This window comes from Aquarana catesbeiana, linkage group LG02 (genome assembly GCF_042186555.1).
Source record: "Aquarana catesbeiana isolate 2022-GZ linkage group LG02, ASM4218655v1, whole genome shotgun sequence".
Taxonomy (NCBI): Eukaryota; Metazoa; Chordata; class Amphibia; order Anura; family Ranidae; genus Aquarana; species Aquarana catesbeiana.
Window position 1 is genome coordinate 405,491,035 of NC_133325.1, and position 123,128 is coordinate 405,614,162.

Below are 123,128 nucleotides of genomic sequence, written 5' to 3' on the forward strand. Positions count from 1 at the left end.
CAGGTCCTGGGAAAGTGATTAGAAGGGCTCTGCACACTGCACGGCCCCTTGCACAGCTATGTGCATGAAACCTAAATTTAATTTTCTTGGTAAATAAGCTGACAATCCATGTTAGCACAATGTTAGTAACTACTAACCCATGTATGTTAGACTACCTGGAACATTCATGAAACCAATGAAGTCAACAATCCTTATTTTTATCCTTGCTCCGTGTCAGTGACTGGGAAAGTATTGAAGCCATACGGTCAGCTTCACAACCAGACAACTAGCAGCTTCAGAAGGGAAGTTCGGCAATGGCATCCTCTGTATTTTTCTTAGCGCTGGTCTTGCTTTCACCATGCCCCATAAACCAAACACTAACATTTTTAAATGTTTTTTATCAATACGTCACAGTACAGGGGTCATACATAACTTTGGCAAATACAAGATCATTCAAACACTTCTGAGGATGGGAGGTGTAATGTGAACTTGGGTTCATTGGTGGGTAGACCCCCACATGAAGAGTGGCTGGCCCAAGTACTGCTGTGAACAAAAAAAGGGGGGGGGGGGATACCCGGTTCTCTTAACTCCAGGTCCCCATAAGGCCACTCAATGTTCTGCTAATATTACTGGAAAACTGAGTTTAGTAAGGCTGTATAGGCAGAGGAGTATATGAAATTATGCCAGTAGCACTTTTTTTTATTTTTTTTTTTTAGGGATGTCTCAGGTTGACCTTCTCAGGCGCCTTGGGGTGATTCAGTTCGCATTGTAGCGCTATACAAATCCATCCATTCATTCTCCATTGCAATCAGGCCCTCCATCTTGTTGATTTCCCTAATTTTTGCTAGGTATACAACGATTGAAGGTGCTTGTTGTTTCCAGAAAATTGCAGTGCTTACCAGGAGTGGAACAATAGAGCATCTATAGATCTTACCAGAGATTTTGTGGTGGTTTAGCAAGAAGAGTTCCAGGTGATCGCATAGTTTGTACATTTCTGGATTATGTGGTGGCCTTCCGCACAGAAGCCATGAGGCTTACTACATGTCCAGAAGACATGGAGCATATCCCCAATCGCTTCTCCTCATCTCCAGCATGTCTCTGTACAGTGTGTGAACAATCCTTTGAATCCGACTGGGAGTTTAGTACTATCTTGTCAAGATTTTGACTCCTGACTCGTGGTATCTGGAGCATATGGCTGTTTTATAAGTGAAGAGGAGTATCCTCTCAATCTGTTTACTAGAGAGGGTGATGCACAGTACTTTCTCCCATTTGATGTATGGCAGTTTGAACTCCTCTGCAGAAAAGATGAGTAGACAATATGTCAATAAGACTGCACCCTGTAAAGGAGTCCTATCATCACAGAGTTGTTCAAATGGTGTGAGATGGCAGGTGAAAGGAGACGCTGTTGGTAAGGATGCCAGATAATGTGAACGCTTTAGCTTTATTCCAGAAGGAAAGATTGGAGAGGGCAGGGTTCAAGAATAGGCCTGCCGAGGAAGCCTATCATTTGGCGATACGCATGTAGGGGAGGATTGGAGCGTAATGACGCTCATCTGAGTCTCACCCGGCAAGGTGGTGAGCTGTATTGTACTATATGCATGTTATAATAAATATACCTATGCAGAACACAGTTTGCTTTTTATATGATCCGATGAGAGTTGTGAGCATCAGATACGTAAGATAAGGATTGCAGCCATTGTTTTTGGTGAGACACCAGCCTGCTGCTTCTTTTTTCCATATGGAGCGAGGAGAGGATGAGCTCCATTATTCCATCTACCGTATTTATCGGCGTATAACACGCGCCGGCGTATAACACGCACCCCAAGTTTAGGAGAGAATTTTAAGGAAAAAAACTTTTAGGAGGGAAGTTTAAGGAAAAGAAACTTACATTAAAATGCCCATCAATGCAGCCTCATCAGTGTTCATCTGCAGCCCTTTCAGTGTCATTGCAGCCTTTTCAGTGTCATTGCAGCCTTTTCAGTGTCAGTGCAGCCTTGTCAATGCAGCCTTGTCCCCAGTGCAGCCTTGTCAATGCAGCCTTGTCCCCAGTGCAGCCTTGTCAGTGCAGCCTTGTCCCCAGTGCAGCCTTGTCAGTGCAGCCTTGTCCCCAGTGCAGCCTTATTAATGCAGCCTTGTCCCCAGTGCAGCCTTATCAATGCAGCCTTGTCCCCAGTGCAGCCTTATCAATGCAGCCTTGTCCCCAGTGCAGCCTTATCAATGCAGCCTTGTCCCCAGTGCAGCCTTATCAATGCAGCCTTGTCCCCAGTGCAGCCTTATCAATGCAGCCTTGTCCCCAGTGCAGCCTTATCAATGCAGCCTTGTCCCCAGTGCAGCCTTATCAATGCAGCCTTGTCAGTGCAGCCTTGTCCCCAGTGCAGCCTTGTCAGTGCAGCCTTGTCCCCAGTGCAGCCTTATTAATGCAGCCTTGTCCCCAGTGCAGCCTTATCAATGCAGCCTTGTCCCCAGTGCAGCCTTATCAATGCAGCCTTGTCCCCAGTGCAGCCTTATCAATGCAGCCTTGTCCCCAGTGCAGCCTAGTGTCCATGCCTCCTGCCGCTGCCGCCGCCGCCATACACATAGAAGTAGTTTTAAATATGGCGCCGCGGAGTTCGGAGAGACTCGGCGCCGGCGGAAGTGAACGAACGCCGCCGAGATACACATAGCCGAGGGTTCTCGACTCTTTCCGGCGCCGCTCACAGTCCCGCCCAGTCCCGCCCTATGATGGACATAACACAGGTCCAATGGCGGGACTGGGCGTGACAGTGAGCGGCGCCGGAAAGAGCCGAATACACCCGACTATGTGTATCTCGGCTCTGTGATTTCGGCGGCGCTCGTTCAGCACCGCCGAGTCCTTCCGAAGTCCGCGGCGCCATATTTGAAACTACTCGCTATGTAAATGTCGGCGGCGATCGCTGACATTCACATAGCGATAGCGGGGATCGGCGTATAACACGCACCCACGACTTTCCCCTGATTTTAAGGGGAAAAAAGTGCGTGTTATACGCCGATAAATATGGTAATTAAAGGATAAGGAGTGAAGCTGCCTGGTCTGGATATGAGGAGATATTGGCATTTTTTTTCTTTTACACAGAGGTGAGCAGGCAATTTAACTGATAGAGAGAGGATTGACACATTGTTTGTTTTACTGGTTTCTGAATTATCTACTGCAGAACTATTTACAGAGGAATTTATTCACAGAGACTTTTTAGTGATATTTTATTTATACATTTTTTCACTTGTTTTGTTTTTAATGTTTGTTTTTGCTGGGCTACACTGATTTATATTTTTACAGGGTTCAAGAATAACTGTGTCCTAGAAGGCCAGTGGCCTGTACTCACAAAATGTTCTGTCTGGAACCATCCTTGATGTTTCAACGCCTGAAACACCAAGTTTGAGAGACCTAGATTGGAAGAGGGGTTTCCTAAAATGGGAAAGAGTGGCGAGAGACTAGGAGAGATCACATTTTCCTGGAACGCTTTGGTGCATATGCGCCATGTTTCTCCTATGGTAGGGTGAGACTTGAGGCTGAAGGGAACCCCATTCAAGCACAATGGGAATAGTGACAGGGGAAGATCTGAAGAAGGTTGCTTAATGGATACCCACTGTTTCAAAGGGCATGGCGACACCAGTCTATAAAATGACTGGCAGCTTGGCATAGAGCGAAGTCCAGGAGTGCCATGCCTCCTTGCAGTTTTGATAGGCGTAGCATTTACCAAGGGAGGCATTGAGACTTCTGGTGTTGTCTGTTTACCAGGGTTGTAGCAGTCAGGGCCTGATTCTGTGTAGTGAGGAGAGCGAGCTTGTCTAAGGAGGATGACAGTGAGCTGTTGTAGATAAAAGTGGCTAGGTTGGGGCAGGACAAGGGTGAGATTTTGTCATAGAGGTGGTTAGTAGCAGCGAGGAGCGAGGAGAGGATGAGCTCCATTATTCCATCTACCGTATTTATCGGCGTATAACACGCACCCCAAGTTTAGGAGAGAATTTTAAGGAAAAAAACTTTTAGGAGGGAAGTTTAAGGAAAAGAAACTTACATTAAAATGCCCATCAATGCAGCCTCATCAGTGTTCATCTGCAGCCCTTTCAGTGTCATTGCAGCCTTTTCAGTGTCATTGCAGCCTTTTCAGTGTCAGTGCAGCCTTGTCAGTGCAGCTTTGCCCCAGTGCAGCCTTGTCAATGCAGCCTTGTCCCCAGTGCAGCCTTGTCAGTGCAGCCTTGTCCCCAGTGCAGCCTTGTCAGTGCAGCCTTGTCCCCAGTGCAGCCTTGTCAGTGCAGCCTTGTCCCCAGTGCAGCCTTGTCAGTGCAGCCTTGTCCCCAGTGCAGCCTTGTCAGTGCAGCCTTGTCCCCAGTGCAGCCTTGTCAGTGCAGCCTTGTCCCCAGTGCAGCCTTGTCCCCAGTGCAGCCTTGTCAGTGCAGCCTTGTCCCCAGTGCAGCCTTGTCAGTGCAGCCTTGTCCCCAGTGCAGCCTTATTAATGCAGCCTTGTCCCCAGTGCAGCCTTATCAATGCAGGGAGAGAAGAGTTAAGGTGGCGAAAGTTTCTACCAGTAACGGTTAGGCAGTTGAAGGGAGAGGAAGTGGAAGACCTGGAGAGAGTGAAACTAATAAAGTGGTGATCAGAGTGGGAGAGGATTGTTGGAGAGATTGCACGGAGTGCACAGATAGGAGAAGACAAGGTCAAAGGTGTTGTCGTTGGAGTGAGTAGGAGCCTGTATCCATTGCTTCAGGTCTTGGGATGAGGTTAGACGAGATGAGGTTTAGAAGTAGTAGTATTATTAGCATTAACGGGAATGTTGAAGTTGCCGAGAATGATAGTGGGGATTTCAGAAGAGAGAAAGTAGGGTAGTCAGGCAGAGAAGTCATCCAGGAAGGTTGATACCAGTCCAGGGGACCGGTAGATGACAGCAATTCTTAGAGAAACATGAGAAAATAGACAAATGCAATGTGCCTCAAAAAAGGAGAATGTCAGAGAGGGAGGTGAGTGAAGCACCTAATAGGTGCTGCATGGGACTAGAAGGATTCCCACTCCACCTCCCTTCTGTCCTAGTCTGGGGGAGTGAGTCCAGAGAAGACCATCATCGGAGAGGGAACCAGGAGAAGTAGTGTCAGATTTATGAAGCCAGGTTTTGGTGATGGAAAGTAGGTTAAAGGAATTTGTGATAATGAGGTCTCGGAGGGCAGTTAGTTTTTTAGACAGAGCAGGCATTCCAGAGGGAAGAAGAGGAATAGAGACTAAGTTCTGTGGGTTGCGGCTGCTGCCAAAGGGTGTAGGGAGATGGGAGCATCGGGCAAAAGACAGATGATTGAGGCCCAGGGTTTAGGGATATGTTACCAGAGGTTAGGAGAAGCAGGAGGGTGAGGGAGGTAATGTGGGAGTGTGTTTTATATGAAGGGACAGTTCTGGAGGTTTTATCATTATATGGATGTAGAATAAACCTACATTCACATCCGGCCAATTTGGCATGCGATTTGACATGCTATTGCCGGCAATGACACTGCCCGAATCGGTGCGGCGCTGTACCGATTCCCAAAAGTAGTTCCTATACTACTTTTGGCGACTTCGGGGGGTGATTTGAATAGACATCTGTGCATGAACCCACACAGATGTCTGTCAAATCGCAACTCAAAGTTGGACTGCATTGCTGGTTTGAAATAATGCGAGTTCAGCTGAGCTCGGTTTCTAACCTACAGTCAGTGTGAACCAAGGCTTTGTAACAGTTGGTAGGAGCAGTAATAGGGAGAGGACATAAGGCAGGATGAATATATATCGTATATATATATCGTTGAGATCGTTCACAAGCTCCTCCTGTATAGTATGTATGTATGTGTATATATATATATATATATATATAACTATACAGGAGGAGCTTGTGAACGATCTCAAGGCAGTCGGGACCACAGCCACCAATCAAACCATTTACACAAAACACTGCCAAGGATTGAAATCCTGCAGCACCTGCAAGGTCCCCCTCCTCAAAAAGGCACATGTACAGGCCTGTCTGAAGTTTGCAGAACATCTAAATAATTCGGAGAAAGTGCTGTGGTCAGATGAGACCAAAATTGAGCTCTTTGGCAAATAACTCGACTCGTGTTTGGAGGAAGAAAAATGCTGACTATGACCCTAAGAACACCATTCCCACAGTCAAGCACGAAGGTGGAAACCTTATGCTTTGAGGCTGTTTTTCTGCTAAAGGTACAGGCTGAGTTTGCCACATTGAAGGGCAAAATAGATGGGCCATGTATGGTAAAATCTTAGATGAGAACCTTCTTCCCTCAGCCAGAACACTGAAGATGGGTCAAGAATGGGTCTTCCAGCATGACAATGACCAAAAACATATCGCCAAGGCAACAAAGGAGTGGCTCAAGAAAAAGCACATTAAGGTCATGGAGTGGCCTAGCCAGTCCCCAGACCTTAATCCTATAGAAAATTAATGGAGGGAGCTGAAACTTCGAGTTGCCAAGCAACAGCCAAGAGATCTTAAGGATTTAGAGAAGATCTGTAAAGAAGAGTGGACCAAATTCCCTCCTGAGAGGTGTGCGAACCTGGTAACCAACTACAAGAAACGTCTCTGTGCTTGCCAACAAGGGTTTCTCTACCAAGTGCTAAATCATGTTTTGCTTGGGGATCAAATACTTATTTTACTCACTGAACTGCAACTCAGTTTATAACATTTGTAGCATGTTGTTATTCTGTCTCTATCATTTAAAATACACCTATTATAAAAATTATAGACCCTCCATTTCTTTGTAAGTGGGCAAATTTACAAAATCTGCAGGGGATTATAGTTATTTTTTGGCACTGTATCTCCACGGGAGTACTTTAGGCCAATTGGAGCTTCCAGTTTAAATTAGCTAATTACTAGGGATGGGCGAACGGTTCGGCCTGAGCATAAGTTCAAGATTAAGATTTTCGGCGAACATCTGAACAAACGGGACGTTCGACTGCTTGTTCGCCCCCCCAAACGGACCACAATGCATTGCGGCGCTGAACATTGCATTGCAAGCCCTGATTGGCTGAAGCAGTGAAGGCTTCAGCCAATCGGGGCACAGAGCACTGTCAGTCTTGATTGGACACTGTCATTATGACTTTATTCGATTATGGCTCATTCCCGCCCCACAGTATAAATATTCTTTCAATGGCAGCCATTTTCAGTGTGATTTCGGCGTGGAGAGAGATGGAACAGGGCTCTCTTCAGTGCTGTTAGTGTTCTATACTGCGCTATTTTGCTTCAATTGTCAGTGTAGAATATTAGTTTAGTGTCAGTCTAGCAGACATCCCAACCTGCAAAAACGAATTTCAGGGAGATGGAAATACACCCCCCACCATGGCAAAATGTTTTTTAAATCACTTTTTCAATATTTTTTCTCGAATCGTCTTCCAGGGCAGCATCCGAGAGATAGGCTCCTCCTCCCTAAAACAGGAAACACATTAGTCCACCATTATAAATTTCACACTCTTACCTGTGTGCCTCAGTTGTTTGTGTTTCCTCCGGACCCACAGGAGCTGCAAGAACGTTTGTTATTTTATTTTCACCTGTCTCTGTGCTTGTTGCAGGAGACCCCCTGGCAGCATCCCATACAGCCCAAGGGGCTTTGGGAGGGCGAGCAGGCGCAGCACTGGGCAACATTGCTCAAAGCCTGAGATTTCGCCCCTACTGAGGGGTCTGCAATCATCCCCCCAGGCTGCAGGAGGACTCTGTCATCCCCACCCCATGCCGCTGCTAGGCCTGTGTATGCTTCCGCAAGCACCCCCCTCTGGCTTTCCGCAGAATCTGGAGCCCGCCAGGGGGGATGGATACATGCATAGATGGGCGCCCCCCCCCCCGCCGCCGCCGCCGAAAACCTCAGCAGCAGAGGGTCTAGCAGGGAGGGTTTTGCACCTTCTAAATTAGGTCCCTGGTGGCTGCGGCTGTCCCCCCAAACGAATCCACCGCTCTCCGGGCGGCGCAGCAGCGTCCTCACCGCCACAGGCCGCTACAGGAAGTCGGGGGTGTACCAAGATGGCGCCGAGGAAGTTCCGCTTCCGGGTTGGCGGCCATTTTCCCGTAGTCTATCTACTGCGGAGATAGAGCAGGGACACCTAGGGGCGGGAAGTTTTAAAAAAAAAAAAAAAAAAAAAAAAGAGAAAACAGAATACAAATAGCAAATTTGTTCAAGGCTACCCTTCACTACCAGCACAGTTACTCTACAATACAGCGGCATGTGCAGGTGTGTCCACCAACCTGCACGGGGTCAGCCGGGGGCGGGGCCGGAGCTTATGCAGGAAGCAGATAAAAAGGCCTCTAAGCAGAGGATCCTGGTGGCTGATCATGTCTGACGCTTCCCCACCCTGCCCTGCAGATCCTGCAAATCAGGACAGCTCCAAGGTAAGCCAGAATATTCTTGAATTATCTCTGTCTTAACCTCTTTACTGCCTATCTACAGGCAGTTCCTTTGACCACCTAAACTCACGGGGTTTTTTTGTTCTCTATGCTCGCTTGCAGGCAAAGACCCCTGAGGAAAGGAAGGCTAAAGGCAAAACATGTGCCTCATGCAGCCACAGGCTTTCCCCAGATTGGAAAAAGCCCCTGTGTCAGAAATGCTTAGACAAAATGGTGGCAAAAGAATCACAGGGATTTTTGAAAGACCTGCTCAATTCTTTTAAGAAAGAAATTCAGAGCACCATGGCACCACTACGCTCAGCTATAGAGAAATTAGAAACGCCAGCAAGTGTCGCTCAGGCCAGTATCCCATCTACCAGCGGAACACACATTCCAAGGGAGAACAAGGTACAGGCAGAACAAGAGGTGGATTCAGATGAATCTGAACAATCTGAATCAGAAGACGGTATCTGTTCAGACTCAGAGGAGGAAGGGCATGGGAAGCAGGGGCGGCAAACCTAAATCCGGCTATTGCTTCCACCTGCACAGCCCGAACCTTGCTAATCTGGCTAACCCAGCTGCAAGATCTATTGGAGAACGACACACCCAGGGAGGAACTAATTAAAACCATCCCCACACTAACTAGAGCGGCAGCTTTCTTGGCAGATGCTTCAGCAGAAACTGTCAGAATATCCTCTAGGACCACGGCACTACTAAACTCGGCCCGCAGAGCCCTGTGGTTAAAATCCTGGGGGGGGGATGCACCTTCCAAGAACCGTTTATGTGGCATACCATTCACTGGAGACCTACTGTTTGGTCCCGAACTAGAAACAGTCCTGGATAGGACTGCAGCAAAAAATAAGGGGTTCCCTCAAACCAAGAAGAGACAAGGGAAAGCGCCCTTTCGGCATTTCAAGAAATTCAATAAGCCAGGGGCAAAAAAGCACTGGGGTCAACAAAACAAGAAAGGCAAAGGTGAATTCATCCTCAAGCCTAATACCCAAAAGAACAAAAAACAATGACTGCCTTCAGGTGGGGGGCAGATTGGCGGCTTTCTCCCACCAATGGGAGGAGATAACAGAAAACAAATTCATACTGCGCACCATAGCGGACGGTTACGCAATAGAATTCTCCAACCGCCCCCCAACCAAATACTTAGCGACCATGCTACCCAAGGACAGCAATCAAGCAAAGGTGTTTCTAGAATCCCTACAGAAACTATTAGATCAGAAGGTGATTTGTCACGTTCCCCAAGAGGAGGAACAAAAGGGCTTCTACTCACACATCTTCGCAAAAAGAAAACCATCAGGCAAACTAAGGCTGATACTAAACCTCAAACCACTCAACCGAGGAATAAGATACAAGAGATTCAGAATGGAATCTATCTATTCAATTAGGAACATCCTACCGCAGGAGACATTCATGGCAACACTAGACTTACAGGATGCCTACCTACATGTCCCCATAAGGAAGGATCACCAAAAGTTTCTAAGGTTCGCAATCCAGGGGCCAGCAGCTACGCTGCACCTACAGTACACAGCTCTCCCCTTCGGAATCTCCTCAGCTCCAAGAATATTCTCAAAAATAATGGCGGAAGCGCTAAAAGGTCTAAGACAGGAGGGTATTGGAATAATACCATACTTAGACGACCTCCTGTTCTTTGCGGACTCAGCAGCAATCCTAGAAAACAACCTGCGCAAGAGTATGATCTATCTGCAAAACCTGGGATGGTTAATAAACGCAGAGAAATCGCAAATGATCCCAAGCCAGAGAGTAGTGTACCTGGGATACGTGCTGGACTCCAGACTGTCAAAAATTTTCCTAACAAAGGAAAAAGACGTAAAAATGACACAAGCAATTACGTCCCTGCTAAGGAACCATTCCACAACGATCAGGCACGGAATGTCCGTACTAGGACTGATGACGTCTTCCATTCCAGCCATCACCTGGGCACAAATTCACATGCGACCCTTACAGAACTACATTCTGTCCCAATGGGATGGCAGGCAAGCATCCCTAGAAAAATACATTCCCGTCCCCGCCACAGTCAAACAAACACTCTACTGGTGGCTCAACCCACTTCGGGTCATCGAGGGGCGCAGATGGGCTCAAGTCAATCCAGTCAGCATCACCACCGATGCAAGCGCCCTAGGATGGGGAGCCCACATGGAAGGGCGGTTCTCGCAAGGGAAATGGACACCCAAATGGGCACAAGCCTCCTCAAACTTGAGAGAGCTGAAAGCTGTGGGGGAAGCGCTAAAAACCTTCAAGCCAGCATTACAGGGGAAGGATGTAAAGATACAATCAGACAACGCAACGACAGTCGCATACCTAAACAGACAAGGGGGCACAAAATCCCAAAAACTGATGAGACTGACACAATCTATCCTACTGTGGACAGAAGTGAACATAAGATCGATATCCGGTATTCATCTAAAAGGAACAGACAATACAGTGGCAGATTTCCTGAGCCGGAAAACTATAAAACACACGGAATGGTCGCTAAACCAAACAACCTTCACTCAAATCACCCAGAAGTGGGGAATACCCGAAGTAGACCTATTTGCTTCCAGGGCGAACGCAAAATCTCCGATATTTTTCTCCCTGGACCCTACAGATGGCAACAGCGGGGTGGATGCTTTCAACCAAAACTGGAAATGGCATCTGTGCTATGCATTCCCTCCAACTGCCATAATCCCAAAAGTAATCCAAAAAATCAAGGCAGAGAAAACAACAGTGATACTAATAGCACCACACTGGCCCCAGAGAGCATGGTTCAGTCATTTAAAAAATCTCAGCATACAACCTCAGCTGACACTGACGGACCGCCCGGATCTACTGTCACAAGGCCCAGTCAACCATCCGAACCACAAAATCTTGAAGCTCTCGGCTTGGTTACTGAGAGGGTAAAACTCCAGAACAAAGGCCTGTCAGACAGAGTAATCAACACCATCTTAAACAGCAGAAAGCCGGTAACGAGAGCCATCTATGAGAAAATAAGGGAAAAAATTTGCTTCTTGGTACGAAGACAGACCAATCTCCAACGGTGGGATAATTCCAATAGTTTTGGACTTCCTACAAGATGGTGCAGACAAAAACATATCACCAAGTACCCTGAAAGTACAAGTTGCAGCACTTTCCTCGGTCATGGATACTAGACTAGCGGAAGACCCGCTGATAAGACGATTCCTCATAGCTCTTAAAAGATCCAAACCAGCCAAATTGTACAAAACTCCCACCTGGGACATGGGCACAGTACTTAAGGGCTTTCTTTCCCCTCCGTTTGAACCTATCGAGGACAGCTCAGACAAAAACCTCACGTTAAAAACTGCGCTCCTTCTGGCCTTAGTATCCGCCAGAAGAGTGAGTGAGATCCAAGCTCTATCTTCAATAGAACCATACTGTCTAATACATCTGGACAAGATAATTCTCTCTCCAGATCCGGCCTTTCTACCCAAGGTCTCTTCTACATTTCACAGAACCCAAAACATCGTCATACCCTCACTTCCAACAACCATGGATAGTAGGAAAAGAAACATTTACAGCAAACTTGATGTAAGGAACACGCTCATAGCGTATCTCGAAAGAACAAAAGAATGGCGTAGAACGACCTCCCTCTTCATCCTCTATGCAGGAATCAACAGAGGGAAACAAGCTTCAAAAAGCACCATCAGCAGATGGATAAGGATGGCCATACAGATTACCTATAAGGCACAGAATCTCACTCCACCTAGTGAAATCAGAGCGCACTCAACTAGAGCCTGGGCAACCTCGGCCGCAGAGAAAGCAGGGGCAACTCCGGAGCAGACCTGCAGGGCAGCGACATGGTCGAGCTTCAGTACTTTCGCTAAGCACTACCGCATAGACCAGCTGTCTGACCAAGACCAAGCATTTGGTCGTAAAGTGCTCCAGTCTCTAACCCCACCCTAGTAAGTATTGCTTGATATATCCTCTCGGATGCTGCCCTGGAAGACGATTCGAGAAAACAGAGTTAGGTACCTGGTAACTCTTTTTCTAAGAAGTCTTCCAGGGCAGCACTAGTTCCCACCCTTGAAACAACAAAAACCAGGTACAGAGGGGGAGCTTGCAGCTTACAGGGAATTCCTTCGGTGCTTTAACATAACTGAGGCACACAGGTAAGAGTGTGAAATTTATAATGGTGGACTAATGTGTTTCCTGTTTTAGGGAGGAGGAGCCTATCTCTCGGATGCTGCCCTGGAAGACTTCTTAGAAAAAGAGTTACCAGGTACCTAACTCTGTTTTCACAGTGCTTCAAGGGGAGGGGGTGGGGGGTATGTGGCAGTGGATGGTGTCAGTAGTTTTTTATTTTTATGTATTGATTTTTTTACAATTTAATTTGTTTTAAATTTCTTTCACAATTCTTTTTGTGGGGGAGGGGGTTGAGGCAGTTGACAGTGTTGGTAGGGCAGGGGAGAGTGGTGTCAGTAGTTTTTTGTTTTATACTTTTTTTATTTATTGGAGGCTTTGGTGAGATATCAGGGGTCTTAACAGACCCTTGACATCTCCCCTTTGAGACAGAGAAAGGACTAAGGACACAGATTCCCCAGTCCTTTTCCTTAGCACTGAAGATGAATGGAGAGGAGACAGAGGCTCCTCTCTTTTCATAAACTGAAGCAGAGTAACATACAGTTTACTCTGCTCAGTTATCACAGGACAAATGAAGGAAAAAAAGAAAAGGAATGCAGTCAGCACATAAGACTGTTTTGTTGTAGGTCTATGATAACCCTTGCAGACCTGGGCAGCCCACTACAGGGAGCATTGTTTCCATCTTAGGACCTGAGAGGACTGGAAATCCTTCCATTAAACACCAATATGACAGACAGCCGGAGCACTGCCTGGGGACCGCTTTATTGTACAGCCGTCATAGAGTGCCAATAGGAAGCTGTGTGATGACTGCGAATGTGCAGAGGCTATGGGAGGGACACAGCAATGGGCAGCAGTCTCATGTGTTGGATGACATCCCTGCCTGGGAGCGGGCACTACATCACCACAGCAGCGCTACCTACAATCCGCTCACAGGCACTGCGCGGAATGTGGAACGCAGGCACACCTTCTCTTTTGTATCTGCAAACCTGAATGGCAGACGGCTGACCCACCCCCTGGGATGCTTTTGTCAGATGCAATCTGGTTGGCTATTTCCTCAGCTCGGCCTGCTGTGTGGCTCCAGGCTGAGTGACAGTATAAGCTCAGCTGGGAGATCATGTCGCAGGTGTCTGTGAGCCTACTGTCAAATGCCTGGTCTAGGCAGTGGCCGCCCATCCGTAGGGGACACCAGGGCGCCCCTCCCCCGCTGTTCTAAAAAGAAAAAAAAAAAGTCACTAAGAGTAACCAAGTGCCGGACACACAGCGGTCTATGGGAAGCTTCCCAGGTTGCAATCAGATGATTGCAAGTTGGGAAGCTGATTTGCTCAGCGCGTGTTCGGGACGCAAGCTCTGCGCCCGCAAACACGCCACTCCACACTCATTTGTCTCTGGCTCCTGTCCTTTATTTTTTTTTGGCCAGGAGGACAACTAGGCAGTGCTTTTTTGGCACCATGGCATCACTTGGCATTGTGGAGTCGGAGTTGAGTGTGGACACACCAGGACCCTGTGTCAGGCGGGGAGCGAATCACTGATGCAGCGGATGGGCGTGGAGCTGATGGTGCTGAGCCCAAGCGCAGTGAAAAAAGCCTGAGGCTAGGTTCCCACTGCTGCGATGCAGGAACGCTGCAAATCTACTGCGGGTTCCCGCATTGCATGTCTCCCGGCGGCAGTTCACACTGCATTATGCGAACTGCTGGGAGTGCCAGTTAAAAGTTAACGACACCCCCAAATCAGTTCGCATATCGCAGTGCGATCTGGAAACTCGGACAGTAATTCGGATCGCATGGTTTGAACACCCATGCAATCCGATTCTGCTGCGGACCAAAAAAAGGGTCCTGTACAAGTTTGGTCCGACTACAATGCGAATTCAGCCATACTATCTGTATGGCTGAAATTGCATCACACAGAGATCGGATGTGATTTGCAGTGCGGTGCGAATCACATCCGATCTCGGACAACGCAGCAGTGGGAACCTAGCCTGAGGGTGAGTGCAGGGATCTCTCTCTCTCTCTCTCTCATACATTACTGTTACCAATGAATATATGGGCATTTAAAGTGGCACCTACAATATGTAATGCATAATGTATACCAGGAAAATGAAAGGCGCTTATTGATTAGTTGCTATGGGCTACATTATTTTGCACATTGCTGTTTGTATTATGAAACCCCACTTGTTTCCTAACCAATTCGATATAATTTAATTACTTTAACTTTGATTTTAACCACTTACCGACCGTCTCCTGTACATATACGTCGGCACTTTGAAGATGGTTATCTCGGTAACGGCAGCAGCTGCTGCCACAACCGAGGTATCCATCTTTACAGGAGCCGGTTCTGTGTACGATAATGGTGGTCTCTGCGGCGGGTTCGCCACGAGATCACCGTTATCGGCGGCGGGAGAGGTGCCACCCCCCCTCCCGCTGCTCTCCTGCGCCCTCCGCCGCTTACCGGAGCCGACGGTAGCGGCGGAGATCGGGACCTCTCACTGCTGAGGTAAGGAGACGAGTGAGGCTAAGATGGCTCCCACCCGTCTCCATACCATAGGAGGGCGGAAGCGATGTCATGACGTCAGCTCAGCCCATATGTCTTAAAGTCCAAATATGAGATCTGAGGACTTTTTGACCCCAGATCTCATATTTAAGAGGACCTGTCATGCTTTTTTCTATTACAAGGGATGTTTACATTCCTTGTAATAGGAATAAAAGTGATCCAATTTTTTTTTTTTTTTAAAAACAGTGCAAAAATAAATATAATAAAGTAAAATGAATAAGAAAATTAAAAAAAAATTTTTAAAGCGCCCTGTCCCGACGAGCTCGCGCACAGAAGCGAACGCATACGTGAGTAGCGCCCGCATATGAAAACTGTGGTCAAACCACACACGTGAGGTATCGCCGCAACCGGTAGAGCGATGGCAATAATTCTAGCCCTAGACCTCCTCTGTAGCGCAAAACATGCAACCTGTTGAATTTTTTAAACGTCGCCTATGGAGATTTTTAAGGGTAAAAGTTTGACAACATTCCACGAGTGGGTGCAATTTTGAAGCGTGACATGTTGGGTATGAATTTACTTGGCGTAACATTATATTTCACAATATAAAAAAAAATTGGGCTAACTTTACTGTTGTCTTATTTTTTTATTCAAAAAAGTGAATTTTTTCCAAAAAAAGTGCGCTTATAAGACCGCTGCACAAATACGGTGCAAAAAAAAGTATTTCAATGACCGCCATTTTATTCTCTAGGATGTTAGAAAAAAAAAACAATATATAATGTTTGGGGGTTCTAAGTAATTTTCTAGCAAAAAAAACTGTTTTAAACATGTAAACACCACCTAAATTCCAAAACAAGGCTAGTCCTTAAGTGGTTAAAATTCTTCTTCTTTCATTTGAGTATGATGTTTTATAGTAAATTTTTTTGCAGTCTTTGATTCTGTCACACATGATGTTAGATCATGGTTTTGTTTAAAGCAATGTAGAAATGTATTTATTTTTTATTGCATTGATTTTTTTTCTCTCGCGAAATACTCCTGACACTATGGGTGGAAGCTAGTGGAATACAGGGGACAGAGTGGGTGGATTATATAAGGGGTGGGGCTTATGAGAAGTGTGAGGGGTCAAAAAGGAGGGGTGGAGTCTGGCGCCCCCCACCCTAAAACTTCACCAGCGCCAATGGGTCTAGGGATAGTGTGAGTGTAGTGAGGATGACCATCATTCAGCTTTGCATAGTGTTCAGCTAGAGTAGGGACAGCTCAGATAGTTTCACTGTAGTGTAGTGAGACCGTGTCATTCATACATACATTAGTGTAGAGTAGGGACAACTCAGATAGTTTCAGTGTAATGACGGTTGAACACTGTCTATTTGATTGCGTTACTGCCAGTTTAACGCCATTTACTTCTGTGTGCATTACTGCCAGTTTAGCGCCAAATTGTTTTTTGTGCGTTACTGCCAGTTTAATGCCATATCGTTTGTGCGTTACTGCAAGTTTAATGCCATTTACTTCTGTGTGCATTACTGCCAGTTTAACGCCATATAGTTTTGTGTGCGTTACTGCCAATTTAATGCCATATCGTTTTTTTTTTTGTGCGTTACTGCCAGTCTAACACCAAATACTCCTGTGTGCGTTACTGCAAAATTAACGCCATATAGTTTTGTGCGTTACTGCCAGTTTAATGCCATTTACTTCTGTGTGCATTACTGCCAGTTTAACGCTGTATAGTTCTGTGCGTCACTGTATGCTTGCCGCATTATATTGCAGTATATTATAGTGTATCTGTGGAGTGTGTCTGTGTAGTGTCAGTACTCAAATGCAGTGCACCAAACACCACTTTACATTGATTAAATTGCATCTACATACAGATTTCCACTTCTTCTATACATTTGCTTATAAGTACTGCCCCCTCCCTTCCAATGTCTGGGAGGACAACAAGGAGAGGCAGACGTTCCCTTGGCACTATAAGAGGGCCAGCAACAAATGTGTCCACAGGCGAAGGTGGACGTGGTGGTCAGTCCACAGGCAGGGCATCATTTCCTCTGTTTAGTGAGTTTGCCCGTGCTATCCAGCCACAGCATGCAGGGGAGGTGGTGGACTGGCTTACTAAACCTTCCTCATCCTCTGTCACGCAAGCAGACATAAGTGTGCAGTCCCCTGCAGTTGCCAGAGTGGATAAACCTGCCTCCTTGTCCACATCTATTCCTGCCATAGCCCCAGCATCAGCCACGGAGGAGTCAGCTGAGTTATTTGACCACAGTGTCAGCCACTTGCTCCTTGATGATGCCCAGCCATTACTGGATTCAGATGTTGGTTCTGAGGTTGAGGATGACAGGAACATGAGCCTAAAAAAAAGGGAGAACACTGGTAGACAAATTGGCATTCATGTTCCCCCAGCCGCAGCGTGTTGCCAAGTTGTCTCCAGTGGTAATGATGGAGATAATGAGGTCACTGATGCGACTTGCGTGCCAGATAGAGCAGAGGAGGAAACTGAAGGTGAGGCAGCACAACCCCAAGGAGGCTGACATCAAGAAAGAGTAGAGAGCAGCCATCCTACGCCATCACATTCTGCAGCTGTTATCTCCCTGTCCACTCCCCAAAGTTTAGCTGTCTGGGCCTTTTTCAGCACATCTGCAGCAGATCGCACTGTTGCTATCTGCAAACTGTTTCTCAGGCACATCAAATGTGGCAAAAACACCAGCCATTTGGGTACCACATGCTTAACAAGGCATTTAACGTCCAACCACTCAGCCCATTGGCAAGAGCACCTAAAAGCCACACAAGGGGCACAAATCTGTCCCTCCTCCTCCTCCTTACCCACTTCAGTCTGCCCCTGCTATACCAGGGATGATGGTATAGCACAGGGTGTCCCAAGCCCTAGCAGCACATCTGCCAGCAGCACACCACCAGCTGTAGACTGTAGCCAGAAAATTCCTCTGCCCCATCTGCTGCAGCGGAAAAAAAAATACAGTCCCTGCCACCCCCATGCCCAGCGTCTAAATGCACACTTGTCAAAGCTGTTGGCTCTCCAACTTCTGCCTTTCAGCCTGGTGGATTCTGCCCCCTTCCGTGAATTCACACAATGTGCTGTACCACAATGGCAAGTTCCCAGTCGCTACTACTTTTCACGTAAGGCCGTTCCATCTCTCTACCATTACGGGGAAAGGAATGTTCTGGCATCATTAGGCAAGGCAGTCAGCCGTAAAATCCACCTTACTGCTGACACGTGGTCCAGCAAGCATGGGCAGGGACAATATATTTCATTAACAGCACACAGGGTAACGCTGCTTGCAAAAGGATGCAGGACACTGCTTGGTGCTGCAGTTTGTTGTGCCCCCACGTGTCCATACAGCTGATGGTGATGATGCCAGACCTGTGAGCTCTACCTCCTCCTCCATGCCTTCCACTGCAGAATTGTCCTATAAACATCAGGTACGCCCTAAGTGTTCAAAGGGCTATTACATGAGTCAGGCTAAAAGGTGCCATGCAGTGCTTCAGCTGGTGTGTTTAGGGGACATGAACCACACCGGAGCAGAGATTCTTGCAGCTCTGCAGGGACAGGCTAGAGCTGGTTCACACCACGTCAGCTGGAGCCAGGAATGGTGGTGTGCTATAATGGCTCAAATCTCCTGTCCACCCTTAGGGAAAGTTGACAGATGTGCCATGCCTGGCACATGTCCTCAATTTGGTGGTGCAGCATTTCCTAAATACGTGCCCAGATTTGCAAGATGTGCTAAAGCTGGCCAGAAGAGTCTGTAGCCATTTCAGGCGGTCATACACAGCCAGTGCTCGGTTGGCTGAAATTCAACGGGAATTCTACCTGCCCGTAAACCGCCTGACTTGTGACATGCCCGCCAGGTGGAACTCGACTTTGGCAATGCTGCAGCAGCTATACATGCAGCCATCGACAAGTACCTGTACGAGTACGGCACGACAGGCTCAGGCCGCCTCTGCTTTTTTTCCCCCACGCCAATGGTTGATCATTAAAGATAAATGCACTGTATTGTCACCATTTGAGGAAGCCACGAGGATAGTGAGCCGTGACAGTGCATGCATCAGTGACACTATCCCTGTTGTGTTCCTGCTGGAGCAGACTCTGCGTGGCATTATGGACAGGGCGCTGGAGGCATAGCAGCAGGAGGAAGAGGAGGACTTCCTATCTGCTTAAGGCCCACTTTATCCAGATACCATCATCCCTATGTCACAGAACACACAGGAGGAGAGAGGGGAGGAGGATGAGGAGGATTCTGGCACTTTCTGGTACAATGTTTTTATTGAAATATAAAAAGGGAAAAACCCCAGATAATGAGTTCCCACGCAGGGGATATGTACAGAAACATAGGAAACAGGTTTACATAAAAGCACACAATGAACATTTTTAAGTGCATTTTATCGTTCTGACATTGACCCGTCGGCCAGGGCCGGTGAGTGCGCTATGCCCAAGCCGTAAGGCCCAGGGGCTAAGGCGGACAAAAGTGAACGGAGTTATCCGCAAAACAGGATAGGGGGAGACAAACAAGCATGAGAAGGGAGGAAGGAGGAGTGAAGAAAAAAAAAAAAAAGGGGAAGAAGGGAGAAAAGAACACATGTACAACAACAGAGGGGGAAGGAGGAAGAGATATAAGAGTAGAACCGAGAGCGGCGGACAAGAGGTCCAGAAGAAGAGGGGGTGGGAGGGGGAAAAAGAGGTCCCTCAGGCTGGAGGCTGATTCAAGTTGGATCTACAGACCTAGACTAGTCGGATGGATTCTGGCACTTTCAAAGGATTCAAAGAAGAGGAAGACATGCATCAATCTGTAAGCGATGGCTTTCCAACCCCAGGACCCTTGGGAGTAGTACGTGGTTTGGAGGAGGAAGTTGCAGATGCTGTCATCCTGAGTGACCCCCGAGGATTCTGCTTCTCAAGCCTTGGCAAATTTGAGGCGCATGGGCAACCTCATGCTTCAAAGCCTGCGAATGGACCCAAGAATACGTGGCATAAAGGAGAAGGATGATTACTGGTCGGAAACCCTCCTTGACCACCATTATAAGGGGAAGGTCTCAGAACTCATCCTGTCTCCAGAGAGCAGAAGATAAAATCTCCTGAGGACACGGTAAAGAGGATTTTATTGAACATTTTTCTTGACTCCAGTAGCTTACAGTGTCGTGGAAAACGTAGTTTTGAGTCTTCTGTTGGTCAAGAGCGGAGCTTTGGAGAAGGCGTCTGCCTAAGTGAGGCATTTCAGAATATTTTTAGTCTTCGCCGCCCAGGGCTGTCAGCTTCCACATCCCATCAGCAGCGTCTGCATCACATGGTGGACGATTACCTTGGGGCCAAAACAGAGATGGATAGCTTTCCAGCTGACGATCCACTGACTTAATGGGTCATGCGAATAGGCCACTGGCCAGAACTTGCCCAGTATGCTATTGAGTTGTTGGGCTGCCCTGCATCCAGCGTGCTTTCAGAACGGCATTCAGTGCTGCAGAAGGTTTCGTTGCTGATCATAGAACGCATTTGTCCACAGACTCCGTGGACCGTTTGACTTTTATAAAAATGAATCAGTCCTGGATTACCAGCTATGAAGCCCCTGATGCCGATATCACTGATTAAATCTTTTTGGGATGTGGAATCTCTGCAGGACTTGCCTAGCTTTGAGGGTGTTTAATAATTTTATCTGGAAGAATGTTTTTGGTATAGGTTTCATGGGCACAATTAACACCCAAAGACCAATTTTTCAGCACCTGTTTGACAGGTGCATATTATTGCAATTTTTTATAGCAAGGCCAATTCTTGCTTTCATAAAGAGTACCTCTATAGGGTTACGGTGGGAAGGCGCCTCCGACAGCCAAAGACCAATTTTTACGTACCGGTTACTTCCAAAGTCAAAGTGACACCAGAATGTTGACTACTGCAACTCGCTCCTCATTGGCTTACCTTTAAATAGACTATCCCCCCTTCAGTCCATCATGAATGCTGCTGCCAGACTCATCCACCTTACAAACCGCTCAGTGTCTGCTACCCCCCTCTGCCAATCCCTCCATTGGCTACCACTCGCCCAACGAATTAAATTCAAAATACTAACAATAAGTTACAAAGCCATCCACAACTGTGCCCCCAGCTACATCACTAACCTAGTCTCAAAATACCAACCTAAAAGCCATCTCCATTCCTCCCAAGATCTCCTGCTCTCTAGCTCCCTCATCACCTCCTCCCATATCCGCCTCCAGGACTTCTCCCGAGCCTCGCCCATCCTCTGGAATTCCCTACCCCAATCTATCAGACTGTCTCCAAATTTATCCACTTTTAGGCCCTGAAAACTTTCCTCTTCAGAGAAGCCTATCCTGCCTCCATCTAACAACTGCACTATTTTCTCCATTAGCTCATCCCCCATAGCTATTACCCTTTTGTATAACTTGACCCTCCCTCCTAGATTGTAAGCTCTAACGAGCAGGGCCCTCTGATTCCTCCTGTATTGAATTGTATTTTACTTGTACTGTCTGCCCTCATGTAAAGCACTGCGTAAACTGTTGGCGCTATATAAATCCTGTATAATAATATGGAAAAAATAGGATTTTTATAACAGCTTACCTGTAAAATCCTTTTCTTTTGAAGTACATCAGGGGACACAGAGCCATAGTAATTACTATGTGGGTTATAGTCCACCTTCAGGTTCTGGACACTGGCACACCCTAAACAGGAAGTTGTCTCCCTATAGAACCCCCCCCCCCATACCGGGAGCATCTCAGTTTTGTAGCAAAGCAATACACGTGTATACTAGAAAGAGGGGCGGGACCTCTATGTCCCGTGATGTACTTCAAAAGAAAAAGATTTTACAGGTAAGCTGTTATAAAAATCCTATTTTCTTTAATTGTACATCACGGGACACAGAGCCATAGTAATTACTATGTGGGATGTCCCAGAGCAATACCAACTGAGGGGAGGGAGACAACAAAAGTAGGGCACCATGAGATCAGAGGACTTATACTGCTGCCTGCAGTACACTGCGCCCAAAGGCGACATCCTGTCTTTTTACATCCACCTGATAGAATCTGGTAAATGTATGGACTGAAGACCAAGTTGCGGCCTTGCAGATTTGAGCCACGGAGGCTTGGTGATGCACTGCCCACGAAGCACTAACAGCCCTAGAGGAGTGCGTTTTGATTTGAGAGGGTAGAAACGACCTCTTTTAACCATAAGCTAGAAGGATTACTTGTCAAATCCATTTAAAATAATAGATTTTCATGCTGCCTGTCCTCTTTTAGGACCTTCAGGCAATACGAACAAAACATCCGTTTTCCGAATCTCAGCAGTCGTCTTTTAAGTAGACTGCTCTCACCACATCAAGAGAATGTAGTGATCTTTCTTCCACAGAACAGGGTTCTGGAAAAAATGAGGATAAAACAATATCCTGGTTTAGATAAAAACCTGATACTACCTTCGGTAAAAAGTTAGGATGAGGACGCCATACCACCTTATCCTTGTGAACAATAATATGGCTCTTTACAAGAAAAAGCAGCCAATTCTGATACCCTTCTTGCAGCAGATATGGTTACCAGAAAAAATAGTTTCCTTGTCAAAAAAGGACCAAGAGAATATGTTGTATCGGTCCAAAAAAAGGCTGTTTTGTAATGCCGCCAAAAACTAAATTCAAGTCCCAAAGGTTCAGGGGTGACCTAACCGGGGATTAAGCCGTGTTACGCCCTGAATAAAGTTACGAACCAAAGAAAGCAACACAAGTGGTCATTGAAATAATACCGATAAGGCCGAGACCTGTGCTTAGAAAGGACTCAAGGCCAGCTTTATTTCTCACCCCATCTGCAGAAAGTCATAGATTCTACCTTTGATCTATTTCCTGGGGTGCAACCCCTGGTTTCATACCAGGAGACATATGCTTCCCAGACTCCAAATATATAATATGGAGGCTGGCTCCCTTGCATTAACCAAGATAGAAACCACTGAATCTGACAGCCCACGTTTCTTCAGATTGTGGGTCTCAATAGCCAAACCGTTAAATCTAGCATTTGTAAAGTAGGATGGAATACCAGACCTTGCGAAAGAAGGTCTGGCCGTGGCGGTAGGATCCATGGGTCCCCTACTGTCATCTTTACGATCCCGGCATACAAAGATTTCCTGGGCCCCGCTTGAAGCCACAAGAATCAGACTTCCCTTCCTGCTTGATCCTGCGAAGAAGTCGTGGATGCAGGCAGAATAGGAGGGAATGCATAAATCAGTGAGAACCGATTCCACGGGAATAGCAAGGCATCTGTTCCGCGTGCTAGCGGATCCTTTGTTTTTGACACAAAGTTGTCGATATCTTTGTTGAACCTGGACGTAAACAGATCTAGGTCTTGGATCCCCGATCTTTGACATATTGACTGGAAGATAACGGGGTGAGGGAACCATTTTCCTGGGAACAACTGCTGGCGACTCAAGTAGTCCGCCTGCCAATTTTCTATTCATAGAATGCAGACCGTCGATAGCCAAACTACATTGTTTTCTGCCCAAGATAGGATATGATTCACCTTTCTCTGGGACGCACTTCTTGTGCCCCCTTGGTGATTAATATAGGCCATTGCTGTGGCATAGTCAGATTGAATCCTGGCAGGACAACGTAAACTGAACATTCAGGCCCTCAGAACCAACTGCTCTGCCTGAATTTCTTGAATTATAATGGGCAAGGTCATTTCTGATCTGGGCCACTTTGTGGTAACTGAAAGAAGGGTTTTCCCCTTTGCAGATTTTTGGATATTAACCATAAACTGAGGCTCCGGTGTACCAAGCCTACAGTACCTGGTATTTCCAGGTGGTCCATCCGGGTGCTAACCTGGCCCGACCCTGCTTAGCCTCCAAGATCAGACAAGATCGGGTGCTTTCAGGGTGATGTGGCCGTAGGCTTTGGAGTCAGACACATTGGGAATCTAGAGCTTGAACCCTTTGTTCTAAGCCGATAGGATAATGTTTTGCAGCAGTCTCGAATGAAACTGAGCATAAGGAACGGCCTCGAATGAAGCCACCATCTTTCCCAACAACCTCATGCAAAGTTGAATAGAAAAATTAATCTTGCTTCGACCACCTAATTCAGCTCCTTTTATGGCGCTGATCTTTGCCTGGGGCAAGAATACCCTTTTTTTGCGTGTACCTATGATCAGACCCAAGTATCTTAGCCCTTTTGATCATTTTAAAGAATATTTCTCCTAGGCTGAGAAACCAACCTAGATATTCCAGGTAGTTGAATGTGGTGACCATACTTTGGTCTAAGCGGGCTACCGACTGGACTATTAACAGATCGTCCAGGTAAACCATAATCGTTATACCTTGGGCCCTTTAATCTTGCTAGAAGAGGGGCCAGAACCTTTGTAAACACTCAAGGTGCAGTAGCTAGACGGGAAAGCAGAGCTACACACTGAAAATGAAGATTTTCCACCTTGAAAAGTAGATATTACTAGTGAGTGAGGAAATAGGCATATGGAGGTATGCATCTTTGACGTCGATTGACACCAGAAGTTCTCCTCCTTGTAGGATGGAGATAACTGATTGGATTGACTACATGCGAAAAAAGAGTGGTTATATTCAGGAATTGAATTTATATTTTTGAGATCCAGAATGTCCATTTGAATTTAACCAAACCCCAACCTCTGCTCTTACATGGGGCCACCATGATCACTTTTTGCCATAAGATGGTCCAATGCTTGAGAGAGACTTCTTTTTCTCTGGATCCTTAGGAGCGTTTGATCTGAGAAAATGAGGAGACCGTCTTGGAACTCCAGTTTGTACCTTGGAGCTATTGAGGAAGTCCCCCATTCGTCTTGACACTCTTCCTGCCAGATCCTTGAACTGCAGAAGAATTCGCCCTGTTGAGCGAGCGGGGGCGCCTTCTCATAAGGAGGCTTTAGTATCTTGTAGGTTTCCTCCCCCAAGACCTCTTTTGTCCCTGGGTTAACCCTGAGGATTACCTTTTGAACCTGATGGCGGAAACCAACGTAACTGCCTGGAGGCTGATACCCCTGGAACAGAAGGTGCGTTAAAAACAAAAATACATTTACTCCTTTTCTTAAATGGCAAAAGGGGTACTTTTTCCACTAGAATTTCTTTGGATGTATTATCCAAAACATCCCCAAATAGCTGTTTCACTGCAAAAGGAAGACTAGCCAGGAGCTTCTGCATGGTGCTTAGCGAAGGGCGCAAGGCCTGAAGGATAGAATCTCTCATAGCAACTATTGCAAACATAAAACGGCTAGATCCTGGGCCCGCTGAGCAAGATAACCTTGAACACCTGTTTAAACTGGTCTCTCAACGATTAAGCAATTATTGTCAGCGCAGGCTGAGACACTCAATCTGCCAGAGAAAAGTGTTTTTTTTTTTTTTTTTTTTTTAGGAAATAGGAATTCCAACTTTTTATCCATTGGATCCCTAAGCATTTGAGCATTGTCTGCCGGACAAGTCAAACTCTTGTTCACAAAGGATATAACAGCGTTAATTGCTGGTGTACCCTACTTAGTGAATTTTCTCCACCATACGATAAAGTGTGAAAACTTTAGGAGGGAAAATAATGCTTATCTGGGTGATCCCCTCAGATACAAAAAAGCTTTTCCAACATTGAATGGACAGGAAAAGGCATGCACAGCTTGAGGCTTTAGTGAACCCAAAACACTCAGTTAAGGGTACATAAATGTGGAGCGGACCATTCAGCAAGAAATTGCACCATCAATCTTAAGATTGAAACAGCTGATTCTCCCGCATTTGACACATCAGAAGAGGAGTCATCAGCCTCACCATGGTCCCCTGAGGGAATTGGTCTTCTCCCGCCCCTAGTTCCTCAGTTTGAGGGTCCTGGGCAATGGAAGAGAACCTGTCGCATTTTGACCCACACTGGGATGTGATTAAAGTCGCTAAACTTTATTTTTTTTTTTTTCTTAAAAACCCATCATGGCTGAGGAAAAATCTTTTTTAGTAAAATAAACATGGGCTGCAGTGTTGAAAACAGTTGCAAACATTTCATGACCCCGATGCTCACTCTAACCAGCCACCCTCTCTCAGGGGAGGATGCCATTTGTAGAAATGAGTAGGCTTTCCAGAGGAGACCCTTTTAGCTCTTTTTTTGGGGGTATTTCAACACCCCCCTTCTGACCTTGGCCCGATGCACAAAGCAGAGGTACTACCAGAAGAAATTATATCCACTGCTTGAGCAATAGTCCAGCTACTGCCGCTACTAATAATGCTCAGCCTGATGCAAATATTAAATGTGTCAAATAGGAAATGCCTGCATCACCAAAACCTCTTTCATGCTCTTATGTCTGACAATTTTGCAGCCAGCACAAATGGAGTAATTTATTTTTTTTTTTAAAACACACCAATGCCAAGCCCTCCCCCACCTCCCCCACCTCGCAACGCGCCCCCTCCTTTCTCTTTCAAAAAAGTTTTCCCGCGCAAGCACGAGCCTCCGATCGGCTTGTGAGTGAGGGAGGGATGGCGTGGAGGAGATCTGGAAGCCACCGCTGAGTAGGGGTGGTGAAAGAAAACGGCATTGCCGATCGTTTATACTCAGGAGGGGAAGAGTTCAGCCCAGGTGGAGGTGTCTGGAGGAAGCAAAACCCCCCAAACTTACTGGAGGTCTGCCTGCTAGCCAGAGGAAAAAAGTCTGCTGCTTCTGTGACACGACGTGATCTCTGAGCAAAGCACGAGAAGGTACGTGCTCCATACAGCCCCCAGTGGTGACACTTAGGCATGACAACATTTACTTTAAAGGAAACATTTCATAAGAAAATTTAAAAAATTCCTTAGAAAACTCCACTTAACTTTCCCGCCGCAGGGTTTTCTGTGGTAAAACAAACAGACCCAATCTTCACCCTTTACAGTGGGTTCCATTAACAAACCTTCAGGAACCGGGGACCCTCAATCCTGGACCTGTAATAGCACCCCGCCAGTAAAACCTTATGGCCTTAATACCTAAAGTACTGGATCCCGGGGTCCAGCTCTCTAAAAAGAGAAGCATTTACAAGCAAAACCTTGTTTCTTCGGTTACGAGGCCCGGGCACCATTTAATTTGGCCTAAAAGACACTTTGAATGGATCTGGCTGCATAGCTAGCCCCAACAAGGATTGCTCCAGTGGAGCTCAGCACAGCACAGCATCTTCACTTGTGACAACACCTTAGACACTGGTGAAAAAACCGAGATGCTCCCTGTATGGGAGAGGTTATATAGGGAGGCAACTTCCTGTTTAGGGTGTGCCAGTGTCCAGCACCTGAAGGTGGACTATAACCCACATAGTAATTAGTATAGCTCTGTGTCCCGTGATGTACGATTAAAGAGAATCTCTAATCTAGTTCCCAGTGCACTACATTGTGGCCTCATCATACACACTGGCTTCCCAGCTGTTGCTGAGCAAAAGAAAGGCAGCTTGCAGGGAAAATGTTTTTTTTTTTTGCTTTATAAATGCAATTATTGCTGCAGCAGATTCTAGACATGGTACAGATCTGCCACTTTACAGACAGACTAAGGGGACTCCGCATGCACTATATTGGAAGGGATTTTTCATTTTTATGCTTTAACTTTAAAAATCAAAAAAAAAAAAAAAAAAATCACTGCTCATTTAAAAATTACATTTTTCACAAACTTTTTTTTTTTTTTTTTTTATTGAAACATGTCCCCCAGGGCAGGACCCAGACCCTTATAACTAATGTATGCCCAATTACTTCCATATAAGCCTTTAAAATGGGCACTTTTGATTTTTGACGTTCGGGTCCCATTAAGATTAATGAGGTTCATTATTTGGGTCCAAACTTTTGTGGTGTTCGAAAGTTCTAACGCGAACCGAACAGGGGTCCGATCAGCCCATCCCTACTTACATGCCACTGTCAAGAGCATCAAAACAAAAAGGCGTGCAACGTTTTAGGGCACATTCACACCTGTCTGCATTAATGTGCTGGGTTAAGATAACAAATTTATTTTCTGTGGGCTACCAGTTCACAACAGAGGACAATAAAACATACCTCCAATATTTTTTCTGATGCATCTTTTCACGAATGGTAGTGCGTTACCATGTTTTGTGGTACACTGCAATGTATGTGCACTGTCATGGTGCTTGGGGGTGAAATTCAGAACAATGTTTGCTAAAATTCTTGGCGGATGAATATTTTTTTTTCAACACAACTGGATTTATACTTTAAAGGCTTTAGAGATATGGGATGCTATGGAGATTAATACGACGGAGGCTGGCTGGAGAGCTAAGTCGACAATGGCAGCTCCTATTTTTATAATTTGATAGGTTTCATTTAAGGACATTTTCTGCTCACAAGGAAATGCATACCCTTAACTCTGGTGTCTCTATGTAATAACATCTCATACCAAATCACAAGTAACAGGATAAAAATTATTTGCTCAGTAAAGTAAAAGTCCAACCCCTTATTGGAAATGAAACAAATTCTCTTAAAAGGTTTGAAACGGAGCTGATGGTTTTAACCATCTCTAAGAACTATAATGCTCCTCTTGATTCCATTACATTGAAAATTCAAATGAAGCATATTTATTAACAAAATGCATACACAGGGTTATATTTAGTAAAAACAATTAGGACGATCATGAGATACAAATAGATGAAGTAAAAATCTAAACTTTTAATGTAAAAAAAAAAATCAAATTTACCAAGCCTCCTTACTGATCATCTATGGAGATTTTTGTAGTACAGTGAGGGGAAAAAAAGTATTTAATCCCCTGCTGATTTTGTACATTTGCTCACTGACAAAAATGATCAGTCTATAATTTTAATGGTAGGTTTATTTTAACAGTGAGAGACAGAATAACTTAGGAGTTAAATTGAGGAAAAGGACCTCCAAGGTAGTATTCTCAGAAATACTACCAGTACCGCGAGCCACACCAGAAAGGCAGAGGGAGATTAGGTGGTTGAAGAGCTGGTGTAGAAAGAAGGGGTTTGGGTTCCTGGAGAACTGGGGCGACTTCTCAGTCGGTTATCAGCTCTATAGAAGGGACAGACTGCACATAAAATGAGGGTGCAGATCTGCTGGGAGTGAAGATGGCGGAAAAGTTAGAGGGGCTTTTAAATTAGGCGATGGGGGGGTCAAGAGGTAGAGATAGTCAGCTCGGTGCATATTTCAGAGGGTAGTATTGGCGGCATTAGTGGTAAGTTGACTAAAGCACCTAAACCCAAGGTAAGTATAGTAACAAGTCCTATTTGCAACCCCAGGGCACCCAATAAGGAGATATTATGCGACCGGTCTAAACTACGTGGCATGCTCACCAATGCCAGGAGTCTGGCGAACATGGGATTGGGAGAACTAGACCTACTGTTGTACGAAGAGTATTTTGTATTTTGTAGGAATTAGAGACTTGGTTCAACAGCTCTCGATTAGCTGGCAACCATTCAAGGGTATTCCCTAAATTGCAGGGGTAGAGAGGGTAAAAGAGGGGGATGGGTATACCTGTATATCAAAAATGACGTACAAGTGAATGTGAGAGATGACATCACTAAGGGAGGAGGTGGAAGCCTTATGGGTAGAGCTACAAAAGGGAGGAAATGAAGGGCAAATTAATACTGGGAGTATGCTATAGGCCCCCCAACCAGAGGGCGGAGGTGGACCTCCTATCACAATTTGGATTATCTAGCGGCAAGAGTGGGAAGTGTCATTATAATGGGGGATTTTAATTATCCAGACATAGACTAGGTGGAAGGAACCACACATTCATCTAAGGCTCGCCAGTTCCTAAATGTCTTGCAGGACAATTTCATGAGTCAGAGGGTAAACGCACCAACTAGAAAAAAAGCATTACTAGACCTACTGATTACCAACCATACAGACCTGATCATGGATGTGGAAATATGGGGCAATTTAGGAAACAACGATCACAGGTCAATTCATTTTAGTATAAATCACACAAATAGGAAACATAAAGGGGAATACAAAGACACTGAATTTCAAAAGAGCCAACTTCCCTAAACTACGATCCTTGCTAGAAGATAATTGGGATAAAATCTTAACTCCAACTTAAAAATGCATATAAAAGCAAAGGAGCAGGCCTTCAAAAGATACAAGGCTGAGGGATCATCATCAGCATTCCAACTTTACAAAGAATGCAACAAGAAAGGTAAGGGTAAAATCAGGGCGGCTAAGATAGAACACGAAAGACACATAGCGAAGGAGAGTAAAAAAAATCCCAAGAAATTCTTTAAGTACATAAATAGTAAGAAAGGGAGGCGAGATCATATTGGTCCCATAAAGAATGATGAAAGGAATCTGGTTACTAAGGATGGAGAGATGGCGAAGGTATTGAATTTTTTCTTCTCCTCGGTCTTCATGAGGGAATTGGAGGGCTTCAGTAACCAAAACTATGATGTTTATTATTATGACATGTCACAGGAAGCACCCTCATAGCTAACAGAGGACAGAATTAGAAACAGACTTGAAAAACTTAACATTAATAAGTCACCGGGACCAGATGGCTTGCACCTGAGGGTTCTTAAGGGACTCAGCCAAGTAATTGCCAGACCATTGTTCCTAATTTTTACAAACAGTCTACTGACTGAAATGGTACCGGCTGATTGGAGAAAAGCCAATGTAGCACCAATATTTTAAAAAGGACCAAGATACATCCCTGGAAATTACAGACCAGTTAGCCTAACATCAATTGTATGCAAGCTCTTGGAGGGGATGATAAGGGACTATATACAAGATTTTAGTAATGACAATGGTATCATTAGCAGTAATCAGCATGGATTCATGAAGAATCGTTCTTGCCAAACCAATCTATTAACCTTCTATGAGGAGGTGAGCTGCCATCTAGATAAAGGAAGGCCCGTAGGCGTGGTGTATCTGGATTTTGCAAAAGCATTTGATACAGTTCCCCATAAACGTTTACTGTACAAAGTAAGGTCCATTGGCATGGACCATAGGGTGAGTATATGGATTGAAAACTGGCTACAGGGGCGAATTCAGAGAGTAGTAATAAATGGGGAGTACTCGGAATGGTCTGGGGTGGAAAGTGGGGTCCCCCAGGGTTCTGTCCTGGGACCAATCCTATTTAATTTGTTCATAAACGATCTGGAGGATGGGATAAACAGCTCAATCTATGTATTTGTGGATGATACTAAGCTAAGCAGGGCAATAAACTTCTCCGCAGGATCTGGAAACCTTGCAAGAAGATCTGAAAAAAATGAATGGGGTGGGCAACTACATGGCAAATGAGGTTTAATGTAGAAAAATGTAGTAAAAATGTAAAATAATGCATTTGGGTGGCAAAAATATGAATGCAATCTACTCACTAGGGGGAGAACCTCTGGGGGAATCTAGGATGGAAAAGGACCTGGGGGGCCAAGTAGATGACAGGCTCAGCAATGGCATACAATGCAAGCTGCTGCAAGTAAAGCAAACAGAATATTGGCATGCATTAAAAAGTGGATTAACTCCAGAGAAAAAAAAACGATAAGTCTCCCACTCTACAAGACTCTGGTCTGGCCACACCTGGAGTATGCTGTCCAGTTCTGGGCACCAGTCCTCAGGAAGGATGTGCTATACCTGGAGAGAGTCCAGAGAAGGGCAACAAAACTAATAAAGGGACTGGAGGACCTTGGTTATGAGGAAAGGTTACGAGCACTGAACTTGTTCTCTCTGGAGAGGAGACGCTTGAGAGGGGATATTATTTCAATGTACAAATACCATACTGGTGACCCCACAATAGGAATAAAACTTTTCCACAAAAGGGAATTTAATAAGACACACGGCCATTCATTAAAATTAGAAGAAAAGTTTAAAATTAGAAAAGTGGTTTAACCTTAAACTGCGTAGAGGGTTCTTTACTGTAAGAACAGTTAGGATGTTTCTCTTCCACAGGCAGTGGTTTCAGTGGGGAGCATCGATAATTTCAAAAAACTATTAGATAAGCACCTGAACAACCACAACATACAGTGATATAAAATGTAATACTGACATAAAATCACACACAGGTTGAACTTGATGGACTTGTGTCTTTTTTCAACCTCGCCTACTTTGCAACTATGTAACAGCAAAAAAATCCAGATAAACACATTTAAAAAAGTTAGTAAAATAAGTATTTGACCCCTTTGCAAAAATCATGACTTAGCACTTTGTGGCAAAACCCTTGTTGGCAATCACAGAGGTCAGAAGTTTCTTGTAGTTGGCCACCAGGTATATACACATCTCAGGAGGGATTTTGTCCCACTCCTCTTTGCAGATCCTCTTCCATGTCATTAAAAGTGGATGTAAACCCTCACAGTGAAGTGAACAGCCTCAGATGATACACAGAGATGAGACAAATCTCCTTCACATAATTTTTACATGCATATCTGCTGTCTTCAGCTTGCTATATTCTTTATAATTCTTACAACAGTTTAGAATTTTTACTTTCTCATTCAGCAGTAGGAGTGTATTCTTGGCTTACACTGGGAGACAGCTGATTGGAGGAAAGGCACACACCCCCACTCCACATAGGCAGAACAAAGATACTTGCAGAGCTGTGCTGTGACAAGACAAGCTCTCCGCTAATCTATAGCAATCTCCCATGACACACATTTTCAGCTGGTTTTATCTCCCATCTTGGAGAACTCAGAAGTTATCATACTGATAACAGAGGAACGAACCAGCAGAAAGACACAGGACTTAGTGCTTTATAGAGCGATAAGAGAACACTATAGATATATGTGCCTAGGTCAAATTTCATGAATCGGGTTTACATCCACTTTAAGGTTTTGAGGCTGATGTTTGGTAACTTGAACCTTCAGCTCCCTCCACATATTTTCGATGGGATCAAGGTCTGGAGACTGGCTAGACCACTCCAGGACCTTAATGTGCTTCTTCTTGAGCTATACGTTTGTTGCCTTGGCCATGTGTTTTGGGTCATGGTGGAATACCCATCCACGACCCATTTTCAATGCCCTGGCTGAGGGAAGGAGGTTCTCACCCAAGATTTGATGGTACATGACCCTGTCCAACATCCCTTTGATGCAGTGAAGTTGTCCTGTCCCCTTAGCAGAAAAACGCCCCCAAATGATAATGTTTCCACCTCTATCTTTGAAGGTGGGGATGGTGTTCTTGAGGTCAAAGGAAGCATTCCTTCTCCAAACACAGTGAGTTAAGATAAATGCCAAAGAGCTAGGTTTTGGTCTCATCTGACCACAAAACTTTCACCCAGTTCTCCTCAAAATCATTCAGATGTTCATTAGCAAACTTCAGACGGGCCTGTACATGTGCTTTCTTGAGCAGGGGGACCTAGCGGGTGCTGCAGGATTTCAGTCTTTCACGGCGTAGGGTATTACAAATTGTTTTCTTGGTGACTATGGTCCCAGCTGCCTTGAGATCATTGACAAGATTCTCACGTGTAGTTCTGGGGTGATTCTTCACTGTTCCCAAGATCATTGAAACTCCCCGAGGTGAGATCTTGCATGGAGACCCAGACCGAGGGAGATTGACAGTTATTTTGTGTTTCTTCCATTTGCAAATAATCGCACCAACTGTTGTCACCCTCTCACCAAGCTGCTTGGCAATGGTCTTGTAGCCCATTCCAGCCTTGTGTAGCTTTACAATCTCATCCCTGACATCTTTGGACAGCTCTTTGGTCTCGGCCATTGTGGAGAGATTGGAATCTGATTGATTGCTTCTGTGGACAGGTGTCTTTTATACAGGGAACACCCTGAGATTAAGAGCACTCCCTTTAATAGAGTGCTCCTAATCTTAGCTTGTTACCTGTATAGAAGACACATGGGAGCCAGAAATCGTGCTGCTTGATTATGGGATCAAATACTTATTTCACTCATTAAAATGCAAAACTTTTTTTTAAATGCGTTTTTTGTGATATTTTTGTTGGTATTCTGTCTCACGGTTAAAAATAAACCTACCATTAAAATAATAGACTGATCATTTCTTTGGCAGTGGCCAAATGTACAAAATCAGCAGCGGATCATACTTTTTTTCCCTCACTGTATAGCTAGCAATAGTCAGATTCAACTTGACTTGTTCTTTAAAGAGGAGTTCCACCCAGGGGGGCCGTCAAAAAAAAAAAAAATTAAAAGTCAGCAGCTACAAATACTGCAGCTGCTGACTTTTAATTGGACACTTACCTGTCCCAGGGTCCAGCGATGCGGGGGGATCGAAGCCCCGCTCGTCCCCCCCTTCGCTCGTCGGTGCCAGCATTTCAACTGTGGGCGCCAGGCTGTGGCTTCACAGCCTGGCACCCACTGCGCATGCGCGAGCGGCGCCGCGCGCTGTGATTGGCCGCTCAATCACCTGGGACCTGTAATGGGTCCCAGATGATTGACAAGAGGGAGGGAGCAGAGCGGAGCCCTTCCTGTGCCTGGGGGGAAGTTATGTCACCAGCCCAGGCAGAGGAACAGGCAGACTACGAGGGACCACCTAGCAACAGGCATTTAGAGGTAAGTAAAAAAAAAAATCCAAATTTTTTTGGGGTTTTTTTTTTAAGAATTTTTCCCAGGTATTTTTGTTTTTTGGGTGGAACCCCACTTTAAAGTTGAACAAGTTTAAATGCAACCAAATATTAGCTAAACCTTACTGTTTAAATGATAAGTAAACTCAAGGACAAAATGCCATACATTGCAGCTTACAGGTCCTTTGATGTAGGGGCTTCATTATTTTTCAGGATAAATTCATTTTCTGCAAGTACAGAAAATACCTGTTGATCAGCCAGAAATCTTATGTCCTCGTAACTTTCTATGGATGAAACTGAAATCTCAAGAAATGTTAGTAGCTTTCTCAGCTATCTTATGTGAACGCCAAAAAAGAAACCTCTATGTAATTAAATGAGAAGAGGTGTCAGAGGCCTCATGCACACTGGGCATTTAGCCCTGGTGCATTGGACTCGTGGCTAAATGTCGTAGTACCATGCACCAGGGCTAAGCACCCAGTGTGCATGGGGCCCAAGTAATTGTAGTCCAAATTAGAAGAGCAGCCTGGGAGACAGCTGCTCCTCCAAAGACACAATGCAGTGAGTGAGCATTATCACCATTTGGGTTTTACTGCCGCCCCCCCCACCTACCTAAAGCCTATCATACAGCCAAGAGGGGGCTGCTCAAATGTTCAAAGTTTTTTCTCAGTACCCCTACAAAGTCTCACAAATTACATGTCAATGGTGCCAGTGAAGTCCACTTAATGCAGCTTCCTGTGATCGTAAGGAAACAATGCTGCACTGCTCCTTCATTCAGACCAGAGTTGCCACACTCATGTAGGCTGTGCCTGCATGCACTATAGTTGAATGAAATTTTTTTCCAGAGGCATGGCTGTCAGCATTGTCACTGCCGAGGTAGCTTGTAAATCAGCACCTGGGCACACCCAGTCCTGCCCCACTGCTTCCTGTATTGACAGCACATCTTCTGTTGCTAAAACCCTAATACCATGGCCTGCAGTGTCAGAGGGGGAGCATGCAAGTTGCAAATAAGGGAAAATTTGGCTGAAATTAGGGAAGGCAAAAGGAAGTTTTTGTTTTTTTTTCTATGAGGTTTGCGCATTACACAGTAAATGGAAACATGTTTAGACTATAATACAGAGGCTTTTAGTTGTACTTTAATAGGCAAACTCAATTACCTGCAGGAAGGCTCAAAGGCAGAAGGGGTACAGCAAGGCCTCACTTTAATAGAAGTCAAGATTTACAAATAACTTTAGCTGGCTAAATATCAACATCTACTGATTTTAAAATGTAAAAAAAAGGGGGCACTGTCTGGTTAAAGGTTTATATATGTCTGTACTACATCCCAAAATGACATTAGGGAAGGAATGAATAAGTAGGATGTGATTTTAAATGTGCCATTTAAGTCCACAAACAAGGGTAATATAAAAACAATAATGTTTCATTTGTACAAAAGGTTAAAAACCATAAACATGTAAACAAATTACATACATATGACAAGAAATTCGACCACAGCTTGCTAGATTATGTTTGATTCCAAACGCACTAATATCTTCTACATGTTTTACTTCTTCAATAAGTATTTAAGTGCGCACAACAATAATTAAATGAAGAAATGAACACAATTAGTACAAATACATACATAAATCAGTCTGTGAGACATATCAAGTTCACATCATGAAAACTTCCAAAGGTTGCCCCTATATGGAATCAAGGGCCAGAGATGGTGGGGGGGGGGGGGGACAAGTCAACCAAAAGCCCAAGGACACAGCCCCAATCCCCAACACATACCCACGCTTTGGGTCAAACATAGAAGGGGCACAAATGACAGGACAAAATTTAGTCTGGTCATAGGTAACATGGAAGTTCGATATAGCATATAGGCCAAGGCTCTCTCAAATAGATTACAGGACAGACTATAAATATACTTACTAAAATCAAATCGAAATCATCCAATGATCTGGGAATCCAAATTGGATTTATAAATCGTGTAAAGAATACAAAACAAAAAGGAATGGGGGATCTATGGCAAAGGTTCTATGTGTATAGCATTTAATTATTGAATAGTAGGCAAAAAAGTTCTATTTGTAAAGCATCCACCTAGTAAGTAGTGATCGAGTGTTGCTTCATTTATAATTTTTAATGGCATGCCGAGCAATTAAAAAGTTGCTTTCATAGTGAATACTTAAAACCTATACACAACGCCTCTATCCCTATAAGTTTTAAATATATTGCCATATATAGATCATCTCCACTCCTCTATTGGGATCCAAAACGCCACTATCTCCACATGGAGAAGCGTCCCAAGCTCCAGCTAAATGGCCGCCAGGTGTCTGGCTTTTATGCCCTATTCGCCCCGCAGCAAGTGACGCGATTGTTATGCTATATCTTACTTCAATATTACTTATGCCATAGACTCAATTTTGTCCTGTATCGACTGTGCCCCTTGATTGACCCAAAGCGTGGCTATGTGTGGGGGATTGGGGCCGTGTCCTTGGGCTTTTGGGTAAATCATTGAGCCCCCTGACTCTCTAGGATTGTCCCCCCTCCATCTATGGCCCTTGATTCCATATGGGGGCAACCTGTGGTAGGTGAAGTGAACATGTCAGAATGATTTATGTATTTGTACTAATTGTGATCATTTCTTCATTTAGTCATGTTATCAGCACTTAAATACTTCCTGAAGAAGCCACTTTGACGAAACATGTAGAAGATATTAGTGCGTTTGGAATCAAACATAATGTGATCGAATTACTTGTCATATGTAACTAATTTGTTTACAGGTTTAAAGTTTTTAATCTTTGTACAAAATATATTATTGTTTTTATATTACCCTTGTTTGTGGCCTCAAATAGCACCTTTAAAATCCCATCCTACTTATTCATTCTTTCCTTAATGATTTTAAAATGTGATTTTTCACTAAAGAAAATCTCTACTTACACAATTGTTAAACAAATACTGAACAGAATTTCCCGGATTTATGACAGATGTACTTTAAAAAATTTCATTATGCATTCACGAAATAAAGCTCTTTGGACATTAACACAGCCCTGTTTCAAAGAAATGGCTTAAAAGGCTTTATTCAAAGGCTTGAAAGTATAACCATACGGTCTTTGGACATAAAATGACATTCTGTTTCTTAGAACACTTTCCAGATAATTCTATTGTAGCGTAGAAGAATAAAGGTAAGATGAGAAACCTTTTATTTACCTGTGTATGTAGAATAATAAATATCAAACATGGACTATATTTGCATACAGTAATATAACCCTAGATAATTACATTTTTTAAAGAAACACAGTGAGTCGTTTAGAAGTTTTGACGTTTGAGAAAACCGGGGGTTTTATTCCTGGAAAGAAAAACACATTGCTCTCAGTAGCAACCCACCTTAATTGTATACATGGTTTTAGGTGGGATTCCCTCATTAAGAAGACACCGAATTTGGTCCAGCCCCTCAAGGAAGTTGAAATCTGTTCTCAGATTACATTTACTAGCTTAACATGCAATGGAGTCCTAATAAAAACACTCCAGTACTAAAACACCTTATTTACATGTAATAGTTGCCCACCTTAACTCTGCACAATGATATCAAATACATAACGTACATACACAGTGGAGCTTAAGTACAAAGCTGCAGACTTTGCAAACTGTAACAAGAAATATAAATGAAATATTTCATTGCGATGTCACAGCAAAAACAAACCTGCTTAAAATTATGATCAGCTGTAAAAGTAATACAATAATGTACTGGTTAAGTCAGTCTGAAATGCTCCACAGAGCAATACCAAGACTAGTATTATAAAAATAATTATATCTCTGACAAAGTCAATTTATAATCAGTTCCGTGTCCCACATAATCTAAAATCTATATAGGTTGTATTTTTCTAGATAAACAAGCTAAGAAAAAAAAAAAAAGAAAAAAAGAAAAAAAAACCCTTTAATCAATTCAATCAAGGGAATTTCCACATGCTAGACATGTCACAACGTGTGTTAAAGTGGTTGTAAACCTCAGATATGACATACGAACAAAGCATATCCCTCTATAGTGTGATAGTGTTCTTGTCTCAAATAAAAGCACTAAATGTCATTTCTGTCCACTGCCTCATTACTCTGCTATCAGCAGGAGTAATTTCTGACAAGCTTTCCTGACACCAAGAGAAAAATGGTGACGGGGTGGGCATAGTCTGTGATTGACAGCCTCAGCTCTGTTCCTGTGTGTGGTGTGTGTGTGTGTGTGTGTGTGTGTGTGTGTGTGTGTGTGTGTGTGTGTGTGTGTGTGTGGGGGGGGGGGGGTGGACTGGTCCTTCCAATCAGCTCTCAGAGCCCTCCTCATTTCAGCTCCCCATCCCGTGCTTTTTAGAGCGGAGAGATCCTGTTTAAATTCTGCACTTTGAATGGATGTAAGGAAAGATGACTATAGATAAACAGGTACAACTTGCGTAGGATAATTTTTTTCATTTCTGTGCATCACCTGAGGCAAGTCATTTCACTGGGTATATGTAAGGGTTTAAAACCCCTTTAAGTCAAAACAGTGTTTTTGCAGGAAGAGACATATATAGCAGTTCATTTACTCCTATGTAGTGCTAACTTTCTAGAATTAAAGTGACCCATGCCATTCCTCCTGCTATTCCGTTTAACAATGCCTGTGCTTAGAGTCTGTACTAAGCTGTTTATTGCTCCCATTCTAATGTCACAGCTCTATTATTATTACACAGGAATTATAAATCACCAACAGTTTTCTCGAAGCTTTACAATACAAAAGGAAGACAGTCAAGTTACAAAACAATTCAATACATGAGGGTTAGGAGGGCCTCATGAAAGCTTACAATTTAAAAAAGGAAGGTCAAGTGATACAAAAAGGTAATAAATGTATGGGATGTGTTTATGTAGAAAAGGGAAAAAAGTACATTTTTTAGGTAACAGTGGAATAAACTTCTCTAAAGATATGAGTTTTCAGGGATCGCCTAAAAGCAAATAGAGTAGGAGGCTAGCTGGGTAGATTGGGGTAGAAAGTCCCTAGGGTATGGCAGAGACTCTGGAGAAGTTCTGGAGATAACCATGGGTCGAGATAACAAGGGAGCTAGACAGCTGAAGGTCTTAGGAGCCCTTACATTTACAGTTTTTCTGCATACAATGACATCAAGCCTCCTTTGGCATTTAGTTAAATTTATTTTTTTTCTATTGGCTAAATTCAGACAATATAAAAATGTAATAGTTCCAGCCAATAGGCAAAAGAAGGAAGAATTAAGGGGAAAAAAAGAGAAAGCAAATTCATTATTTCAGAGTTTCACAGCTGCTACTATAGGGACTGCTAAAAAGCTGTGATATGAAAAAAAAAAAAAAAAAAAGCATTAATGAGCTTACCACAGCCTTTATACACCAATATTGTTAGACGCAATGGCATGGTTTACGTTACGTTTAAAAAAAAAAAAAAATCCAAACCCTTGCTGTATGTAGTTTGTTTTTCCTGTATTTAAAGGGTAACAACACTTTCGTGGGAAAAAAATGCAAAAAAAAAAAAAAAAGATAGCATATACAATTGCTACATAAGTCATATTGTAATTGAATGTTATTAAAAATTACCTTTCCATTTCAATCTGCAGCTCTGTAATTTTGTGTAAAATGCAATATGGCTACCTGGAGGTGTTTACACAGATGGTGTACAGAATGCCCCCCAATTATGTAATTTTCTGCTTCTGTGATTGGCTTACTGATTTTCCCAGAAATCTGCACTAAGATACAAGTCGGATTTTGGGCATCCCTAGCTAAAAAAAAAGTCATTTTTTGTGATACTCTCCCAAAGGGAAATCATGTCTAAACGATGCAGACCTTGCCACTTTCCTCATTAATTAGAACCCTGCAAATGCAGCAGCTGTTAAATATTAAATCACTCCCATTAAATTCACATTTAACAGACACAAACAGCTATTTCTTCAGAATAACAAAAGGTAGGAATCTGCAACAAAGTTTGTTAAAATCCTTGCAATGTACATAGATCACCCAGAAGGGAATGGTTTTTTTTCTCAACAAAAGTGGAGTTACTCTTCAAGTGGTTTTCTCTCAAGATGCTCTAGCTATATCTTTATAGCCTATCTCCAGGATAGGCTCCAATTTCCAGGAATGTTAGTTTTTGTTTTTTTTAACCACTTGACTAATGGGGCGTACACACGGTTGGACTTTTTGACCCGACTGGTCTGACGGATGCCGACAGACCAAATCCGGCGGACAATCCGATCGTGTGTGGGCTTCACCGGTCCTTCAGCTGACTTTTCCAGTCGCAAATCTGACGGACTTTAGATTTCGAACAGGCTTCAAATCTTTACGTCGTAACTCAGAAATCCGCTCGTCTGTATGCTAGTCCGATGGACAAAAATCGACACTAGGGCAGCCATTGGCTACTGGCTATCAACTTCCTTATTTTAGTCCGGTGTACGTCATCACGTACGAATCCGTCAGACTTTGGTGTGATCGTGTGTAAGCAAGTCTGTTCGTTAGAAAGTCCCTCGAAAGTCCGCTGGCAAGTCTATCGGACCAGTCCGGTCGAAAAGTCTGCCCGTGTTTACGCAGCATAACACTTGACTAACCCCTTACTATCAGGTCATCTTTCAGTGCTTCGGTAGTTTGGCCGGAAATTACTCTTTCAAGCAACACTCTACCCAAATTAATTGTATCTCATCTTTTGGTGGTATTTAATAATTACTGCTTTTTTACTATATTAAAAAGAAGACGACCAAAAAAAATTTCCTTTACTTTCAATTATAAAAGTTATCAAATAAAAAGACCAGGACAATACGAACACCCAGCAAATGACTCCTTTTTAGAAAGCAGACACCCCAAGGTGATCTCATCTTTTGCCACAATTTTTCAGAAAGGAAGAAACATGCTGAAATCAAAGTGGTTAAAATGTGGAGCTTGGTAATGGTGCATTAGATACAGTGATTATCATTAGTACATGATTTGGGTGGCACAGTGGGTCGCACTCTTGCCTAGCAGTAAAAAGGGTTGATGGTTCAAATCCCAACCACGACACTACCTGCCTGGAGTTTGCATGTTCTCCCTGTGTCTGTGTGGGTTTCCTCCGGGTACTCCGGTTTCCTCCCACACTCCAAAGACATGCTGGTAGGTTAATTGGCTTCTGTCCAAAATAAATAAAAAATTGGCCCTAGTATATGAATGTGAGTTGGGGACCTTGGATTGTGGGCTCCTTAAGGGTAGGGACTGTAAATTGATGGCGCTATATGGGTACCTTAAATTAATAATAATAATAGATGAGCATATTAATGAGACACAATGTATAGGGATAGGGACAATTGTAGAGACACACCCACACTCACTCAGGTTGAACTGGATGGACTGGTGTCTTTATTCAACCTTACTATGTAACTATGATTATTATACAAGTCATACATAGAGAAGGAGGTGAAAAAGGGGTTAATCTACAGGTCACATACAGTGGGGGAGGACAGAGATAAGGGTATTACTGTGCAGGAAAGGAGATGAAGGGGTTAATATACAGGCACCACAGAGACAGGATGCAGATGATATGTACAGAAGATATTACAGAGTTACAAAAACAATCCTACAATAACATTTATTAACCCCACTACGCACCCTTGAATCTGCTGCTATCCATCTGAATGAGAGAGAATTCATAGAATTCACCTTCCTCTCTTTACTTCCTTGGCCGTCACAGCTATTACAAGGCACAGTGCCATTCTAAACCAACCCAGGAGGTTTATAAATTAAAAAAAACAAAATAAAAAAACAAACACTCTTTGCATCACTGAGGACTAGTTGGTTCCTGGAGAAGAGGTAAAAAAGAGAAACCTGCATGTCACATGATAACTACAAACTTCCCACCAGACTGAAGTATGTCCTATCAACTCTTTTGTACACAATAGCTGCAATACAAGGCCTTCGGTACAACTTATCCTATGTAGTATTTAAATAAGGACTCACCCAAATAGGCGCAATTTAGGATACAAGAGGAAATAAAAAAAAAAAAATAAGGACGCTGAAACAAAACAAGCGCGTAAAAAATACACGTATCTGTTTCTTTTTTTCCCCAATGAGCCTGCTCAGTAATCCTAGGGATATAGAACAGACAAACAGCCCACAAAATGGACAGATAGCACTGATTGTTGCACTTGTAATCCCATTGACTTGAACTCAGCAGTACACATGGCAGTTCAGAGGCTGCATCTGACCTTTATTTGTTCTGTTTACATGCAGCATGTCCTTTAGAGTAACGTTTGAACTGCACGCAGAGCAGGTCAAACGCAGCCTTTTCTTGTCACGCTACTTTTGCCATTCAAACAGATGCATTTGAATAGCAAAAAGCAGCCCTTCTACATGAGCCTTTTAGGAAAGTCTTTAGGTTCTGTGTCAGACAGGGCACATAGCATTTCTGTGTATAAAATCCATTTTCTAAACATCTAAAGAAATTGGCACGTTAATTTTGTAAAAATCCCTTTGTGCAAACACATTCGTCTTTTCTGAAAAGGTGTTAAATGCTAATTCTAGGAACGATTAACCACAAAGAAATTTCATATATTTTTGGACATTTCTAGTTGTGCAAATATACATACACACAGGTCTAATGCCTAAAACGTCCAAAACACCACGTTATTCCTCCCAGCTGCAAAGAGAGCGAGGCATTTTGATTGCCTTAAATTATAGGACTGTAGTATAAAAAAATAAAAAAAGGCATTAAAAGAACAGAGGCTGATAAATCTTTTGTACGCTGGCTAGTCTGGTAAGCATTCTTGCAATGTAATAAACAGCTGATCTTTCCATGACACAAATGTCAACAATAAAAAGTCCGGTGAAGTCACAGTTAATGCCGAAATATAGTGCACAGCACTAAAATAAATGTCAAGAAATGTGTAAAATAGAAAGTGTTTTGCTGCTAATGGACCAGCAGCACAGTGCATAGCCAAAGAGGCAATGAACCTACTGACCACTGAGATGGTCTCAGTAGTGGCAGAAATAGGACGGCCTAAGCCAATTAGTACAATGCTACCTAGATGGCCTGCATAGAGAGGTAACTGCATGGATTTTCTAGTGGGTCACATCAGTACCTCCCTATGTATTTGTTCTTTATCCTCAATGTCTTCCTCAGCCACTTCATTCTCATCACCAGACTCAATGTAAATAGGCCAATCTCCATCTCCTTCATCCTTGTCCATACTTTCAGATGCAGCTTCTGCATGACTTGCTTGGTGGGAATCTTCATTTGTTGTAGTGACACAGGTACAGCTATCACACAAGCCAAACCGCCTTAGACCCGGGGACAGACTGCTGGTGAAAGTACGGCGGCAACCTTTACAAATAATGGGTCGGTTGGATCGGTGAACCTGTAGAAGGGAAAGATGCACAGATAAATGTTTGCTACCTATTCATTGCAAACATTATAATGTTTGCATTATAATGATTAACCACTTCAGCTTTCACACCTTTTTACCCTCTATGGACCAGACCATTTTTTCACATTTCCGCTATTCATGAGTCTAAGACCCCTTTCACACTGGGGCGGTGTGGGGGTGCTAGCAGTAAAGCGCCGCTAGATATAGCGGCGATTTACCGGTGTTATAGCGGCATTTTGGCGCCGCTAGCAGAGCACTTTTAACACCCCCAGAAGGGGTTAAAAAGGGGTCAAACACATCTGTTTACCGCTGATTTCAAAGTGCTTTTAGGGCACTTTGAAAGCAGCGCCTATTCATTTCAATGGGCAGGAGCGGTGTATACACCGCTCCCCCACCGCCCCAAAGATGTTGCTTGCAGGACATTTTTTTCTTGTCCTGCAAGTGCATCGCGCCCAGTGTGAAAGCACTTGGGCTTGCATACTGGGGCTGCAGAAGAGGCAGTTTACATGCGCTATTTTTAGTGCAAAAACGCCTGTAAAGCGCCCCGGTGTGAAAGGGGTTTAACTTGATAATTAGTTATGATACATATATCATTTTTTTGGGAACAAACAAGGCTTTCTTGTGGTCCAAAGGTCTTCTGAGAATTTTTTAGTTTATTTGCATTTTAAGGGAAACAAATTGGGAATTTTTTTTTTTTTTTCACGTTTAAGCAGCAATATTTTGAACACAAGTATTATTGTATCATTTTATTCTATTTACTGCAAAACTAAAATTACATTTTTGGTACAAAGCATGGTAAAGTTTTTTTTACAAAAGAAAGTTTTTTTTTAACATTTTGCAAATATTTCATTTTTTCTCATAATGCATCAGTAATTTAAAGTTCTGATTTAAAATAAAACCGATATACCATAAACCAAATATTTAACAGGAAACCCTTAAAGTTAATGTATATATTTTGCTTTATAATAATTTATTATATTTTTTTTTTTTCAACAAATATTTTGAAATGGAAACATGGAACAGGAGATAAAACTGTGATAAAAAAGTGATTGTAAACAAACACCTTGTAAAACAACTCATTCAGTTTAAAATAGAAACGAAAGGCAAAGCATTTTTGTATGGATATAAAAAGAACATTATAAATACCTTTTTCCCTTTTTTTATAAGTGTTCACATTCCCTCTGTTCTTAGCTGCATAAGAGCTGGGGGAAGGAGAAGCAGCAGTACACTGAGCTTCCCAGTGAAGGGCTGTGCAGTGGAGGCGTGTCAGGACAAGTCTGATCATTGGCGGAGAGTACACCGGGTTCCCAGCATAGCTAGAGAACTGACCACGCGGTGTTCTTCTGCTTAGTGTGGTCAGTTTTTAATAGAAAAGTAGAGGGACTGGCAGGAACACCAGGGATTTCACATAAAGGAAGCAATACAAAGAGAACAGGATACTTTCTTATACAAGTACATGGTAAGGCAGGCATATATCAGGAATATAAAAAAGTTTGGGTAACAAAACGCTTTAAATAGTGCTTATACAGGGTGATCTACTGAAATGAATGAGTTAAATAGAAAAATAAACTTTAAAAAGTGTTAACTAGTCTCCTGTGCAAAACTACATGAAAAATCCTAAAAAAAAAAAATACTTACCTCCAAATGCCTGTTGCTAGGGGGTCCCTCGTAGTCTGCCTCTTCCAGTGCCTGGGCTGGTGACATCACTTCCCCCTCGGCACAGGAAGGGCTCGGATCTGCTCCCTCCCTCCTGTCAATCATCTGGGACCCATTACAGGTCCCAGGTGACTGAACGGCCAATCACGGCGCGCGGCGCCGCTCGCGTATGCGCAGTGGGTGCCAGGCTGTGAAGCCACAGCCCGGCGCCCACAGTTGCAATGTCGGCGCCGCTGAACGGAGGGGGAGACGAGCGGGGCTTCGATCCCCCGCATCGCTGGACCCTGGGACAGGTAAGTGTCCAATTAAAAGTCAGCAGCTGCAGTATTTGTAGCTGCTGACTTTTAATTTTTTTCTTTTTTTGACTGGAACTCCTCTTTAACTGCAGCTCTCTCACTCAGATTGCTGTCTGCAGGGTACTGAGGAAATAAGACAGCTACTGTGTTACCTTTGTTATTGTTTACAAACATTACACTGAATGATCACTGTGATTGATTGTCTCTCATAGTAATCATTCAAAGAGGAAGGCTTCAGATTGGCTCCCAATTGTAGGATTGGGAGCTCCTCTTTGTACAGACACTGGGTCTTAACGGGCTGTGCATAGGAGCAAGCAGTGAAAAGGAGAAACTGCAGGCAGTCCTGGGCATACAGGAGATGCCTTGTGTACAGAGGAGATTTTATGGATGTGTGTAACACAGGCTTTTTTTCAGCTGGAACTTGGTGGAACTCAGTTCCACCACCTTTGGCTCAGGACCTCCGCTCCCTGCTCACCACTGTCACTTGTAAAAACAGAAGTTCAGCTTCTGTGTTTGCAAGTGACCGCTTGTCTCCTAATGGCTCCCACAGATCTGATCTCCTGAGCGGCTCCCACTGAGTGCAGTGGGGACAAGGGAGATGCAGGTGCCTGGGGTGCAGTGCAGATGCCAACACCCCAGCTGAATACATCAAGGAAAGTAAGACAAATGGAAGATGGTGGAGCATTTAAGAAGGGAGGAGAAGATGGGGTGGGGGCAGTGGGGGGATTGCACGCCAAGGTCAGCAGAAGAGGAGTGAAAGTGAGAGGTAAGCAGTTGTGGAAGAAGACTGGACTCTGCACTATGTATTCAGTGCACCCCTGAACTCTGCACTAAGTACATAGCGCACCCCTGAACTCTGCACTATGGACATAGCGCACACCTGAACTTGGCACTCTGTGTAACCCAGGGGTCTCAAACTGGCGGCCCTCCAGCTGTTGCTAAACTACAAGTCCCATGAGGCATTGCAAGGCTGACAGTTACAAGCAGGACTCGCACAGGCAGAGGCATGATGGGACTTGTAGTTTTGCAACAGTGGAGGGCCGCCAGTTCGAGACCTCTGGATAACCCCTCCAGAACTCTGCACTCTGTACATATTGCACTCTTGATATTTAATTCCCCCTTAAGACCCTCCCACATTGAAAGGTGTGAGTGTAGGGGGGTGGGGGGTGGAGGGGTCGTGGTTGAGTTCCTGCACCTATTTTCTGAGAAGAAAAAAAAGCTCTGAACACACAAAGGTAGGCAACTGGGTAAAGTAACATATACTTATATATATATATATATATATATATATATATACACACACACACACACACACACACACACACACACATACACACAGTACTCACAGTGAGTGAATGGCTCCGCAGATGCTCCTGGCGTGTGAACCTCTTACCACAGATTTCACATGGATAAGGGCGCTCTCCTGTATGTGATCGAATGTGACGTTTCAGAATTCCCTTTTGCTTTGCCGTGTATGGACAGAATGGGCACTTGTGAAGCTTGATTGGAACAACTAAAACATCACCTGAAAGAAAAATGTGAGATGTCTGCTTTCTGACACATTTTCCAAATGGTTAACAATGTATTATAAAGTTTTCTTGCAAAACTTCAAAATAGTTTTATACTGGTCGCTGCAAATGAAAGGTCAGCACCAGGGTTCCATGAACACTAGGGTTCCCCCAGAGGCTGCTAGGGGTTCCTTGAGTTGTGGCTGATCGACCTCCCATTTGATGGTGCCTGAATAGTTCTGGAGCCGACAGCATTTGGCAGAGCTGAACCATAGGCCATTTTAGCCATTTGTATGTGTAGACAACAGACCACAACTCCATTGGGAGCATTATTCAAATTGACCACCACTGTTTTACGGATTCCACTGGAGTAACCAGGCTGAGAAAGCCTGATCTAGGCCATTGATGGGCAAAGGTCAAACATATCTTATACACTTAGACCCCTTTCACACTGGGGCGCTTTTCAGGCGTTTTAGTGCTAAAAATAGTGCTTGTAAAGCGCCTCTCAAGCCACCCCAGTCAGGGCCGTCTTTAGCGCAGGGCAAACGGGGCACTTGCCCCGGGCCAAATCTTTGTTGGAGGGCCCACGCTAGCCGTGAATTGGGGCCCCGATCACAGCTTTGCAGAGCACACAGAGGACACGGTAGGATGTATTCCTCGCTAGCCAGCTGAGAGGGGGCGGGGCCGGGAGCTCCACTGACGCTCTGACCCCGCCCACGTGCAGCCTGTGTACTCGGAAAAGAGCTTCTGTAGTGAGAGCCAGTGATCGGAGTGCGAGTGTCAGTGGAGCTCCAATGACACTCCCACTCCGATCACTGGCTCTCACTACAGGCGCCCAGTACACAGGCTGCACGTGGGCGAGGTCAGAGCGTCAGTGGAGCTCCCGGCCCCGCCCCTCTCAGCTGGCTAGCGCGGAATACATCCTCCCATGTCCTCTGTGCGCTCTGCAAAGCTGTCATCGGGGCGACAATTCACGGGTGAGGTGGGCCCAGGGCCCACCCAACAAAGCATCAGTGGAGCTCCCAGCTGCTTTAGTGAGAGCAGAGAGTGGAAGCCCCGCCCACAGTCTTGAATGTATGTAATGAGTTTGGCTGGCCAGGTATGTCCTTACAACCATAAAATGCCTGACTGTTTAAACCCTGAGCTGTGTTATTTAACTGTAAAGCTGTGCATTGCTGAAAGTTCTCTGACCATCCCCTGTATAATGACTGCAGTCTCTATCTCCTGCAGTATGTCCGCAGTCTCCGATTGTCTCCTGCAGTATGTCCGCAGTCTCTGATTGTCTCCTGCAGTATGTCCGCAGTCTCTGATTGTCTCCTGCAGTATGTCCGCAGTCTCTGATTGTCTCCTGCAGTATGTCCGCAGTCTCTGGTAATCTTCTGCAGTATGTCCGCAGTCTCTGGTAATCTCCTGCAGTATGTCCACAGTCTCTGATTGTCTCCTGCAGTATGTCCGCAGTCTCCGATTGTCTCCTGCAGTATGTCCGCAGTCTCCGATTGTCTCCTGCAGTATGTCCGCAGTCTCCGATTGTCTCCTGCAGTATGTCCGCAGTCTCCGATTGTCTCCTGCAGTATGTCCGCAGTCTCCGATTGTCTCCTGCAGTATGTCCGCAGTCTCCGATTGTCTCCTGCAGTATGTCCGCAGTCTCTGATTGTCTCCTGCAGTATGTCCGCAGTCTCCGATTGTCTCCTGCAGTATGTCCGCAGTCTCCGATTGTCTCCTGCAGTATGTCCGCAGTCTCCGATTGTCTCCTGCAGTATGTCCGCAGTCTCCGATTGTCTCCTGCAGTATGTCCGCAGTCTCTGATTGTCTCCTGCAGTATGTCCGCAGTCTCTGATTGTCTCCTGCAGTATGTCCGCAGTCTCTGGTAATCTCCTGCAGTATGTCCGCAGTCTCTGATTGTCTCCTGCTGTATGTCCGCAGTCTCTGATTGTCTCCTGCAGTATGTCCGCAGTCTCTGAACCTCTCCTGTAGTATGTGTATTAATGTGCCCCTTTACTTGCTCAATTATTTGGGATTGCTCCACTGCTCAGTGAGAGGTAATGATGTGCATGAACCTCTAGCAACCAATCAGCAAACAGTAGTGATCTGCTTTAATCTCTAGCAACCAATCAGTAAGTGCTAATGATGTGCTGTAAACCCTAGCAACCAATTAGTGAGCGCTATTAATGTACATTAACCTCTAGCAACCAATTGGCAACCAGAAATTATGTGTTGTAACCTCTAGAAACCAGCCATTGAGCAGTAATGATAGGCTGTAAGCTCTGGCAAACAATTGCAATCGCTGCGTGATCTGCTGCAGTAAACTGATTTTGAGTCTACCTGCTATTTTTTGTATGTCTCAGAATGGAGGGGGGGCCCCAAGAAAATGTTTGCCCAGGGCCCAATCAAAATTAAAGATGGCCCTGACCCCAGTGTGAAAGCCCAAGTGCTTTCACGCTGGGGCGGTGCGCTTGCAGGACCGGAGAAAAGGTCCTGCAAGCAGCATCTTTGGGACAGTGCAGGAGCGGTGTATACACTGCTCCTGCCCATTGAAATGAATAGGCAGCGCCGCCGATTCGCCTGCAAAGCGATTCGGCAGCGCTGCAACATGGGCGCTATTAACCCTTTCCTCGGCCGCTAGCGGGGGTTAAAAGCACCGCTATAACAGCGGTAAAGCGCTGCTAAAACTAGCTGCGCTTTACCGCTGACGCCCGCACAGCCCCAGTGTGAAAGGGGTCTTTATAAAAAGATTTTTATAAAAATATCTTATACAGATTATGGGCCTGTGTCAATAGGATTTAGGCTTGTGCCGATGCTATACGTTTGAGACTCTTATGAGATCTTTTAGAAAACATTTACAGGTGCAGCTGCCTTCAAGTGAGTTTTGCATTTCCATAGAATTGTATGGGAATGCAAAACCGCTCGAGACACATAAAAGCCCATTAAACACAGGCCCTTAATCTGATTTTTTTTAAATAAATACATTCAAAACTGATATTAGCTTTGGAGGGAAGGATGTGATGGTTTAACCAGTGGTATTCAACTAAAAGCAGAAGTTTAGTCAAAAGCTAATCTAAGCTTAAACCTACTCCCACTCTAAGCCTTATACTAACTATCCTGTAAAGGAAAGATGCTTATACTTACCTAATCTAAGGGCGATTCGGACCAGTCACATGATCAGGTTCCAGCAGTGGCTTCAGGGGAGAGGAGAGACAGTGGACAATGGATGCCCCATAGTAGGTCTATGGGTCATGTCACTGCCTAGGCTCTACAGCCATTATTGCTGCTCTCTCCTCTTCACTACAGGTGGCCGTTGCGGAGATTACATCACTTGACCGGAGTGCACTCAGATTAGGCAAGTGCCTGCTATGCAGAATGACATACGAGGCCCGGTGATCACCCAAAAAAACGTATGAAGGTTTGGTTCTGTTGGATTGATTCTACTGACACACTGAAGGGGGAGGTAGATATTTGAACAGTTATGGGAAGGGTGTGGGAGGGACTATAATCCAGAGGATGGCTGATTATAGGAGGCGCTTCACATACTTTAAAGGTGTTGTTGCATTTTTTTTTTTTTTTTTTGTGAGTTTTAGTTTTTATATTTGTTTTACTCTGTCATGTGCCCATGACACATAGGGCAGTCTAGAGACCAGGGAAAAAATGTCTGCCGCCCCTCAGAGACGCTGCAAAAATGACCAGTGTTCATAAGGCCTAAAAAGGCCAACATCTGTATCCAAAAGTTGAGTGAAGGGCTGCATCTAAATTTATAAAACAATTCATTTTGATTTATTTTTTGGGGGGATGATAAAAAAAATGTTCTTTTTGGTGATAGTGTCCTGTACAAAATATTTTATTTTCTATGAAAGCTATAGACAAATAGTAACAGGAGTAAAATAAAAAACCTTAGCAGCATTGCCGAGTTAAAAACACGAGTTTTGCTACTTTTTAAACGTTTTACTAAGTTAGTGGTTTTTTTTAGCAAGAAACTACCTCTCTGCTATTTTCAACTCCCACTTTCCCACAATGCGTGCGTCTCAAAAATGCTCATAAAAGCTGAAAGACTCCTCTTCAAACCCACTAGTTCTGGGTTTTTTCCCACTCCCTGACCCCTGTCCAAGTGCTTTCACACTGGAGCGGTGCGCTGGCAGGACGCTAAAAAAAGTCCTGCAAGCCGCATCTTTGGAGAGGTGAAGGAGCAGTGTATACACCACTCCTGCCCATTGAAATGAATGGGCACCGCTGCAGAACTGCCGGCAAAGCGCTTTGCAGGTCGTTTTAACCCCTTTTTCGGCCGCTAGCGGGGGTTTAAACCGCCCTGCTAACGGCCGAAAACCCCTGCAAAAACAACGGTAAAGCGCCACTAAAAAAAGCGGTGCTTTACCGCCGGCTCCCATGCTCCAGTGTGAAAGGGGTCAAAATAAAACGGTTAGCTTACAGTCCTGTTTACACCTTACTTTTGCTTGGAGTTTCGGTGAGGCTTTGGTGGAGCTTCGATGGGGCTTCGAGCGAGCTTTTCCATAGATTTCTATGGAGGTTTTGAAGACGCTTTAAAGCACAACTGAAGCTACATGGGGTACAATTTTTGAAGCGTAGCTGAAGCAAAGCAAAAGCAAGGTGTAAACAGGACTGTAAGCTAACCATTTTATTTAGTGACAGGGGCTTTGACTAGCGTTCAAAGAGCTTTAACAAAGCCTGTCCAAAGCCTTGTTTTGAAGTGTGTTGAAGCCGAAGCAAGTGTAAATTTGCCCTAATTCACATGGCTACACTAAGTAGTTGTAATATGTATAATTTTACTTAGGGCTCGTTTACACTTGCTTCAAACATACTTTGTTAAAGCTCTCTGAATGCCAGTCAAAGCCCCTGTCACTAAATAAAATGGTTAGCTTACAATCCTGTTTACACCTTACTTTTGCTTTGAAGTCCCATCGGCTTTGCTTAAAAAATTATACCCCACATCGCTTTAGTGGTGCTTCAAAGCGTCTTCAAAGCCTCCATTGAAATCTATGGCAAAGCTCACTCGAAGCACCTGCAGCATTTGCAAGGCTTTAATTCAGCTTTAGCTTCGCTTCGTTTTTGAGAAATTGCAGGTATGACATATCCACACACATGGGGCATCTTTCCTGACCTGCCGGGCTGCGTGCTCGGATAAGGGTCTGGTATGGATTTTGGGGGGGAACCCACATATTTTTTTTGGCATAGGGGTTACCCTCAAAATCTATACCAGACCGAAGGGCCTGGTATGGTCTTGGAGGGGGAACCCCATGCCGTTTTTTTTTATAAATTTGGCGTGGAGTTCCCCTTAAAGATCTTCAGAGCAAAAGTCGCATGCCAAAGTCGGATCAGTTAAGACAATGATCCAACTTCAATGAGATTCAATGGAACTCCCAATGTCGGAGCATTTGTCGTACCAGTGTGAACCCGGGCTAAACTGGTAACCAATAAAAGCTATGTTTTTACAGTGTATTTGAATTAAACTTCTGGACAGTATTCTGTACATTTGCTGCTCTGATAAATCTCACTTGTTATCACAACAGCTAGGATTTTGCTACAAAAAGCAGCGGGGAAAGTGGAACAGGTTGGCCTATTAGACAAATAAAAAAGAAAAAAAACCTCGCTAGATCTAAATTAACATTAATGATTAAAAAAGCAAATGAATAAATTGACAAATGAAAAAATAAAAAGTCCTGTCATGGTTATGCAATAGAGTTTGTCGATCAGCATACCTGTCTCCATGTGTTCATCTCTAGAGACCAGCTGACCCTCACCTAACTGCTTTTATAACCTCTCCTCTAAGCATGGCTCCACCCCAGGCCCTATCAGGGAACCCTATATTAACCTGTGCACTGCAAGCCAGCAGCGCTGATCAACCATTGTGTGTTATCCTCTGTGTGTACTTGCTGTGTTTCCTACATCTGATTCCTGTTACTGACTTTGGCCTGTTCTTAACTATTCCTGTCTGCTCGTGACCCTGACCTTTGGCGTGTTCCTGACCATCCCTGTTTGCCTGTGACCCTGAACCTTGTCGTGTACTCTGTTGTCCTTGTCTGCTTGTGGCCCCGACCTTGCCTTGTCCCTTACTTTCCTTGTTGTTCCAGCCTGCTGCCTCCTTCCTCTTCTCCTGTAGTCTACCGTGAGCGTGAGCTGTGAGACCCTGGGGGCTGCGACCTGGAGCCAGACTGCAGCGCAGTCCATCCTTACCATTAAAGGCTCTGGTGAACACCTGCTGGCTCTTAGACTCTGCGCTCTGGGGAATCTATGCTCTAGCTCCCAGTGGGATCTGTGTCAGTGATCCAGTAGACATGCTTCCTGAAACCTTCCAGGGTTTAATCCGCAGCAGTCAGCTGTAGGGTCCACTACCTTGCAGTGCACTCCTGATCCCAACGGTGTGCATCTGTCACCCAGCCTCTAGGTGACCTGACAAGTCCAAAGAGCAGCAGCTTGTTGCGAGATACACAAAAACAGAATAAAAAAAGAGAGAAGCTGCGCTGTGTGAAGGTTCAATCCAACAATAGCTTGTAGATAGCAAGATATGAATGAGTGACAGTTCAGACGATTCCAAATAAACACCCAAGTGAAACTGATCCACAAATAAGTGCCACCACCTTGCTTAAAACCAAAAAATCTGCTTACCAGATGGCAAACAAAACCCAGCGGACGGCTATAGCCCAGCCAAGGCCTTTTTTCTTGTATGGAAAGTATGTCTGGACAGGTGTGGATAAGGATTGGTCTTCAAACGCCCCAATGCCGTGGAACTACGAAGGGTCTCAGTAACTCCCTAGGAGGGATCAGCAGTGTGAGAGGGTTGTTGCAGGCACACAATGGAGAGATTACAGGCTGTGGGGTGTTCTCATACTCTGCACGCACAGCACTGGCCGCACACTCATAACTAGCTGTGTCCCATAACACCGAGCAGTATGTTGTCTTCCCAGCGGACATCTCAGGCTGAACAGGTGACGGATCCTCTATATACAACACGCATTTTCTCCTACAACCACAGCGCCAACACCGCGGGGAGAGCCTTTTAGACAGCTCTGGTCTAAATCATTAACGTGAACCTAATATTTCTAACATATAACGATTTTATCACTGGAGAATCCACACGACCACCACAGACCAAAGCATAAATAGCCTATATTACAGTGGAAATCATGGAAAGTAATAAAAACTCAGTAGAAACATGACTGGTATATGCAATGGAAAAAAAAAAAAGACTGTACTGTGAGGCAGAGTCCCAGCTTCAGGGAGAGAAAGGGTGGCCAGGAGCATGTAATCAGGTAAGTGGGGGCAAGGGTTAAATTTCAATGCCACTGACCACCAATGCAGGGGGGGCGAATACTGCCACCAGTGCTGGAGGTTATGATTGCAGACCTGACATCAATGTTAGGGGGTTCTGTTGCGTCCATTGACAACAATGCGAGAGGTGGGGATTGGAATAAACTCCTTTCTCCAGAGAGAATCTTGTTGGATTATGGAGTTATGTACCACCAATGTACCAGGCCTTAATGGTGTATTAAGTTAGAGACCTTTTCTTGAGGGGTTTAGCTCTGGGGTATGTGAAAAGGATATGTAAATTGATTATTATAGGTTTTATATTTTGTTGAGAATGCCACTTTCTGTAAATGCCATAACATGCAATGTATAACCAGAATCTGTTATGAAACACCAATTTAGAAGGTTCCTTTATACACTTTTCTCCCAACAGTGAAACAGACTCTGAATTGATGTGATGTGTTCTGTGCTTGCTGACGGTGACTGTATCATCCCTTGAGGGTGGGGAAGCATTCTGTCTGCCTTGCCTACCCAATGCGTGCCCTTACCACCATTTAATTTTAATTGTTTTTTAGTTGTATGACCTGTGTTTTATTTATATCTATATATATATCTATATATCTATAGGCATTTTTTCAGCCTATATAAAGTTCTGTGTTAGAAAGCTTCATGGTCACTGCTGCTCCCTGACGGAAGGAATTCCTTACACGCTGCTTTTGGCATCCTTAGGTATATAGATGGACTTCTTGATTTAACTATTTTTTATTTGATAGTCCAGATTAATATATGTTTATTTTAATAAGACCAGAATCATTAATACTATAGTTTTACTTAGACTAATGCCGATGTGTCTGCTTGGCCATTAGCAATGTATACTAAGTTTAAGGCAGCATTTGTTGCTTTATGGATTGTGGCTCCATTCTAGATGAGACACAATAGAACAATATTTATTTGTTTTTTTTTGTTATCTTTAGGCAACAATCGCTTTGACTTTTTATGCCCTGACTGGAGGATAACGTTTAGATGACTTCTAGTTTATATTTTGGTGGCTAATTGTCAGTTAACCCATGCCATTCATTGTAGTTTACGTCAGTACATCAAATATGTAATTTACTTAACCACTTCAATACCGGGCCAATTCTGACATTTCTCTCCTACATGTAAAAATCATCTTTTGTTTGCTAGAAAATTACATAGAACCCCCAAACATTATATATGTTTTTTTAGCATAGACCCTAGAGAATACAATGGCGGTTGTTGCAACTTTTTATCTCACACAGTATTTGCGCAGGAATTTTTCAAACGCATTTTTTTGGGGGGAAAAAACTGTTTTGTGTTTAAAAAAAAAAAAAAAACAAAACGGTAAAGTTAGCCCAATGTTTTTGCATTTTGTGAAAGATGAAGTTACGCCAAGTAAATAGATACCTAACATGTCACGCTTCAAAATTGCACACGCTCGTGGAATGGCGCCAATGTTCGGTACTTAAAAATCCCCATAGGCGACGCTTGAAATTTTTTTACTGGTTACATGTTCTGAGTTACAGAGGAGATCTCGGGCCAAAATTATTGCTCTCGCTCCAACGTTCGCGGCAATACCTCACATGTATGGTTTGAACACCGTTTTCATATGTGGGCGGGACTTACGTATGCGTTCGCTTCTGCGTGCGAGCACACGGGGACAGCGGCGCTTTAAAATTTTTTTTTTTTTATTGTTAATTATATTTTATTTTTTTTATTTTGACACTTTTTTGAAAAAAAAAAATTGATCACTTTTATTCCTATTACAAGGAATGTAAACATCCCTTGTAATAGCAATATGACATGTCAGGTGCTCTTAATAGTGAGATATGGGGTCAATAAGACCCCATATCTCACCACTAGGCTGGGAAGCCTGAAATAAAAAAATAAAATAAAACGATCGCCGCTTCCCAGCCAAAGCGGTGCCGTTTTTTTGAATGGAGAGGCCGGGCGTGACGCCATAACATCGCGCCCGGCCTCCGACGATCATAGAGACTCTGGGGACCATCTGGTCCGCCGGAAATCTCTATGATCTACATCCGGCGCATCCACTCTCCGCCTCACCGATCGTAACGGTGAGTCGGAGCAAGCACCGGAGGGCGGCGGGAGGGGCGGGACGTCCCCTCTCGCCTCCCATAGGAACGATCAAGCGGCAGAACGGCCGCTATGATCGTTCCTATGGTGTAGAGATTCGCCGGCTGAAACCGGCAATATCTAAATGATGTCTGTAACTACAGGCATCATTCAGATATACCCGCCCAAAGCCCAGGACGTCATATGACGTCCGTGGGCTGGAAGTGGTTAAATATAGTTATATCATATTTTACTATTTTTATTCTTTCTTGTCATTCTATATAAATCGCACAGGTACTACTATTCCTTCTTGTGACCACTTATGTGTTCTTATGTGGGCATCCTGCAATTAAAACATCTGGCTTTGGTTACCTTTTGACAGTCAACACCTGAACTCATTGGTTCACCAATCACTACCTGGGCCTGAAGGATTGCCTTAGCTTGACGTTGGGACTTGACTTCACTCTATTCTCGGTTTACATCCAGCAGTGAATCTACTAATTTTTTGACATCAGGTTAAATTTATTTTTTGTATTTGGTGGTGGGGCCATGACCGCATGGATGGTGGTTGCTTCCCCGCCCTCAACGATGCTCACTACATGCCCCTTGTTTCTAATGTTTCTTAGTGTTAATGTATGTTTTTTATTATAGATGCACACTGTTCTCCACAAGGGAATGCCCCTGAAGAAAGGACAAGATCCTGAAATGCATCGGGCGTAATCTCTACTTAGGAGACAATACCAGTGTCATTTTGTATTTATTATATATTTTCTGATATTGTTCTTAAAGTGGAGTTCCACCCACTTTTACAACTCTTCAGCATCCCTCACTAAACTGTGCACTGTAAACGAATTGGATATTTTTTTTTTTCTCAGCACTTACTGTATATCTGCTGTATTAATTTTTCACTTCCTCCTCCCTGGCCGCGGCCCATTGCATCATTTCCTGTTTGCAATACCTTCTGGCAAGGGGTGGCAACTTCCTCTGACACTGCCGTTGCTATGAAAACCTGACCTGAAACCTATTACACTGCTTGTGCTGCACTGGGCATGTGTGAGATCTGCAAGGATGAGATCCAGGAAGAAATACAGTCTGGCTTCAGATGCCCACACTTAAGATGGCCATGGCCTGCTGTAAGTTTATAAAATAACAAACTACTGCTATAAACTAACAAAACAGACCTTCGTTTACAGACTAACTTTACTAGAATACATTAAATAATTATGTATTATAGGGTTATTTTTATTAAAAAGTATCATTTCGGCCGGAACACCACTTTAAATAGTCAATTGTTATGTTACGCATATATTGACTTTTTATTATAATATTTATTAAATTATGTTACTATAAATTTTTTTTTTGTACCTATATTTAGTTGCCTTCAAAGCCCCAACCCTCTTTGGGGGACCTTTCTTCACTGACACCAACGTTGGTGATTATTATTGCACTCGTTGACACCAATTTAGGGTTTACTTTTTTTATTACATACACTGACACCAATGTTGGAGGTAATTATTGCATACATTGACACCAATGTTGGCGGCAAATATTGCGTCCCCTGACACCAACCTTGGGGGTATTATTGCACTTACTGACACCAACATTGGGGGCTATTTTTGTGTCCACTGACACCAATGTTATTGTACTTCTACTTCTTAAAGCAGAACTTCATCCAAAAAAGGGGGAATACTTGTAATTTGTCTTTTTTGGGTTGGTGGGAGCGGTACCTGCTCCCACTTGCACTCAGATTGCTTAGGTGATTCAAGTGAAAGTTCAGTACCCCTCCCCACCTGCAACCTTCTGGGACACCTCACAGGTCTCACGAGGCTGCGGGATCATTCACAGGGCGCAGTGGGAAGCCAGATGCAAAGCCCCCAGCTCCCAACAGTTAACATGTCAGCGCCAGGGACCACAAAGAACCATCCCAGTGGAGGACAGGGCTGGATTCCTGAACAAGGGAGTTTCTGTTTATTAAAAGTCAGTAGTTACAGCTTTTGTAGCTGCTGACGTTTCATTTTTGGAGAACCCACTGAAGCTACTCTTTAGGTGTGCATTAGGACACACTGCAAAAAATTTAGCATGATGGATATTTTTGGGGCACTGAGGTCCATTACATGTATTATAATATTGAACAGGCTGTCACAATTGATGCAATGTACCTCAATGCATGAAAATGTGCTGCTATTGAGCGGCCCTCTGGAAGTGTTAAGGGCTGCACATGAGGCCCTCTAAAATTTACAAGCTGGCCACTACTGATCTAAAGGAACTGTTATCCAGGCTAAAACAATGATTTAGTTCAGGATAGCAAGAAGGTTGGCTGAAAAGCAACAGTACAAATGGTAGGAAACATTGATTAAGAGCAGCAGTTGTTGCAGATAAAGAAGGCTTTGAATCCCACTCTCAGTGTTACAAGCTTTGGCCAGTTCGTCAAACAAACAAAACATAATGACATACTTTAAAAAAAATTATAATTTGTTACATTACCTGTATCTTCACCATACCAGTCCCCCTGAATGTCCATCATATTACTCATTGAAACACTTCCTTCCTCTTGCCGGGACTCATAATCACGTGGGAAATGATGCCCTTGATCCTCTTTTCTCTGTGCAGAGCTGTTGCGGAGGAGAGCCTCTAAAAATTGTTTCATATGATAATTATTACAGGCTAAGTCCATATTGGAACTACCCTGTGGACTTTCTTCCCCCTGCTCCATGCCAGGTTGTATCTGATATGGTTGGATACCTTCTGTTACTTCCACAACATCAGAATCAAACTCCTCTTTGGGTTCCACTGTTTTACTAGGACTTTTTTCTTCTGGAGAGCCTGCACTTGGGGGATCCTTCACCATCAATTCCACAGAATTGCAGCTACTACAGTCTCCACAGGGTGCTTCCTTCTGACAGTCCCCCTCACCCGTTTTTACAGTTATATTTCCGAGCGCTGCTCTGCCACCACTTATACCATCACTCCCACTATCAGCCTGTCCAAAGGAACTCTCTCTTTCTATTTTCCTGCAGATATCAAGAGAAGACCGTATGTAAGCCTTACAAAAGTTAACAACATCAGTCATTTGGAGGTAGCTTGCTGCACTCATAACCTCAATTACATTCTCTCCACTCAGGTTTAACTTCCCTGAGTATATAAAATCCAGGATGGTAGAGAAGGCCTCAGAAGTGACAATGTCCAGAGAGGCAGTGCTATGCCTGCCACTGTCTTGAATGTAGTGAACTAACATGGCCCGAAAGTAACCACTGTTGGCAAATAGAACATTTCTGTGCGCTTTAAATATTCGACCTTCCACAATGATGCTGCAGTCACAGAAGAAATCTCTCTTACGCTGCTCATTCAGCTCTCCAAGAAGTTTGGTGTAATACGAAGGCATCTCCATGACTCTGGGATGAGGAATTTTGGATAACTGTAAAAGAACCACTTGCTAATTAAATTTTGGTATTTTTAAAATATTTTCTTCAATACATACCATTGAAAGGAACTCACTATTCAAGACCACGTGCTTTGGAGTATAAAAACTCAATATAAACACAACAAATAAAACAATATTAAACCTAAAAATATGTGAATATATTATGAATCATCACTGCTGCTAACTTACATTAAAAAAAATGAAAGCTCTCAGTCCGTTTTGAAAAAAGGGGTGTACCACCCTCTATACTACTCCAAATCCAAATTAGCGCTGTGACTTATTACTCCATCATAGGTCTGGAGGCCGCACCTAGAGTATGCTGTCCAGTTCTGGGCACTAGTCCTCAGGAAGGATGTACTGGAAATGGAGTGAGTACAAAGAAGGGCAACAAAGCTAATAAAGGGTCTGAAGGATATTAGTTATGAAGAAAGGTTGCGAGAACTGAACTTATTCTCTCTGGAGAAGAGAAGCTTGAGAGGGGATATGATTTTAATTTACAAATACCATACTGGTGACCCCACAATAGGGATAAAACTTTTTGCGGAAGGGAGTTTAACAAGACACGTGGCCACTCATTAAAATTAGAAGAAAAGAGGTTTAACCTTAAACGACATAGAGGGTTCTTTACTGTACGAGCGGCAAGGATGTGGAATTCCCTTCCACAGGAGGTGGTCTCAGCGGGGGGCATCGATAGTATCAAATAACTATTAGATAAGCACCTGAACGACCACAGCATACAGGGATATACAATGTAATACTGACATATAATCACACACATAGGTTGGACTTGTCTTTTTTCAACCTCACTTACATACTATGCGATTAGTAAAGTGTATACACATAACATAGCCCATAAACTTTGCAAAAATAGCGTTGCGCTTCCATTGGGTAATTTTCACACTTCACCATTGGTGCACGTAAAGTCCTTCTCCCCTCAGGAAGAAACTCGCCAGAGCAAGTTGCCACCCATTCTTATGAGTGGCACAAATCGCTTTTACTCCTGCATCCAGCTCACGTGTTACCACATAACAAAGGGGGAAAAAAAAGCATCCAATAGTGTAGTAAAATCATCCACATTCGTTTATGGACATTCAAGTTACTTGGATTACTACTACCAAACCATATTCACCTTCATTTAAATGTTCTATAGATCTACACCCTAAAAGGGTTTCCATGACATCTTACAACAACTTAGGCAAGGCCATACATGGTTTAAACCCTGCTGAACTGACCAAGATTCGAAACGCTTATGGGCAAGCTGAATGTACCAAGTTGTTCTATCAACTTGGGTACAACCAGCATGCCAGGTTTTACCTGCAATTATCACTAGTGGCTGCTATAGCCACTAGCAATAGCCCCTGTCATCTCCCGGCAGGGACAGCTTATGGAGAAGACAATGGCCTGGCAGGAGGGATTCCCACATCAACACTGTCTGTGTTGATGGGGGAAATCAATCAAATTTCTTTCCTGCAACAACCCGTGGTTGCAGGAAAGAAATTTGAACCATGTATGGGCAACCTTAGAGTGATTTCCAAGCAAAGTCAAACAGAGGTTGGAACGGAACAAAAAAATGGCTGATCTAGATAGCCACACTGGCCTAGATTGTATAAGTGCCAGACAAATGTATGCCAATGTGTAGGTTCCATACCTGTAGAAAGACCTGCAGAATACTGCTCTGCCAGTTAAGGAAGCTTTAAAGTGTCTTGGCAAAAGATGGCAATTCATACAAGGTCAAGCCACTTCTTCAAAGTGTGTAAAAGATCAAAGTTGCTCCTGGCAAGACCTAGGAAAATGTTACAAATATATAAAAATGCTTCCTTATAATGAAAAGACCTTGATTAAAGCTGAAGGTTAGTCTTCTTATACTTGCCTTTCTTCCCCCATTAAAATGCTATTAACATTTTAAACAAAACCTGCTTTCGTTTCATACTTTTTTTTTTTTTAAACTCAATGATCTGATCACTGAGATCACGAAATGCAAAGTGCCTAGGAGCAAAATAGCGAGGGTTGCTGCTATTTTACTCCCGGGCATTATGCCATTCTTTCCATCATACGAAAATAGTTGTGAGGATTCTGCCATTTTGAGTCCTATCAAGTTTAAGCTACATTCAAGCCCTGATGAAGAGGGAGGGGGGTTGCTCCTGAAAGTATAGGCTTCCTTTTTATTTTCCCCATTTACCTTGAATATAAATGAAGGACTTTTGTTTGGTGCTCTTCCTGGCCCACTTACGAATTGGTTTTTAATTCAAGTGACCCCCTTTGTCTTGGGAGGGCTCTCGTTTTTTTGACAAGCAGCCAAATTCAAGACATTAGGCTCACTGACATCTTTTCAAGAGGAAAGATTTGAGTTCAGCGCCTCACCCTCTACCTCCCCTTGCTACATGCCCTTGTTTGTGACCACTCCACCTGCTTGATCTAAAAGTGCTTAGTACATCTGTTCTGACCTGAATGGGCACTTTTCACTTCTGCCCTCAGTGAATGCCCCAAGAAAGAACTGAGAGTGCGGTACAACACTGCGTAAGCATTAGTGTTGAAAGCTCTCCTTCTGGATCCAGAATCCTAGTAGAATCAGCCTTAAGCTGAACTATGCAATATGAGAATCTACCTAAACCAGCCAATAAATGTGTGTCCAATCAAGCAGACTCTTGTACTATATGCTTTAATAATGTGCCTCATATTTTTCTATTGCACTGCTATCTGGAACAGAGGAAGCAAAACCCTAGTAAGAAATAGTGTCAAATTAAAAAAAATGTATTTACATTTTTTTTAATCTCAAAGAACTTTATTAAATACTTGGAATAAACAGTACAAGGTCCAGAGCATGTATACCGCCCTAAATACATTATGAACTTACATCACACAAAGAATTAGGGGTGCAACGGATCGTCATCGATCCGTGATCCGATCCGCGGAGGTTGATCCGTACGGGACACCCGCGATCCGCGGAGCGCTCTGTGGCCTCGGCCATAGGAAAGGCCGCGGCTTCGGCCTAGCTCCGGAACGGCGGCCATCTTGGTACACCCGGCGGCCGTTTAGCATGTGATCGCTCCGTCAAATGACGGAGCGATCACTTGTAACAAACCGGCGTCATGTCATGACGCCGGTTCCTCTCTCCCCTCTGTGTACTGATCTGTACAGTGGAGGGGAGAGATTGGATGGCAGTAGTGCCAATACTCTGCAATGCCCTGCTGCAATACCCTGCCAATACTCTGCAATGCCCTGCAATACTCTGCCACACCCTGCCAATAGGGAGATTGTGGATATTACAGTGGGGGAGATTTTTTTGTTGTTGATCCGAAAATGATCCGAACCGTGACTCCTGATCCGAGGAACGATCCGAACCGTGAGTTTTTTGATCTGTTGCACCCCTACAAAGAATGTTATAACTTCAGGGAAATCAAAAGGTACAATAAGTATAGGAAATAACAGATAAGTTCTACCCCCCTGCGGAAAAAAGACATTCATTCACCCCTAACCCAGCAACAGGAGGTCCAGAATAAGGTTGAAAGGGGCAAAGCCTGGCATATCCAACCATGGAGCCCAAAGTTTGAGAAATTTACCAAAACAGCCCCTGTGCTGATATATATATATATTTTTCAAATCGAAGGGTATCTCCCATTTGGGATATCCATTCTTTCAATGTGGTAGGATCAGATGATGTCCAGTGCTGTAAAATTTACTTAAGGGCCTAGAAGAGTGCCCTAGCTAAGGCCTGTTTAGGGATATCTAAAGTAAAGAGATCGCACAGAATTCCCATAAACATTGTTTTATTTCCTCACGCACCTGGACCTGAAAAACTCAGTTAATAGTAGCTATGACTAGCTTCCAGTAGAGATATAGTTTTGGACACCCCCACAGAAAGTGCATTAGATCACCATGAACCCTACTGCATCTTGTACAGGTGGGGTTTTCACTCATTCCCATATGGAGCAGTCTCACAGGAGTGTAGGGTACCATCAAAGGTAGATACAGTTGTAACAAGCATTGAGCCACATTCAAGGAGCACTGTTCGACTGCTAATAGAGCATCTTCCCACTGTTCTTCTTCAAATGCCCCCACATCCCTTTACCAGCAGGAGACAGCACTGATAGGGTAATTATTTATGTTTTTCACTTGCACAGTGTCCAATAGCCCAACTAGTGTGTTTTTATTTTAGGCTTTCTTAGCAGGGTATGGGTAGCACAGGCTCTGATGTATTCTAATTAACTAATCAAGTGACAAGATTTAAAGTATATACATAGAGCCAGTGTTGGCTAGAGTGGGTAAGGACTAAAACCCCTGCACATTTATTTTTATTTTTTTGCTGTCTGTGCACTATTGATGAAGTTTCCCCTTCTCTTCCTGTCCCAGAGATGCAAAAAAAAAAAAAGTGAGAAGGAAAATCCCAAAGTGAGGGGATTTCCCAGTGTAGACAGTTGACCAAAAAAACAATGTCCCCATTCAAAGATTTCACTTTATCTCTAGGGACAACTCTATTTTTTTATAAATGTTTGGCTCCCCTCACTTTATTTTTCTGTGAAAATGCTCACCAGTACAAATAGAGGGGGTTAAACTCCCAAATGGACACAGGGACTGTAATAAAAACTTGGAAGAGATCTAACCTTCCCTATTGTAGAGAGTGGTTCGGCAACTGTGGCGGTAAGAGCAAGGCAGGGGTGCAGAGTGTATGCACAAGCACCAGGTAAAGGGTGAATTTTGTTAAACAGGGATGCCAGGCATGATGGAGAGACGTTTGGTGTTGGCAGATATGGTGTTGAGAGAGGGGCCCTGCGTGGTAATGAGAGTCAGGGGGTGTTGGTGAGCGCAGCAGTGAGAGCTGTGAGCAAAGTGGTAGGGAATATTGGATGCAGTAATTGCAGACATGGTAGTGATGAGAGCAGGGAGCATTGCCAAAATGGTGGTGGAGTGGGTGTCGGTGGTGGGGGTTTGTCAGGTGCAGCAGTCACAGGGGCAGGTGCTGTGATAGAAGGTGGTGGTGGTTTCAGATGCAGTAGTGTAGGGGCAGGGGTTACAGCTGGATGCATCTTCCCTCCTGGTAAGGTACATCCAGTTACAGTGCAAGGAGACATGTTGCTGCAGAGAGGAGCTGTCAGCCAGGGCATCATTCCATCCTAGCCACACTGGAGCGCTATTTCCCAGTCTGCGTCCCTAAAATAATAAAGCCTAGATCTAGCTTAAGTGTTTTACCTTTTTTATGTAGGGTGAAAAAATGACAGCCTGTCAGTGTTTTTTTTTTTCTTAAGCTGTGTGTCCCTATGATTAAGATCATGCTAGGGCAGAAAGTGATGGAAAATCTCTCCAACAGGGACACATACTTGATTGATCTAAAAGATTTACATTGTGCCTACAATAAATGAAATTAAAAAACAAAATAGAATAAAATACGCTGAGATTTGGGTTCCATACCTTTAGGAAGAACAGCAAAATACTGCTCTGACAATTAAGAAAGCTTCAAAAGGCCTAGGCCAAAAACGATGGTAATGCATACAAGGTCAAGTCACTTCTTCAAAGAGCGTGTACAAGATCTCCTGGCAAGACCTGGAAAATGTTACAAAAATATGAAAAAGATGCTTTCTTACACAGAAACACATGCATTAAAATTAAATATGGCAAAATATTTAAATGGTATGGTTGACCCAGATGTTTTGGAACTACATTTCTCATGATGCTCATGCACTCTGCAGTGTAGCTGAGCATTATGGGAAATGTAGTTCCAAAACATTTGGGGTGTCAAGGTTCACCATCACTGCTAACATTAAATGTATGTAAATCCTCACATTGTAGGAAAACAAAAACCCATTCTGTTTAAAATACAAAAGAAAAGCAAAACATTTGTGTATAGATATTTAAGAAAAACAAAACATTATAAAAACGGGGGGGGGGGGGGGGGGGGGATGGGGACAGCAGAACACTGTGTCTTATCATTGGAGGAGAGCAGACTCAGTTCCAGCACAGCTGACCACCACGGTGTGCTCTCCTGCTTACTTTTCACACAAGTACATGGTACAGCAGACACATATCAGGAATATGAAAGTAATGCTTACACAAGCTTTTGGCATTTTTTTCCTTTCAGTCTGTAGAAGCAGCTCTATGTTAGCCTATGTGTCCATGAACATTTGGGCGTTTACAGGCTGAATTAAAAAAAACATCACAAGCGTATTTTTGAGAGGAGCTTTGGGCAGAAAAAAAAACATGTCCCTAAACATGGCATCTTAAGATTTTTTAACTGTACATTTTTCTAGTGCCTTGGAGACAAACAGGCGTAAATGCACCTAAACGCGTATACAATTTGCTCCACAGGAGCGTCTTTTCTGCTGCCAAGTGCGCGTATACCCTTAAAGTTATTGTAAAGCTTAAAGGTTTTTTTTGTTTTCCTAAAATAACAAACATGTTACACTTATCTGCTTTGTACAATGGTGTTGTACAGAATGGCCCTGAACATCCTCTTCTGGGGTCCCCTGCTGGCGCTCTAAGCTCCTCCTCTTCTCGGTGTGCCACTATAGGAAGCCATTTCCTATGGGGGCGCACCTTTGGGCTCTCTCCCAGGCTGGGCTGTGTGCGTCTGTAAGACAGCTAAGCCCCACTTCCCCTCACAGGAATTGACAGCAATAGGAGCCAGTGGCTCCCACTACTCTCATGGAGTCCTGTGAGGAGAGGAAAAGAGAGCAGCCCTAGAGCTGGGGGGGGGGGGGGGGGTAATACAACCAATGGGATATGTTTTACCTTAATGTAGGGAATGCATTAAAGTAAAAATTGTCCTGCCTTTAGAACCACTTTAATCAATCAGCATACTAAGGTCCGATTAGGGCTGCCTGTCAGTTTTTCAGGCGAACCTGATTGGACCACCCATTGCCCTCTATGGAGCAGGGGATGTCAACAGACATGTGATACCTGGCGGCATCCGATCCAATCCTGCACGCCAAAAACAGACAGATGGGGATATTCATTCCCCATCCGTCTGGCGGATCGGATGACAGTGGATAGAAACGGACAGGAGGTCTACTCAACCGCCCCACAAAGAACAGCGGGGCTGTGTTCATGTTCGCTCTGCATAGCGGAGCAGATACAGAACTGTCATCTGCCTGCCCAGTGGGGATCAGTGACGAGGACCCCCGCTGAGCAGGCAGATGCGCTTTATGGAGTCCGTCCCGTGTGAAAGAGGCTTAAATTGATTGTAAAGGCTTGTTTAAAAAAAAATAAAAAATAACAAACTTATTATACTCACCTCCTCTGTGCAGTTGGTTTTGCACAGAGCAGCCCTGATCCTCCTCTTCTCGGGTCCCTCTTCTGCTCTCCTGGCCCCTCCCTCTGGTGAGTGCCCTCTCAGCCGGCAGCTTGCTACAGGGTGCACCCGAGCCGAGTCAGAGCTCTGTGTATCCCATCAGACACGAGCCATGACCTCGCCCCCCTCCCCTGATTGGCTGACTGATTTTGATTGACAGCCGCAGGAGCCAATGGCGCCGCTGCTTTGTCTCAGCCAATCAGGAGGAGTGTCTGGGACAGCTAACACACTCGTGGACATCGCTGCAGAGAGAAGGGGTTCAGGTAAGTATTATGCTACATACACACGAGCGGACTTTACGGCAGACTTTGTGACGGACTTTACAATGGACTTTCTGAATGAACGGACTTGCCTACACACGATCAACCAAAGTCCGACAGATTCGTACGTGATGACGTACGACCCGACTAAAACAATGAAGTTCATAGCCAGTAGCCAATAGCTGCCCTAGCGTCGGTTTTTGTCCGTCGGACTAGCATACAGACGAGCGGACTTTTCGACCGGACTCGAGTCCATCGAAAAGATTTGAAACATGTTTCATTTCTAGGTCCGTCGAACTTTTGGGGAAAAAAAGTCTGCTGGAGCCCACACACGATCGAATTGTCAGACGGACTCCGGTCCGCAGGACCAAGTATGCCGTAAAGTCTGGTCGTGTGTACGCGGCATTAGGGGGTGTTGGGGAGGCTGCTACGCACAGAAGGTTTTTTATCTTCATGCATAGAATGCATGAAGTTAAAAAACCTTCTGCCTTTACAACTCCGTTATTACTTGTACTGCCTCTCTCAAACTTTTTAACAAGGTGAAACCCTTGAAATAGCTTTCAGGACTTAGGGAATTTCTGCTAAAAATAACTATTTCTACAGTTTGCGGTACATTAGCATTACATTAGTAAAAATGCTTGTTACATATAGCTAAAAAGATTAGAGTGGTTGTTAAAGGCTGAAGGTTTTTTTACCTTCATGCATGAAAGTAAAAAACCTTCAGTGAGGAGCTCACCCCCCCAGCCCCCCCAATACTTACCTAAGCCCGATCTCGATCCAGCGATGTGCACGAGACCTGAGGTTCTCCCAGGACTCTCCCTCCTGCATGGCTGAGATGCAGGAGCCATTGGCTCCCGCTGCTGTTAATTACAGCCAGTGAGGCGGGAGCGGGGGACAGGGCTGAACCGCGCTCTATTTGCAAGTGGCTTGCTCTGGGGGCACTGGACAAGGGGGAGGGGCCCAGAGCGCCAGCGGGGGACATAAGAAGAGGAAGATCTGGGCTGCTCTGTGCAAAACCACTGCAATAGAGCAGGCAAGTATGACATGTTTGTTATTTAATTTTGAATAAAAATGTTTCCTTTACAACCACTTTAAGGTCAGTGGTTTATTATCTGAAAAGCCAAAATTGCCAATTGCTCAAGGAACCCTGCACTAGTGTGAATTATGGCCATAGGATAACCTGGATTTTGGACTGTCTATGCAGATGGGGGAGTGCAGTCAAAAATGGATCTCGTTGTGTCTGGTGTGAATGGGCCCTTAAAGTGAACCTTTAAGGACCCATTCACACCTACGCATGTGCGTTACTACTAAGGATGAGCTCGGGTGTGTTCGCACATTCCACATGCAGAGCCCACCAGGAAGTCGGCACGGCACTGCGCTAATCACAGGCAGTGAGACATTTTCCTGATGTGCGGCTGCAGAGATCGGGAAATGTCTCACTGCCTGTGATTAGCACTTCCTGGCGGGCTCTGCACGTGGAGTGTGCGAACACGCCCAAGCTCATCCTTAGTTACTACGTCCCCTGGAATGCACACACAAATCTGTGAATAAGTTCCAAGTGGCATTAACAAAGACTGGCACTGCTACCCAGGTTTTCTGCCCTGGTTCTAGGATTTAGGTTGCCTAATGGTCAGTATCTTAGTAAAGCATGTCCAATAATGGGTCTAATTTTTTTTATTGTTGCCCATAGCAACCATTCAACTTCCTTGATTAACTTTCCAAACCTGGCCTGTTCAAGCTGACATTTGGCAGATGATTGGTTGCTATTAGCAACAAGCAAGGTTACCTTTAGCAGACTTTTCACAGAGTAGGCCCAATGTACTATTACTATGGATGGACCTTGCTCTGCAGCTACAATGGCAGGAAGGGGATTGCTTATGTCAGGTTTGGATGCACAGTTGTTTGCATGGATGCCCATTGAATATGTCTGCAGTCCACCCTGCTTCTCTAACACGTTAGAACAAGTATTATGTGTGGCCAACCCCACAGAGAGAGGTCTCCACTGTGCACCATGGCAGACAAGGTATTTGCAGCCAGGGCTTCCTCAATCACTCCTATACAGCCTGCTTCCCCAGCTTTCCTCACGCTGCAGCCTACTACGCTCCTTAGCCTCCATCTATCGTCTTCATGATAAACAATGCACAATAACAAAAAATAAACCCCATTCGCCTCACCTTTTAACCAGCCCTTGCACGGTGCAACCACACTATCCTGCAAGTCGACGTCAATTTTCCCCCCAGCCAATAGAACGCCAGAGAGCCGCAGAGAACCCTGGGAAGTGTAGTGTCCTGGTCACCCGCAGCCCTCTCAATGGCTACCTCTTGCACTCCAATTCCCAGCATGCAAGTGGGCTCCTGTGCTGCAAAAGAAGGAACAGAGGGCCTCCACGACCACTGGGGGCGTGAGAGACACCACTACAGTATAAAAACAGTGTCTTTCAGTAGGCAGCAGTGTGAGGTTACGTGTCGTGCTGCAGGGTGAGCTGTGTAGGTGAGGCTTCGGGGGTGTCTATAGAGCTGGGACTGTGTGCAGTCTCCATGATCAAAGGGATTATCATTATCATACAATGGAAATGACGAGTCCAAAAAAGATAATGTTACACTTGGTGCTGGTTGTTGGTTTAGGCCATGAGCTTGATTTACTAAGGGGAAATAAAATGTTGCTATGGTATTTAACCACTTAAAGAGGAAGTAAACCGTGGTGGGTCTTACTTCCTCTTTATTTCCCGGCAAAGGTAAAGCATAATGCATAGTAGCCCATTATGTGTCACCTGAAAAACGAAGCCTGCGATGTCACCGTTGTCCCCATTAGCAGCGAGTGTCTATGTAGTCGTGCTCTTGAGTGTCTGTGGCACAAGACTAAGTCCCTCAAAGACTTCAACCAATACAAATCTGCCCTCCAAAAATACTATTCTTTCCTCCACACTGCCAAGCAAACCTATTTTACAACTCTTATTAACACCTTCTCATCCAGGCCCTGTAAACGCTTCTCTACCTTCAACTCTCTACTTCGTCCTCCACCGCCTTCACCCACTGACTCATTCACTGCCCAGGAGATTGCTAATCACTTCAAAAACAAGATTGATACAATCCGTGATGAAATCTCCGCTCTACAGGTATCTTCCCCCAGTTAAGACCCCATGTCAACAGGTACAACTGACACTCCCTTTATTCAAATCTGCTACTACAGACAAAGTTGCTAAACTCCTTTCTAACGCCCACCTAACCACCTCTCCCCTGGACCCTATTCCCTCTCAAATGCTACGGTCTCCCTCTGACTCCATCCTACACTCTCTAACCCACATGTTCAACCTCACCTCTGGCATTTTCCACAATGCTCTAAAACATGCACTGGTCACCCCCATACTTAAAAAGCTGTCCTTGGAGCCTACCAATCTTAACCTATCTCCTTGCTTCCCTTTTCCTCTAAACTCCTTGAACGCCTGGTTTACAAACAACTGACTGACCACCTCATTAAGAACAACTTTCTTGATCCCCTTCAATCTGGATTTCACTCTCAACACTCCACAGAAACTGTTCTTTTAAAACTAACAAATGACCTACTAACTGCAAAAACCATCGGACATTATTCTGTACTCCTACTTCTGGACCTTTCAACTGCCTTTGACATGGATGACCACCCCCTCCTCCTCAAAAAACTTTACTCCCTCGGTCTCCGTGACTGTGCTCTTCAGTGGCTCTCATCCTACCTATCCCAACGCACCTCCAGTGTCACTTCCAATTCTACTTCCTCCACTCCTCTTCCCTTCTCAGTCGGGGTCCCCCAAGGTTCTGTTCTTGGACCTCTTTTATTTTCAATCTACACCTCTTCCCTGGGTCAGCTGATAGCCTCTCACGGCTGTCAATATCATTTCTATGCTGATGACACACAAATCTATCTCTCCACCCCTCAACTCACTCCATCAGTCTCCTCACGCATCACTAACTTACTAACCGACATATCTGTATGGATGTCACACCACTTCCTAAAACTCAACTTGTCCAAAACAGAGCTTATAATATTTCCTCCCCCACATGCCTCTTCCCCTGACTTGTCTGTCAAGAGCAATGGCACAACCATCCACCCGTCCCCACATGTCAGGGTGCTAGTTGTTATCCTGGATTCTGAACTCTCCTTTCGGCCCCACATCCAATCACTTTCCAAAGCTTGCCGCCTCAGCCTCTGCAACATCTCTAAACTACATCCCTTTCTAACCAATGAAACCACAAAGCTCCTAAATCACTCACTGGTTATCTCTCGCCTCCACTACTGCAACTCCCTCCTCTTTGGCTTACCTTTAAATAGACTATCCCCCCTTCAGTCCATCATAAATGCTGCTGCCAGACTCATCCACCTTACAAACCGCTCAGTGTCTGCTACCCCTCTCTGCCAATCCCTCCATTGGCTGCCACTCGCCCAACGAATTAAATTCAAAATACTAACAATAAGTTACAAAGCCATCCACAACTCTGCCCCCAGCTACATCACTACTAGCCTAGTCTGAAAATACCAACCTAATCGCCCTCTCCGTTCCTCCCAAGACCTCCTGCTTTCTAGCTCCCTCATCACCTCCTCCCATATCCGCCTCCAGGACTTCTCCCGAGCCTCGCCCATCTTCTGGAATTCCCTACCCCAATCTGTCAGACTTTCTCCAAATTTATCCACTTTTAGGCGATCCCTGAAAACTTTCCTCTTCAGAGAAGCCTATCCTGCCTCCATCTAACAACTGCACTATTAGCTCATCCCCCACAGCTATTACCCTTTTGTATAACTTGACCCTCCCTCCTAGATTGTAAGCTCTAACTAGCAGGGCTCTCTGATTCCTCCTGTATTGTAATTGTACTGTCTTCCCTAATGTTGTAAAGCGCTGCGTAAACTGTTGGCGCTATATAAATCCTGTATAATGATGATAATAATAATCTTCACCCCTCTTCCTTCCGGGGCCACGAATGCCGGCTCTGTGACTGGCCGGAATCGCGTGACGTCACTTGTGCGCAGGAGCCGCCAGTCACGGCATGACCTCCTTTAGAAACAGCACCATCTGCCCTTTCAAAAGTGCGCATGCGCCGTAGACATCTGCACGCGGCTTTATTGTAAATATCTTCTAAACCGTGGAGGTTTAGGGGATATTTCCAGCACCTACAGGTAAGCCTTAATTTAGGCTTACCTGTAGGTAAAAGCGGATGTACAGGGTGTACAACCACTTTAACCACCTCCCGTCTGCGCTTTTGCCGAAAGACGGCTACAGCGCGGACCTAATTTGCCGGGAGGGCGTCCATAGATGGCCTCCCGTGCTCGAGCGACCTGGCCACACGCGGTGCGCTCTGTGAGCAGCGAGTCTATCGATCCCGACCCCTTACCACGCGATCAGCTGTCAGCCAATGACAGCTGATCATGTGATGTAAACAGTACAGAGTGTGTGGCGAGGAGAGCCGATCAGCGGCATCTCCACGCATCATCAGTGCCCTCATTACAATAGTGAAAAACCGTGTCATAAATCAGTGTCCACCAGTGGCAGCAATCAGTGCCCATTAGCGATGCCAGTCAGTGCTGCCCATCACTGCTGTCAATCAATGCCAATCAGTGCCACCCATCAATGTCCATCAGTGCCCAGCAGTACCGCCTATCCGTGCCACCTAACAGTGTTCATCAGTGCCACCTAATCAGTGCCCATCAGTGCCACCTCATCAATGCCCACCAGTTCAGCCTATCAGTGCTGCCTAATCAGTGCACATCAGTGAAGGCGAAAAATGACTTAGTTACAAAATTTACTGACAGAAAAAAGTGAAAAACATTTAGTAAAAAATAAAAAACCCAGCAGTGATTAAATACCACCAAAAGAAAGCTTTATTTGTGTGAAAAAAGTGATAAAAAATTTGTTTGGGTACAGTGTTGTATGACCGCGCAATTGTCATTCAAAGTGTGACAGCGCTGAAAGCTGAAAAATGGCCTGGGCAGGAAGGGGGTGTAAGTGCACGGTAGGCAAGTGGTTAATCACCATTTTTTTTTTTTTTTGCTAAAAAAGACGAAAAATTTTAATTTGCAAATAAGTCATTTTTCTTCTTCACTGATGTGTGCTGATGAGGCAGCACTGATGGGCACTGCTAGGCAGAACTGATGGGGCTGCGCTGATAACCAGTGTAAAAGATGTGCTGACAGGCTGTTTACATGTGATCAGCTGATCACATGGTAAAGCACTGCTTTGATTGGCCCTTCACCCCGATCTGTGATTGCTGTGTCCGAAGGACACGGCAGTCATAGACCACAGCCAATGCAAGCCACGGGATGGGGTTCTGGGAGGGCGTCCATAGATGGATGACTGCACTGTAGCTGTCTTTTGGCTATAGTGCGGTCAGAAAGTGGTTAATAAATGTAGAATTTAATGAGGATGTAAATATATTCTTGACCATTGACTGCATTCTCTAAAGCCTGGTACACACTATTTGTTTTTTCCATTCAATCCAGTGGGTTGAACAAAAAACTGTCGGCTCCGGTTGGAGCCGCTGTACTCGCAACGCGAAGTATGTATAGCGATCTTTCCCACTGGGCTATTGTGTTCTGACAGGGGGATGGCCCCCCCTACCAGAACACTCCGCTCAGCGCTCTCCGTCATTGGCTGAGAGTGCTGATCAGGAGTCAGTTGGCTGCTGGTTTTCCAGCATGCTCATCCGACCGAATGGAGGGAGCATCTTGGCAACCTTGCTTTGGTTGCAAAGGACCTTGTCTGGTAATGAGACACTGGGCACAAAGTAACAACATAATGAGACACTGGATGCAAGGTAACAGGGTTGCAAAACATAAGCTACAGTGTAACAGTATCAAAAGAGAAGCGTCTGGGATTGCAGGTTCAAGATAGTTAAAGTAAAACTATAGGCAATACTTTTTTTTTTTTGTCATTTTGGATAGAGGGAGGGCTATAACCCCTGTCAGGTTTGTTTTCGCCATCTGTGTCTCATTGCACAGATTTCCCTTCACTTCCTGTCCCCTAGCCAAACAGGAAGTGAGGGTAAATCCCTGCAAATTAAGGCCGGCCATACACTTTAGGGTAGTTGAGGAACAGGTCTGTATGCTGTAGTGCCCTGGTGCCCAAACTGCGCCCCAAGAGCCACTTGTGGCCTTTTGGTGGTTGTTGTGTGGCCATGGGACCCCAGCAGTCAGTAGACTTTTGTAGACGTGCAGTGCCAAAAAATTTGTTTGTTTGTTTTGTTTTTGGGTCATTCGTTATGATCGAAATTTGTTATTTCGAATAAATACGTGAATCCTTAAATTTGAAAATGAAAAAAATCTGGAAATCTGAAAATTTGGATATTAGAAAATCTGAAATAACTAACTAATAACTAACTATTAAAATATAGGTATTGGAATTTCCTTTCAACTTTGGTTGTTAGTGAACGTAACAAATACAAATTTATCCGAAGTTCCGAATTATCCAAAATAACGAATGGCACATCTAAACTAATGGAACGTAATAAATAATATTAATAAATGTATTTTATTAATAATTAGTTACGTTCTATTCGTTTAGATGCAGCATTCATTCTTTTGGATAATTTGTAACTTCGGATAAATTCGTATTCTTTACGTTCACTGACAGCCAATAACTCCGTGCTGGAGTTAGCACGGAGTTATTGAGGAGAAAGAGCGTTACCATACTGCACGCCATATCGGTGGTTTTTACATCCTTTGCAAGCCTGATACAGAGTGGTGTACTTACACACCTGTTAAATGTGAGTACCCCGTTGTGGGGAGTGTGTGTTTTTTAATAAATCCTACGTTATTACACTATCGAGTTTTTTTTCTTATTTATGGCCGGGAGAGGTATTGACTGAACCAGCTGGAGATTGACACCTGTACTTCATTATTGAGCCCAGGGGTGGCTCCAAAGCGTGTTTAGACGCAGCTAGCCACTGTGTCACACGCTCTGAGGCGAGCGCATAAACCTTTGGGGGGTCACAGAAGTGCACCGGAGCATGATTTTGGCATCTACACGTATTGGATGAGCATGCTGGTGATATCACTGATGGACACTGTTTTATAAGTTTGATTGTTTACACTCATCACTTATGAGCTCTCTTATTATCATACATATTTTTGATGCATATGTAGAATCACTGTGTACTTTTACATTTATATATGCACATTATTATATTATAATATATTATATATGCACATTGCACTTTAAATTAACATCACGGATTGTCACTTTAGAATTTATTATCACTGAATGGTAATATTTTTCAATAATTTTAGGTTTTTTTTTGGATATATTTGTTTTTGAATTTCGTACGAGCACTCATTGTAGATCTATCTATCTATCTATCTATCTATCTATCTATCTATCTATCTATCTATCTATCTATCTATCTATGTATATTATCCTAGCGCAACGCACATACTTATATTTTTTCCACCATTTGCACGGATATGAAACGTGATCTGCGTTTGCAGCTGGATATCACCGTCACCTCTATTTAAAGGGATTGATCCATAGTGGCTCGCAAGACCTTTTTTCCTATATTAGGTGCCTGTCTATATTAGGGTCTGTTACCTGTCACCTGATTGGCTGAAACGACATGCGCCACTATTGGACATCAGGAGGAGAGGACAGGAGTCGGGAAATGAGGACAGCAGGAGACGCTGGCTTAAAGGACCTCGCTCGTCGCCGATATTGCACATATCACTTAAAGCAGAGTTCCATCCAAAAATGGAACTTCCGCTCTTTGGAATCCCCCCGTGTCACATTTGGTACCTTTCAGGGGGGAGCAGATAGCTGTCTAATCCAGGTATTTGCTCCCACTTCTGGGCATAGATAGCCACAGTATCCGCCTATATCTACGCCATGTCCGGCGCCTCCCCCCCCCACACACCCACACCCCACACTGTCTTCTGGGAGACACACAGGTCCAAGAAGACGGCAGGGACCAGTGGGATCATGCAGCGCGACTCACGCATGAGCAGTAGAGAACCAGGCTGCGAAGCCGCAAGGCTTCACTTCCTGATTCCCTTACCGAAGATGGTGGCGCCACCACCCGAGAGCTGAGGGACAGATCAGCTTCGGGTGCTGACATCGCGTGCGCCCTGGACAGGTAAGTGTCCATATTTTAAAAGTCAGCAGCTGCAGTATTTGTAGCTGCTGACTTAAAATTAAAAAAAAATTAGGTGGAACGCCGCTTTAACCACTTGACCACTGGGCACTTAAACCCCCTTAATAACCAGACCAATTTTCAGCTTTCAGTGCTCTCACATTTTGAATGACAATTACTCAGTCATGCAACACTGTACCTATATGAAATTTTTGTCCTTTTTTTCACACAAATAGAGCTTTCTTTTGGTGGTATTTAATCACCGCTGGGTTCTTTATTTTTTGTTCTATAAAAGAAAAAAGACCGAAAATTTGGTAAAAAAATGCATTTTTCTTTGTTTCTGTTATAACATTTTGCAAATTAGTAATTTTTCTTCATATATTTTGGCCAAAATTTATACTGTTACATACCTTTGGTAAAAATAACCTAAATCGGTGTATATTATTTGGTCTTTGTGAAAGTTATAGAGTCCAAAAGCTATGGTGCCAATATCTGCAAATTGATCACACCTGAAGTACTGACGGCCTATGTTAGGGTTTCTTGAGACCCTAACATGCCAGAAAAGTACAAATACACACAGCATATGCATACCACAAATTACACCCCAAAACACATTCTGCTATTACTCCTGAGTACGGGGATACCACATGTGTGAGACTTTTACACAGCGTGCACAGAGCACCTTCAGGCGTTCTGGAGCCCCCAGGCCAATTCTGACATCTCTCTCCTACATGTAAAAATCATCATTTATTTGCTAGAAAATTACATAGATCCCCAAAACATTATATATTTTTTTTAGCAAAGACCCTAGAGAATACAATGGCGGTCGTTGCAACTTATCTCGTATTTGCGCAGCAATTTTTCGAACGCATTTTTTTTGGGAAAAAAAAAACAGCTTTGTGCTTTAAAAAAACAAAACCGTAAAGTTTGCCCAATGTTTTTGCATAATGTGAAAGATGAAGTTATGCCGAGTAAATAGATACCTAACATGTCACCCTTCAAAATTGCACACGCTCGTGGAATGGTGCCAAACTTCGCTACTTAAAAACCCCTATAGGCGACATTTTAAATTTTTTTTACTGGTTACATGTTTTGAGTTACAGAGGAGGTCTGGGGCCAAAATTATTGCTCTACCAATCGCAGCGATACCTCACATGTGTGGTTTGAACACCGTTTTCATATGTGGGCGGGACTTACGTATGCGTTCGCTTCTGCATGCGAGCACACGGGTACAGGGGCACTTGAACATTTTTTTTTTATTGTTCATTTTACTTTATTTTAGTTTGACGCTTTTTTCCAAAAAATACATTTTTTGATCACTTTTATTCCTATTACAAGGAATGTAAACATCCCTTGTAATAGGAATATGGCATGACCGGTCCTCTTTACAATGAGATATGGGTTCAGTAAGACCCCACATCTCACCTCTAGGCTGGGAAACCTGAAATGGGGGGAAAAAAAAAAAAACGATCCTGGCTTTGATCGTAGCGTTGAGTCGGTAGAAGCACCTGAGGGCGGTGGGAGGGGGGGTCCCCTCTCGCCTCCTGTAAGAACGATCAAGCAGTGGAACAGCCGCTATGATCGTTCTTATGGTGTAGGGAATCGCCGGCTGAAAAAGCTGATATCTGAATAATTCCTGTAGCTGCAGGCATCATTCAGATGTCCCTGCACGAAGTCAAGAACGTCGTATGACAGCCGGCGGGCGGGAAGTGGTTAAAACGCATTTTTTTTTTAACACATAGTTGTCCATTTATACAATATTTCTAACACATAGCATCTACATACCAAAAATGACACCCCAAAATAGATTCTCCTGCTCCTCCTGAGTACGGTGATATCACATGTGTGAGACTTCCACAGCCTGGCCACATACAGAGGCCGAGTACAGCCGAGCATGGCTGGGTATGGCAGAGTATGACTGGGTATCACTGAGTATTGTTGGGTATGGCAGGGTATGGCACGGTATGGCAGGGTATTGCAGAGTATGGTGGGGCATTGCTGGGTAGTGCAGGGTATTGCAGAGTAGTGCAGGGTATTGCTGAGCATGGAGGGATGGCTCAGCCTGGATGGATGGCTGGATGTGACTGCATTTGTCACTGAGCAGCGCTGTGGGCACTACAGATCCAGCCCACAGCGCTGCTACCATCCGATTTCCCCCCCCTCTGTACCGATTGGTACACAGAGGGGAAGGAGGAACCGGCGTCATGACATGTTTGACGGATCGATAACATGGTAAACCGCCTGCGATCAGCGGCCGTTTAACGTGTTTCGTGATGCACCGGGTCCTCTGGAATAAATAGAACAAATGTAGTCAAAACATAGCCAGAGTTCAGGAACCGGAATGGATAGTCAGAAAAGCCAAACGTCAGGGAGCCGGAGATGAGCGTAGTAAAACAGCAAGCAGGATCTGGAGCCAGAAGGGATGTCAGCCAAGCAAGTCTTCTAACAGTAATGCAGGCGGTAGTCTCTGTAATGTTGACCAAGGTGAAGGCAGAGATCCTCTGGGCTGGACAGCTTAAGTAGGCAGGTCTGACGAGCAGGATATCATCAGCAGCTGAGTTATGCCCCGTACACATGGTCGGATTTTCCGACGGAAAATGTGTGATAGGACCTTGTTGTCGGAAATTCCGACCGTGTGTAGGCTCCATCACACATTTTCCATCGGATTTTCCATCGGATTTTCCAACACACAAAGTTTGAGAGCAGGATATAAAATTTTCCGACAACAAAATCCGTTGTCGGAAATTCCGATCGTGTGTACACAAATCCGACGCACAAAGTGCCACGCATGCTCAGAATAAATAAAGAGATGAAAGCTATTGGCCACTGCCCCGTTTATAGTCTCGACGTACGTGTTTTACGTCACCACGTTCAGAACGATCGGATTTTCCGGCAACTTTGTGTGACCGTGTGTATGCAAGACAAGTTTGAGCCAACATCCGTCGGAAAAAATCCTAGGATTTTGTTGTCGGAATGTCCGAACAAAGTCCGACCGTGTGTACGGGGCATAACTGTGGAGAGATAGGAGCTGGCAATTAGCCGACAGCTGAGCAGTCAGCTCTGAGAAGGAAGGGCTGAGCCCAGCCCTGACAGTACCCCCACCTCAATGACCCCTCCCCCTCAGAGGACCACTAGGCTTGAGGGGAAAACCTCTATGGAAATCGCGGAGGAGGACAGGGGCATGTACGTCTGAGGATGAGACCCAAGAGCGTTCCTCCGGACTGTACCCTTTGCAATGCACAAGGTACTGTATGCACCTACGGGAGTCAACAATGGACTGTAGTTCATACTCCTCATGGTTCTCAACCTGTACAGGGTGAAGACGTGGCACGAGGTGGTGAAGCGGTTGCAGACCAAAGGTTTTAATATGGAGACATGAAATGCATTCAAAATACGCATATTAGAAGGAAGGTCTAATGCGTAGGCCACTGGGTTAATCCTGCAAAGAATACGGAAAGGCCCAATAAACCGAGGTGCGAACTTCAGTGAGGGAACACGTTGCGAGATGACAGCCAGACCCTGTCCCCAACCTGGTCGGAAGGCGCAGGCAGGTGTCTGTGGTCAGCATGGAGTCTGTACCTATTGTTAGCATGTCGCAAAGCCTCCTGGACTTGTGCCCAAGTGGAACAAAGACCACTGAGATGCTCCTCTAACACAGGAATACTCTGCGGAACAAATCAGGCAACATGGAAGGTTGGAAACCATAATTTGCCATAAACGGGGACAATCAGGAAGCAGAATTCAAGGCACTGTTGTGAGCAAACTCTGCCAAAGGTAATAGATCTGACCAGTTGTTATGATGGTCAGAAATATAGCAACGTAGGAATTGCCCCAGGGACCAATTGGCTCCTTCTGCGGCCCCATTAGACTGCGGATGATACGCAGAGGAGAAAGCAAGCTGAATTCCCAACTGTGCACAAAAGCCTCGCCAGACACAAACTGACTACCCCTGTCCGAGACAATCACCTTGGGTAGCCCATGTAAGCGAAAGATCTCCCAAGCAAAAATGGAAGCCAGTTCCTTAGAAGTGGGCAACTTCTTAAGTGGAATAGAATGACACATCTTTGAGAACCGGTCAACCACCATAAGGATAACTGTGTTGCCCTGGGTGTTGGGTAACTCTACAATGAAATCCATAGACAGGTGGATTTAGGGCCTCTCTCCATTGGGTATGGGTTGTAGGAGGCCCACTGAAAGATGTCGTGGAGTCTTACTTTGAGCACACACGAAACGGGCAGCTACGAAGGCGGTTACATCAGCACGTAGACTAGGCCACCAGAATTGTTGGGAAATGGCCCAAAAGATTTGATTCTTCTCAGGGTGGCCAGCAGCCTTGGGGGAATGGTAAGTCTGGAGCACGGCAGTACGGAGACTCTCTGGGACAAAGCAGCGGTCACAAGGTTTCTCAGGAGGAGCATGGACCTGAGCAGCAAGAATTTTGTCACCCAAAGGAGAAGTGAGACTGGTGCGAACCGTAGCCAGAATTCAATAAGGAGGAATCACAGGAACCGGAACCGACCCCATCTTGGAAGTGGAGGAAAATTGTTGTCACAAAGCGTCAGCCCTTTCATTCTTAGTACCGGGTAAGAATGAGACAATGTAATTGAAACTTGACAAGAAAAGAGCCCATTGTGCCCTTCAGGCATTTAGCCTCAGACAAGAATGTGAGATTCTTATGGTCAGTAAGAATGAGAACCGGCACAGTGGTACCTTCGAGGAGATGTCTCCTTTCTTTCAGGGCTAAAATGATCGCCAACAGCTCTTTGTCACCAATCTTGTAATTGCACTCCATTGGTGACAATTTATTGGAAAAGTAGCCACAAGTATGCAAAGCACTCTCAGAGGTAGGACATTGAGACAGAAGGGCGCCAACACCAGTCTCAGAAGCATCAACCTCAAGGATAAAAGGTAATGTAGGATCAGGATGTGCCAACACAGGAGCAGAAACAAAGGCAGCCTTGAGACTCTCAAAGGCCTTAACGGACTCTGGAGACCAACTCTGTGGGTTACCGTCCTTACTGGTCATATCAGTCAGGGGCTTGACCAGAGATGAGAAGTTACGAATAAACTTCCGATAATAGTTGGAAAAGCCCAGGAAATGCTGCAGAGGACGTAAACCCATGGGTCTAGGCCACTGTAGGACTGCTGAAAGTTTCTCTGGGTCCATCGAAAAACCAGCAGTGGAAATGACACAACCCAGAAATTTAACCTGTTTTCGCACTTCTCCAATTTACAATAGAGATTGTTCTCTCTTAGTTTCTGAAGCACACGACAGACATCTGTGTGGTGGCTCTCAAGGGACTTGGAAAATATGAGGATATCATCGAGATAAACCACCACACATAACTGCAACAAATCTTGGAGGACATCGTTAATAAATTAATGGAAAACTGCCGGGGCGTTGCAAAGGCCAAAAGGCATTACGAGGTACTCATAATGGCCTGTTCTGGTATAAAACGCAGTTTTCCACTCTATAGACCTCTATAGTCAATACAAGGTCTTAGTTCACCACTCTTCTTTACAAAGCAGAAACCAGCACCAGCAGGAGACGAGGATTTGCGGATGAAACCTCGAGAAAGTGTGTCTGCAACATACTCCTCCATGGCCTTATCCTCCAAGACCGACAAAGGGTAAACCCGGCCATGAGGTGGTACGGTAACAGGTTGAAGGTCAATTGCACAATCATATGGCTGGTGTGGAGGCAAACTACTGGCTTGACCTTTGTCAAAGACATCTCTAAAATCGCGGTACTCATCCGGCAGGGAGGAGAGTGAAGAGGTGCACAGGACACTGGCTACCTTCCAGAAGCATGTCTTACTGCATTGTGGTGACCAGGAGAGAACCTCAGCACGGAGCCAATCAAAAGAGGGGTTGTGCCTCTGTAACTAAGGATAACCAATAACCAGCGGTAACTTAGGTGAGGAAATAAATTGGAATTGGATTATCTCATGGTGAAGAGCCCCTAAGGCCATAGACAACTGAACAGTCTCAAGAGTCACATGGGCAGGCTGCAGAGGTCTCCCGTCAAGAGCCTCAATGGTTAGTGGAGTGTCACGCAGCTGCAGCGGAATCGAGTGCTTTGATACAAAGGCAGCATCAAGCAGGCCTGCAGCCCCAGAGTCGATTAGAGCCTGTATCTCGACGGATGACTCAGCCCAAGAAAGAGTGACTGAAACCAGGGGCTTATCCTTCTGGATAACTGGGGACGAAACAACGCCACCTAAGGTCTGTCGATGACAGGACCTTAAGGTTCGGGCGTTCCCTGGAGGGGTAGGACAAGACTTCAAAAAGTGACCTGGCCACAATAAAGACACAAACTCTTCCCTACTTCTAAAGCTTCTCTCATCCGTAGAGAGTCACATGAAACCCAAGTGCATGGGTTCATCTTCACAGACTGACTCGGTACCAGGAGGCATGGGAGGTGAGGGAGGCAAGGGTGGGACTGCAAAGTTTGGAGACAAACTTACAGGAGGCTTCCTCAAGCGCTCCTTAAAAGAGTCTTTCTTTCTTTTATTCTGGAGCCAATTAAGATGCCAAACGTGATCAACTTCTCCGGCTCAGTGGGTATATCTCGGGCTGCTATCTCATCCTTGATGGTATCTGAGAGACCATGAGAAAGAGCAACCACGAGGGCCTTGTTGTTCCAAGCAACCTCTGCTGCCAGAGTACAGAATTCAGTGGCTTAATCGGCAACAGTTCTCGTACTCTGATGCACACGAGGCACTTGGCAGCAGATGCGGGAACGTCAACTACCCTTTTAAAGGTGGCCACAAACTCAGGATAACTCAAGACAACAGGTTTTTGCATCTCCCATAGGGGGTTTGCCCAGGTTAAAGCTCTCTCAGAAAGCAAAGCTATCACAAAACCTACTTTGCTTCTGACGGTGGGAAACGCCTGGGGCAGCATCTCAAAGTATATCTCAACCTGTTTGAGAAACCCTCTGCATTGGACTGGATCACCCCCAAATCACTGGGAAAGCGGAGCGGAATCAGATATACCCCTTATAGAGGTAATACTCGAGGCGGGTGCCTGCACAGAGACTGGCACAGCAGTAGGGACGGCCTGCAACACAGTTGTTGTACCAGAGAAGCCACAGTGGGAGATTCTAGGTATGCCGAGCGGCTCAGGAGCGTTTGTAACGCCATGGCGAACTGATCCATGCGGTGAACTTGCTCATCCAATCTGGTAAAAATATTACCAACAAGTGGATTGACTATCTTCTGAATTCATGCCTTCGCCTACTGTCAGAAACCATGAAATCAGACCGAGACAGAAGTACAGTTAAATCACACTTGTTTAATAATGAAAGTTAATAGAACAAATTTATTAAAAACATAGCCAGAGTTCAGGAACTGGAACGGATAGTCAGATGAGCCAAATGTCAGGGAGCTGGAGATGAGTGTAGTAAAACAGCAAGCAGGATCTGGAGCAAGAAGGGATGTCAGCCAAGCAAGTCTTTTAACAGGAATGCAGGCGATAGTTTACTCAGTGATGAGGCTTAACCACTTCCCGACCGCCGCACGACTATGTACGTCCTAAGTTTGAACGGGGATATCGTTGTTATGGCAGCAGCTAGCTGCCATAACCCCAGTATCCCCGTTTTCGTGCGGCGGCCGGCTTTCAGATAAAAGTGGTCCCTGCGGCGGATTCGCCGCAAGATCACTTTTATCGGTGGCGGGAGAGGGGCCTCCCGCCGCGATCCGGTGCCCTCCGCCACTTACCGGAGCCGTCGGTAGCGGCGGAGGCGATCGCGTCCTGTGCCGTGGTGTCTGGAGACGAGTGAGGCCAAGATGGCGCTCACTCGTCTCCATGACACTGCTGGGCGGAAGCGACGTCAAAATGTCACTTCCGTCCACGCCTCTTAAAGGCATATTTTTTCAAATGTCATTTTTCTAAATGACTTTTTTTTTTTTTTTTTTTTTTTTTTATTGCATTTTAGTGTAAATATGAGATCTGAGGTCTTTTTGACCCCAGATCTCATATTTAAGAGGTCCTGCTATGCTTTTTTTCTATTACAAGGGATGTTTACATTCCTTGTAATAGGAATAAAAGTGACACAATTTTTTTTTTTTTTTTCAAACAGTGTAAAAATAAATAAAATATTGTAAAATAAATAATAAAAAAAAAAAAAATTTTTAAAACCCCCCCTGTCCCGACGAGCTCGCGCGCAGAAGCGAACGCATACGCGAGTAGCGCCCGCATATGAAAACGGTGGTCAAACCACACATGTGAGGTATCGCCGCGACCGGTAGAGCGAGAGCAATAATTCTAGCCCTAGACCTCCTCTGTAGCGCAAAATATGCAACCCTGTAGAATTTTTTAAACGTCGCCTATGGAGATTTTTGAGGGTAAAAGTTTGACGCCATTCCACGAGCGGGCGCAATTTTCAAGCATGACATGTTGGGTATCAATTTACTTGGCGTAACATATTTCACAATATAAAAAAAATTGGGATAACTTTACTGTTTTATTTTTTTATTCAAAAAAAGTGAATTTTTTCCAAAAAAAGTGCGCTTATAAGACCGCTGCGCAAATACGGTGCAAAAAAGAGTATTGCAATGACCGCCATTGTATTCTCTAGGGTGTTAGAAGAAAAACCATATATAATGTTTGGGGGTTCTAAGTAATTTTCTAGCAGAAAAACCTGTTTTAAACATGTAAACACCTAAAATCCAAAACGAGGCTGGTCCTTAAGTGGTTAAGTAGGCAGGTTTGACAAGCAGGATATCATCAGCAGCTGAGTAACTGCTGATAGGAGCTGGCAATTAGCTTACAGCTGAGTGGTCAGCTCAGAGAAGGAAGGGCTGAGCCCAGCCCTGACATTGGCTTGCTCTCCTCTTTAACTTGGTTCAGTGCTGCCAGGTGTCGCTTGCACCAATCCACTGCAAATATAAACATTGGTGGACTCTCCATACTCGCAGTCACTCCACTTCACAGCTTTGCAGTCCAGCAAAACAAAAATTTCTTTTTAGAGCACTGTCTCTTTAAAGCAGGTTGCTTTTCTCTCTTGCAGGTTCACACATATTGTGCATTCTCATGCACTAACACACAGTTCATATCACAGATGAACTTACTTGATTCCAGGGATCTCGGATTGTGCCCCAAAGCATTCCTCCACCAACCGTCAGGGGTTCACTCCAAGTGTGGGTCTTTAAGGACACTGCCACTCACTTTTCCTTAATTTAAGGGCTAGTTTTGCCCATTTTTATTCAAAAGAAAGTTCAACAAATACAGTAGATTCCCTCGCAGGGGTATTCAGCATACCAATCCTGCTACAGAAATAAACATTTAGCCCTCTTGGCTAATAACCGCAGCTCTCCTGCTCAGGCCTTATGCTTTAGGCCTTGGTCTGTCTCCCACAGACCGGACACTCAGCCACTCCGTGCATATCGCTAGCAGCTTCGTGCTGCACTGGCTCCCACCTCTCGTCTAGGTGGAGCCCTCCTGACTCCTGTGCCAAACTTGTTGGGCACACAAGCAGGGTGGAGCCCAGAACACTGGTCTGGTCATTACTTAAAGCCCAGAACACAGCGGACCAATTAGTGTACTGGCTGTTCACTAGACCTGGTTCCTAACAGGGTACCGTCCTGCTACATTAGGTCACTCGGGCGCCGTCCGAGGGCCCGGTCGGCCAGCAGGGGGCCCCATGAGACTCCCCCTGTCAGTCCCAATCTCTGCTTATCCCAGAGCCTAGTGCCGGAACAAGCCCCAGCACTGAGCTCCGGTAACTAGGCTGACGGGCTCGCTTGTGTCGGGCAGTGAGTCAGGAATCTCTTCAGTGCCTGGGCTCCCTCCCGCAGTGATTCCCCTTTGTGGCAGCTGAGCGGACATCTCTCACTCCTGAGCCTGAACACAGCTCACTGAGTGAGGATCCTTCTCGGCTCCACAGTACACAGACAGGAAGGGGAGGAGCCGGGGAGAAGAGATCTTACACTACAGGAGCCGTGCTAATTCTGAGGTCTGTGTATAGTTTGTGGATAGGGGAGGGGGTTGGGGGCAGGTATTACATGGAGAAGGGGGTATAAGAAAAAATGTGCTGGGTGGGTCTTTGAGGGAAGAGGACATGAGCTAGTAGGGGGGATTTCAAAACCGACCCATCCCTTCCCCAAAGCAAAGAGTTGCCACTTTCCCCTCTCTGCCCCCATCCCAGGAATCCCTCTCTGCTCCCATCCCATGGGCCCCTCTCTGCCCCCATCCCAGGGGCCCCTCTCTGCCCCCATCCCAGGGGCCCCTCTCTGCCCCCATCCCAGGGGCCCCTCTCTGCCCCCATCCCAGGGATCCCTCTCTGCCCCCATCCCAGGGATCCCTCTCTGCCCCCATCCCAGGGATCCCTCTCTGCCCCCATCCCAGGGATCCCTCTCTGCCCCCATCCCAGGGGCCCCTCTCTGCTTCCATCCCAGGGGCCCCTCTCTGCTTCCATCCCAGGGGCCCCTCTCTGCTTCCATCCCAGGGGCCCCTCTCTGCTTCCATCCCAGGGGCCCCTCTCTGCTTCCATCCCAGGGGCCCCTCTCTGCTTCCATCCCAGGGGCCCCTCTCTGCTTCCATCCCAGGGGCCCCTCTCTGCCCTCATCCCAGGGGCCCCCCTCTGCCCCATACTAGGGACCCCCCTCTGCCCCCATCCCAGGGGTCCAGGGGTGTACACATGTTGCAGCCTCAGCAGAAATTGTACACCCTGTCACGCTTGGGATGGGGCTGCTCTGCAAAGGTTGGGCAACCATATGCAGTACAGCGACCAAGTGGCTAAAGCAGGCTATAAGGAGGGGTTGTATTGCCTCATCACATAACCTGCTTTAACCCGTTGGATCCCACACTAACATGCTGCTACTGCATGCATTACACATGGTTGCTGGGTGTTTGCAGAGTGGCCCTATTCACTTGATTGGGTCACGATCACCCACCAAAAGCAACAGGGGAGTATAATTTCTGCCGCAGCATGTGTACATCCTCAGCTGCTGCCTCTGCAGCTAAAGGGGGTAGAGTCCAATGTATGTAATGTGGGCAGTGTGGCAGGGACATGGGGGGGCTCCATGATCTCCTATTGCTCGGGGGCCCCATGAGTTGTCAGTCCGCCCCTGGCTACAATATAAATATATATATACAAAGTGAGTACACCCCTCACATTTTTGTAAATATTTTATTATATCTTTTCATGTGACAACACTGAAGAAATTAAACTTTCCTACAATATAAAGTAGTGAGTGTACAGCTTGTATAAGCACTACCTTGACATTCTTGGGCATGGAGTTCACCAGAGCTTCACAGATTGCCACTGGAGTCCTCTTCCACTCCTCCATGACGACATCACAGAGCTGGTGGATGTTGGAGATCTTGTGCTGCTCCACCTTCCATTTGAGGATGCCCCACAGATGCTCAATAGGGTTTAGGTCTGGAGACTTGCTTGCCCAGTCCATCACCTTTACCCTCAGCTTCTTTAGCAAGGCAGTGGTCATCTTGGAGGTGTGTTTGGGGTTGTTATGTTGGAATACTGCCCTGCAGCCCAGTCTCCGAAGGGAGGGGTTCCTGCTCTGCTTTCGTATGTCACAGTACATGTTGGCATTCATGGTTCCCTCAATGAACTGTAGCTCTCCAGTGCCAGCAGCACTCATGCAGCCCCAGACCATTACACTCCCACCACCATGCTTAATTGTAGGCAGGACACACTTGACTTTGTACTCCTCACCTGGTTGCCGCAACACACATGCTTGACACCATCTGAACCAAATAAGATTATCTTGATCCCATCAGACCACAGGACATGGTTCAAGTAATCCATGTCCTTAGTCTGCTTGTCTTCAGCAAACTGTTTGCGGGCTTTCTTGTGCATTATCTTTAGAAGAGGCTTCCTTCTGGGACGACAGCAATGCAGACCAATTTGATGCAGTGTGCGGCAAATGGTCTGAGCACTGACAGGCTGACCCCCCACCCCTTCAACCTCTGCAGCAATGCTGGCAGCACTCATACGTCTATTTCCTAAAGACAACCTCCTGGATTTGACGCTGGGCACGTGTACTCGACTTCTGTATGGTCTTGGCCACAGTGCTGCAGCTCAGTTTCAGGGTCTTGGCAATCTTCTTATAGCCCAGGCCATCTTTATGTAGAGCAACAATTCTTTTTTTCATATCCTTAGAGAGTTCTTTGGACATGGGTCTGCGAGTACCTGTGTATTGTGTTGTTGAGTACCTGTGTATTGTTGAGTAGTAGTGTCAGGAAGCTAGTTGGTAGATAATCTGGACAGGGTATAATCCCAATCTTCTTAATTAAATTGGTAGGTACGATGCCCGGCGGGTGTGGAGATGCGACTCGATGTACATCTTGCGGCATGTATGTGTTCCTTGATTATCAGATCGAGGGCGAATACTGCTGTGCAAAATGTAAGCACATTGTTTCCCTGGAAGCCCAGGTTCTGAATCTAGGGAAGCAACTGTCAGCACTGAGATGGCCCTTCATACTAAAAGAGCCGGGGAACGTACCCGGCAGAGGACAGCACAGAGATGGGTGGAGACAAAGAGGTGCAGGCACCAGAAAAGAGTATATGGGTGACAGTCAGGAAGGATAGAGGGGGAAGTGCCAGGGAGGCCGATCCTGGGCTGGAGCATCCCAAAAAGTATGCTCCATTGAGTAACATTGGTAAAACCAGTCAGGGACCAGCACTGCTGGAGCTGAGGGACTCCCTAGCTGCCAGGGGAAGAACTCCTCCAGTGAGAATGGGGGGGGGAGTGAAGGGAAAGGATAGACCGTTTCTGGTGGTAGGGGACTCAATTCTTAGGACAGAGAGGGCAATCTGTGACAAAGACCTGAAGCACGGAACTGTATGCTGTCTACCGGCGCTCGGGTTCAGCACATCACGGATCTGGTGGACAGATTACTGGGAGGGGCTGGGGAAGATCCGGCTGTCATGGTGCATGTTGGCACCAATGGCAAAGTCAGAGGCAGATGGCGTGTCCTAAAGAATGATTTTTAGGGACTTGGGAGCTAAATTGAGGAAAAGAACCTCCAAGGTAATATTCTCAGGAATACTACCGGTACATTGAACCACATCAGAAAGGCAGAGGGAGATTAGGGAAGTAAACAAGTGGCTGAGGAGTTGGTGTAGTAAGGAGGAGTTTGGGTTCCTGGAGGACTGGGCCGACTTTGCCGACTTCACAGTCGATTACCAGTACTATATAAGGGACGGACTGTACCTAAAATGAGGAGGGTGCAGATGTACTGGGAGTAAAGATGGCCAAAAAGTTAGAGGGGTTTTTAAATTAGGCGATGGGGGGGTCCAGAGGTAGAGCTAGTCAGCACGTGACATAGTCCAGAGGGTAGTATTGGGGGCATTAGTGGTAGGTTGACTAAAGCACACAAACCCAAGGTAAGTATAGTAACAAGTTCTAGTTGCCTTCTCAAAACACCCAATAGGAGGATAGTATGCAACCAATCTAAACTACGTGGCATGTTCACCAATGCCAGGAGCCTGGCGGACAAGATGGTTGAACTAGAGCTACTGTTGTACAAGGCGGATATGGATTTTGTGGGAATTTCAGAGACTTGGTTCAACAGCTCTCATGATTGGCTGGCAACCATTCAAGGGTATACCCTTTATCGCAGGGATAGAGAGGGTTAAAAAGGGAGAGGGGTATGCCTGCATATCGAGAATAATGTACAAGTGAATGTGAGAGATGACATCACTAAAGGAGCTAGGGAGGAGGTGGAATCCTCATGTGTAGAGCTCCAAAGGGATGAAGCTAAGGGAAAAATAATACTGGGAGTATGCTATAGGTGGGGGAGGCGGACCTCCTATGACAATTTGGATTAGCAGCAAGGATGGGAAGTGTTATCATAATTGGGGGATTTTAATTATCCAGAAATAGACTGGGAGGAGGGAACCACGCATTTGTCTAAGGCTTGCCAGTTCCTAAATGTCTTGCAGGAAAATTTCATGGGTCAGATGGTAGACGCACCAACTAGAAATAAAGCGTTACTAGATCTACTGATTACCAACAATACAGACCTGATCATGGATGTGGAAATATGGGGAAATTTAGGAAACAGCGATCACAGGTCAATTGGCTTCAGTATAAATCACACAAATATGAGACATAAGGGAAAAACAAAGACACTGAATTTCAAAAGAGCCAACTTCCCTAAACTACAAACCTTGCTAGAAGATATAAATTAGAATAAACTCTTAGGAACAAAGAACATGGAGGAGAGATGGGTTCACTTTAGGAGCATATTAAATAAGGGCATTAGCCAGTGCATCCCATTGGGTAAAAAATTTAAAAGAGCGAACAAAAGTCCTGGATGGCTTAACACCAATGTAAAAATGCATATGAAAGCAAAAGAGAAGGCCTTCAAAAAATACAAGGTTGAGGGCTCATCATCAGCATTCAGACTTTATAAAGAATGCAACAAGAAATGTAAGGGTACAATAAAGGCGGCTAAGATAGAACACGAAAGACACATAGCGGAGGAGAGCAAAAGAAAATCCCAAGAAATTCTTTAAGTATGTAAACAGTAAAAAAAGAGGACAAGCTATATTGGCCCCATAAAGAATGAGGAAGGATATCTGGTTACAAAGGATGGGGAGATGGCAAAGGTGTTGAATTTATTCTTCTCAGTCTTCATGAGGGAATCAGAGGGGCTTCAGTAACCAAAACTGCAGTGTTTATCCTCGTGACACATCACAGGAAGCACCCTTATGGCTAAAAGAGGACAGAATTAAAATTAGACTTGGGAAACTTTAACATTATTAAATCACCGGGACCAGATGGCTTGCACCTGCTGGTACTTAGGGAACTCAGTCAAGTAATTGCCAGACCATTGTTCCTAATTTTTACTGACAGTCTACTGACTGGAATGGTACCAGCAGATTGGAGAAAAGCCAGTGTAGAACCAATATTTAAAAAGGACCCAAATAGTATGCAAGTTCTTGGAGAGGATGATGAGGGACTATACAAGATTTTAGTAATGAAAACGGTATCATTGGCAGTAATCAGCATGGATTCGTGAAGAATCTTTCTTGCCAAACCAATCTGTTAACCTTCTATGAGGAGGTGAGTTGCCATCTAGATAAAGGAAGGACCGTAGATGTGGTGTATCTGGATTTTGCAAAAGCATTTGACACAGTTCCCCATAAACGTTTATTGTACAAAATAAGGTCTGTTGGCATGGATTAAAAACTGGCTACAAGGACGAGTTTAGAGGGTGGTGATATATGGGGAATACTCGGATTGGTCGGGTGGGTAGTGGGGTCCCACAGGGTTCTGTGCTGGAACCAATGCTTGTTAATTTATTCATAAATGGCCTGGAGGATGGGGTAAACGGTTCAATCTCTATTTGCTGATGATACTAAGCTCAGCAGGGCAATAACTTCTCTGCAGGATGTGGAAACCTTGCAAGAAGATCTAAGCAAATGGGTGGGCAACTACATGGCAAATGAGGTTTAATGTAGAAAAATCTAAAATAATGCATTTGGGTGTCAAAAATATGAATGCAATCTATACACTAGGGGGAGAATCTCTGGGGGAATCTAGGATGGAAAAGGACCTGGGGGTCCTAGTAGATGATAGGCTCAGCAATGCCAAGCTGCTGCTAACAAAGCAAACAGAATATTAGCATGCATTAAAAAAGGGATTAACTCCAGGGATAAAGTGATAATTCTACCACTCTACAAGACTCTGGTCTGGCTGCACCTGGAGTATGCTGTCCAGTTCTGGGCACCAGTCCTCAGAAAGGATGAACTGGAAATGGAGCGAGTACAAAGAAGGGCAACAAAGCTAACAAAGGGTCTGGAGGACATTAGTTATGAAGAAAGGTTGCGAGCTCTGAACTTATTCTCTATGGAGAAGAGATGCTTGAGAGGAGATATGATTTCAATTTACAAATACCATACTGGTGACCCCACAATAGGGATAAAACTTTTTTTGCGGAAGTGAGTTTAACCAGACACGTGGTCACTCATTAAAATTAGAAGAAAAGAGGTTTAACCTTAAACTACGTAGAGGGTTCTTTACTGTAAGACTGGCAAGGATGTGAAATTCCCTACCACAGACGGTGGTCTCAGCGGGGGGGCACCGATAGTTTCAAAAAACTATTTGGGGCACCTGAAGGACCCCCACATACAGGGATATACAATGTAATCCTGACATATAATCACACACATAGGTTGGATTTGATGGACTTGTGTCTTTTTTTTCAACGTCACCTACTATGTAACTATGAGGCGCCATGTTGAACTTCCAGTGACCAGTATGAGAGAGCGACAGCGATAACACCAAATTTAACACACCTGCTCCTCATTCTCACCTGAGACCTTGTAACACTAACGAGTCACATGGCACCGGGGAGGGAAAATGGCTAACTGGGCCCAATTTGGACATTTTCACTTAGGGGTGTACTCATGTTTGTTGCCAGCGGTTTAGACATTAAGGGCTGTGTGTTGAGTTATTTTGAGGGGACAGCAAATTTACACTGTTATACAAGCTGTACACTCACAACTTTGCATTGTAGCAAAGTGTCATTTCTTTAGTGTTGTCACATGAAAAGACAGAATAAATATTTACAAAAATGTCGCTGAGCACGTGTACTCAACTTCTGTATGGTCTTGGCCACAGTGCTGCAGCTCAGTTTCAGGGTTTGGGCAATCTTCTTATAGCCTAGGCCATCTTTATGTAGAGCAACAATTCTTTTTTTCATATCCTCAATATCCTCAGAGAGTTCTTGAAATGAGGGGTGTAATCACTTTTGTGAGATACTGTGTGTGTGTGTGTATAGAATATTTTATATTTTCTATCTATCTATCTATCTATCTATCTATCTATCTATCTATCTATCTCTAAAAAAAAAATTGTTTTTTATTCCGGTCTGGGCATGAGTAGTAATGGCACCGCGCCGTGTGGTATCAGACGTTGCACCACCTTGGTGGTTTCAGGCGGGTCTCTGTGCAGTCACGGCTTATGTAGAGTCTGTAGCTCCTGGCGGGGATGCAGTAGCAGACACCGGGGCAAGTGTTTCCCCATTTTTATTACATCTATCAAGTCAGTTGGATGAGTTATCCAATTTAGGCTAAATATATTTAAGGGTTATCTACACATGTCTTATGATGTGGGCCTTTTACATTTGCCTGTTTTTTTTTTTTTTTTTGCAGGCTATTTATTGGACTGCTCTTGTCTAATTGCACTGTGATAGTACTTTACTTGATCACAAGGGTAAGTTCTCATAATTTTATGATACACTGGAATATTAGATAAAACCTAGTGGCTGTTTTTATAATTTCCAGGTGCATCTAACCCTGCCTTTACTATAGGCATCACTTGGCAGGATTATTAGGGCATATATTACTTACTATCTTAGGCCCCATGCACACCTGAGCAATTTTCTGCTTGAAATTTGAAGCTCAAAAACATGGGAGGAGAAAAAAATCAATTATTCTCTATGGACACGGTTCACATCTCCTCTCCAAATCGCCTGAAGCCAAACGCCTGAAGCTCAAACAAGTTCTAGAGCTTTTTTTGACGCTCCAGTTGAGTAGATTTGTGCTTTTTGGTGCCTTTTTATTCCCATAGAAATGAATGAAAACGTGCCATTCTTGTGTTTTTGTGCGCATTCGCGCGTTTTGCAAATTCGTGCTTAAGTGAAACAATGTAAAAAATAAAATGGCAATAATATATGAATAAATAAATGTAAACTAAATACACAAATACCGTATTTATCAGCGTATAACATGCACTTTTTTCCCCTTAAAATCAGGAGAAAATCGTGGGTGCGTGTTATACGCTGATCCCCACGGTCTGTGTGCCAAAAAAAGCGAGCGCCGCCGAGAAAAAACGAGCGCCGCCGCAAAAGACAGAGTGCTCCTCTCGCAGTCACGCCGTCCCGCCTCCCTGCTGTGAGAGGATGAGGAGCAAGTGCTGCCGAAAAAGACCGAGGCGAGTGCTTGGCTCCGCTCGCAGTCCCGCCCAGCTCCTATGATGGACATAACACTCCGTCCAATGGCGGGACTGCGAGCCGAGCTGAGCCGAGTACACAGTACACTCGGCTCGGTCTTTTTCGGCAGCGCTCGCTCCTCATCCTCTGAGACAGCAGGGAGGCGGGGCGGCGTGACGAGCCGAGTACACAGGCTCTATCTTGGCGGCAGATTTAAACACTGCAAACGGCACACGGCACTGGGCAAGGCTGCACTGGGCAAGGCTCATATGACAATGGGCAACTGCAAACGGCACACAGCACTGGGCAAGGCTGCAAATGGACACTGATCATTCTGCAATGATGGATAAGGCTGCAGATGGACACTGATAAGGCTGCATTGATGGGCATTTAAATGTAAATTTTTTTTTCCTTAAACTTCCCTCCTAAAAGTTTTTTTCCTTAAAATGCCCTCCTAAACTTGGGGTGCGTGTTATACGCCGATAAATACGGTAACTAAAAATCTTCATAAATATAATGAATTAATAATCTGTAATAATAAATGATAACCTCTAACATTAAAAAAATGCAATTATTATAAAAAAATAATAATAAACACCAAAACCCAAACAAAAATAAATTATTGTTAATAATAATAATAAAAATTATTATTTATTTTGTTTTGGGGTATTTTAGTTAATTATTATTATTATTATTATTTTAAGGGTTAGGGGTTAAGGTAAGGGGTTAATTATTTACTGTTACTTAGTATTCATTTATTGAATTTGATTGTTTGAATATTTTTTATTATTTGTGTATTTATTTTACATGTATTTATTCATTTATTGTTAATAATAATATCAGTGTTATTATTATTATTATACAGGATTTATATAGCGCCAACAGTTTGTGCAGCGCTTTACAACATGAGGGCAGACAGTACACTTACAATACATATCAATACAGGAGGGATCATCGGGCCCTGCTCGTTAAACCTTACAATCCAGAAGGGAGGGTCAAGTGAAAACAAAAGGTAATAACTGTGAGGGATGAGCTGATGGAGAAAATGAAAATACAGTTGTTAGGTGTGGGTAGGGCAGGCTTCTCTGAAGAGAAGGGTTTTCAGGGATTGTCTAAAAGCCAATAAAGTAGAAGATAAGAGGACAGATTGGGGTAGGGCATTCCATAGGATTGGAGAGGCTTTGGAAAAGTCCTGGAGGCCAGCATGGGAGGAGGTGATGAGGGAGCTAGAGAGCAGGAGGTCTTGAGGGGAACGAAGAGAATGAGTAGGTTGGTATTTAGAGACTAGGCTAGTGATGTAGCTGGGGGCAAAATTGTGAATGACTTTGAATGTAGTTGTTAGTATTTTGAATTTAATTCTTTGGCCGAGCGGAAGCCATTGGAGGGATTGACAGAGGAGTGGCAGACAAAGAGCGATTGGTAAGGTGGATGAGTCTGGCAGCAGCATTTGTGATGGATTGAAGAGGTGATAGACTATGTAGCGGCAAGCCAATGAGAAGGGAGTTGCAGTAGTCGAGGTGAGAGATGACCAGGCGAGTGAATTAAGAGCTTTGTTGTGTCATTGGTTAGAAAGGGGCGTATTTTGGAGATGTTGCGGAGGTTGAGGCGGCAAGATTTGGACAGTAATTGGATGTGTTGCCTGAAGAGAATACCACCTATTCACATTTATACGTAAAAAACTTACTGTTACGCATGAAGTAACAGCATTGGCAATACGATAACGAACTTCCATCTACTGTAATCAGGAATATGCTGGATAGACAGACAATGTCAGTGCCTTTGTTTTTAACTGTTATGGAATGCCAAGTCAGCTTACACAGTGTTAACGCAAGTGAAAATGAAATGAAAAGCATAGTATGTAAATGTTCTCATGTCTATGTACACCTATATGCTTACCACTATATTTTTGTCAATACATTTTTTTCTAATATAGAATTCTCTGTAAACTTATACCCCCCCCCCCCCCGAGGAAGGAGGCTAAGTAACTCCGAAACGCGTCGGGTGCAAGAGTATTGGTTTAACACTGTATCTATGTACAAGTACCTGATTCGCATTCCTTATAATTACTGTTATATTATTGCTTTGTGTTTTTACTATTTTTTCAATCAATAAATTATTATTTATGCTGTACATACTCCTTTTACGCCTTCTTACATGTGCCTTTAAAATCCACCACTAGGGGAATTTTCTTTCTATATATATATTCAATTTAGGATGTGGCACAACCTTGCAATTAACCGCCGATCTACAACCTTTGTTATGTGTTGCTTGAAGGAGAGTTCAGAGTCCAGGACTACACCTAGAACCTTGGCATGTGGGGATGAGCTTATAGTTATTATGCCATCGATTTTGACAGAGATCAGGGGAAGGGGCAGGGGCATATGGGGGAGGAAAAATTATAAGTTCGGTTTTGGATAGATTGAGTTTGAGGAAGTGGTGTGACATCCAGACTGATATATCTGATAGTAAATTAGTGATATGTGAGGAGACAGAGGAAGTGAGCTGAGGGGTAGAGAAATAGATTTGGGTGTCGTCAGAGTAGAGGTGGTATTGGAAGCCATGGGAGGCTATTAGTTGACCCAGAGAGTTGGTGTAGATTGAAAATAGGAGAGGTCCAAGAACAGAACCTTGGGGGACCCCAACAGAGAAAGGAAAAGGAGAGGAGGAATTAGAGTTGTAAGAAACGCTAAAGGTGCGGTTGGATAAGTAGGAAGAGAACCAGCGAAGAGTAGTCACGGAGACCAAAGGCGTGGAGTTTTTTTGAGGAGGAGGGGGTGGTCAACCGCATCAAAAGCATCAGAGAGTTCCAGGAGTAGGAGTACAGAATAGTGTCGATTGGTGTTGGCCGTTAGTAGATCGTTTATTAGTTTTAGGAGATCTGTTTCTGTGGAGTGTTGAGGACGAAATCCAGACTTAAGGTGATCAAGAAGGCTATTATCAGTGAGGTGGATGCTCAGTCGTTTGAGGAGTTTGGATAAGAAGGGAAGCAAGGAGATGGGGCATAGGTTGTTAACATTTGATGGGTCCAGTGAGGGCTTTTTAAGTATGGATAATAATAATATCAGTAGTAATATTAACAACTGAACCCTATGTGAGGAAGCTAGTTTAGCTAATACAAATTATCATATACCTAATGCAAATTCTTCTGCAGCTACCGCTCATTCCGATACAGCTAATGCTTGTGCACGTGTACCAGCACACAGGTGAGCTCAGGCTAATATCCAGTGTGCACTGACACGTAGGCACCTCCTGACCACCCTGTTGTCTTACCGTGTTAGACCTCCGCTCACCTTAACTACGTCTCTGACTGCAGCAGTCACCTGCTATCAAGCTACTGGCACCCGTGCTTCTTTCAGCCTTGTACCTCTGTCACCACATTCAGCGGTACTTGGAGCAGAGCCGCAAGGGAAGCCCTCTTGTCGATTCGGCCTCCAACCAATATACGTGACACCCTAATTCTAACCCTAAGCCCAACTCACAATCATAACCCCTTACCCTAACAAAAAAATAAATAAAAATAAAATAATAATAATCATAAAAGAGAAATAAAAGCTAAACAAGCTGAAATAGCCCAATGAAAAAAGAATACTGCTGTTCACATGCACCACTAAGCCAACCAGAAAGTGACCTGGAAATGTGTATAGAACCACCCAGTGGTCACATGGCAGAACTGCGGTCTATCATTCGATGAAAAGCCCGGGAAGAATAAATCGTTCAACCATGTGACTGGCTTGAACACTGAGCACATGACCCGGGAGGTGAGTCACATGACCGGAACCAACCAAGCCTAGAGGCAAGTGACGAAATGGTCTCAAGGGAGATCAATCATAAAGGGAACATAAAAATAAATGTATATTACTGATGGACCTGACTGAATAGTTCCAAAGGCCGCAGCTGAAAGCCGGCTGTGGGAAAAGATAGATTTCTGGTTGGCTTAGTGGTGCATGTTAACAGCAGTATTCTTTTTTCATTGGGCTCCAGAATGAGGTCTGGAACTCAGTGATCAGCTGATCACCTTACACCCAATCAGTGGCCATCTTTGGATCTGAACATTGATTGGTTGTTTTGAATTGTTTGATCCCTGTGTAGTCTATAAATATTTCTGCAAAGTGGGGAAGCAGATGTATGCCCCTGTCGAAGACCTATTGGTCGAAACGCGTAGGGTTTTTTAAGCTTATCGCTCTCCACATTGCCCAGTTTTTATTTTTGTGATCACTTTTATACTTGTATGCTGGTTTTTAGAAATAAAATACCATCTTTTTTGATCTACACCATTTTCGTTTTCCACATAATGCTTCGTTGAGAGTGGCTCCGGAGTCCTGTTGATCCTACCATCAAGATCCAGTTTGATGCACCAAAGATTAGAGGTCAATTTGGAGGTTTTCCGTCTCTTTTCTGGATCCCACCCTGGAAGTCCTGGACCCTGCTGAGCGCCACACTTTGGCCATTTGTGGCACCATGTCTGTATGACTCCATGTCTCTGACATAGGAGTCCACCCGTTCCGGTAAGGGCACACGCACTTCTTTATTATTGATCATGCAATATCTTTGATGTCCACCATTATCCGACAGTGTTCGGGTGTCAGGAAAGGTCTCCTCCGATGGTGATATCGATCATTTGGCATGCAGTACTGAGGTCCACCAGCAGGTGTCTCCTGGCAGTTCGGAGCTGTCGGAAGAGCTCTTTCCTGCAAGTATTCTAACACCTTTGGGCTGCAGTACTGGCGTCCACCAGCGGAGGAATCCTGGCAGTATGGAGCAGGTATTCCCCTCTGCAGACAGGTGTCACCTGACTTTAATTAGCAGAACTGTAGTATAAATACCCGGCAATTGCACACTTATGTTGCCCTGGTATTGTTCCTTGAGCCCTGACCTGTATCCTGTTACTCTGATGCCTGATTCCTGGAACCTGTTGATCCTGTTTCCTGTCCGTTACCTGAAACCTGGAGCCTGGACTCTGAGCCTTGTACCTGACCCGTCCCTCCTGTGATCCATCCATCCTCTCTTGTACTGTTTATCTCCCTTCCCAGCTACTTATTCCCTGTTTATGACCCCGGCCTGGCTTACTACGATTCTGGTACTCCCTCTTGCTACATATGCTGGTTGGTTTTATATCACTGATTGTTTGGTTGTTCACTCTGTATTGGTGGTGTGTTCGCATATGCGTTTTCCTTAATAAACTTACTTTCACTTCTTTATGTCCGGTTCACTCTGTTGCAGTCACACGGTTCTGGTCACATCTGGTTTATGACATCGGGTCTTCACCACTCTTCACTAGAAGATCAGCCTTGATTGGACTATAACCCACACACTTGTATATATTTTTTTTTTTTTTATAAAGGATAAAAAATACATACAAATGAGTATTGAGTCAGGCATATAATGTACAGTCTATCAATTGCATCATCCAGCAAGATCAGCTGACCAGTTACAATGATCTTGCTGAATGATGCAATTGATGGACTGTACATTATATGCTTGACTCAATACTCGTTTGAGTATGTATTTTTTATCCTTTATACATTAAAGTGTTGCGAAGGTAATGCACAAGGCTTGTGCGCCCTCTTTCCCCACCCCCCCCACCCGAGTTTCTTTTGGGTTCCCCCTCACCTGTTATGAGTGGCAGCACAGCTGACGTGGTGGTTTGATTACTGAAGACTGCTATCTCTCAAGCGCAGGAATTTTTGGCTTTTTTCTATACCTGATGGGAGAACTGGATGTATGGATGTCTTCGTGCAGAGGAGGTCGCATTCTATGCTTTTCAGAGGGTTCTGGATAATCCTGTGCAAAGATTTCTGTGGATTCAGTTGTGATTTGTAATGAAGCTTTTTCTGCCCTAGGAAGTGAGGAAGTGATCTCAGCAGAGGCACTTGTAAAGACGGAATGTACTTGAAGATTGTTCATTTAGTGGCCGTGAAAACTATGTAAAACACCATCAACACATTTTGTGGCCACATCTTCAGGAAGATGTATGAGCCTTTTTTTTAACAAGCAGCCATGAACATGTACTAATCCTGGCTTTCATTGTGTGAAAAAAGAGTTTTTCACACTATGAATCAGGAAGAGACAGCTGGCTACCTGTGATGTCAGAGAGGAAGATGGTGGCTTGGGACCTAGTGTGCAAAAGCAGAGCGGCAGATTACTGCTGGATTTTCTGGGCATGTAAGTATGTTTATTGTAAATCAACCAGCATAAAAGGTGAGAAAGGGGAAGGGTAAGAAAGGAAGTGAAGTTTCTCTAAGTACCCTTTCACACGGGCACCTCCGCTAAGCGGAATCCGCATGCTCAGTGGGGGATCTCTCTGCTGATCCCACTGAGCAGGCAGATGACAGGTCCATGTCCGCTCTGCATAGTGGTCCTACTCTCTTCTACGGAGTAATCAGAATAAAAAACCTGTATGTTTGCTATCTGATGCCATCCGATCCACCAGACGAATGGGGAATGGGACCACATCCGTCTGTTTTTGGCAGGCAGGAACAGATGGCGGTGGGTGTCAGCGGACATCTGCCGTTCCATAGAAGAGACTGGAGGGTCTGATCGGGTTCTGTCTGAAAAAGTGACAGGCGGAAACTGATCAGACAGCCCGTGTGAAAGGGGCATTGGAAACATGCATTTTGGTGCATTATTCCTGCACAAAAATATGCTGCCCTTGGTAGATGTGCGTGAGTGTCATTGTTAAAGGCACCCCAAATGCATGTAATGCCCACATGATCTGGCCACCAAACTGCATGGTACTGGTTTGATGTGGCATGTTTTTAAAATTTGTGCCTACTGTACTTTTCGTGTGTTCCTGCGTGTTTGGTATTGGGAAAAACACACAGCGAGAGAAGCATGGGAACATACTAAAACGCACCCCTTCTGGTGTGAACCAGCCCTTAATCCTCCATCTTTAAAGCCAAACTTTAGTTCAGCATTTCTCAAGTTCCACGGCAAACTTCTGTATCTTACTGCCATCTCATGGAAACAGGTCAGGCATCCTGCAATAGGAGCTATGTGCAGAATCAAAAGAAACAAGTGTCTCTCAATGGATTCCTGTGTATTGAGTGACAAGTTCCTGCTGGTGGATTACATGGTGAATAAATAAACTGATCATTGTGTTAGAGATGCATATTTGAGGCAGATTCCATTAATGGTGAAAACCAACATTCAGCTCTGCCTCTTCACATGCTGTGTTCATTTGCTATTTTTCTTGTTCTCCCTGCTTTCACTTCCATTGTTGTGTATGTAGCCCACTCATATGTATTGTTCCCTCCTGCAGAGCTTCTTACGTTAGGAATTAACTAACGAGAAAAAACAGCATGGTAATGCTCTGATATTAACCAGCCCTGTTCTAAATAACAAAGAGAAAACCTAAAACATCTTTACAAGAAGAAGTCTGTAACCTCTGGTGACTTTCCCATAACCTTTCACCTCAGTCTCTGCCTTAACCTGAAACATCTTGATTTGTGTGGGAGGAAGACAAATGTCCTAGCTGAGACTCAATATAACATGCACATATTTTATTGCAGATCCTACATATTTATGAACACTGTCATTCTCGTTTTTAATCCACCCTCTTCAACAAAACCCACTGCAATGGAGTTATATTGCCCCTATACATACATATGGCCGAAAACAACCACAAGACTGATGTTGATCATATTAGTAATTGAACAATAATGGACATGTTGATAAAGTGCAGTTAGAATATCAGCACACGACCACCATGTTTTAGTTCCATTATGTTGAATGTAAAGAAAAGAAATAGCTCCTTTTAAAGGAGAACCAAGTAGCCACTGTATATTTCAACGAATGTGGCCAAGCATGTTTCCAAACGGAACTGTTTTTCAGCAGTCTGTAAATCTAGCTTGGCATATAATGTTTAAAATGACTCTATCCTCAGACAGCTATTACTCAGATAAGAATTTAATTGATTGCTCACTTTCATATGTGAGGTCCATTATTTGCTGCATTATATTTATGCAGCGAGGTTATCAAATGCAGATTTTCAGCAAAAAATATACTAAAATAAATTTTACTGCACACAACAATGCATTTTAGTGCACACAACAATATAATACCAAATTTTTTGGTAAAATAAAATTAACTGTCCTCCAAAGCAGCTGATCAAGAACAGATCATGCTTGAGCAGCTGTTTTCCTGGCTGTTACAGGTCTGAAACCAGATATGACAAAATCATTGTAATTTCCAATTTAATTCATCAGAGTTTGTTCCTCCATCTCCTATGTGTGAAGGGATCCCTGGCCATTTACTATGGTCCCAGGCTCCCCGGATGAACTGGAGAGCCTGAGTACCACTGTGGGCAGACAGGGATTTGTCATTTTAGTAGTGTGTTGCTAGGTTGGCTCATCTCTAGTTAATAGCTTGCAAAGCTGCAGGTGAAGCACTTGGCTGTTACCTGAATTTTCCACAAAGGATAGAAATACTTTAAAAAGTAATAGTAGCAATAAAAAGGGTGGTCCTCCGATTAGATCTGGGACCAAAGTTACATGCTCTTTTTCCTTAACCCCTTAGTGCAGGACGCATGAAAATATGTGGCCTCGCGGCGGATGGGCCTTGGCAAAGGGCGGCCGCATATTTGCGTAAATTAGTGTAAATGCAGCTGTGCCGAGATCGCATTCCCTATGCACTCCAGGTACAGTTACTAGCGGAGAGCTGTCCGATTATGTGACAACTATAACAGCCAATCATGGCAGTCACAACTAAACATCTTAGACTATATTAAACTCTTGGGGCCGGGAGGCGCCAGCACCAAGAGTGTAATATAGACTATTGTTAAGCTAGCCGCACATGGGGCAGCCCTGTTGGCACCAACTAGCTCCAGGGCCGTCTTTAATATTGATTGGACCCTGGGCAAAAATTTGCTTGGGCCCCCCCCCATGCAATTTCACTCTCCACCTGCTCTGAGACATACAATAAATAGCAGCTAGACTTAAAATCAGTTTACTGTATCAGATCAGGCAGCAATTGCGATTGGTTGCCAGCGGTTACAGTATATCAATACTGCTTACTGACTGGTTGCTAGAGGTTACAGCACACATTACGGCTCACTGATTAGTTGATAGCGGTTACAGCAAATGATTTCTGCTTGTTAATTGGTTGCTAGAGATTACTGTACAATAATACTGCTCACTGATTGGTTGCTAGAGGTTACAGCACATCATCTCCTCACTGCAGGGGGGTATGATATACATATGAATGCCACCTTTATTTACATATCAATGCCGCCGGCCGCAGCTATTTACTTATGAATGCCGGTTATTTACATGTAAACACGGTCTGCAGGTGAGTCATCTGTACACAACAATAGGGCAGAGCTGGGCAGCATTAGTACCAGCACTTCACACTGAGATATCAGAGTACAGCACAGGACTAAAACTTCAAAGTACAAGGGGATTTAAACTGCAATAGTTGGCAAGTATGAGGCAGCTGCTTTGGGCTCCACAACAATCACAGGGCCCAGGGCAGCTGCCTCTTTTGCCCTGCCTTAAAGACGGCCCTGACTAGTTCCACAAAAGTCAATCAAAAAAATCGAAGGAACTGAGTGGAAATTGGTGGTCAAACAGTGACTGCAACCCATCCAGGATCCTGCAGCTATCTGAATATCATAGCTACAATCTAATGAGGGTGTCAAACATTCAAGAATCCAAGGTTTTTCATGAGAAAATTGGTTCCTAGCAGAAAAAAATCGATGTGTTTGGGGGCCAAATACACTCTCCCTTCATCAGGGCTTAGGGATTTTGACTGTTCTTAAATGGACTCAGGTAAGCCAATACCAAATAGATCTGCAAATAGCAATAAAAGTAAAAGCAGGAAGATTTGTCTCTAAATAATGAAACATGCCACATGCCACATTTGCTGTTACATATTTTTGGTAATTGTCTCCTATCCATCTGTACATCCCTACTGAACTGACTTTGCTGTTACATATTTTTGGTAATTGTCTCCTGCTGCCATATCTTTAAACTTCCATATTTACTGCTAGCTCTATAACAAACACACTGCAATAGCAATATTACTGGTGATTGATTCTCAACTCCATGTGGCTTGAGTGATCAAGAGAGGTAATTAGCTTTACGACCCTAGCCTGTGTCTGTAGCTGGTCTGGCACTGGCCATCTCCTCCCCATATTCAGGTGTCTCATAGCAGACCCAATAATGACCAACTGAGAAATGCATCCCTGCTTAGTCTCCCTATAAATTTATGGCAGCTTATGGGGTGGCGCAGACAGGGCAAGGCGCAGACATCATGGCTCTGTCACGAGTGATGCGCAGTTTCACCGACGCAGTTTAACGAAAGCAGGATAACTAAAGCTGCATGAACATCAACAACAAGAACTCTGCTCCACTCTGGAAGACGACAAGCAAACCAGCTTTGACATTTATTTTATATTAGGTTAGTTTCCCACTCTCTATCCACTAACATGCTCCTTATTCTCTCCCTTCTCACATTGGTGTCTTCTATCCTCAAATTATCTTTACTCTACCCCTCTTCTCTTCCCTGCAGCATGCACATATCACCCTCACTCCTACCCTCTCCCTACTATGGCACCCATCATCTCCTGCATTTGCTGCACCCACATGCTGACATAAACACCAGGGCCACTAGACACGTGCGCTCATGCACATCCCACTCCCACCTTGCCTTCCTCGCCCTTCCCCTTCTCCTAGTCTCAGGTGACATTTCTCCTAATCCTGGTCCGCCATTTTCCAAATGCAAGCCACATATCCAATACCCCTCCCCCTCTGGCAACCACCGCAATCCACTCAGTTTAATTTCTATCCCCCTGCTTCCTGAAAGCACCCCACCAATCTCACGCGCCCTTTGGAACGCCCGCTCCATCTGTAACAAGCTAACATCTGTACATGACCTCTTCATCTCTCATGGCTTGAACATACTCGCCATAACAGAAACCTGGCTTCAAAATTTTGACTCAGCTTCTCCTGCTGCCGTCTCCCATGGTGGTCTCCATTGGACTCACTCCCCCAGACCCAACAGACAGAAAGGAGGTGGAGTTGGCTTACTTCTATCCCCACAAAGCACCTTCCAAGTCCTCCCTGTCCCTCCCTCTCTATCCCTCTCTTCTTTCGAGATGCACTGTATTTGTCTGTTTTCTCCCATTTCTCTGAGGATTTCAGCAATTTATAGGCCTCCAGGACCGGTATCGCGCTTTCTTGATGACTTTGCTGCCTGGCTACCCTACTTTCTCTCCTCTGAAATACCCACCATTATTCTTGGTGACTTTAACATTCCTGTCAATGTTAACAGCCCAACTACAGCTAAACGTCTCGACTTAACCTCATCTTTTGACCTAACCCAATGGACACATACTTCCACTCACTCCAATGGTAATACCCTTGACCTTGTATTCTCCCATCTCTGCAACCCTGGCAACCTCACCAACACCCCCTTTCCTCTATCTGATCACAACCTCATTACTTTCACTGTATCCTTGCCTCCAACCACCCATCCCTCCAAGCAGCAAACAATTACTTGTAGAAACCTTTGCCACTTTAACCCTTCTCTTCTCTATTCTGCTACTGACCACCTATATGACATAATCTCTCCCCGGTCCTGTCCTGTCCTGACCTGGCCACCTCTGTCTACAACAGTTCACTCTCATCATCACTAGATGCACTTGCTCCTCTAACCACACGCAGAATCAGGCCCCGACCGTTACAACCCTGGCAAACTGACAACACATGAAATCTCAAGAGACATTGCCGTGCTCTTGAATGACTGTGGCGTAAAACCAAATGCCTGCAAGACTTCACCCCATATAAATCTGCCCTTCTAAAATACAATTCATGCCTCCATGCTGCCAAACAAGCCTACTTTGTCTATCTTATTAATACCTTGTCATCCAATCCCCGTCGGCTCTTCTCAACCTTTAACTCTCTGCTTCGTCCACCACCCCCTCTACCCACTAACTCACTCACTGCCCAAGAGATTGCCAATTACTTCAAAGACAAGATCGATGCAATTCGTGAGGACATCTCCACTGTGCGTACGTCTTCCCCACCCAACATACCTTGCCTACCAGCACATTCAACACCCTCCTCTTTTGAATTGGCTACTACGGAAGAGGTTACAAAAATTTTCTCGGATGCCCACCTAACCAATTGTCCCTTGGATCCTGTTCCCTCACAACTACTACGGTCATCCTCTTCTTCTATCCTCACCCACATCTTCAATCTCTCCCTCTCTAGTGGCATCTTCCCCTCCCCTCTAAAACATGCGCAGATCACTCCCATTCTTAAAAAGCCCTCACTGGACCTTACCGACCTGAACAACTTAAGACCAATCTCATTGCTCCCATTCACCTCTAAACTTCTAGAACGCTTAGTCTACAACCGTCTTAGCTCCTACCTCAATGAAAATAACCTTCTTGACCCCTTACAGTCTGGCTTTCGCTCGCAGCACTCCACGGAAACTGCCTTACTAAAACTCACTAACGATTTACTAACTGCTAAAACCAACAGCCAGTACTCCATACTCCTACTACTTGACCTCTCTGCGGCCTTTGATACTGTTGACCACCCGCTCCTTCTCAATAAACTACATTCCCTTGGCCTCCGAGATTCTGCTCTATCCTGGTTCTCTGCCTATTTATCACAGCGCTCCTTCAGTGTCACCTACAACTTAGTCTCCTCCTCTCCATTGCCCCTTTCTGTGGGGGTCCCCCAAGGCTCGGTTTTTGGACCCCTTTTCTTCTCTAAAAACAAAATAAATGCAGCGCTGAAACTAAATATGAGTTGTATAAAAAATAACCATGAGGCGTGATTAACCCACCAAAAAAATATATGAAGAAAAATATAAGAAATATAAAATAAAAAAACAAGTCTCCCATAGAAGACAAAGACAGATGTCTCACCATGTACTACAAGTGAAAAAAATATATATGTAAGGTAGTGAATTAAGTCCCAGTTATAAACAATGCATAAAACTCAAAACAGTCCATAAACAAGGTGAGTTGATGACCAAAGTGCATATGTTCAGAAAAAATGTGACATAGGTGAGCCCAGTATCCAAAGTGATTCGCACCCAGGTGAGATATGAGGCTCCTTACCAGCTCGAGGTGACCACCATAACAGTGGTCTCACCAGGCATTTGGGAAATTATCAGGTCACCCACAAACCTATACCGATATTCACAGTTGTAAACGTGGTACTCAAAAGACAAAAACAAGAAAAGCTCCCATAGCGTAAAATTGCAATATAGTGTGGTTTATTGAACTAAAAGGATTGCACTTACAAGAATCTCCATCCATTAACAGCGTATAGCCAAACAATTAACAGCGTATAGCCAAACATAAGGATCGCGGCGTCTCCACGAGCTTCCGCCTGCTTACTGTGTATGTCCCATCAATCACAGAGAAAAACGTAATGACGTCAGCGTCACAGGCTCCTCCCTACGCGTTTCGTCACGATAGGACGTCGTCTGGGGATTGGGGATTCTCTATCTACACCTCCTCCCTTGGTCACTTAATAACTGCCCACGGCTTCCAATACCACTTATACGCTGATGATACCCAAATCTATCTATCTGTCTACTCCTCACCTCACTCCTTCAGTCTGCTCTCGCATTACTAACTTACTAACTGACATATCAGCATGGATGTCGCACCACTTCCTTAAACTAAATCTCTCTAAAACTGAGCTATTAATATTCCCCCCCACCCGTGCCCCCCTCCATGACTTTTCCATCAAAATCAACAATGCAACCATCAGTCCCTCCCCTCACGCCAGAGTAGTAGGTGTAATCCTAGACTCTGACTTGTCATTTCAGCCTCAAATCCAATCGTTGTCAAAAGTTTGTAGAATTCACCTCCGTAACATCTCTAAAATTCTCCCCTTTTTAACAAATGAAACCACCAAGCTCCTCATTCACTCCCTTGTTATCGCTCACCTTGACTATTGCAACTCCCTTCTCATTGGCTTACCTCTCCATAGGCTATCCCCTCTTCAGTCTATCATGAATACTGCTGCCAGACTTATCCACCTTACCAACCGCTCAGTGTCTGCCAACCCTCTACTCCAATCCCTACACTGGCTCCCAATCACCCAGGGAATTAAATTCAAAATACTAACCACAACATACAAAGCTATTCACAACTCTGCCCCGAGCTACATCACTAATCTTGTCTCCAAATATCACCCAAATCGACCTCTCCGCTCTTCTCAAGACCTCCTGCTTTCAAGCTCTCTCATCTCCTCCTCCCATGCTCATCTCCAGGATTTCTCCAGAGCCTCTCCTATCCTCTGGAACTCGCTACCTCCATCTATCCGGCTATCCCCTACTCTTGCTACCTTCAGGCGATCCCTGAAAACTCATCTCTTCAGGAAAGCCTATCACATCTCCAACTAATCTCCTACCACTTCCACCAGCTCATTCCCCACAGTTACGACCTTTTGTACCACCTGCCCCACCCTATTAGATTGTAAGCTCTTCTGAGCAGGGCCCTCTTAATCCTCTTATATTTTATTGTATTATAACTGTATTGTCTCCCTTTTATATTATAAAGCACTGCGTAAACTGTTGGCACTATATAAATCCTGAATAATAATAATAATGAAGCATTCACTAGATTCTGAAAGACAGTAGCTGTACAGATAAGGCAGCCTGTGCCCATACCAGGCCATCTACCATAGCTGGCAGATGAGATACCTGCATCCATGGGCCCATGCAAATTAATGAACAAGTTTTTTTCACTCCTTCAGCCCGCGGGGTTGAGCAAGAAAAACCTAAACATGTATCACTAGCTTTAGAGACCCATTGGGTGGAACTTCATTATTTGCACAGCATAGGGTTACCTTTGTTTTCCCTGCCCTGGCCTCTGCTGTAGAGATTGTAGAGCCAAATGAGTGCAACAATGATTTACACACATTTTGTGTCTGTCACCACAACAGAGTTTTTCAAATTACAGTGCAGGAATGTCCATAATATTAGAACTTAGCTTATTATTCCCTCTGACAGTGGTGCACCATTCAGGTTTCCTGGTTGCATACAATTAAAATGTATATTTAACATACCAAAATGTAATTAAGTCAATTATAAATACAAACTTTGTTAGTGATTCTGTGACGTATTTTCTAGTAGCTATTTGACAAACTCTTTTACAATTTAATGGAAATCCCTGTGCCTTAACTAATGGCAATTCTCCACCTATGCATAGAGAGCCATAAAAGAGAAAAAAGGGAGGAGGACTTCAGCACTCTTGAAAACCCCATAATCAGCAATCACAGAGATGCTAATTTTATGGTTCTCCATTTAGTGCTCAGAGGTAAAGAGCCAAACAATACCCCACACTAAGTTATTTATCTACTTTTAAACCATGCTAGGTTTGAAGAAACAAAAGATGGTAGCTTGGGGTGCAGAATATTTAATAGGTTAATAATCTCTTCTCCTCCTAATTTACAGGCAATAAATGGACACTGCTGAATGGACACATCCTCAAAAAATCTGGATTTTGTCTGTGTATGTATAATTTATACAAAGTTGAGCTAAGACTTTCAGTGCCCAAAGACAGCTTTCAAGTACATCCATCAACTATTATGTAAATGTGAAGATGCGAGAAGCACACAATTTATCCAGTGAACATGTATACAGTACATATTGTATTTCAGCTCCAATAAGCAGAAAATTGTGAAAGAAATGTTTTGGCCATAGTAACCAGTTAAATATTTTTGTTCATTTTCAAACATGCAATGGAAAACAAATTACATTAGGGACTGGATTATGGGGATAGGGCTTCTTGCACAAGGGCAAAAAAAGACAGCGTTTGTAGAATTTTTATCTGAACACGTGTGCATTGTTGTCTACATAAAAATACACACAGTTGTGTGAAGCTCCATAATACAACGCTGTGTTCAGAGACGTGAACAAGCACATATGCATAAATTGAGACACCGGTAACTAGAAGAGGATTAAAAAGCAATGTATGGGTCTATGCGCACACATGCCTGTACTCATGTATATAAAGCTGTGCAGCGCTAGAAATACAAACATGAAGAAATAGAAATACTTTTTTTTTTAGATATAAAAATCCACTGTCATTGAGCGAAAAGAGTACATTTTCCAAGAAATGGCATAACCCACAGTGTAAATATGACAAGCTGAGGTGAACTATGAAATCCTCCACCGCACACCAACACACCGGGCCTCTTACCGCAGAAAGCGGACCGCTAGATTATAGGTGGTCAGATAAGCATGATATATCCACTATAGCAAGACTCCACTCTGGTACCAGACAGCTGAATCTCATAGGGTCATAACATGGAGTGAATCCACAGGCTAATATATAGGATAAAGGAGAAGTATCTTCTCATAGTGTAGTATGTTAATTCAAGATTATTTTATTAAGTAAAAAGCATACAGGTTACTCACATTTGGAGAATTAAAATGAGAATTTCAGGAACACAAAAAGTCCTTAGTTAACATTTGTTTCCAACCAACGGTCAGCACATGTAGTGTCGTGACATCAGCTCTCTGGCCTCCACCCTAAGAAGCATTTCGTTCAATAAGGAACGTCGTCAGGGTCAGGACTCTTTACGCTCAATGACAGTGGATTTTTATTTACATAGTTCATGTTTGCATTTCTAGTCCTGCATATCTTTATACATTTTTTTAATATTGTTACCTATATTTTATGCTATTTGCTGAATAGACTTTAGTGCAGTGATTAATTTTATTTATTGTTCTCATGTATACACAAGATCTTTAGGCTACTTTCACACTGGCAGCGCTGGCCATTAGCGCTAAAGCGCTGCTCGTTTTTGCAGAGCTTTTGCACCACTTTTCAGCTGCTAGCTGGGCACTTTTTACCAAAAAAAGTCCAGTTTTTGCGGCGCTTTCAAGGTGCTTTGGAAGCGCTGCCCATTCATTGCAATGGACAGGGCGTTTTGGGAGCGCTAAATACAGCGTTACCAACCCACCCCAAAGATGCTGCTTGCGGGAATTTTCGTAACGTCCTGCAAGCGCACCGTCCCAGTGTGAAAAGACACACTGCAATGAATGGGATCTGGTTTTCAGGCGCTTAGCATAGGCTTTTTCTAGCACCAAAGTGCCTGAAAATGCCCCAGTGTGAAAGTAGCCTTACAGAACAAAACCTGAATTTTTATCCGACCAGTTCCTTCCAACAAGGTCCTAAAGAGTTACTGCTATTGAGGGGATTCAGCAAAATGGCAGCCTCCAGCAAGAAGAAATAAGAGCAATGCTGGAGGCAATTTACAGCACACACTGATTTTGGTAGCATTTTTATTATTGTGGAAAGTATGGTCCATGCTAAAGAACATTATTATTAAGTTGTTATGGGTAAGGGTAAAGTTCGTTGAACAAAAAAAGAAAAACACACAGATTCCTCCATCCATACAAATCATGTGGATGGAGGAATCCCCCCCTGCCCGGACATTGTATTCAGACAGCAGCTCTTGCTGCGGCCAGAATACACTGATCAGCAGCGGCAACCGATTGGCTGCAGCTGCTAATCGATTAAAAGTTTTTAGCATGTCCCTTCAACGGAAGTAGATCAAACGATTGGGGACAGCCACACATGGATCAAAATTTGGCTAATCCTTGCTGAACTGGCCGCATTTTGATTTGTCTATGGCCAGCTTAAAGCTGAGTTCCACCCAAAAATGGAACTTCCGCTTTCAGTGCAGGTGACCCCCTGTCATGCCACATGTGGCATGTCATTTTTTTTTGGGGGGGGGGGGGGGAGCAGATACCCACTTTTTAGAGGCATCCAGCTCCCACTTCCTCCTGGGGCTCAGCAACACCGGAAGAAAGATCACCCCCCCCCTGCAATCTTCTGGGACACGTCACAGGTCCCAGAAGATTGCCTGGCCATTCACAGCGCTTGACTCACGCATGCACAGTGCATGCCCAGCTGTGAAGCCACAGCCGGGTGCCCACAGAAAGAATGCAGGTGCCTCGGTGAGGAGCTACACACTTACACAAGGCTGAGGACTCTTTTATTGCCCCTATGTGATAGTGCTGCTGAGTGCCAGAGTGGCCAATCACTAAGCACCCAAGCTTTCAGGGAGTGAGTCGTATGCTTGCCCAGAAGGACCTGGTACTTTTGTTCACTTCCAGCAGCAAAACATAACAGCTGGAGATTAAAGGGAAGGTATTTGCTACTGGTGGGGCCACGATTAAAGTGAACCTGTAGCTTTACCCTGTATGGCCCACAATATTGACAGGTATGCTATTTGTAGATTTTATTTATTCAATAGAGAAAATCTTAATGAAATTATTAGGACAGTAATAGGAGCCATTTCAGTGACGCTAGTAAATCTGTTATATGCAATGTCACATTTATAATTCAGAGTCAGCAGTCTGGATTCAGTGTGTATATACAGTAGTTCCTCTATACGGCTTGCCTTTGGCACACGTCTTCTTTGCCTGACAAGCGACAGAGTTAATTGTGAGACAATTACTTACAAGCCAACAACTCATTTTGTTTGCAGGGAAGTGACCCAAGGTTGGTGTAGACCATTACTCCATAAGGACAGATGTCAGAGGTGCAGATTTACTATATACAGCTGTACATGTGCCATTTGTTTGGTGGGTAACCAGGGAGAATCTGAGTGAATGGGAGTAATGTGTTCAAAGGAGAAGAGACAGACATATAAAGAGAGGGGTTTTTGAAAGTGTGAGCAGCATCATCCTGTTTTTAAGTCATAAATTTCAAACAAAAGCCTCTTCCTGAATTAACTTATTTTAGTATATTCATTCATCTGGAACACTTCAGAACAAGAATTTGCACTACTTTAAAAACCACATCTAACAAAGAGTATAATTCATATGAGCTTAATGGTGTTTTGTTCTACTTTGACATCATGAATAAATGACAATGTTTTCAGAAGAAGTTTGCATTGTAGAAAACTCCTCTATTTTGGGTAGTAAGAATTATTCTAATACAGAATTCTATATACAGTAACCATGACATGTTTGTCAAAAGTGTTATTTCTGGCCATATAAATTATCCAGATTAGAATTCTCAATTAAAAAAAATGGTGAAGGTACTAAAAAATTAGTGCATGTCACGAATCCATGCTAACAAAAAAATCTTGAAATCCAAGGAGAGATATATGATTAATGTGAAAACTTTTCTGCATATTCCAGACAGAAATAATGAATGGATGTTCTCATTTGCCCACCTGGCTTAAAATGATTGCAAACCCTAACAATGAACTTCACTTATTTGCTCCTGCTTGGCCTTATAAATATACCACTAAAAGTGTTTTGTCATATCTGTTCAATATGTGCAAATATAAAACCTGAACCTATCAGAAATCCACTGAGCTTAGGTACACTATGCCTGTGCTGCACTAAAATCTCAAAGCGGTATTAAACCCAAAAGCAAACATTTATTATACTGCAGCTTACCAATTCTTGGATGTGATGGCTGCATTAGTTTCCTTTTATAGGCTTTATTTCTTCTATTTTCATCTGGCGATCCAGCCAGTAAGTTTTTTTCAAAAGAACAAGCTCTCTTCCTTATGTATCAGTTTACAGGGATGAGACAAACCATTTAGCACTGGCAGAGGTGCTTACAGGGATCAGCTTTTATTTTAGCAAGTGAAAACAGAGAGGAAAAAGCCCCAAAAAATAAACTAAAGTGATACCACTGTTGCTATTGGCAGTTGCCATTTTTGCACTAGTTGAAACTCTTTACTTGTGGTTCTGTTTGTAAGGCTGATGAGCGTTTTTTTACAGTTACACCTGCTGCAACGCATTCTAATATTACCAATCTCTTTGCAGAAGCTTTTTTGTGATGTTCAATTATCTTTGTATACTTGACAAAACAGCCACCGCATCTAGGGATTGGTAAGCTGCAATATATATATTTGGGGGGGGGGGTTTAAAGCAGTGTTCTGAGCCCTACCCAGTTCTTCCCACGTGGATTAAAAAACACCTGTACTTATGAGAAAAGGTGTTCTGTAGTACAAATCGGAGGGTGAGCAGCCTAACATGACAACGCCACTCCTCCATAGATACAGTACAGTGAGTAAGCATTTTCACCCCCCTGGATAGGAAGTGTTTAACTGGCAGGATCATCAAGTGAAATAAAAGGGGGAAAAAAGCACCCGCCACATGTAAGAACTGATAAGCTGCAGTATATTATTTGTTGTTTTTGAGTTTAAAGCGGTAGTAAAGGATTTCTTTTTTATTTTATACTAAAATATTGAACATGTTATACTTGCCGGCTTTGTGAAATGATATTGCACAGAGGAGCCCAATGCTCCTCTTCTGGGGTCCTCCAGCTCTTGGCTCCTCCTTTTCGGTGCGTTCCCCTATAACAAGCCATTTCTTAGACACGTTTCATAGACACACACAGCGTGGCTCAGCCCTGCCCCCCTTTCCTCCTCCTTTTTTTTTTGGGAGGGTGCATGTGATCAACACAGGGCCAATCAGCACTCTCCAGACAGAGGGTCAGGGGTCATGCAGCCTCATAGGACACCCAGAGGAGAATGAAAATTCTTCCTACAAGCTTTAACCAGATACTGATAGAAGTCACAAGACTGCTATATACTGCTGATGAGAAAGGGTATTTAGCAGTTTATATTTACTAAAATAATTGCATTTCCATATTCTGTGTACTGTGGCAGACTAGATATAGTGAATACAGGGTCCTGGGTTAGTAACACTTTAAATTGCTCATAGCCTTAAGTGGCTGTTTTGGAATGATTTGGGAATGGACACACTTAAATCAATTGTATTGCACTATGCACAGGATGTTCAGACAACCCTTATTTTTGGTAAATAATAGTGATCAAATTGAAAGTCAGAAAGAGCGGGTCCAATCTAACAGCAGTTAGCTGGTAATAAACATAACTATCATTACTTGATCAGTTTGTTCCACCTGCAAGGCTCTACACTTCTGAACGATTAGGGGCCTGATTTACTAAAGTGTAAAGTAAGGTGAAGTGAACCTTTGTTTACTTCAAAGCAAAGACTTTAAAGGATAAGTTCACCTTTCTAAAAAAAAAAAAAAATAATAAATGCACATTTTTTTGCAGGCGTGAACCGCAGTTTCACAGAATGAACAGTTTGCCTTGTCTTGCGGTGGGACTGCACTGGAATAGCCACCCAATGTTGTCCCACCGTTCCTAGTGTGAAGCTACCCTAAGTTTGCATTCAGCTCTATTTTGGTGAAGTAAAGCAAATTATTGCTCGCACTAAAAAAGGGAGGAAGGGAAAAGGTTTTTACCTTTTTAGTAGAGACAAAAGACTTCATTCTCTAAAAGTCTTTTAGATTTTATTGGCTGTATTTTTTTAAACTGTAGGACTGACTAGTTACGCAGTGTATTTGCTTTTCTCAGACCGGTTACAATGCATCTGTTAAATATTAGGATTGAATTACTTCCTCATTAAATAGATTTCTGCTCGGCTGAACTCAAACACAATACTACACGGCCTTAATACACTGGAATGGAAGATAACCATCCCTCTCCTGTGTGCAGCCTGCTACCCTGTAAATCAAATAATTTCTAAACACATCCCTGAAGCCATATCCCAATAAAAGTGTCCTATTACCCTTCTCTGGGAAGGTAGCAGAGGCATTCATGAATACCAATCCTCGCTGCCTGAAATACCCATGAAATGTCTTCCTTTCTTCCTTTCTGCATTGATAGACACACTTTCTAGGAGTCATCAATACATTGAGGATATGGGGGACTGAATAACCCTTTTGAAGCTTCTACTAGAGGTGAAAAAAAAAACATCTGAACCTTTTCTAATGATTGTGAACAGATAGTTAACCAGATTGTGTGATTGTACTGTGAACCAATGCTTATTGAGTCTGACTTGGAGTAAGGACAGTCAGTATTTTTACATCATATTACATTTATCTTTAAAAAGTACACAATTAGAAAAATATGAAGCAATATTAAATACTTTTATATTACATCGATTAATATAACAAATGGAATTTAAATTACGCTTCTCCCATTCTTCGTGGGTATGTATACATCCATATTTAAGTTGTATCTGTTAACCACTTGCCGCCTGCCATATAGCAAAATGACGGCGGCAAAGTGGTTTCAATATCCTGACTGGACGTCATATGATGTCCAGCAAGATATCAAGACTCTGCATGCCCCCGGGGGCGTACATCGCAGCGATCATTGTTGCGGTGTGTCAGTCTGACACACCGCAACACCGATCTAGGTAAAGAGTCTCTGATGGAGACTCTTTACCACGTGATCAGCCATGTCCAATCACGGCTGATCACAGTGTAAACAGGAAGAGCCATTGATCGGCTTTTCCTCACTCGCGTCTGCCAGACACCAGTAGAGGAGAGCCGATCGGTTGCTCCTCTGACAGGGGGGGGGGTCTGTGCTGATTGATTATCAGCTCAGCCCCCCCCCCGAGGATGCCCACACTGGACCACTAGGGATGCCACTAGGACCACCATGGATGTCACCACCAGGTATGCCACCCTAGACCACCAGGGATGCCATTCAGTGCCCACAATGTATGCCAATCTGTGCCCACAATGGGCATCACTGATTGGCAGGCATTATTGCTTGGCACTGATTGGCATCCATCTGTACAATCAGTGTACATCAGTGCCCATCCATGCCCATCAGTGCTGCCTATCAGTGCCCATCAGTGCCACCTATGTGTACCCATCAGTGCTGCATATCAGTGCCACCCATCAGTGCCGCATATTAGTGCCCATCATCAGTGCCACCTCATTGGTGCCCATCAGTGCCCCCTTATCAGTGCCCATCAGTGCAGCCTCATCAGTGAAGGAGAAAACTTACTTATTTACAAAGTTTTGTAACAGAAACAAAAGAAAAACATTTATTTTTTCAAAATTTTCGGTCTTTTTTTTATTTGTTTAGCAGAAAATAAAAATCCCAGAGGTGATCAAATACCACCAAAAGAAAGCTCAATTTGTGGGAACAAAATTATAAAAACTTAGTTTGGGTACGGTGTTGTATGACCGCTCAATTGTCATTCAAAGTGCGACAGTGCTGAAAGCTGAAAATTGGTCTGGGCAGGAAGGTGTATAAGTATTGAAGTGGTTAAAATCCCAACTCCATTTGACGTGAATGAAAGAAGTTGGTATAACAAGACTTGTAAAGGTCTTGAATCCTACATGGAGAGCATCTGCATGACTTAAAGTGACACTAAACAGTATTCTTATTCTCCAAAGGTAATCCATACACATCTTCTACTTATTGGACCCGTAATCTATTTTTCATGAAACTGTTTCCTACTGTGATTTTCTGCTTTCTTGTAATGACCACCATGAGCTCATGAACTGCTTCTTTTCTTCCTCACTCCTCACTTTGTTTGACATGAGCAGTGCACTTTAGTTGCAGTCACATGCACTGCAATATACACATTATAAATCCCAAAGTCCATAGTATCTAGTCCATCTTGGGAATGAGTAAGGCCCCTTTCACACTGGGGCCGCGGCGCCGGTAAAGCGCCGCTATTATTAGCGGCGCTTTATCTGTCGGTATTCGGCCACTAGCGGGGGCGGTTTTACCCCCGCTAGCGGCCGAGAAAGGGTCAAAAACCACCGCAAAGCGCCTCTGCAGAGGCGCTTTGCCGGCGGTATAGCTGCGCTGTCCCATTGATTTCGATGGGCAGGAGTGGGGAAGGAGCGGTGTATACAGGACTTTTTTCCCCGTCCTGCCAGCGCACCGCTCCAGTGTGCAAGCCCTCAGGGCTTGCACACTGGAGACAAAGCAGCGGCACTTTCGGGTCGGTTTGCAGACACTATTATTAGCGCAATAGCGCCTGTAAACTGCCCCAGTGTGAAAGGGCCCTAAGAGAGGGTGGCTACAGTCCTACATACAGAGGGATCATGGAGAACAAATGTAGTCACCCTATAACAGGAACTCAGATCAAAACAGAAAAAAGAAATTTGGAGGAGGCTGAGAATAATAGAAAGTACTTTTTGAGCAAAGAATACATATTTGAAATTATTATTTTTTAACCAGAGTTTAATGTCACTTTAAAGGTTTCTGATTTTTTTCTTTTAGTGTACACTTGCCTGAACAATACTGCCTGCAATGTGCAAAACTTTGCAGAAATGTCTTTCAAATTGCAAGATAATGAATTAAAAGTACAATGGTTTGTAAATTTAGAGGGTACCGTTCCCTTTATATTTGTCTAGAAACCAAATTGATCTTTTTGAATGTAAAAATGTTCACAAACATTACATTTTTAAATGGTAGTGCGATGGCCTGGAATTACTTTGTATCAGAAAATTTGCCACCTGTTGGTTATCTAATGTTAAAGCACAATGTAGTTATGCAGCAAGCTAATGGTGCCAAAAACCCAAGGAAATGAAAAGCACAATGGCCTAGTCAAAGTCTTGGCTTGAAGGTACTTAAAGTGCTACTAAACCCAGGACCCTGCATTTACTATATCTGGTCTCCCACAGTACAAAGAACATGAAAATGCAATAGTTTTAATAAGTATAAACTGATAAATACTTTTTCTCGTCATCAGTATATTGCAGTCTAGTGCCTGATATCAGGGTCCTGTTAAAGCTTGTAGGAAGAGTTTTCATTCTCCTCTGGACTGTCCTATAAGGCTACAGGACTCCTGACCCTCTGTCTGTACAGTGCAGATTGGCCCTGTGTTGATCACATGCACTCTCCCAAGAAAAAAAAAAAACTCTCTTGCAATACACACCAAACTAAACATGTGCAGCTTGTCCCCCTCTGTAATATCCAGAGATGAGTTGGAGACACTAGAACAAGGTGAGGATCAGAGAAGACAGGATCAAACAGCCTTTTTACATGATGCAGAGGATTAACCCCTTAGGTTCCACAGCGAGTATAGCAAGCATGCTTTACTGCACAATTACACTGATTTTACTTTTGTGGGTTTAGTAACACTTTTTAAAAGAAGCTGCCATCTTGCCCTTTCAGGGCAAAGTGACGGTGTCTTTGCAATGCCCTCCCCCAACCCTGTTATACTCCCCTTACTAGCACTACCCTTATGCTTCATCTTTCTCCGTAGAGTATTGTAGCAGGCTGTGGAGGAGAAAGAAGAGGCAAGGAAGCAGTGGTAAGGTGTGTCTTTATAGGGGCCAGGGAATAGAAGGGGGCAATATCTTTCATTACCTTTAAACCATATACCATTCTGCTATTTACTTGTCTGGGTTTTTGGCATCAGTATCATGCTGCATTGCTTTATGGTCTCTTTAGAGCTCTACTCCAGCCAAAAGGGACAAATCTTTTGTTTTCAATACACTAGGAAAAGACTATAACCTCTGCCAGGTTTATAATGCATTTCCAACAGAGGGACACAAAGTGATGGAAATCTTTCTAGAGGTCTATACTTCCTGCTGAATTCTCAACCAGCACTCTCCCTTCTGGACTTTAGGGGAAATATTACTTTTGGGTGGACTAACCCCTTTGATGCAAACCTGTGCTTTGCTTTGCTCATACGTTGCTCTGTTAATTACAAGGAGCTAAATGAAATACCCGGTACTTTTGGGTAAGGAGGAGCATGTGACTTACTCCATGTGACAGTGCTGTCATGCAAATTCCATAGCCATGTATGTACTTTTGAAACTAGTAGCTTACACAGGGCTTTCCATTCCTTCCAGTGGCTCCCAGCTCACTTTGAAAGCCAATTCCAGTCAAAGCTTTTTCTTAGTTTTGGACAGTGGGGAATGGATAGAACCTATGGAATCTCTTACCTTGCAGTCTGTTTTTTTTTACTGGGGATAGGAATAGGAAATTATGTCAGATGAAAACTTCAATATGGCAATACAAATTTGACAGAAGTATTTTGTCTTCCTAAGGCCAGTTTCACACCGCTGCCCTGCAATTTGGCCACAACACAGTTGTGTGTGTATAAAGGGCGCTATCTGGGCAAAGGAAAAAACTTTGATATTATAGTGAATTGATAAAAACATACATAAGAAATCAATTAAATAAATACAAAGTCCATACATTTCTATGATAAACGACTCTTCAATATATGCTCCAACACTGTGCTCCTGAAATAATTTGTGCTCCAATACTCCAGAACAATAATGCTTCAACCGAAGTGACTATAGAATGTGCTCACCAGTTTTCCCCGCCAGTAAGTGACCATAAAGCATGAAATGTGAGAAACTGCTCGGTTCATGGGTCAATCTCCATCAAAATCCACATCTATCTCTCTCCTCCATACATGGATAAAAACGGTCACGATCGGATAAGCAGGGATATGTAAAAGACTCTCTCCAGCACTATATATCCTCCACAATATTCATTATTATTATTATAATAATACAGGTTTTATATAGCGCCAACAGTTTGCGCAGCGCTTAACAAAATAAAGGCAGACATTACAGTACATTACAATTTGGTACAAGAGGAATCAGAGGGCCCTGCTCGTTAGAGCTTACAATCTAAAAAGGAAGGGTCAAGTGATACAAAAGGTAATAGCTGTGGGGGATGAGCTAATGGAGGAAGTAAAACAGTGTTAGAAGCAGGATAGGGTTCTTTAAAGAGAAGGGTTTTCAGGGATCGTCTAAAGATGGATAGATTAGGGGACAGTTGGACAGAGTGGGGTAGGGAGCTCCAAAGGATGGGAGAAGCTCTGGAGAAATCCTGGAGGAGAGCATGGGAGGAGGTGACAAGGGAGCTAGAGAGCAGGAGGTCTTGGGAGGACCGAAGAGAGTGGCTTGGTTGGTATATTGGGACTAGGTTAGTGATGTAGCTGGGGGCAGAGTTATGGATGGCTTTGTAAATTATTGTTAGTACTTTGAATTTTATTCATTGGGTAAGTGGAAGCCAGTGGAGGGATTGGCAGAGAGGGGTGGAGGACACTGAATGGTTGGTAAGGTGGATGAGTCTTGCAGCGGCATTCATTGTGGACTGAAAGGGGGATAGTCTATGTAAAGGTAATCCAATGAGGAGGGAGTTGCAGTAGTCGAGGCGAGAGATAACCAGGGATTTAATTAGAAGCTTGGTGGTGTGATTAGTTAGAAAGGGGCGTAGTCTGGAAATGTTGCAGAGGCTAAGGCAGCATGATTTGGACAGGGATTGTATGTGGGCCTGAAAGGACAGTTCAGAGTCTAAGGTTACCCCTAGCACCCTGGCATGTGGGGACGGACTGATAGATGTGCCATTGATCTTGACAGAGAAGTCAGGGGAAGGGGCACGTGGGGGAGGAAATATTAAGAGCTCAGTTTTAGGTAGATTCAGTTTGAGGAAGTGGTTTGACATCCAGGCTGATATGTCTGTTAGTAAATCAGTGATGCGTGAGGAGATTGATGGGGTGAGCTGAGGGGCAGAGAGATAGATTTGGGTGTCATCAGCATCTGTCTCCTTCTCCCATCACAGGATTCTGTGGAATTGACTCTGCCACACAGAGCCACAGAAGGCAGGTATAGTGTAATATTGTTTTATTTAAAAGAAAGCTGTACTTATATATGTCCAATATGATACAAACGGCACAAAGGCAGCTTGAGGGTCTGTAGAATCGGTCCTGCACCGCTGTGTGACACAGCAGTGCGGGACCGATTCTAGAGACCCTCGAGCTGTCTTTGTGCCATTTGTATCATATTGGACATATGTAAGTACAGCTTTCCTTTAAATAAAACAATATTACACTATACAAAACATAAGGAGCTGCACTCACAAAATTTTGATACGTGAACAAATGATGTGGAAGTGAATAAATCAATCTGGTAAATGAGTCCAAAAAGATAAACTGAATAAATAACGAAAAAAGAAAAATTGACATATACACATGTAGAAAAAATATATATATATTATAGTTAATATGCCCAAAAAATATATCAACAGTCCTAAAGTCCTCCAAAGGTAAATAAATAAGTGATTGTAGCAGCACAGTATAGTGAAATCTTCCATGACTTTTGAGAGACAACGTGAATCCAACACCTAGATTGCAAGCTTACTAGCTGCACAAGCTGTTTGAGCTTGTGGCTAATACCCAGCCAGGGCCTTTAATCCTCCCAGCACCTCCAGTAGCCGATGAACCAGGCATTCCTGGAGACTGTGGATGTATTCAACGATCAGCAGCCAGCCACTGGAATAAACTCGGTGTGAGTTTTCATAACAGTCCGAAAATAAAATAAAGAGAAATCGCCATCGGTAAAACTGGGTGGTATTTTACTTAAATAAAAGTTATGCTTGCATGCATGGAGTAGAAATGTTTAAAAGCAATAAGAAAGCTGGCCGGCAAGCAATAGTACAAAAACGCCCGTGCAAGCGGGGTGCGATGACGTCAGCACGTCGCTCCTCCTCTCAATGCGTTTCGTCACTAATCTGACTTCGTCCTGGGGCACAATATTACACTATACCTGCCTTCTGTGACTCTGTGTGACGGAGCCAATTCCACAGAATCTTGTGATGGGAGAAGGAGACAGATAAATATTGTGGAGGATATATGATGCTGGAGAGAGTCTTTTATATATCCCTGCTTATCCGATCGTGACCGTATTTATCCATGTATGAAGGAGAGAGATAGATGTGGATTTTGATGGAGACTGACCCATGAACCGAGCAGTTTCTCACATTTAATGCTTTATGGTCACTTGCTGGCCAGGAAATCTGGTGAGTGCATTCTATAGTCACTTCAGGTGAAGCATTATTGTTCTGCAGTATTGGAGCACAAATTATTTCAGGAGCACGGTGTTGGAACATATATTGAAGAGTCGTTTATCATAGAGATTTATGGACTTTTATGTATATTGATGACTTGTGCACATTTTGATCACACACAT

General features: G+C 44.1%; 1 protein-coding gene, 1 long non-coding RNA gene and 1 pseudogene across 3 annotated transcripts; 1 reads left to right on the forward strand and 2 right to left on the reverse strand.

The window, feature by feature from the left end:
• Positions 1-23,679: 23,679 nt before the first annotated feature.
• Positions 23,680-23,795, reverse strand: LOC141130210 (5S ribosomal RNA; annotated as a pseudogene).
• A 13,539-nt stretch (positions 23,796-37,334) lies between these two features.
• On the reverse strand, positions 37,335-69,657 carry ZBTB8B (zinc finger and BTB domain containing 8B). 2 transcript variants are annotated; one of them, XM_073615362.1, is made up of 6 exons: positions 69,590-69,657; positions 65,280-65,411; positions 61,522-61,656; positions 58,937-59,867; positions 46,949-47,127; positions 37,335-43,641 (listed from the first exon to the last, which is right to left on the reverse strand). In XM_073615362.1, the coding sequence occupies exons 4-6, from the start codon at positions 59,838-59,840 to the stop codon at positions 43,354-43,356; spliced, it is 1,371 nt and encodes a 456-aa protein (XP_073471463.1). In that variant the 5' UTR covers positions 59,841-59,867; positions 61,522-61,656; positions 65,280-65,411; positions 69,590-69,657; the 3' UTR covers positions 37,335-43,353. The 2 variants fall into 2 exon arrangements, with proteins under 2 accessions (XP_073471463.1, XP_073471464.1); XM_073615363.1 differs by lacking the exon at positions 61,522-61,656.
• A 181-nt stretch (positions 69,658-69,838) lies between these two features.
• Positions 69,839-113,222, forward strand: LOC141128211 (uncharacterized). Its single transcript, XR_012241659.1, has 3 exons — positions 69,839-69,905; positions 93,630-93,690; positions 109,829-113,222. It is a non-coding gene; the product is annotated as an uncharacterized lncRNA (long non-coding RNA).
• The last annotated feature ends 9,906 nt before the right edge of the window (positions 113,223-123,128 follow it).

Coding starts and splice junctions, on each gene's coding strand:
- ZBTB8B (XM_073615363.1), bottom strand. CDS start 59,840: ATGGAGATGCCTTCGTATTACACCAAACTTCTTGGAGAGCTGAATGAG. Junction 47,128..58,936: donor CTGGTATGGTGAAGATACAG/GTAATGTAACAA, acceptor TTTTTCTTTCAG/GTGATGTTTTAGTTGTTCCA. Junction 43,642..46,948: donor TGCGGAGCCATTCACTCACT/GTGAGTACTGTG, acceptor TCCCTTCTACAG/GTTCACCGATCCAACCGACC.